Source organism: Filicampus tigris, chromosome 3 (genome assembly GCF_054856515.1).
Source record: "Filicampus tigris isolate MCC_2025a chromosome 3, RoL_Ftig_1.0, whole genome shotgun sequence".
NCBI lineage: Eukaryota > Metazoa > Chordata > Actinopteri > Syngnathiformes > Syngnathidae > Filicampus > Filicampus tigris.
In genome coordinates this window covers 26,455,053-26,599,231 of record NC_141219.1, presented here as the reverse complement: position 1 = coordinate 26,599,231, position 144,179 = coordinate 26,455,053, and the positions used below count along the sequence as shown (strand labels likewise).

Here is a 144,179-nt window from a genome sequence, read left to right as displayed (position 1 = left end):
GCAGCAAAATCCACCTGTTTTTAGACATTTCAAGGGGCGGCCATTTTGTCAATTCTGTCGACTGACAATATCGACCAATCATGGCTCAGCTTCAGAAAACCGGTGAGCTGTATGGACTGTAATGGGATGTGTCCGCAGCCTCAAAACGTTGCTCAATGAGTGGGTGTGTGTCATCATCACTTGGTGAATTGCCAACAAATTGGTCCAGCCAAAGACGTTAGACATTGACGACTACAATTCAGAGAAAAGCTGTTTTCATGATTCAATTTGAAGGGAGCAGTGATCTTATCAGAAAAAAAAACGTATTTACATATCGAATTTTAATGAGAAATCGGCTCATTCAAGACAATAGATGTTTTTCACCAACTAAAATTTTGGGGAATTGGATATCCTGGGAATTTCTCATTCAAATGATCCGTCAAACCTGACAAAAGGACAACAAAGATTTAAAAGAATGTGGAATGGGACCTGTTACAACATTATCTTTAAAAATAAATGTCCTACAGATGACTTGATTTAAAAAAAAATGCACCGGAAGGGCGTACTGTATGTTCATCCTTAGACTCTCTGTAATTTTCACCAACAAGCCAATTTAAGCCAAGCTCTTCCCACAAAGATATCAGTCTCTCTGTTGAAACACACTTCCGCCAATAGGTGGGGGTTCACTGCATTTTTATTTTTTTTCTATTACTAAGTATGAATAACGTCAGCACATTTTCACCATAGTCACATAATAGCTTTCTGTCATTGCACACATATTTTTTCTCCTTGCAAATTTGCAATCTCTATCGTGACATCACAACCCCCCCCCACACACACACACACCTACACGCACACACACACACAGACTTGTAGAAACGCAAATTACGCTTGTTAATACATTCTGTCTAACATAAACTGAGATCATGTATTTGCTGATGTCATGCCGCATGCTCCTAATTGAAGTACTTTTTGAGTAACTTCTGAGGCACTGTATATTTTTCCTGTAATATTTTTGGTTGTACTCCAAATAATGTGACTTTAGAAGTATTAGTCTTATCCTTATCCTATGAAGGGTCACAAGAGATCAATCCAAGCATGGCACGTCGGGCTGTGGAACATGCGCGAGAGCAGTGTTCACCGTGTATTGGCCCAGGTCAACTGAGGGGTCACTGACATCAGCCTGTCATAACCAGTGTTCCATGGGCACTTTATGGGGCATGACTACTTTACTACTACACCAGCATCGGGGCACTAATGTACTGGATGCAGGGCTTGAAAGAGTTGGATTTTCATCAGTGGATGTAAAATACCTGGAATGCTGAACACTCTGCAGTTTTATTACTTCCCATGTTTGGCCCAGACATCTGTTGACTTAAGAGCACAGTTTCCAGAACCCAACCATTGACCTAAACATATCTAACAATCGTAAATGTTAAAAAAAAAGTCCAATATTTACGATCAAACATCCTTGTGTATGGTCAACGCTTAAGGAGGGCCACCCAACAAACTGTGTGATTGTTACGTGAAACAGCAGCGACCTGAAGCTTGTGCTGTTGCCAAACTTCAGAAATGGAGAAGCAACTGGGTGACTTGATTGTTTGAAAAGTGCGCCTCCCAAGTCATTCACCACAATAGATATGACAAGGAGAAGAGTTTTCAACCTTAATATCACTATCAGATAAGTGTCTGTTATTGCTTTGTCTTCTTATACTACTATTAATCATTCTTGTTTTGTATTTTTGTCTGTCTTCCACTTTGGGGAAGGAGGCTTACCAATGAGATATCATTATCATTGTGTTGGTCATATCAGCAGCATACACCATAGCTATTATTATGTATATATTTCAATTTAAACACAGAGCATAACTTAAAAAGCATTCAGACCTCTGTCAAAATTGAAGTGTAAACAAATGTGGGAAAAAAAATGGTTTACCCTGTGGCTAGGAGTTTCTGCATTCAAGGTGAATGCACTTTGACAAGCAAGGCCGTAAACCGGTAACAAAAGGTTCTGTCTCTACATCGAGTTTGCATGCTACTGTTCTGTTTCATGGACAATTATAATACTCTATTATAGACAATATAATAGATAATTTATTAGAAATAGGTTGATCGTAATTGACTATTTCCTACTCGGAGCAGGGGGAAACAGTTCTATCATGAGTGAAATTACAAAAAAAGGGACCCCAAAATGCTGTGATTTCTTGATCAGCACACATGCCACCCCTCCACAAATTTTGACGAGAATTGCTTGTGTCATTTTGCATCATTCTAATAACAAACCAACCAACCAACAGTAATCAAACGATTACATCTCCTCTTGCCCTTGCGCTTTTCATTTTTTAATCATTAAAAGTGATCAAGGTGTACACATGGATAGATCACCGTAGTGATCTATATTTAGACCATGATTAAATGTGTTGTTGTTGTTATTTTCTAAATATAATAATAACCTTATGTTCAATGTTACCTTAGGTTATTACAGAACTACAATATTATGCCTTGTTTTAAATGCTTTGGACCTCATTTGCGGAGAGAACATGTATCTGCGTTATGCCCAAATGACCCTCACCTTTATCACTGAGCGCAGTGACACATCCAAGGTAGAGCCTGTAAATACCTCTGATTCCATGGAGGGACTCCAAATCATAATGCTCCAGATATTTTAAGAATGAAACACTGCTTCCGTTTACACAACAAAGACAGAGCTCTGCTGCATAGTCACCCTTTGTTAAGTCTGGTGCATTTTTTGATGACATAGAAAAATGTAAATATTGAAATTTGTCCCAATCCGCTGTGGGACTAAGCGACAAGTCCAGCTAGCGGATGTTAGTTTACATATTTGACATCTGAGAAACATTTTGTGAATGAGTTTAACATAAATATCTTACACCAGCTGGCTGAAGGGAGGCACAGGGAGAGAATTTAGCAAACCCAAATAAAGAAGTCTAGCAGAGTGCTTTCGGTAAATCTTCAATCTGTAAGAGACATTTGACCTTTTTGGGGAAGAACTACTGCATGTGCTGCAACAAGTAATCACGGGTAAGAATTAGGCAAACCCAGACAGCAGCAACATGAGGCAATTGTTTATAAGATGATGCGTTGTGTTTACTAAGCTCACACACACAACCCTACCATTAGATTAGGTGGAGAAAAAATAACTTGCACACGTAATTTAATATGATGCGCACACAAATGGTTATTGTAGGTGCTTAATTATACTTTATGTAATTTTGTAATGTACACAGTACCAGCCACAACTTTAGAATCACCTTCAAACTCAAATGGTCTCAAGCACGTTAGAAGGTGAAGAAATTCAAGCTATTAACTCTTGATAATGCACAGCTGTGAAATGAGAATCAGTTCAGATCATAAAGCATGCTCCACATCATAAAGCTGACTGAGAAAATACCAGGATGTGCAAAGCTGTAATCTGGGAAAAAGGTACTTTACTTTGAAGAGGCTAAATGATAAAATCTATTCAGTTGTTTTTTTTTTTTGTTTTTGTTTTTTTAACCAAACAATTCCATTAGTATTACTTTATAATTTCGATAATATAAGTATCTAAAATTCTGAAAATGTTCAAATCATAAAAAAAAAAGAATTTGTTTCCAAACTTTTGACTGGTACTGTACATACATTCTAAATTATATAAAAATCATATAAAATCATCACATATCACTGGCACAATCCTTGCACCTCCAAAATCATCACTTTTTAACCAAATACGGAAAAAACGGCATGTTTGTTCAACCATTAACATTGCAACGTCGAAGAAAGCAAGCAATTTTCAACACTTTAGGTTGGTCAATAATTTGTATAAATAATACTCACATGTGTGAACTGACCAGATTTGTGGAAAAAAATATGAAATGTACCATTTTCTGATAAAGGATATGCAATATATCAGAGCAAAACCTTGTACCTCCAAAACAGTCACTTTTCAGGAGACCCCAAAAAATGGCAAGTTTGTTCACCCATTAGCATTGCATCATGAAAGAGATCAAGCCATTTTCAGCACTTCAGTCATTAATATGTAAAAATAACACCCACACGTGTGGGTTGACCAATCGTGTAGATTTTTGGAAATCCCAGCTGTCTTCAGGCATTAGGCGGGGTACACCCTGAACCGGTTGCCAGACAATCGCAGGGCACACGTAGAGCAACCATTCACTCTCACAATCACACCTAGGGACAATTTATAGTGTTCAATTAACCAACCATGCATGTACCTGGACAAAACCCATGCAGGCATAAGGAGAACATGCAAACTCCACACAGGAAGGCTGTAGCCCGGAATTGAACCCTCGACCACTGGACTGTGAGGCGGAGGTGCTAACTACCGTCCACCCTATTGTATATATGTATGTATGTATGTATGTATGTACGTACGTACGTACGTACGTATGTTTGTATGTATGTATGTTTGTATGCATGTATGTATGTATGTATGTATGTATGTATGTATGTACAAAGTATCCAAACAAAATAGAATTGTTGCATTTTAAACTATACCGTCCCTGAATCGTATTGTACCCAATCCCTCAGGATATGAGACATGGGGTACATAATTAAAGACATAAGATAATTTGTATTCATAACAATGCCTTGAAATAAAAGTGACCCAACTTACACATTTTTTTTAGGCAAAAAGTGACCCAACTTACACATTTTTTTTAGGCATGAGCCGTTGTTCAGCGATTTTTTTTTCATTGACTTTCTAGCAAAATTTCAAGATCTGAGCAGTAGTGGGCAGTGAACTCAAGCCAACTCAATTCACAGCAAGCAGCAGTTTGGAAGATGGTGACGCTTGGTAGTTGCATTCTGTTAGTTCACCACTAGATGGCACTAAATTCTACACACTGTACCTTCAAAGTTAAAGTAAACATTACCAAATGTAATTACAAGTTGTGTGTTTTAACCAACCACACAACTTTGCCCTAGCGAGCAGCCTAATGCTAACACTCAATGTAAAATTCCTCATTATAACTCTTTAACAAATGCTATATCAACACATGTAGACAGTCTATACAACTGTTCTCACATGTATGTTTTCTTTAGCCTCTGCAAAAACAACTGATATTATTGTAGTTTACTGAGTCACTTTCATGAGCCGTCAAAGTCTTGTTACTTTGTGTCTTGTGGCCAAGTCATATTCAAGCTTTTACATTCTATTCAATTACATTTTTACAATATGTTTTAATATAATGTCAACACAATATTGTGTCACTTTACTTATTAACTCACTCAGTGCCAGACATTTTCAGACCCCCTTTTGCCCTAACGTTTGAAAAATATTTTAAAAAATATATAAATATGTTCCTGGGATTGAATAGCTGGACTGTGAAAAGACAGTGACAGTCAATGAGTTAAATAAATATTGATTGATTAATTCATTCAATCCCAAGTGCTAACGGAAGCCCGTTTAAAATGATAGTTGGACCGGCCTACAGACCATTACTATTTGTGCCAAATGGCAAAATGTGCAAAATGGTGGATAAACAGACAGTGGAAGGGGGTACCCCAGCCGTAGATGGAAAGCAATAAACAAACGGCAAATTTTTAGTTAAATGCCCAGCTCTGATTCTTGGACATAAGGATCTGTAGCCGCTGCATTAAAGCTGTGAATAAAACAAGGTCCTTGTAGCTATAGAGCACGAGAGGACGTAATATGTCTTAATGCTTGGAACTTCAGAGGTGCACAAGGCCTCATTAACTCCCTAAATGCCTCAGGCTTTCCAATGTTCTCACCTTCTACTCACTGCTGACCTATGAGTCACCAACCCTTTTAGACTAAAGCGTTATTAAATTACTTTAAACACAAAGCATCACGTCGGAAGGTTGAAGGATGTTTATCATTGCATTCTCTTCCCGTAAATGACGTATATGTGTCTCGGAACATGTCTGCCTGGCCAAATACTTCACATACTTCAAATTTCTTGAGCATGACGTACCAATTTCAACATCCCGGTTACGTGAGGTTTGCCAGCCTGGTTGCAATCTTGGCCGACGTCCCCGTGTGATGGAAAACTGTGCTTTTGTGTGCTGGAGCAGTCACTTCAGATCAGTGAGTCAGGAAAACAACTTACAGTACATCATTAAGTTGATCCAATTATCTCAAAATTTCAAAATCCTTGGTGCAGTCCTGATACATTTATCTCGGGTATCATTCATTGCACACTTAATGACCTCCATGGTAGATTGTAATCAATGTTTCCTTTTTCAATTCTTGATTTAAAAATCAAAATGAAATGTCACACCTGTGAATGCGACAGGGTTCTTGAAAGAAAAAAATGAATCACTCTGTCGAAGCATGCACGAGGAATGAAGGCGACTGATTTACGCCAACAGAGCTGAGCCACAGTATGATGGAACAAGGGAAACAGACCTTTGCAAGTCACTTTAGTTTCGGCCGTTTCCAGAGGTTTTCATCTCAGCCACAATAACTGCACTTGCTTATATCCTAGCCTCACTTCAGCTGATGACTCATCTCCCTGCCTTATTAGAGCGAGCAGCACTCACTCTCCTTTGTTGGACTACAGGATTGCTGTGTGTGCTGCGCACACCTTATAATGAAATGGAGCTGTGAACGATATAGAAGGCACCAGATTGATTGTAAGATGCCTTAACGTATCCATCAATGTGGCATTTTGACATCCATCCATCCATCCATCCATCCATCCATCCATCCATCCATCCATCCATCCACCCATCCATCCATCCAGCCAGCCAGCCATCCATCCATCCATCCATCCATCCATCCATCCATCCATCCAGCCATCCATCCATCCAGCCATTATCTATACCGCTTATCTCCACAATAGGTTTAAATTGTTCTCATGAAAAGGAGTTGAATCAGCATTGCGTAAAGAGCTTTGATTGAAGATTGAAATCAATATGTGGAAAAATGCATAAAGTATGTAGCACATTGGGGTTACCATGCTTTGACACAATGGTCAAAATTCTGCCTTAAATATATTTTCAGTAAGTCTGATGTGGTTAATGATATTTTTTTACTCACCACTACATAATCTTGATACTACGAAACAGCATAAATGGGCACTTTACCCTTTTTTGCCAGTCCGTCCTCCATCCTGCATCCGTGACACTCGGGCCTACGGAGCCCGCCAGGAGACACCCCGAGAATATTCAGGATTGCGTTATAACGCAATACTTTGTACATAATGCAGTCATTATTTCGAAATCTCAAAATGCGTTATAACACAATACTATTACAAAACCTTTTGCATTATAACGCAATACATTTTTTCCGTTTTTATTGCGTTATTTCACAATAGAAATATCCATCCATCCATCCATTATCTGCCGCTTATCCTTGATTGGGTCGCCATGGCAGCAGCTTCAGCATCAGGAGCATCATACCACGTCAGGAACCTGGAGTCAGTATGGTTGGAGATTTTTTTTCATTTTGTATTTGTATGTTTGTGTGTTTTTCATTTTTAATAAAGTGTTGAAGCTCTCTCCTTTATTATTACCACACAAGGCAATAATTGGCCAAGTGACGGCTCTCAACTTAAAAAAAAAAAAAAAAATCTATTAAACCAAATTTCCGGCAGTCATAGGTTAGGATACTACTGAATCCCCAGCAAGATACCTCTATATCACACTGCTTACATTTATTTGAAAATCGTGTTTCCCCCCAAATGAATGTAGTATGAAGCCATCCTCAATATTCAGGTACCAGTTTATTTTACGGTGAGAGGTGAGCTACACACTGACCAGATCACGAACCCATCAGAGGGCTGACGCGAGAGAAGCAAACATTCATGGAGTACATGCGTAGAACTAACGCAAGCGCAGGAGAACATCCCAGCCCTACCTCTTACTATAGCACTTTTACCGCTAAATTCTTTAACAGTGCAATGGAACAGATTCCTCGCCAGAGTTTGACATGTAGAAATTTTGCAATATTTGATTTACAGGGTCCCGAAAGGAATGGTTGGCTGAGTTTGGTGTGAAGAACTGCACCCGAGCCTGACCTCATCACCATTAAATGCCTGTGGGATGAACGAGAACCGGAATTGCAAACCAGGCCCCCTCAACTTGAAGCTATATAAAGTGATAATAATTTAGATCTTCTCTGCCCTCTAGTGTCCCAAAATGGATTAAAATTCATTGTCATGCTCCAAACCCTCTCTCGCTTTATGTTGTAACATTCCATGAGTACCATTTCTAAACAGCTGTTTGCTGAGGCCGTTTACTGTATTTTCAGTCCATCACCACTTGCATGTGCATTGAACCTGGTATGTTCACACGCTCGTTTTTTTTTTTGCGCTTTTATGAATTAATCAGCAAGTGTTGGCAGGAACCTAATGGTCAAGCCAGAGATGAGTCAGCCGGGCTGAGGTTCGGTGAGCTGAGGTGAGAATAAGACTTTTCTTGTAGGATGGCAGAGCTGTGGTCAAATCCCTAACATTCTGGTAAAAGGATAAGAAATCACATTCTGAGCACTGTATTTGGGGAAATTGCTCCCCCCCCCCAAAAGCCATAAAGTTAAAGAATGCTTGGAATGCAAAAGGGCTCCTACCTCTAGAAACACACCATTAATTGTCCTCTTTGAAATGTTTAACATTAGGAAAGCCTCTGACCTTTTAAATGAGCAGTTTTGTTCCATATAAAGACAAATCCAGAACCACTGATGTGATTCCTTAATCAGGAATTCTGGGTCTAACCGTACTTCAATCTTGCCTGCATGATATTACAGCAAAATGCATGTAAATTTGCTTCAGCATACATAACCTTGACATGCATACATCCCATCAACCTGAGTGATGATCCTCACTTGTAGCACTGGCTCTTACATTCCTTCCATTTTGACAAAATACCAACTTGACAGGAGTGTTTTCCATGTCTGTGTTTAGTCTTTCCCCACATGCCTTTATTTTCAAATAGGACAGAAAAGGTCATCTTAATTATAAACCCATTTAATAGGTGACTGTAGACTATAGTGTGCCGGGTGAAATTCGTTGGTGCCAGAGCTCAACAAAGCTATTTTCAGCCATAAACATTCAAGCCAAATGTGGTTTGATGCTCCAAATCTTGTATCTCTGGTTGATAGTTAATAGTCCTCATTTTTGTTATTTGCGGGAGCCATCATGCATCAGGCACTTTTGTCTTAAAGGGGAAGTCAATAGCCCCCCACCCCCCAAAATATTTAGAATTAATATGTTCTATGCGCCTTCGCTAGTCTAAACATGGCACTATGATGAATATTGCGTGTGTGGAATGAGTAATCCATTTAGTCACTTCTGTCGACTGAAAATGACATCACAGTTGCTCAGGGCTCAAACTTGAGTAAAAAGCCCACCTCTGCAGTCAGTGGCGCAAAAATTGGATGCGCACCATATGCGCCGCATAAAAGCAACGTGCCAGAGGAGCGCCAAAGCGATGGGAGGAAAATTATTTCGAGTAGGTATTTTACATATTTAACAGCTGTTTGTTCACGTGTAATGGTATGATCGATAACAGAGGCACGTCACTGATTAGGCGCCCCTCCGCTCCGTGACCGTCACCTCCACTCCTCTCACCCCCTTCCTCCACACACACAGAGAGGTGGGGCACGTGTTTCCATTTGAAAACTCTGATGACAAGGAGCTACAGAAGGCAAAAATCAAAGCTCTCAGGGGCAATTTTGAGAAAACACTTTTTTCTAATTTCTGTACTTTTAAATGTTTTCAAAGTTTTCTGTTGTCAATCTACATTCTAGTGATTTTTGTTTTCTCTGCTTTGCTTTTAATGGTTGTAAACAGTTGTGTTTGTAAACGCTTGTAGGTGCTGTGTTTTTGCTTGTGTGAAGCACATTGAATTGCCTTGTGTATGAAGTGTGCTATATGAATAAAACAGCCTTGCCTTGCCTTCCGAGACAAAAAAAATACCCACAAATACTTCCTGATATTCGAGATTAAGTATAAGGGTGACCTAAAACCTTTTTCTACCACTGTATCTGATCAATCTGATCAGATGCAGTGTCCAAATTTATAAAATAGTTATAATTAAGATTGATTCATAACCAATAAGGATATAATTTCAAATGTATATATTTTTTTGTTGTGGTTGGTGTGTGGTTTGACTGTTACATTTTTGAAACCTGACCACGACAGAGAATGTATTGAGCACTGGGTGCTGCTTGTTACATAATAAGATACAATATTTTTTGTTTTTGATAAAGCTAACCACCTGCTGTAATATGTAACCAAAAATAAGTTTGTAATACAAGTATTATATTCCCTGAAAATAAAATGTATACATATAAACATTGGCAGCACGGCGGTCGACTGGTTAGACCATCCGACCCACAGTGCAGAGGAAATAAGTAGTATATATATATAGTATATAAGTATATATTACAATAAATGAATGTGTTTTTCTTTTTCTTCTTCTTCTTCTCCTCCTGTCTTTTCACAGTTGGAAAACATCTTTTGGTGCATTATTGCCACCTTCTGAAATGGGGTGTGGGCCTGCACACCTAATATATAGATATACAGTTATGTTGAGATGTATCTGGGTACAAATATATGTTTCTCTTTAACATAAATAGCCTATATATGTCATTTAGGCATAGCCAGAATGTTACTTTGAATATCACTATGAATGTTTCATTTGAAAAACATTTTCTCATACAATCTTATAAAAGTGTGACTATAGCTGGAAAAAGTGAAATGTAATTAACTCTTTCAAGATCTGGTGATGAAATGTCATCATGACACGGACTGCTTGCGAGAGGACAATTGAAGAAAGGATGACGCATGCATGAGCTACATGTTGAATGATGGACAGAAGTGCAAGGATATTAGGGTGGGAGGAAAGGTTGTGCATGTGTGAAGCAGCCAAACACATCTGACCATTAGGAAAAGGTGTGATATTGACTGTTCCCAATGTTCTTTTACGTGTACTTTGTAACAGCCTTTAAAACATACGTTATAATGGGCTGTTTGTTTATCCTTTGTTCGACAGTGACTCTTTTGTAGACTGCATGGTGCCTCTCTGTTCACGGCCATTATTGTGTAAGCAGTGCACATCAGTGGAGACATCTTTGAAGTATCGTTTTTTTTTTTTTTTTTTTTTTTTCTCAATTTTTCGAGAAAGGAAAATATATTGTGTAAGCAGTGAACATCAGTGGAGACATCTTTGAAGTACCATTTTCTTCCTCAATTTTTCGAGAAAAATCAGCTTGACCCAAAAACTTGATTAATTGATTACATGAATTATTCACCCATCTTTAGGGTTAATGGTTTAAGATATTCCCTTTAGATGTTTCAGATCAAATAAGTGAATTATTATTGAAGTAAATATATTTTTATTAAAAAATATTTGATAATTATATTTTTCATTTTTATAGTTTATGATAAAAAAAACAACAACAATAGAGCAATATCACATGAGAGTGATTGATGACTCAGAGGTGTCAAGTACAGCCGTCCCTGGTCCCACCTGTCGATCGATTTCGTCTATGGTCTGCCTCCTTCCAATTGAATCACGGTCATATTGACCGTGGTTGACGGATTCTCCAAGATGGTTCATTTCATTCCATTAGCCAAACTTCCCTCCGCCCTTGAGACTGTGGACATCCTAGTGAACCACATCTTCAAACTTCATGGCATTCCAATTGACATTTCTGACCAGTGTCCCAACAGTTCCCCAGAATCAATCAGGTCCTGGAGTTAGCCCTTAGGCGTGTCTCATCTGTCCATCCAGCCACCTGGTGCCTACACCTTCCATAGATCAAGTATTCCCACAATTCCCTCACTTCCTCATCCACGGACATGTCTTCATTCATGGTCGCTTATGGGTATCAACCCCCATGATTCCCTTCCCAGGAGCAAGGGGTCGCTGTTCCCTTTGTCCTTGCCCATGTCCATCGCTGTCATGCCGTCTGGAGACACGCGAGAGCTGCCCTGTCCCGCACAGCCCAGTGTAACCATCAACTGGCCAATAGACTTCGGTCTAGAGCCCTATCGCTATCGCCCGGGGCAAAAGGTTTGGCTATCTGCCTGTGATCTTCCCCTCCAGACTGATTCCAGTATGCTAGCCCCCAGGTTCATTGGTCCTTTTTAAATTGAGAGGGTCATAGATCATCCACCTAATCATCTTAAAAGTGAACAGCAATCTTAGATTGGCAAGGTCTGACAGGTCCTACCTTTTGGACAGAAATACAAAGAATACATACTATAGACACCTATATAATAAAGAAAATGTGTCATGACTTTGTGTGACATAAGGCCCTCCCGTCTTCCTCTGCCGTGGGTGGATGCATTTGTGGAGTGGGATGCAGGTCATCAATTGTGAGACACAAACACACCTTGAGCGAATTGACAACCGAGCAACTCTCCATTATGCAGTTATAAAATAGAAATCATTAAAGCTTTTTTCTCCATTAAAAGTGCAAGTGATTAAACTTCTGTATTGAGTCAGAAGAAGGTATGATTCTCGACAATCTATTACAGACTGTTACTGCTCCTCCAGTATTCATTTCAATGTCTCATCATAGTCTTACTTGCCTTCATTTGCTGTGTTTCTTTGCCTCATGATTCCTTTATTAAGAGTATCTCATTAAACACACAAGCGCCTCAAGGTCTTTAGGAAAGCCTTACTTAATATACTGTCAGAAATATGTGCACTGGAGACATCCACTGATGCGATTCAACCCTCTGATGTCTCTCATTGAGGACATTGGCTTGGAAATGATTAACTTGTAGCAAAGAAATACTATAAGCCATGATCAACTGTGGTTCCTTTTCAGTGGTGAGGCGCGTTTACTATAGATTCAGCATTGGGATTTGTGGAACCACAATTTCACATTTTAGCTCTCTAGTTTATTGTAGTATTTGAATGCATTTATTGTCTGCATGCTTTGTCAATTTTTGCTTTTTTCTGTTTCTTTCAGAGCAAAATGTTGGAGGTCCTTGGACTCCAAAAAGGGCTAGCTGTAAAAGAAGTTTTCATCCATCCATCCATCCATTATCCGTACCGCTTCTCCTCACAAGGGTCGCGGGGCGTGCTGGAGCCTATCCCAGCTGTCTTTGGGCAGTAGGCGGGGGACACCCTGAACTGGTTGCCAGCCAATCGCAGGGCACACAGAGACAAACATCCGCACTCACAATCACACCTAGGGGCAATTTAGAGTATCCAATCAACTTACCATGCATGTTTTTGGAATGTGGGAGGAAACCGGAGTGCCCGGAGAAAACCCACGCAGGCACGGGGAGAACATGCAAACTCCACACAGGGAGGCCGGAGCCGGGATCGAACCCACGACCTCTGAACTGTGAGGCGGACGTGCTAACCAGTCGACCACCGTGCCGCAGAAGTTTTCATATTTTTATTATTTTTCAATACAGGATTGCCCTGTGACTGGCTGGCGACCAGTTCGGGGTGTAGTCTGCCTTTCGCCCATCGTCAGCTGGGAGAGGCTCCAGCACCTCCCTGCGACCCTCTACAGGAAAAGCGGTTTGAAAGATGACACATGACAATATAGGATTTTTCAATTGAATCGTGAAAAAAATTCCCACAAAACCACATTTGAAGTTCTGCAAATGCGACTTTTAATAAATATGTGTGTTTTAAATGTTGTGTTTTTCTCTTACATTCTCAGCCTCTCACAAAAACTGATAACAATAACATCACAGTGCCGAAGGCTCAGCTTGGGAAATGTCACATGAGCAAACCCAGAAATCAAGTGAGCCACCGTTGGTCATTACCTGAGCCCTGAGGCACTGTGATGTCATTTTCAGTGGACAGGAAGTGACAAAATGGCCACCCCCAAGATGGATGAATTGGGTGGATTTTGCTGCTTAACTCATAATCCACAAACTAATAAACAAAGTGATATTAATCAGAATGCCGTGTTTAGACTCGTCTAGGCACATAGTACATATTATTATAAAACAAAAAATTGAGGGTTGACATACTTTAAGGAGAAGCCCTGTACACCTTGTTGATTATTTCAGAATCCTCCTTTAATTTTTATGCTGCACAACTCAGTCATACGAGTGGAATATCTGGTCTTGTCCCTTGGAGACTTCATTATTGCAACTGACATGAATAATGATCAGTAGAGTGGATGGATGGATGGAAACATTTTACAAAACCCAATTCCAATGTGGTTGGGTTGTGAATGGTAAGTAAAAACAGAATACAATGATTGCCCCTGCCCCTTCACACCCGCCCTTTTCTTTTGCTAGTGTGGGGGTTGTGCGTGCGCGTGTGGGTGTGTGTGTGGGTGTGTGGGTGTGGGTGTGCGTGTGGGTGTGTGTGTGTGGGTGTGGGGGTGTGTGTGTGGGGGGGAGGTGTGTGTGTGTGGGGGGGGGTGACGAGTGGCGCTGGGAGCAGGTGCAATCTCCAATCAGTGGCATACTTAAACTGATCCCAAACCCCAAATCAACACTCTTGAACTCGAGTTTGTGCTCACAGTCAGTTTTTAGTATCCCAGCTTATTCTTGTTCCGGTTTACCCTGTTACTGGTTTCAGCAGATTGCTTCTTGCTATTCCTTGCCTGCCAGCCTCGCATCCTGCACTCAGCCGACCTTGAAGCAACACTTGGCTTCCTTTTTTCCACCTGGAAACATTTGCCATTGGTTACCAAAACCTCCACTTAACAATATTCAATTGAATACAACAAAAAGACAAGATTTGTATTGTTAAATTGATCAAATGTATTGTTATTTTCATAAATATTCACTCATATTGAATTTGATGACTGCAACATGTTCCACAAAAGATGGGACAGGGTACGTTTACCACTATGTAACGCCACCTTTCCTTTGATCGACAATAAGTGTTTGGCAACTGATGACCATAAATGTTGAAGGAGGTGGAATTCTTTCCCATTTGCCATTCTTGCTTGATGTTAAAACTTCAGTTGCTCAAAGTTCTCCATTTAGTGTGTTGAGCTTCATAATATGCCACATATTTTCAATAGGAAGGCTCAGCTTGGGAAATGTCCGTAAGAATTTTTGTTTGGAATATGTGGCTTTTGGGTTTAATCATTTTTCATACTGTCCTTTTAAGGGCAGTTCATTTCATAGTTGTGGGCTGCATCCTATCAGTCACTTTGCAGAGTTAAGAATACTAATAGCACTGGAGACAAAAGATTTCTTAAATACGTTCTTAGTTCTCTTTCAGAGTTTAAACGCTCAAACTGGTTGAAAAGGGGATGAGAACGGTCTGATAGTATTCTCCTCGCCTTTTTCCTCATCCTCTCTGTAAAAAGTTGAGTCAGAGGCTTTTGAAGTTTGCCAATTATCTTTTTGCCAGGAACGGATCGAATCAAAGACTCGGAACCAAACTCGTCCAAATTCAAACGATGCCCAACCCTCGGAAAAGTGGAGTGGAGTGCCCTCTCCAAGTCGGGATGAGATCCTGACCCAAGCGGAGGAGTATAAGTATCTTGGCGACTTGTTCATGAGAGAAGGAAGGATGGATGCAGCGTCTACTGTGATGTGGACCCTGAATCGGTCTGTCATGGTAAAGAAGGAGCTGAGCTGAAAGGCGAAGCTCTCAATTTACCGGTCGATCTACGTTCCTACCCTCACCTATGGTCATGAGCTGCGAGTTGTGACCGGTAGAACAACATCCCAGATGCAAGCAGCTGAAATGAGGTTACTCCGCAGGATCTCCGGGCTCCCCCTTAGAGATAGGGTGAGAGAAGCATCCAGGAGGGATTCAGAGTCGATCCCCTGCTCCTCCACGTTGAGAGGAACCAGATGAGGTGGCTCGGGCACCTGATTAGGATGCTTTTTGGACACCTCCCTGGTGAGGAGTTCCAGGCATGTCCCACCGGCAGGAGGCCCGGATAAGCGGTAGATAATGGATGGATGCTATTTGCAGTAACAACTCCAGTGCTTCAAGTTAATATTTTGTTTAATGTAACATTTACCCTCTATCCGAAAATTCCTGGAGAGGTATGTGATATTTTTAAGACAGAAAAATTAGGGTTGGTATCAATTTTAGCATTTGACAGCAAATGCATTATTCTGCTGTATGGAGAAATGATCATTGACAGAGCAGGACCAACCTCTTGCAGCATGCCTAACAACGGCACATAACTGTTCTGTGTAACATTCAAAAAGATATTGTACTTCCTGTACTTTCTCATCTGCTGGTCTGCTGTTTAATGTTAGCTAGTAATGAGCAGTCAACATTGTGAGGGTTCATGGTGATACCGGGACAAACTAGCAGCACTACTTTTCATAGGTACTATGAAACACTTACCACCATCGCTATGTTCTTTTCTTCATCCTTTTGATTTTTTTCCCCATTTTTTTGCGTGCCCTGATTGATAACTTTGCTTCATGCAGTGTTCTTTGGACATATTTTCAACTTGCTTGCTAGAAGGGGTCTCAGCGACGCCCAATGTGTCATTGCAATGACTTTTTAGTGTTGTGTCGTCAATATAGGCCAATATCGGGCGTCTGTCAGAGGTGGGGCCCACCTGACACACAACACACAACACACAGAGGGAAGGGGAAGGGAGTGAGCGTCCGTCATGAATGTAGAGAAGCACTGTGGCTGGCAACGACATATGAACAACTGTGCAGCATTTTTTTTTTCTTACCGCTCAAGCCGTACCGGCCAGTCCGATGGTCAATCCGTAAATGAGACTTGGCCGCAGCCCATTACATACTGGGGCATGTGCCCCAGTAAAAGGAGTCTACTGACACCACTGCCATTGCAGCTGCAGCTCATTCTTGATCAAAATCTTTGCTGTTTCAGTTCAGTGTGAAGTCAGCCATGTCTGTTGGCCGATTCATGGCAATTATTTATGACTTTCTAATTCAACACAGTTAACATTGTGAAAGACAAACAAATATAGCAGTCTTAGACCAGACTAAAGTGTGTTTAAACATTTATGGTGTGTTCCACACAAATCCTCTCTAAGTACTAGTGCAGAAGCAGTTTTACCTGACCTAACCCTTACCACCCGACCCAAATAGTTGCCTGGGACATTAACAATGCCTCTTGTAGATCGGTAAAAGGTTCTACTACTACAGCTTCAAAAACTCTACCACATATACCACAGTGCCTTCTGTTTTGTCACACTCCATTTTATTCCCAATAATGTGAACTGTGCTCCGTGGTTAATTGCAGACAAATTAACTGGTCTATGTCCATCGATAAAACACTCAGAGATGGTCATTCCGCCTATGTGACGGACTGATCTGTCTATCTGCCTATGATGAACGCCCAATTTGTAAGCGATAAACGAAAGACGGCAAACCATAGTTGGAAGCCCATTTTTTCCGACTATGTCATCGTCTATCGTCTATTTTCTCGGTGAGTCGTCATTGGCTGCGGCAAGTTTTCCGTTTCCCGTTGGCCGCGGCTTCTGGGTCCTAAAAGAAGACGCATTTAGTCCGGCCGCGGTGAGGCTTCCATGCCACAGTGAGTCTTTCGTTTCAAATATTGCTCAACGGGGGTTTGGGGGGGAGGTTTGTAGACGGAAACGCAAACAGAAGCCTGTTTAAAATGAAAGGCAGATCGGCCTATAGGCGATTACTATTTGTTCCGGCTGGACAAAAAGGCGGATAAACGGATGGCGTAAGGGTACTCGAGCTGCGGGTGGAAGACAATAATAAGACTGTGAAATTTTTGTAAAATGCCCAGCTCTGAAAACACTCATTGGCAAAACCACACCCATCTTCATTCTTTGATCGCCTATGACTTTAAACGGGCTTCCGTTAGTGTTTACCAACCAACTGTCCACCAACTTCGACAAACTACCACTCGCGCCCTAAAAAAAAAAGAAATAAAGAAAATCATGGCTCGAAAGAGTCAAACAGGTTGAAAACGAGCCGAAAAAGTTGGTCGATAATTCGAATGTGTTTGACAACACGGCACATGCAAACGCGGTGTTGTTCAGTGTTCGTACTTTCCATTCCCCACCTTGCCAATGTACTCCTCCACAAAATCAAAAATACCGTGGCAATTACTCCTCCACTTTCACAAGCTGAAGCGGACAAGAGCATGAATGCGCACACGTACCCCGACTGGTTATTTTCCAGACATTTAGCTACGCTAAACCCGTGTCAACTCCCAGGAGGGAGACGGCGGCTTGCAGTGAGCAGCAGGGCAGGCAGATTGGATCTTTATACCATCACCCCCTTCCCACCCCAGCTAAAGGTAGGATAACGGGATGGCTAATGGCAACAACTAGCTTCAGGCCGTTAAAACAAAAGGCGTTAGCACAACAACATTAGCTACTTACTCTGCGTCTTCATGTCGCGGGGTTCCCTCCAAGCAGTCGCATGCGGTGTCTGACACTGCTTGCAGCCACCACCTTCTGGCTGAGTGAAGCGGCATGAGAGTGAGGTAAGCCCTCATCGAACAAGCGGCAATGTTCAGCAAACAAAAAGTTCCAGCAAGGCTAACTGCACAGCCGAGTGTGGCCGCATTGGAACGTGCCATTTCAGCTGTTGCATTCCAAATTGGACGGCGTGTTGTAGGTCGAAAGACTGGGGCCATTCCTCATCCAAATAAATGTGCACGTCTACTCATTTCCACTTCAGTCTCTGTAAATATCCTGACTGGTGTTAAACCGTCCTAACCGTCATCAGCAAAGAAGCAGTGTTTTTGTTTTCAAGCAAAGAAGCAGTGTGCGCTCGTCCCAGCATAAATCTATGTAGCTCTGCTGACTGACACATTTCCTCATTCTCATATAAATCAGCCACGGAGAGGTTAATCCTTTTGATATGTTGAAGTGGGCATTAGTAGGAATGTCCACATAAATTTTGGTGCCAATAGATCGCTGTTTTGGGATGTTTTCAGCAATGAAAGTACAATAATTTCCAATGGAGAGTTTGGAATCGGTTCCTCCCGTAACTCCGGCCGAACAAGGATACAACAGAAAGGGGGCGCGGCCATTGGCCTAATTAACAAGAGGCGTTATTCATGGAGTTACTTATTTCCTAATTTTTCCAAAATGAATGGATAAAATAGAAAATGGCATCTCTTTTCATTTTCCTGATCAAAAAATATATAAAATGAACTTATTAGTGAAAACATGGCCATCACGGCCCCACTGTCCCTTTAAAATGCTTCTTGAGAATATAATCTAATAAGAGAATCATCTCATCACTTTTACGGTAATTGATAAAAATATTTTATATGGTTTACCTTTTCAAACACTTGTACTTACATCTTGTTGATGAAGTGTCATGTCACACTCCATGATCATATTTTATATGATATATATTTATTTTATAAATATTTATATATTTATTATAAAAGAAATATTGAAGCCATAATTGAGTAACAATTATGATTATAGAGTAATGATTATGTTGTGCAACTGAACAGTTTGCAGAATTCTTTTTCCTAATATTCTTCAATAACTGTCCCATGGTATTGTTCTTGATGTAACTTTCAGAATATGTAGATCAAGACAAATTGTTCTGAAAGTGAGTTTCTGTTGGTTGGCAGCCCTGCAATTGGTCGTTTGTGATCAAGGGGCGGTATGGCTCAGGTGGTAGAGTGGTCCTCTCCCAACCCAAAGGTTGTGTGTTCAATCTTCAGCCCCTGTGACCATGTTAAAGTGTCCTTGAGCAAGATACTGAACACATAGTTGCGCCTGATGCTGCATCATCAGTAGGTAAATGAGGAAACAGCGTAAAAGCGATTTCATGACCTTGTAGGTAGAAAAGTGGGAGAAAGTACGAGTGAAGGCCCATTTACCATGAAGTGAAATTTCTCTTTGAAGGGGAAGTCAACGCAAATTTTTTTTTTCAAGAATATGTTCTATGCAAGCCCACTAGTTAAAACAGGGCATTCTGATAAATATTGCGTTTGTGTTAATAAGTGTTAATCAATTAGTTTTCAGCCATCTCTGGCTCATCATTTTGTCAACGACCACTCACGGCTCAGATTCAGAAAACAGATCAGCCGTGATTGGTCGTTGTGAGCAGTTGTGATGTCATTTTAACTCGACATAAGACAAAATGGCTGCCCCAGGAGATGGCTAAAACGAGTGCATTTTTTGTGGTAAGATACTCGAATACTAAAATATTTCTTAGCTGCATCCCTACATTCAACTCACCCGTTATGTTGAAGCAAATTCATTGGTTAACAAAAATCCTTGCTTGAGGTCCCTGGAATTAACCATGAAAAAAAAAAAATTGCTCCTCAAAATGAAAAATTACTCAACTGAAGTCACTGATACGCAAAACAGCTGCTCAAAGACAAAAAGTTATTTCGAGCATTGCTGTACACATTCGCTCACATTTAGCCTGTTATTAACCTTTGATTCACATATGCAATGATGTAATGTAACTAAATATGTAACTATATCACATTGTGCGGTTTGTTGCATATGTACTATTCGTTTTTATTTTGGTTTGTTTTACACAGCTGTCTGCAGTCAGGTCAGCATTGCAAATGAGAATCTGTTCTCCTTTGAACAATGCCTTACCTGGAAAAATAAAGGTTAAATTAATGAATGTTTTGTTTGTTTTTTTACTGTATATTGGGGCCAAAACTTCTGTAGTCCATTGGGAATATGATGAAGAGTAATTTGCAAAAAAGAAATCCCATAGTAATGTCTTATACATTTAGTACATTTGTAAATTTTGAACGATGAGTTTTTTTAACAGACAAATTAGGTGCATATTTAATATTAATTAAATCATTTTTGGCGGACAACACTTAATTTGTTCGATTGTATTTATACTTGACAGATGATTCAACTCATTTTGTTGGCTGAAAGTGCTTCAATAGCAGCCTGTAAAAATAGGCTCAGAGGAGTCAGAATCCTTAATCAGCCAAGAAGTTGCATACAGTGCAAAGCTTTGTTCAATCCTCCGTGAACAGTACTGTACTTTTATTCATTGTCTTTAGATCAGTCCAGCAGTTTTAAAAGAGGACGACTGATGCACAACTATGGCTTCACTGTTACTGAATCGGTTGATTGATTTATGGATAGTAACATGTTTTAGTGATTGTGCCCACACGTTGGGAGGGTGTAGTGACTCATATCTTGTTGACATGGAGACCAAAATAGCAGCCAAATGGAAGAGGACATTCAGTTTACCCTTGAGACTTTACACGATGGTGAAGAAAATGGGAAGAGAAAGAGACTGAGAAGAGCGACACAAAGAGAGAGAACAGGAGAGGAGAGCTTAGAAAACTATGACCGTTTGTGTTACATAAGACAACAGTGAATCATGTCAACTGATAGAAAATCGTTAGTTTTTTTCTTTCTTGGTGAGTGTGTTAACTCTTCAAGGTCAAAAGACAACATAGGACTATTTGGGAAACAAGAAAGACTTGCTTTTTGCAGTACATATCAAGGTCATTAGAGAATGACTGCAATGCACCAAGTACATTACATACACTCTCAAAAGGTCATGCAATGTGTGGAAACGAAAACGGCATTGTTCAAAATGCTACGACTGCAGTGTCTTACATTTCACAGGTATTTCAATTTCACAATATTATGCTACTCTTTATTTTATTTTTGTTGTGAAAACAAAGATTAGAAGCATGCAAATCAGCACAATTTTCTAGTGATCCCATCCATCATCTATACCGCTTCTCCTCACAAGGGTCGCGGGAGTGTTGGAGCCTATCCCAACTATCTTCGGGCAGAAGGCAGGGGACACCCTGAACTGGTTGCCAGCCAAACGCAGTCTAGTGATCGCATCTATTGCAAATGTAGTTTCATAATTAACAGCCAGGATAAATTGAAACTCTCCATCCTTTCAGTTTGAAAGGTTGAAAAGTTTGTCTGACAGCATGCATTCAAAGACAACCTGTGGTTACAGCACACACATGGCCCAATATGTGTTTGTAAGTTTCCCGACATTATCCATCCATTATCGATACCGTTTATCCTCACAAGGGGCGTGCTGGAGCCTATCCCAGCTGTCTTCGGGCAGTAGGACACCCTGAATTGGTTGCCAGCCAATCGGAGGGCACACAAAGACAAACATCCACACTCACAATCACACCTAGGGGCAATTTTAGAGAGTCCAATCAACTTACCATGCATGTTTTTGGAATGTGGGAGGAAACCGGAGTGCCCGGAGAAAACCCACGCAGGCACGGGGAGAACATGCAAACTCCACAAAGGGAGGCCGGAGACGGGATCGAACCCACGACCTCTGAACTGTGAGGCTAACCAGTCGACCACTGTGCCGCCTCCCGACATTATGTAGTTCTTAATTGTGTTTTGGGACACTTTGTGCACAGTTCCACACTGCATACAAAGAAATAGTACCTGCGTTTAAATGACTAGTTCTACAAATTTACTGGGTGCCCTTGTACAATTGTGAGAGTACGTAATTCCAATTAAATTTGTTTGATAAATTTGCATTTTGTTGGGCAGTAAACTATTGAATCACTTATACAGATGACTAAATTAAGACTTACAAAGATTTTTGATAATCAGGGTTAGGGTTACAATTTGTTTTCAAAATGTAAAATTCACTCCAAATATGAAACTGAAAAGTTCAACTGCTTGTTATGCTGTAAACATTAACACAAATACATCTGTGCTATTTAATTATACAATTTTGTATCACTGGATAAGTGGATATTATGGCCAGATTGGCAGTACCCTAACAGCTGTCAGTGCTGCAGTTTGTGTCTCATTTCTCTTACAGCACATATGTCAAAGTCAAGGCCCGCGGGCCGGATGTGGCGAGAAGGTTTTCTACGGCCCCTGGGATGATATTGCTTTATTATTAGATCCGGCCCGCAGCCCGCAGGTGTGGGTAGCAGATGTGATTGGGTCCTTCACGCCTGCCGATGATGTCACGCTTTAAAATATATTGTAGCGTTTTACAAGAACACAGACGTAGTTTAATTATCACGTTTTTACTAGTCCAACCGGCTACTGTGGGCCGCAGCCGACGCCAATACAGTACGACAAGCGTTCAGTCAAAAAAGAGCAACCGCTCTCCTTTCGTCGTCCGTTACTCTTGCTCGCATGCCCTCCCACCCAGCAAGCCGCATGATGCATTCAATAACCTCGGAAACAACACAATTTGAGACACAAATTCGACCACAACATAGATAACCCAAGTCGTTAGACTATTTCTGTAATATAGTTCTGTCTATGTTTTCCACCCCCTGGCTGTTGTTATAACGAACATTACCTGATACTTTTGCAAGGATCGTCCTTCGGTCGTTTACGTGTCAACTGAAGACTTCTTGTCACTGTTTCGTGGCTTCCAGAATCGGATTGTGGTGAAAAGTTATTCGGAGTAAAACACACTTTATTAAGAAATACTTAATAGATTTACAGAAATATAAAGCGTGGCATCATCAGCAAGCGCAAATGACTCAATCCAATCTGGACATTTTACAAAATTTCAATTAACATTCTATCAGTCCGGCCCTCGGCTTGTCGCAATTTTTTTTATTTGGCCCTCCGCCCCTTTGACTTTGACACCCCTGTCTTACAGCACACAATCAAGCCTGTTTCAGGCCCCACCCACTAGATTTTTGCCCATCCCAGCTGACAAGTGTTGGGCAGAGAAGCCTGATGTTGCTATGTCACACTCAAGAAAAATTCTGTCAGGTTTCGTAGAAACCGGAAATTGAGTGGATCCCACAAATGAAGACCAGCGAGAAAGATTTTAACAAGATTTATTTACAACACAAAAATTACTACCGTCAAAAGTACAAAGCTAAAATGATCAGGATCGTTATCAGGCTTCTCAAGAGCTTGCTGATGAGTTGATCATTTTAACAGGTGTGTTACAGCAGGGAGAGATGGAAAACCTGCAGGACAGGTGCCCTCGAGGAACCGGAATTGGTGACCCCTGGAACAGACCATGACAAATTCTGCTTGCTCATGTACACATTTTCAGAAATATGCAGCTAAAAAAGATGTACTTGGTTGATTAATTTCACACGAAACACCCAACTATTTGTACACAAGCAATTGAAAAGTCAATTTTCCATAACACACAAATTATAATGCATAGGCAACATCAGAAAGAAGGTGGCAGAATGGTGATTTGGGCTAGAATAATGGGGAGTGAGATGATGGGCCCCTGCTCCGCTATGGTGCCTGAAGGTGTCAAAATGACCTTTATAGAATTTCTAAGTGACCATTTCCTGCCATGGCATACAAACAAAAAACATGCTTTATGCAGTAAAATAATTCTCATGCAAGGTTAGGCACTGCACCATCCCATCCAGAAAAACTCATGGTGTGGACAGTAGACACCATCATCCCCTGACCTCAAACTAATTCAGAACCTGTGGAGCATCCTCAAGATAGATACAGGCAGAAACTATCCGTGGATTTACAATTTCAATTGATGAGAGCATTCTTGAAGTGATATTATACCATCCAGGAGTTGAACTGAACGCTTCAGGCGCTCATTAGTATGAAGAGTCATAAGATGGGGTGCTGAATGTACATTAATGAAAAATACAATCAACTTTTTTGAATTTAGCAAATGGCTGCAATGACACAGAAAGTGAAAAATTTCAAGGCGTCTGAATACTTTCCGTACCTACTGGATATATATACCGGCATATGCAGAGCTGGGCATTGTCCCAGTCCGTTTATCGCCTTCTGCCTGCAGCCGGGGTACCCTACTGCCATCCGTCTATTTGTCAGTTTTGTCTGGCTGGACCAAATAGTAATCGTCTATAGGCCTGTAATCGCCCAACTGCCTGTCATTTTAAATGGATTTCTGTTAGCGTTTGATTCTACCAACTTCGACCAACTACCACTTGCCCCCGCCCTGCTGAGTGATATTTGAAACGAAAAACTCACCATGGCATGGAAGCCTCATTGTGGCTGGACCAAATTCATCTCCTTTTAGGATCCAGGAGCTGTCAAAAGGCATCGGCTGCGACCAATTGTGAACAGAAGCCTTAACACGACCATGGACCCCTCACGAAAATAGACGAAAGACGATTACATAGAGGGAAAAATGGGTTTCCCAGCATTCGTTTATCGCCTACGAAATTGGCGTCCATCATAGGCGGATAAACTGCCCGGTCCATCACATAGCCGGATATATATGTATATATATTTAATATATCCCGTCCACCCACCGCCGCCCCGAAAAAAAAAGAAAAAAAAAACCCAACTCTGCCCCACTCATAAACATTATTTATTTAAAGATCATTAGTTGGCTAATTTCTGTTAGGGCACTGGGTGTGTGGAGGGCCTAATTGCAGAGTGGGAGACAGGCTGGCAGAAAAGGCAATAGTTTTATTGAATAAAGGTGTAGCAGGGAGCAGTGGTCCAAAAGTCGGCAGTCCCAGGTCAGGGAATGGAATGGAATCCAGTTGTTGGCAGGGCACAGGTCTGGCAGGCAAGGTACAGGGTAAACACCGATCTGAAGCAATCAGGGAACAAGGCAGAGTCAGGATTTGCAAAAAACACTTGGTAGCAACTAGAAAAATGGCTGGATGCACAAACTCGTGAATGAGTGAGTTGATCTGGCGACGAGGTGGAATCAGGAACCATCTTAAATACCACACTGATGGAGGTTGGTTTCACCTGGCCCCAGCAACACTCGTCTACTTGCTCCTGACAAAAGACACGCCCACACACGCACACACACAGCCCCCCCCCACACACACACGCACACGCCCACACCCCACCACACACACACACCCACACCCACACACACACACAGGGAGAGGCTCAAGGCACAGAGCCTGGAGACCCAACAATTTCCTATGCACATACACTTACCGGCTGGGAGTACCATGAGTGGATTGAATTGTTTACAACTGTTTAACCAAGATAGCATTTAGCTGCAACTAATATATAAGATTAAATATTTAAGATTGAGTAATAACGCAATACTAATGTGTTTAATTGCAAAACTTTAGCATTTTAACGCAAGACGTTTTCATCCATCCATCCATTATCTGTACCGCTTATCCTCACAAGGGTCACGAGGCGTGCTGGAGCCTATCCCAGCTGTCTTTGGGCAGTAGGCGGGGGACACCCTGAATTGGTTGCCAGCCAATCGCAGGGCACACAAAGACAAACATCCGCACTCACAATCACACCTGGGGGCAATCTTAGAGAGTCCAATTAAATTCCACACAGGGAGGCCAGAGCCGGGATCGAACCCACGACCTCTGAACTGTGAGGCGGACGTGCTAACCAGTCGACCACCGTGCCGCCCAAGACGTTTTCAGTTTTTCTAAATTAAATATCGCAAAACAACGCAAGGTTATTTGAAGAGGAAACAAAGACACATTTCTATTCTTTGGCTTTTGATCCAAGGAGAGATCGACAGTTTTCGGCTGTTTTCCGGTGTCTACTGTATGTAGTGTTTTGTGTTAATTTATTGCTTTCACTTGTTGTATTATTGCTATTTTGGTCATATCTGTGTCATCTTCCACACCGCTTTTCCTGTACAGGGTCGCGAAGTGCCAGAGCCGAATCCATCTGACTATGGACGAAACGAGTCGCCAGCCAGTCGCACGGCACACACAGACACCATATATACTGTATATATGAAGAATAAAAGTTCACCAACTCTTGAGTGAAGATGTGCTACAAGGACAGATGGTCTCAATCAGGCACTTGGTGTTTATCTAGAGGACAACAGACGTGTATCTCAGAATAGTGAGAAAGAATAGAGGGCACTGTGCTGATGCATTCACCAATACAAGAATCTAGTAGCTTGGGGACACAATATCACAATGTGCATTTATACAGACAGAAAAGAATGACTGACTGGGCCAATGGACAGCCATGCAAAACGATACAGGGTAATTTGTGACTCAAATTTTTGACATTTTGTCTGAAGTCAAATTACAGCTGAAATGCATATACAGCATCTTCTATGTCTTAATGCCATTATTGCTAACCGCAGTTATATTTTAAATCCATGGAATCATCTGTCCCGGTTTCCTGCGAATGCGTCATCTCTATCAGTGACTTTTAACAAGCACAGTAGATTATGACTATAAGACTGGGATACAATATGTCCTCTATTGCGGCCAAGGAATTAAAATATGAGTAATCTTTAATATGTTAAAGTTAGCTGAAGGCCTTAATAGTTTCAATTTCTGGGTCACCGTGTTCACAAGCGTCATCTGAGTCAGTACAACCCGATCCAATTTATATGAAGTTCTATTTAGTTTTCACTAGAGGCTCTCATTTGCGAGATATGAAATTGGTATAAATTACATCTATGAGCAACAACAGTGCATTGAGACTGGATTGCAGCATGGCAATGTACATATGTCATCAAAGACTCTTTCACTAGCTCTAGATCACAGCATTATCCATTTATACACAGTGATACAAAATAACACACGTCATTGCCCTGAAATGGCAATGTTCTTTATTTTCCTTCATTCACAGTAAGCCCTCTTTGCTGCACTGACCTTTTTACCTGAGGTGCTCCTTACTTTTGTCATCAGGCAAAAGTATCTGGAAAAGACTATTCAAGTTTGATGGAGAAGGCGATCAATGTGCCCGCTGACAAATGCATGGGAACAGACAGACATGCATCATATTGGTTCATGGATTTTGTGGTCCTGTTGAGCATCAAAGCAAAAAGCAAGAGAAAGGCAAAGAAAATAGCAATATATTTTTATTGTAAGGTGATTTCAGCGGAGCTGCAGCAGCTTAAGAAAAGTTGTTTTTAAACCTAAGCTCAGCTCAAATTTCAGTTGTTTTGTTAAAGGCGAAATGGATCGGTATTAAGTTCCTTTGGCAAGGGAGCAGATACTATAGTTTGGTTCGAGAAGAAAACTCCAGAACTAACAAAAATTGACGTATGATCTCAAAAGCATTTACACATGATGCTGGGACAGTAATATGAAAAAAAAGAAAAACCAACAAAAACAGCACATATCAGCGTGTGCAGCAAATTATTTTGGTGTGCGACTCAGAAACACTGATTGTTTTAACAGTATGAGTAACCTTGCAATTAGTTAAAATGTATGAATTTCAGTAGGACTTTAAGAACAAAAAAATGTTAGATCTTAAATAAGGTAATGAGAAGCACACCATTTAATTTGTGTCTATTAGAAATAATAGTTTACTCAGGGGGCAGCAACCCACGGCTCCGGAGCCGCATGTGGCTCTTTCATCTTTGCTCTGCGTGGCTTGGGAAAATAAATTGTAAGTGTCTGATTGAAGTGCATGATATTGGTCTCAAAAACATGCATCGTGACTTCTTAGTAAATCAAAGTTTTTGGCCATTTTCATATGTGGTCCTACAGTGGATACTTACCGGATTTTTTTTGCATTGCGACCGCAGTCTGAACCTCGATGTCGCATACATCCGACAGTAACGTAAGGGGTCTAAAATGTGGAGCGATCAGTGCTGACAGTGGGGAAATGGACTCTGCAGTTGTTTTGAGAAACAGTATTGACTTTATTTTTTACTTTAATTTAATCCCACTTGAAACATGAGGCATAAAATTGACATTTATGGTGATAGTGGTAATTCAGCCACGGTTCGATCGGCTCATTTTTTTACGCGCGGTTATGACTTGTCTTTGGCGACGTCTCCATGAAATTAGATCGAAATGCCATGCCTCATCGTTACCCCCAAATACTGTGTTTCTAGCTCTGACCGAATCGCTCCACAAATGCCCCGTCACGCTGCACCACGTTTACTTCCGTAAACGCAACGCCGTGAGTGACGTTGACTGTCTCTTCTTCTGCGAATGCGGGTCACTTTAGGGGCGCAATAGTTTTCACACAAGAAAAGAGACCGAGGTTGCATTCGTGTAATATGAACGCTTATTCACCAAAAAATATATTTTTCTTAAAAAGACGCCAGCTCACAGTCCTGCGTAAAGATGAAAATGACCTGCGTAAAGATGAAAATGACTTCCCAGCCCTGATTTGCAGACGCTGTATGTGCACAAATGTTCAGGAGCAAAAGTCCAATCAACCAGTTAAAATAAATATCCAGGCAGTTATTTTGCAAATATTTATTTTAATTCTTCAGTGAAATAGTGCTCTTTTTTCCCCTGTATTTTCAAATTCAGGCATTTTTGTTTGCGAGATGAAGTTCAGCTTTTTAATTCATTTGAAAGAGACCTTCAACTCTGTTCATTTAATAAATTACATTTTCTGATACATGGATTGACTGCATGGATTTTCATATCTATCTATCTATATATATATATATATATATATATATATATATATATATATATATATATATATATATATATACACAAACACACACACACGCCCCTACCCCCCCCCCCCCCCCCACACACACACACAATGGAAGATTACTTCATCACAGGAAGTTAATAATCACGGCCATGAATCCAACCTTACAATCAATACTTTAAACCACATAAAATAGTAAGAGGTGTTAAAAAACACGTGTCTGCAAAGTGCAAACATAGACCTTCATAAACTTGAAACTTAGCAAAACATGAAACTTTATATTGCTTTCCGTAAAGTGCAATCTTGTAGAATAAATTGCTGTGTAATATAATTCATGAAAGAAAACAAACTAAAGATTTGCACTAAAACATGACAATGTTGTTAAAATTTTGGTTAAATGTGATGGAAATTGCCTGATGAGGACTATTGTCCTACTGTACTGTACCCTACAGTACTGGTAACAGAGCTGGACACAAGAAGAAGCTCAAAAGAGAGATTTTAAAATTTGATTTAATGTTTGATTAACCTCTACTTGGGAACAGGCTCAAAAGGAAAATCCAGTACTCCATGTGGAGTTAAGTTGAATGAGCATGAGAGAAGAAAATAGTGTGAAGCATTGAGAAACTCTAACCACTGTGGGGTAGTGTTTCCCTTCATACAAATCCAACTACAACTGCAACTGTGTCAAGAAACTGCAATAGAAATTTAAAAGGCCACCTTTCAATTAATTACATGTTACAGTGGAGTAGACCTGTTTGCAGTTCCACAGTGTACACTCGTTAGACCTTGATTACCGCATGTTGGGATTCTGCCTTTCAAAACTGCCACTGAGAAACTGAAACTTTTTTTCTGTTCATACTAACCCTTTAGGCTACTGTATTACCTTTCATACATTTGAAAGTGCAGGTCATACTAGCCTACTGTTATTGTTTATACTATTTTGTCTTTGAAATGCAGACACCAAGGAACATACCATAGTCACATATAATACTATACCGCAGTAATTCAATGAATAAGATAAAAAAAGATAGTCTTAGAAAATCGTTGCCCCTTTGTGTAACGTCCTCTGTCGTAGAAATAGTAATAAAACATTGTATTCATTCAATCTAAATTGTATACTTTAGGCCTCAACAAATGTCATTTCTAAATTGATTCTATAGCAGATAAATTAAAAAAATTAAAAAAGTGGTGGTTAGCAGATCCGCCTCACGTTTCTGAGGTTGGCAGTTTGACTCCAGACTCCAACCTTGACCTTAATGTGTGGATTTTGCAAGTTCTCCCCGTGCGTGGGTTGTCTCCGGGTACTCAGACTTCCCCCCATCCAAAAACATGTTTCTTAGGTTAACTGAAGACTTTTGATTGTCCTGTGGTGTGAATGGTTGTTTGTCATTGAACCAAGGGATTGGCTGGTGACCAGGACAGTGTATATACTCTTGCCTGAAGTCAGCTGCTCTCTGCTCCAGTTCATATGCAATACGGATACGTGGGACAGAAAACGGATGGATGGATAAATGTAAAAGTAAAAAAAAAATGAGTGAGCAGCAGGTAGTCCTTAAATCCCCAAATCATTCAATGAGAAATGAAAGTAGGAAATACATTTAGTAAACTTAACTGGATAAAGAAGTATTGTTAAAGAAATATTGTTTACTACACTGTTCAATGTGGTAAGGTGCCATTATTCTTCCTCCTGATGCATGGTCAAATAGTTGTAACTGGGTGAAATAGACAGGTATTAGAGGGACGCTGAAATTTTCCAATCAAAGTCAATTAAAGGATTATGATACAATTTTAGTCACGTGTTTGGAAAACCAAAATAAGAGGAAATGTTGGACTCTCTTCCACTCTGGAGTTGCCCCCGGTGAGAGGTGCCAAGCAGGAGTGAGCATATTTATTGCCCCCCTGGTTCCGTGCCGGTACCTTGGGTTTCACCCCAATAGACGAGAGGGGAGCCTCCCTCCACCTTCGGGTGGTAGGATGGGTCCTGAGTATTGTTTATACCTATGCACCAAACAGCAGTTCAAAGTTCCCACGCTTCTTGGAGTCCTTAGAGGGGGTGCTGGATAACTCTCTGTGCTCTCTCTGTGCTCTGGGACAAGGGACAACTCCCTTGTTGTGTTGGAGGACTTCCACGCTCATGCGGACAAAAACAGTGAGCCCTGGAAGGGTGGGTTGCTTGCTAAAGCTAATAATCATCTCCTCGCTATTATGGACTCTGACACCTCATCAATACTATTACTGCTTTATCTCAGTGCTGCTTTTGAACCATCCATCATAACATATTACTAAAGGGCGCACCGTGTAATCCATGGCAATGCGACGTCTGAGTTTTGTAATATTGCATATTGAGTCCCACAGGGATCGGTACTTGGCCCTCTATTGTTCAGCATCTACATGCTTTCTTTTTGTGATATGTGTAAATATAACATTAGTTTTCACTGTTATTATACCCAATTATATATGCCTTTGGAAATAACAAAACCAACGCAATTTCTGTAATCTAGCCTGGCGTTATTAGATTTGACTCACTCTTTCTTTTAAAATGCACATTAAGAATATTAGTATAACTGCATTTTTTCACCTCCACAATATCACTAAAAGCCATCCCATTCTATCTGCTAGTGACTCAGAAATCATAATTCATGCATTTGTTTCGTCTTGCCTCGACTATTGTAACATATTGCTCTATGGTCTTTCCATGTCAGTATCAAAAGTCTTCAGTTAGTACAAAATGCCGCATCTACTCCTGACAAGGACGAGAGTCCGATTATATTACCCCAATACTAGCCAACTTGCATTGGCTCCCAGTCCACTTCAGATGCGATTTCCAGGTTTTGTTACTTACTTATGAAATATTTATCACCTTCTCGTCTCATTGATTTAGTAGTACCGTATGTTCCATCTCAAAACCTTCGTTCATAACGGTCTGGTCTTTTAGTGATCCTAAGAGCCAAAAGGAAGTCTGCAGGTTCTTTAGTGTTTTCTGTCCATGAAATGAGATCAAAAAGGCCTCGCCTCATCATTTCCCCTAAATACTGTATTTCTACCTCTGACCTCCAGTACTTTGGAATGCCCTACGCCCCTACCCACGGAAATTAAATCTGCTGCCTCAGTAGAAATGTTTAAAACTCCACTTAGACTTATTGATATACTCTTGCATTTAGTTGAACTAAATTGACACTACTTCTCTTTCTCTTGCCCCCTACTCCCTCGGCTTGGAGAGGTGGCTAGGTGAGATGACCAAATTGGATGTTGATGAATGGATTCTGCACTGACTGATCTGGGGTGACAAGATCTGGGGTGGAACACCTCCTCAGAGGCACTGCTGTGGAGATTTCCACATTAACCAATCGGGATAATTTTGAGAAGTACCCACTTCTATGAAGGCATCTTCCTTCAGCATGTCATCTCATTAAATGTTCTCTTACAATATTCTAACAAACATTGTACAGCACCAAATAGTGTTAAATGTTGTCCAGTTGGGATCCATTGCAGCCTGGGCATACTGGAAAGGGGGATTCCCCTATCTGCGCCCCCTTCTCAAGGTTTCCTAATTTTCCCCAGGTACCACTAAATTTTCATCCGTCTATCCGTCTAATCGCCCCCCCCCCCCAAAAAAAAAAAAACACGTCATATTCGAACAGATGTATTTTTATGTGGTTATTTTGTGTATCTACATTATTCTGCTTAAGGAGCTTTACAAAGCAAATGCACTTATTTTATTTTCAATCTAAGCTGCCCAAAGGTTTATGTTTAAAACGGCTTACTTTTAACAGCATCCCACTCTTTTAACAGCTGCTTGACGATGTTTTCCGGTTTTCCTACGTTCGACTCCTCCATCTCTGGTCCTCTTCTTCTTCCTTGTCTTGTTCTTCTTGACACGCATGTCGTGTGTCGTGTTCTTTAATTGAACAAATAAAAACGTGGGACAATTGCGCACTTGTCAACAGCTTTTTTCTATTCCAGCTTGAATGTCAACGGCGCTTATAGAATGCCTCACTTCAGGTCCGTGACCAAAGATCATCAGTTACCAACAAGATAATTCAGTGTCGGTGTAGTGTTGTTTCGATGATGTGCATGCATAAGCACCTACAGCCAAATAAAATAAAAAATACAAAACACACACACACACACACCCACGCACACACACATACACAAGGTGTGGTTGACAAAGGGTTAGCTGCAGGCTTGGAGAACTGGGAGCAAGCTAGTTCTGTAAATCCCTCTAGATGCGAACCTGTCATCGCAGACAAGAGATGACACGTTTTTCCAAATCACTGTAACTCAGGAACCATTTAAACTAGCAACGTAATTCCAACAAATTCTGAAAGCAGTGAAGTGGGGCTCGAATAAGGCGCAACACGGCCCCAAAGACGGGGTCGGCAACTGGAGCCACATATGGCAAATTTCATCCATCTGTTGCACCTCTGCGTGGCTTGGGGAAATAAATTACAAGTGTCCGATTGAAGTGCATTTTATTTGTGCCAAAAAGGTGCATCATGTCTTCTTAGTAAGTCAAAGTTTTTGCTCAGTTTCATGTGTGGTCCTATATTGGATACCTATCGGATTTCCTTTGCAATGTGACAGCAGTCTGAACCTACAGGTCGCATACATCCGACATTGACCTCAGGAGCCCAAAACGGATCAGTAGGATCAGTGCTGACAGCCACTCTGCCGTTGTTTTGAGTAACAGTATTGACTTTAATTTAATCCCACTTGAAACATGAAGCATAAAGTGGACATTTATGGTGATTGTAGTAATTCAGCCACGGCTCGATTGACTCATTTTTTACACGCGGTTATGACGTGACGTCACCTTTAGTGACGTGTCCATGAAATGAGATCAAAAAGGCCTCGCCTCATCATTTCCCCTAAATACTGTATTTCTACCGCTGACCGAATCGCTCGACTGTTGAAATGCCCCGACACGCTGCACCACATTTACTTCCGTAAACACAACGTCGTGATCACTTTAGGGGCGTAATTATGTTCACACAAGAAAAAGATTCAGAGGTCGCATTTATAGTGTGATATGAACGATTCCACAAAAAACATTTCCATCAGCTAAACCAAAACAAAACATAGGTGTGTTTTTGGCAATAAAGAAAAGGTTTGCTGTTAGAAAATAACTGGAGTCACTGTCTATTGAAAGACCAAGTCTGAAACCTTGGGTTGCTGAAAGACTCAGACCTGACTTTCAGTAATCCTAATCAAATCAATTTCTAAAACAGACTTGTAGTATCTGAAAAATATATCCAGACTGAAGTTTGCATGCTCTAAGCAGAGAAGGGGTCCGTTTCACAAAGCAGCTTCAACAAACTCAGAGTCTAATCCTGAAGTCTGAGTTGATCCACTCTGAGATTCTGAGTTTCCAGTTCTAGAACAGCTGTTTTCAATCAGTTTACTCAACTTGGAGTATCTTCACCTGGAGTTAAGCCTGTGCACCACAACTATGGAAAGACAGCATGAATGGAGCCCTGATTCAACGGGTAACCATCACAACGAGGGAGATTCCTGGGAGAACATTGCTGCTCGGTTCAACATAGGCGGATGTATCAATGCACACTGAAAAAAATGGTGTGTTGAATTTACTCCATTTTATTTCTTCAACGTGGGTGCGCGAAATATGATCATCTGAATCCAGATACATGTATAGTCTAGATGTATAGTCTACTTAAAAAATGCATCTGTATTCAGATGCAGAGCTGGGCATCGCATAACCACCACTGCGTTCCGTCTTGGATATTTAATCGACCCCGTGGTCCTGGTCCATCCCTCGTCGGCGACAGCCAAACGGCTGTTTTTTATTTTATTTTTTTTCCTTACTCGGCTGCATGTCAGAAGTGCGACACCTGCATGTGAAGTGGTACAGGTTAAGTCAGTTTTCGATGCCGATTTGGCTGACTCGGACTGACTGGGACCACGTGGGTCGATTAAATATTCAGACGAGAAATAGGCGATGCCTCTGTTCAAATGTTTATATTTCGTGCAACCTCGTTGAGAAAATAAAATTGAGTAAATTCAACAAAAACTTTTTTCCGTTTAGATGATGTTATCTGGAAATGCTAAAACATCACTGCGCGGTCTGATCTTCCGATAAATATTTAATTCTCCGCATAGTAATGCTGCACCTTCATCTACTGGATTATTATCAAAAGGACATGCCGCATTTCGGCATTTGTCTCCACCCACCTACTGACTTTTGTTGACTCATTTGCAGAAACACATGACATGAACCGCTCAGCTTCACAGGGCCTAATCTCCTTGGCAGTGAGACAAATGAACTGGCACACAATATAAATGCAATACATAATGTGTAATAAATGAAATACTACTCAATAAAAATGTACCTGCACAAATGAACAGGCGGTACCTGTGGCACACCATTATTTATAACCACAGCAAGAAAGAGGGTGGCGCTGTTGAGCCATTACATTTAAACAAGTGGAATAAGTCCAGTACCAAAGTAACCCTGTTACATTTGCACCATGACCATATCGCATTGAGCCCCCAGTACAGAGGTGCTGCAGGAGCATGCGATTACAGAATCGGGGACCTATGAGGCGGGACCATGGCCATGACCCGCCACAGCTTCCGGAGCAGTGGGCTCCCCCCGAGAAAACACAGTCAAATACATGACTATTGCTAAAATATAATAAATGATGAAAACCATGGAAAATGTGGACATAAAATATAAGAGCCATGTAGTAAATAGTCAAAATCTTTAAAAAAACTTAACAGTAAAGAGGTAAATAGTTAAAAGCTTGATTGAAAAGGTGGTTAAAAGGCTGAGTTTTAGAAAACAAGAATATTCTCTGCAGCCCTGGGGTTCTCCAGCAGGGTGTTCCATAAAGATAATTGAATGATGTGTGAGGAGTGATGGAAAAAAATGGAGGTGAGATGAAAACAAATTTGCCTCTCTAGTCAGTGTAGAGTGTAAATAGTACAATGCAGGTGAACTTCCTTGTTGTTAATTTCAGTCTGTTAACAAACAGACAGTGGGCCACAAATGGCTCCTTGGCCATAGTTTGGAAACCCCTGCACTAGGTCATTATGTAAACGTAGCCTAATGATAGGGTTAGCATTGGATAAATTATAAGACAAGTTAATGCAATGGTAGTGCAGTGGTGCCATGCTGCTGCCTTTCACGCAGCTTGGCTGAAAAACAATGGAACGGTTGCATCAAGAAGGGTATAAAAATAACATACTGTATCATGCGTGTGTCTGCTGAGGTGGCCCGTAATAAGACAAGCTGAAGGTCGCATCCACATAAGACAAGCTAACCATAGTTCAATTGAATCACAACTCTGTATTAAATATAAAATACACATTGGGAAGAAAGATCTGGTGGGGCATTAAGTTATCTACATAGAACGAATCAACTTCTTAAACCACCAGTGACCACTAGAAGTACGAGTATGATGTGAGACATCATATTAGGGCTGGGCAATATGGCCCAAAATTCATATCATAGTATCATTTGCGTCCATTCGCGGTTAGGGATGTTCCTCTAACCCTAACCCTATATCATGATATAAAATAAAGGTTAATGCCTATTTTTAGCTGATAAGATTTAATAAATTATTCATTTGGAGATAGGTTAATTATACAGTCAATTAGAGAAGTTAAACATATCAAATAATTATGAAACAAATAAATGATAAAACAAATATTAGCAGCATAACATTTTTTCTTTAAACGTTTATTATACACTCCGACCCTTGCGTGGTTAAGCGGTTCAGATAATGGATGTATGCACGGATGGATTTATTATGCAAAGCTCAAGTCTGAATTAAGTTAGCACTCCTTGGTGCAAAATAGTGCAAGCAAAAAAAATAATACAGCATATATTTCAAATGAAAATGCAGGTTTTCAGTTTAGTTTTATACTTCTATAATTCATTCAAATATCTGTATCCATGGATAATTAGCCTTTACCGATTCAATTTTCAACTCAATTAAAGAAAGCAATTGCATTCAATCAGATGTCAAACATCAAAATAAACACTAGAGATCAAATAAGAAATAACATTGCTGATGGACTGGATAATTTATGCACGGACAATAGCTGTCTTCTCTGGTATGCTATTCTTTCTATTTCCCGTGTTCACTGTTGCTGCTGAAACAAAGAACATTTCTCCAAAGTTGGACTAGTAAAGGTTCTCATATTTTAAATATTTATTATATTACTGCAATATACTCCTCTTCTCAATGGGGTAATCAACTTCCCGACTTCATTACAGGTTTCCAGTGGCTCTGTATCTTTAGTCTTATTTTGTCTCAAGTCACATTTGAAGTTGCCTGGTATTTTGCTGTTCGTTGTTTCGTATACTCTGTGTCACGCAGTTCCAGCCAGACCTATGTGACAAATGTACTGTATCACACAAGCACCTATTTCGGTGTTTTGTGACATTTCAATTGGCTTAGGAATTAACACGGCTTTCTTTGTTCTTACTAATTACTCACCCACCCTTCGTGACAATGGTGCTTGCAGAAAATGTAGCCTTTTTCGCTCCCATGGAGGCGATAATTAGTGACTTAAGTCACTAAACTCACTAATTATAGCGTAATTATGTTATGGAAACACTAGTGATGGGCATGACAGTTCTTTCAAGTGAACTGCATTATTAGAATCAGTTCATCAAAAAGAACCGTTCAAAAGATAGACACTTGATATTATTGTAAAAATAGCTAAACGTCAATTAATATCAGAGAACGATGACCAATTGTATGTTGTATGTATGTACATCTCGGCACGGTGGTCGACTGGTTAGCACGTCCGCCTCACAGTTCAGAGGTCGTGGGTTCGATCCCGGCTCCGGCCTCCCTGTGTGGAGTTTGCATGTTCTCCCCGTGCCTGCGTGGGTTTTCTCCGGGTACTCCGGTTTCCTCCCACATTCCAAAAACATGCATGGTAAGTTGATTGGATACTCTAAAATTGGCCCTAGGTGTGAATGTGAGTGCGGATGTTTGTCTCTGTGTGCCCTGCGATTGGCTGGCAACCAGTTCAGGGTGTCCCCCGCCTACTGCCCAAAGACAGCTGGGATAGGCTCCAGCACGCCCCGCGACCCTTGTGAGGAGAAGCGGTACAGATAATGGATGGATGGATGTATGTACATCTCTTCTTATATGCCCACTTCAACCTCTGAAAAAAAGCAGCACTATCGCCAATAAACCGATATTTCCGATATTTCTGGACGTGAAGCTTTCAGCTTTCCATAGTTACATAACTATCGAGAAATGCTAAACTTCCTAACATCAGAAAATTGTGATCAATAATCCCCAATATTTTATGGACGGTAAACGCTTGAGCGTCTATGAGAGAAGACATTTTTATAAATTAAAAAAAAAAATTGTACATTTTAAACTTTCGACTGTCCCCGTGATGCGGCATATGTGTACAGTATTTGAGTGGTATCAAATAATGAATTTGCACCGACGGGTTAGGATTGAAGCTGCCTGAAAGCAGTGTGCAAGCACTGTGACACAAGCAAGCGAGCAAGCAGGCAGGCACGCAGGCACGCAGGCAGGCACGCAGGCACGCAGGCAGGCAGGCAGGCAGGCAGGCAGGCAGGCAGGCAGGCACGCAGGCTGCAGGCAGGCAGTCAGGCACGCAGGCACGCAGGCACGCAGGCAGGCAGGCAGGGCCCAGTCCTCCAGGTTGTCCGGCAGGGTGCCTGCAGAGCTCACGCATGCTGTTGATATCAGGATTCTGGAGCGTGAGGAAGGGAATCGGCGGCGAACGGTGCAAAGCAAAGCAGGGCGGCAAATTGTTGTTTGCTGCGCTCAACTGAAGATTCCAGGAACACTTGAGCGAGGCTTTTAGCATTTGGCACGAACAAGCGTCGCTCGGTTTGTGGTTATTTAATGGGGCAGCAAGGTAGGTTACGGCGGCTGTCGCCAGCACTACAACTTTATCTTCACACTCTAATGCGACGCACAGGCAGTATATAGTTGTCTCTCGGCAAGACGTATCGCACGTCTTCGTGGACCATGTTGTTGTTTTTTTTACACTATCTACCCTTTTAACATTCATTTTTTAGTACAAAGCGCGCGAACGCTTAACTTCGATTAGGTTTTCTCTCTTCATGCTGAAGCACCACATGAGAGGTCGACGTCGATAAGACTACAAACAAAGGTCCCCCTGTTTTTTTTTTGTTTTTTTTTTAATTTTTGGAGTCACCTGAATCTACGTGGGGGAAATGCCTTTGGCTCTGTTGTGGATGTGTTTGTGGTGCTGTCTTCGTCCCGGAGCCACCGGCCAAGGGCAGTCGTCTCCGACTGTTTGTTCCCCCTCATGCAACTGCGATGAAGATGGAGGTGCTGACTGCTCCGGGAAAGGACTGACCACCGTCCCGTCTGGCCTCAGTGCTTTCACCTACTACCTGTAAGTTTTCGCCCAAGTCCACACCGAGATTCATGCCCCAAACACGCATGCTAGTCACCGCAAGCACTGTTTACGCGCAACATTTAGGATACAATTGACAGAAACCTCCAGTGAGGGCGTTTATGGTTGTGTATCGATTGTTTCATGTCTCAAGGGGTCACTATGGGAAGTTGGCGAACTGGAAACTTTCCATTGCAACGGTAACATCGAGAAAGTAGATATAATAATAATAATAATAATTGTGCCTCGGGATGATTTTTAAGGAATATTATCATGGAACGTGTGTGAAGTGTCACACAGTAGTGGGAAATGCTCCCACAACTATACGCAGTGACTTGTTGGTCATAACAGTGATTCATTGGAAGTAATGTTTAATAACAAAACATATTAAAATATAATATTGCCAATAGTGTAATAGTGTTTATTATTCTACATATTGTCGCTGCTGAGCAGAATTCTTGTAGTGTCAAAATGACAACTTTACAGGACATAAAAAAAACAAAAGCAATAACGCCAGCTTATTTGAGTTCGCTGGCACCGCTTCGTTCAAGTTAAATTATACCTTATATTGCGATTGCACACTCACGTAACATAATACTACTTTTAAAAAATATGTTCAAATGCTAATTTAACGCTGACATTGATTAAGATAGTACAAACACGAAATCAGCGGCAGGCATGTACTTCAAAGTCCAGTTCATGTGGAGCCCCCATCGTGCAAAATGTCTTTGAAAACGCCATAAAAGCAAACGTCTGCCCCACAAGGTCTAAAGCCACGAGTTATACAATAAATAAAATAATGAGCCAACTAACTCCATTAAGTGGATATTAATATGAAACGGAGACTTACTCCGTAACATGCGATTGTCTGTCTGCAACGCAGCATCAAAGGGATCGACTTTAAAGTGGAAATCAACCCAAACACATTTTTTTCAAGAACATGTTCCCAGCAGGCCCACTAGTTGAAACATTGAAGCATTCTGATTAATATTGCATTTGTGGCATGAGTTAAGCAGCAAAATCCACTCGTTTTTAGCCATCTCAGGGGGCGGCCATTTTGTCACTTCTATCGACTGAAAATGACATCACAACTTCTCAGGTAAGGACCAATCATGGCTCAGCTTCAGAGAACAGGTGAGCCGTGATTGTTTGTTATCTGTCCCCTGAGCAGTTGTGATGTCATTTTCCGTTGACAGAAGTGACAAAATGGCCGCTCCCAGAGATGGCTAAAAACGAGGCGATTAACTCTTAATTCCACAAACACAATATTTATTAGAATGCCTTGTTTCAACTAGTGGGCTTGCATAGAACATATTCTTGAAAGAAATATGTTTGGGTTGACTTACCCTATAAACAAGCAAGCCAACTTAATCCAGTGAACGTTACTATTTTCACTTGTTATCGTCTAAAAAAAACACTCAGACCTTAAATAGAGGCTACATTTACACACCACAGCTTCCCCAGACCGAGGAAAATGGAAGTAGTTTTGCCACACTTCTGCAAACATAGCGGTACATGTGTTTTGGTTTGTGTATTTGCTATTTTCACTGTTTTGAATTGGCTAGAATTGCATAAAAATTACAGACAGTGGGGACAGACCATTAGTATCGATCTGTGAAAAAAAAAAAGAATTTGACCCTATTTGTCCGTAGGAGGTTTCCGCCGGACAGCAATGATATATTAGTGTGGTTTACATGCAGAACTGGAATGCATCACACTGATAGCTGCTGCTAATATTTTACTTAACTTATTAGCTGTCAGATGGTCAAAATTGGAGAAAAAGGGTCTCTCGGTTCGGTGCGGTCCAATGCAACCATGCAGTTATTGAAAATCTTTCTGATTGGTGTATTTTCGGGAAATAAAATCCTTTAATTGACCATGCTATTTGCGGTAAAGAAAGTGGAAACAAAGGTTTGGTTTAATTTAGGTGCTTGATGATATAATTCTGCAAGTGTTGTATTCTGTGGTGCCTTGTTGCAATGTGTTACATGTGTAAAAAAACAAAAAACATTAAAATTACTAACGAAAATTAAGAACCACAACTCAAGTTTGTCTCCGTCTTACACACTCCCCACCAGACTTTTTTTCAAACTTCAGCACTTGTAACTTGATAGACAACTCATGCTTGTAAAAAACAGCACTGTTTTACACAACAGCAAATATACTATTAATGATTGCTTCAGGAAGGAAGCTTTCCAGTTTCTTTCACAATTCCTTGGTGTTATTCATTAACTAGTTGAACTACCTTGGTGCATGCATCGAGAACATTTCATTGGTATTGTTGCGTTAGGAATGTAACTAATAAACCAACCGTCCAAAATTCACCATCACTGATTTGAGGGAAACAATTCCTTGAATGCAGGGGCCATTAATTTGAATGCAATCATTTGTGTTTGTGTGTCCTTTAGCGTAATAAAAAAATACATTAGTTCAAAGAAATGCAGCTGCCATTCCTCTTCAGCAGAACCAACACTAGGCTAATTGAAGTTGCCATTGTTAGGAATGTTTTTGGAAAAGTAAACAGAGGAAGTGCATTTATATACTAGTCCATCAAGACATGATGTTACTCGAGGCGTACTCTTTAGAGTTGAATTTCTTTTCCAGTTTTTGCCGTTTGAAAAGGCTCCTGTGTATGATTCCGTCTTGCATTGCAATCTTAACAAGAAGCAGAGTTTTCACATGACATCTTTGTTTGCTTGTTTGCATGATTATGTGAACTTCTTATGTGCATGCTCATGGCTATTTCGTCACACTTTGGTAGATTTAACACTAAGCTACTTACAGTAAATATGCAAAAGGAACTCTCTTAGCGCCATGAAAGGTTGTTTGTCCCCACTCGCTGTCTTTCCTCATTTGTTCCCCCAGTGTCTTGAACTTTAGTTGTCCTCTACCACTCCCTCTGCCTTTTGTATGTGGAGTGCTGGCGTTTGGGGATCGTGATGGATTAGTGAGACATATTGCAGCTGCAAGAGAGCTTGCTCACTGGGCTAATGCCTCCAGCAATCATTTGCTCATATTAAGTGAAGGCTAAATTGCACGTTTTTGGTCATCGCTGATTCTGCTGATCCGAGATATTTTCTTGTCTTGGGACCGATTCACACGTGAAGCTTTTTGTCTTGGTTAAAGTTTTGCTTTCACGCGTCGGCATTTAAAAGATTCAAACCATTCACTTCAACGAGATACTCAATGCGTCAAATGATTTGCTCAGCCTTGTGCATGAATGGTGCATACACGCATATTGTATTTTATGCTGTGCCTGCACCAATTTTGTGTTTGTGGTTATGCTAAGTTATCTAATTGTCCACCATGAGCCCACATAACACCAACTGGCAGTTTTTGTCTTGGTGGTGTAAGTGGTCATGTACTGGAAAGTGGAGATTATGCCTTATTAAAAGTCTATTCAGCTCTCACAACTTGAATTGCCTCTCAATCCAAGAGACTGACATTTTGCTTAGCTGATTTCACAGTCTGCTGCCTTTAGAATTCAACTCTGTAAATGATTAACTTGTTAGGCAACTTGATGTGGGGATGAATAGAAACTGTCAGATGGAGTAGGATCATAATCGGCATCTTAGTTTCGACAGTTTTGGATTCGTCTTCAGTAAACCACCACACCAGCACAATGCCCAGTAAACAAGAATCTGTTTTTAGTTGCTGTACGCTGAGTAGCCCTGTAAATTGTCTCTGAGAAATTCTCAAAAGGAAGACCAATTGCACTTTTCATCGTTGTTGTTTACTTCTTTCTTTGACTTTTTGTGCCCACGCCAGTGGTTGGGGACTGCTTCTTTAGAGAACAAAATTGACAAGATGAATCACAATTATTTTAGTAATAATTGAAATCACGATTATTCAAACGATCAAAATCGAAACGATTTATTTTTTGGTACAAAGCAAGAACATTTTTAATGTAAAAATATAACGATAAATATATTTATTTGAAACGCTATAATTATGTAAGTTTCTTTTGGACAAAACAAAATTTATAAAATGAGTTATTATAATTTTTTAAAAAAGGTGCACATGTATAAATTAAAGTATGATTTTCTTGTGTAAACAAATGTAGTGCGTTGGATATACAAGTATATTAATAATCGTTTTTTACACTATGACAATTTTGTAATTGTGGAGTGTAATAATCGTACTTGTAATTGAATTTCGATTAATTGCACAGCCCTACTGTACAGTACCTTTTTTGCTGCTATTGAAGGATGTAGTTTACTTCTATCAGTGGTCAGTTCTATCAGAATTCAGAGGTGTCCAAGGCAAGCTCAGCACTCCTATCTAGTCTGTTATCTCTCTTCTTCACCTGACCAAGGTTAAGATTGAGGAGGGGGACGCGGTATGATAACAGTGGTCCTGTAGTTAAGCAGCTTGCCTCCATTGCTACTTGTGACCACTGTACATTTTGAAGTGAATGATACATTTGTTCTTGGTCAGCAGAGGTGAAAAGAAGTCAAGTCAATCAAAACAGGAGGACTTCTGAAAGGAAAATATTAGCACTCTTAGTTTTGTACCCTGTTAGACAGTTTCTTCTTGTGCCAGCTATTTCTGTTCTGATTGGACTTTGACCACAAATTTGTAAGTTGACGTTTGCTTGTATTTCTGTTAAACAGTGGCTGATACTTAGAAGATATGATTGTGTTTTTTGCAGTGTTTTATCAGCAGGTTTTTATAACACTATATTGTTGTAGCAGCACATCCATGTTGTAGGAATGTTCACATACATCATCATACAAATGAAGGCAAATTGGAATTTGCATGATGTATATGTCTTTATTCTCAACTCGAACAATGTGATATGAGCGAACTGAGTCAAATGTTTCTGTTACAATACAATTTGATCAGACACACATTTAAAGCAGAATATATCACTATATTTATTCCTAATTGAATATGACAAAAATCATAGCGATCAATATTTCCAGGTGAAAATCAGTAGAAGTTTGTGATTAACAATGCATCAATGCAGTCTAATGACAACTGTATTATGCTTAAACACCACTTACCCGTAAGGTTTTTTTAAGCAAACATTCACCGCAAACCTGTGGTGTTTGCACAGAACTACTACAGTCTTCTTCTCAATGTGGCTCTTCAGTGCTTCTTCTTTTTTCTGGTAGACTGCAGCAAATTTTTTTTTTTTTTTAAGCCGATGATAACCCAGAATGTCTCCTCCATTGATGACTTTCTCTCTTGGGGATCTTCTCATAGCTGGATGGACACTAACAGACAGTGGGATGTTGATAGCGTCACAGATCTGACAAGAAAGCAAAAACATCTAGCACTCAGACTTTTTTCACCCAACTTGATAAAATGTAATATCATCATGTAATGCTATGTTCACGCTGGCCGCCACCTGAACTGTGGTGTGGCATGCCTCGCTTTATTCGTGTTGTCCCACAAGTCCCACCAGCTATACCCGACCATTGAGAAGCAATGATTACTGTGCTAAATAGGTGAATGAACTCCCATCTTGATAAATCAAGATCTGTGCGTGTCACACCGCTGTAAAACGGCTCTTCTGACTAACATTAGTGGAGCATGTAAACGCCAGATCGGAATAGATTGCATCACATGCAAACAGCGGACCAAATATGTTCAGTCGGAATGACAAAATAGTCTTCATATAAACCCGGCTCAGCGGAGAGGTGTAGTTATGTAATGAGCTAGATGAATTCATTAAACTCCTTCTTGAGGATTATATTCTAACAAGTGAATCCACTAAAATGGGGGGGGGGGGGTGGGGGGGTCACCAACGCCGCTCCTCGAGGGGCCCCTCAGGTGTGTTGGAGGAGGGAAACATTTAAAACATGCAGGATAGTGGCCCTCCAGGACCGGAGTTAGTGACCCCTGATCGAAACACTAACTGAAAATGATGAGAAGATTAACCGACATTTAATGTAGTTTACCAATTTAACTGTTGCTTCTCAAGGTGTCTTCAGTTTAGAGCCCCTCACACTTCCAAAATTTGTACTAGTACAAAGAATATTTATGTTATTCGTAATTAGCTTGTCAAAGCTCATAAACGCACTGGCCATGGTGCATGCTCAAGTGCTAGCTGCTCAAGTGAGGTTGCACAAAGGCCTTATACCTTTCAAACAAGAAATGCTAAATTAAAGTTTTCATGTTTGAAATTACCCCTCTGTAAATGTTTCTAGCCAACAAAATACAGTTTGCTGCAACAGTATGCACAGTGTGGATTTAAGAAATAAAACCTGTTGATTATACATAAAAGGAAACCAATTGGTTGTTCATTATAACCTGAGATGTGCACCCATCCAACCATTTTCTGAACCGCTTATCCTCACGAGGGTCGCGGGTGTGCTGGAGCCTATCCCAGCTGCCTTCAGGCAGTAGGCAGGGTACACCCTGGACTGGTTGCCAGCAAGCACACCTAGGGACAGCTTAAACTAGAGTGTTCAATTAACCTAACATCCACGTATATGGAATGTGGGAGGAAAGAAAAAATATCAAACTAATATTAACAGACATACACACACGCACAGCGCGGTGATCTGTGAAATAAAAACAATATGGGGCACATGTCATTGCATCCGTGGGACCGCAAGGTACACAACATTGTACCTAAACCACCACGTGGGTCGATTAAATATGCAGACGGGAAATAGGCGATGCCCAGCTCTGGGTAAATTCCTTTTGCCAATCCCAACTAGCATCATGGAAACAGTTCAATCGGGATAGCCAGGCTCCGTCCGGTCTGCGCGTACTCTGTCTTGACGTAAATGCGCAGTGACGTCGTTGAATATGCACTTTAAAATGGCAGCGTCTTACCTTGGCTCGCCTGCGACCCGAGAACTTGTTTTAAAGTACTGGTAACTTGTTTTTATCAAGATGCTGCTTTAATAAAAGTGTTAAAACAATTGCAAATACTGTGCTAAATAGATGAATGAACGCCATCTTGATAGATGTTTACGTCGATCTCCACGTGTCACGCGGCTGTAACACGGCTGATCTGATTAACATCGTGGAGCAAGTAAACGGCCGATCGGAATAGATCATGTCACCTAAACAGGTGACCAGAGGTCTTTATTTGAAATGATTTCAATACGAATGACAAAATAGTCTCTATGTAAATCCGGCTAGTGTGTTTTAATACCATGTCGGCTCACTAGCATCCTCAGTTTTAAGATATGAAATTATTAGTTTCATGCTAAGAATGTTGAATTTGCATTTTCTCAAAACAGGTCTGCTAATTGTTTCAGCTTTTCGGCGTCCTCTCTACATAAATAAACAGCACATGGGATTGATATTTAGCAATACCAGGTTGTATAACCATTTGTCATCATTTATCACAGCTGCATTTTGAGTGTCTTCTTCAAGCTATCTTAGCAGGGACAGTCCAAGGACCCTGATGAGTAAAGCAGCCAGAAAGGGAGGGAGGGAGGAAGCGGGATCGTCATGCAGCTCTCCCCTACGCTCCTTTTCTCTGTGCGATTACAAAAATCTGTATATAACTCACTGAAAATCCTCAATTTGCTAAGGAATGTGTCCGGACGATTACAACTGGTGGCAGATCCACAGTAACGGTTGCACTACCCCAGTGGGGAAAAGCAATAACAATCACGCTTTTGTCGATAAAGTGGATCACTGAGTAAATGTAGACAGGACATGGATCGGAGGGACACTGCGCATTCTGGCATGGACCCGTAATGCTGCCGTGTGTATGCGAGTGTAGTTGCAAATGCAGAGGAAGGGCAATATGATCCTTGTTGGATTTCAGAGGCCTACACAGGTCCTAGAGAGATCTGGCAATGAAATTCAACATGACCAATTTGAGAATGAAAATGAAGGAGGGGTTGCAGGCTGCTGCTTTTCTCTGAACCAGCTTTGTGGAATGATCATTTTTGCCTTCTCCAGTAGTTAGTCATCAGTTTTTTGATGTGGAAATATCGAACTTTGTTTTGTTAGTTCTTTTGATTTAATTTCTGGCTCACTTGCGTGCATCTGTAATACTTTCACACGTGTCCTGATATTAGCTTTTGTGTGGAAGTAAATCAAGTCCTGAGTGCATATTTGTCATGCCGCAACATGCTTATCTTGAAGGTGGATTGAAAAGTGAAGATCCCTGGGGCTGAAGTGAAGTTAAAAACTATTTTTTTTTTTTTTTTTTTAAGCAAAGCTTTCGTGATTTCCCTCATTAAAAAGTAAAACTAGACTATAGACTACATGGTTATGTAGTAATGTAGTGCCAATAGTATTTTTGTAAAATTACGCAGATTATTCCAAGTATTCCAAATTATTATTGCTCGTCCAATATTTCAATTGTTAAGGAAAAGTGAATGAATATCTAGACGGACGAATTTGTGCAGGCTCTTGTGAGCATTTTCGGGGGACAAAGACATCCAACCCAACTTTGAATCAGCGACAAGGAGCGACCAGTATGTATCATCTTATTACTGCCGTGCAAGGCGAGTTTAAACTGTTCACACGGCAAAACAAGTCCGTGGAAGATGTAAAGTTAAAACAAGACGAATAAAAGGCTCACGGATCACAACAGCCCGAGTGGAAATGACCGTCGAGTGAGCAAATTGTACGATCAACTAGACGCCATTCTTGGACACCGGAGCAAATGGATTCTGCTGTGGCACTACTGATGAAGGTAAACACAAAATAGTCATACAACACAGTAATACTTGGAATATTTTGATTTTTAGCAGAAACACAAATTGTGTGCATGTGCAATGAAAGTGATTAGCTGTTCAAAGTCTCACCACTGAAGTATTCATAAAACAGGATAGTGGATTTACTGTATTTACGGAAAGTAGATTCGTTTTATTAGCCACTGTAATATTCAGTTTGAACATAAAACATTGTGTTTACATACAGGGAAAAAATGTACATAAATAATGAAGCGTTGCATTTTGAATAACTTCCACCTCAAATAAATGTTAAAAATTCAACTGTTAATTATAAAATGCTAACGTAAGGCTTACATTACAGGCCCATATAATCTAACAGTGAACTCTGGCCTTTTTTGGGCATGTATTTTGATTTACAGCTGTTCTGAATGGACATTTTGAGACAGTTTCAAGTGAAGGAATCATGAGCCGTCATCATCCGTTACACAGAAGTGCAGTGTCTCCTGCGACTCAAGCAGCGCCAGTCCTGGTTAATTGGATTTTACAATAATTTGTAGGGCACTTGAATTATTTACTGTTACTCATTTTGCTTTTGTATGTCAACATGTAAGCGGAAAAGGAGACCAATCAACTCTTCCTGGATCCTGGATGTGCTATGCTGCTGTTTCTGAGGCATGAAGGTAAATTATCTGTTGTACTCACAGAAATACTTTGTGGTTTTATTTAGTTTGTCACCTGTTGCAGCAATTATCAGTAGCACTTTTAAGTTACTCATAGCAATAACAGGCTGATGCCAAAGGTAAGGCTCTGCCTCCTCAACATAGCTTCCACCTTTATAAACTCAAGTACAGTACTCATGAAAAAAGGAAAATATTGCACGTTAAATAAAAAAACGGCACCTGAATAAATATATTAAAAAAACAACAACTGTTCAACATAAAATGCAAATGTCTGCATAAATCACTGACTTACATCCACTACTACTAAACTATGACATTTTCCTGCACATTTTTTGATTTGCAGCTGTTCAGCACATGCTGACGTAGATTCCAATGCAGGGAAGTGTGAGCTTTCCATCAGGCTACCAAGAAAGCATCACTCATCCAGCGTTTGCCCGTGTCAGTAAGATGTTTCACTTATAGTAACTTGTAGGACACTTCCGTTATTAAATATGCGTTTCTATCTTGTCAATAGGAAAGCGCGTAGGGGATGGGACCTTGATTTCAATCGCAGAGATGGAAATCGCAAGCCAGGAGTTGACTGTGGCAGAAAATGACGTGTGGCAAGCCAGACACTTTTTCAAGTTGCGAACGATGCCGAGTTGGTCCGGATGCAAGACTAGAAAATTCTGCCCGGCTTCTGGCTGTGTGTATTTTGTCTTTTAATGTGCACAAATAAAAAGTCACAATGTGTAATTGTTTTTCCAAAGCTTACTTTACGCTGCTGTAATTAAAAACTCCATTAGAGCTGTTAATGAAGCCATGTATTTATTTCATTTATTTAACTTTTACTTATCCAGGTACGGTATTTTCAATGCTGACCAGGCTACAGACAGCAAATGGCAAAGTAAAAACAAATACATGTACCCATATAAAAACATGATAAACTCACAAGCTTTATCTTACTTACATATTAATATATTATTAATTCTATTAATATATTCAATGACAGGGTACAAATAGGTTCAGCTTTTATTTGTATTAGGGAAAATCTTTTTCATAAAAAAATATATACATAAATATGTCTGTAAATCACTGCCTCAAAGACTGTTTGCAGCCTGTATGACATTGCAAATGAGAATAGTTTTCAACTGCTTTATCGAGATAAAGAGTAAATAAAAAGGTAAGTTTACATAATCATTAAGCAACAATACTTTCACTATGATTTTCATGTTGACACACTTTAATATTAATTGGATATTTTAAAGTTAACCAATATTAAATGTATATGATTAATATGATAGCTTTAAAAGGTCACTTAGTTATTCTCTACCTGCAATGATGTTTATGTTGGGTGTCAGTAATGAGTAGGGAAGTAACACAACACCTCCCACTGATATGTCATCAGTCTCATTTGCATCATTTACCAAGAACTGTTTGACGCTGTGGGGACGCAAACAAACTGGGCCACAGGAACCTTTGTTACCAGGAACTTATTATCACCAGGAACAAAAGGTTCCTGGGCTTGTTGGTGGAGAAGGGGCTAAGAGTAATCGTTTTAGGCCTGGGCTGATATAAGATTCTGGCCGTATGATTACCATGAGAAAAATATTGCAATATTATCCATCCATCCATTATCTATACCAGGTGTCCTCACAAGGGTCGCAGGCCTGCTGGAGCCTATCCCAGCTGTCATCGGGCAGTAGGCGGGGGACACCCCGAACTGGTTGCCAGCCTATCGCAGGGCACACAGAGACAAACAAACACACACACTCACTCACAATCACACCTAGGGGCAATTTAGAGTGTCCAATCAACCTACCATGCATGTTTTTGGAATGTGGGAGGAAACCGTAGTACCCGGAGAAAACCCACACAGGGAGAAAACCCACGACCTCTGAACTGGAAGGCGAACGTGCTAACCAGTCAACCATCGTGCCGCCCATCGCAATATCTTTGTATAAAAATTAGAGCTCTAAAATCTCCTTTTTTGAAATTTTGGGGTAAATAAAAACAGCATGTTCCCCCATTGAACACAGTCTATTTAATTTCTAAACAAACTATAGAATATCAGGTAATGAAGAAACGTGCACCATAAATTTAATTTTTAATTGTAATGTTCTTGTCATGTTTTAATACTTCTCAGTAAGTTACAGTGTTCCATCACTGGTGACTTATTTTTAGAACAGACCTACTGTTCTACTAGTCATGTTGTTCTTGGCTCTGAGCAGTACCAGCTGGGACCCTTTTTTTTAACATTTTTATTTTTTAAAGGTGAAGTCAACCCAAACATTTTTTTTTCAAGAATATGTTCTATGCAAGCCCACTAGTTAAAACATGGCATTCTGATTAATATTGTGTTTGTGGAATGAGTTAAGCAGCAAAATCCAACCGTTTTTAGCCATCTCACGGGCGGCCATTTTGTCATGCTCAGGGCTCAGATAATGACCAATCATGGCTCAGCTTCAGAGAACAGGTGAACTATGATTGGTCATTACCTGAGCCCTGAGCAACTGTGATGTCATTTTCAGTCGACAGAAGTGACAAAATGTCCGCCCCAAGAGATGGCAAAAAACGGGTGGATTAACTCTTATTCCACAAATGCAATATTTAGCAGAATGCCTTGTTTCAACTAGTGGGCTTGCATAGAACACATTCTTGTAATAAATATGTTTGGGTTGACTTCCTCCTTAAGGATGTTGGTAAAGTTGGTAAGTTATTAACTTGTCTGAAGTTGGTGGTTGTTAAGTGGCGCTACCAAAAGAGCCACTGTAGTTTATGCTCATCGTAGACTCACTCGCCACAACATCATCACGCAGTTGCGTTTGTAAATTCTTTGAAAGCATACTCTGCCTCATGCAGCGTTTCCACTCTCGGTGTCATGTTAGGGCGTCATAATGACTTTCCAAACACACCCTTATTGTTTTACTTACCGGATTGTGAGTTCAGTCTGATGCTAATGAGCTAGCACGTCATAGACAGGGAATGCCTTAACACCATGTAACCATCCGGAGGTATTAAATCAGTCGTGCAGCCTCCTTTGCAAAATCTAATCTTATTGCAAGTGTTGTACTCAGGCAGCTGGTCCCGAGTCGGTTATTTTATCACAGTTTAAGTCACACTTTCTGTGTATGGCGCACAATTAACTGGCGCAGAGGAATTATTCGACGGCAGATTTTAAATTTTTGTTTTGTCTTCAGGTATCGGTTGCTGGTATTGGCAGCCTTCACAAGTTTCGATACCTTGAAATAAGGCTTGTATTGATCCGATACTGATACATGGTATTGGTACTTGCCCATCTTGACCTAATTGTTCATTGTAATAAAGATTCATGGCCTGTGCTTGTTGAAAAATACCTTGGAAAAGTACCTTAAAAAAGAATCACATATTAAATTGTAATTGCAATATTGAGGAAAAGAATCACAGTTACATTATTTTCCAAAATTGTTCAAGCCTTATCGACAGTTAAAAGAAGTATGGATTGAAAACGTTGCATTCATTCTTCATCCAACCAGCACAAGACAATGTGCTTAATGTTCCAGGAGACTGGGGCTGTGAATTCCAATTTGAAATGGCAATATGAGATGAAGCATGGGAATTTTGAAGAGTCATTTCCTCAAAATTCAAAGGAAAGAACAACAGAATGCACTGACATGATCGTATCAATCTGCAGGCAGGAATCTTGTCGCATCTAAACCACAACAACAAAAAGCAACAGAATGCCCTACTTTAGAGTTACAGTTGGTGGATTTTTTTGTAAACACAATTAACCATTCTCAGCTACAGAAATACTGCAATAAAAACATGAATGTCTCATTTTAGCATCTTTGTTAGCTTTGGAATTCTGAGATGATTGAAATCATCTTGGGACAGAAATGGCTTTTTCTTTCCTTTTTGGGGTTCTTTGTGTTCATAGATTTGAAAAATAAGTGTTCTACACCCCTTCCCGAGAGATATTTTGGGATTTGTAAGAGGTGTCAAATTTTGTTTTATTCATTTATTAATTTGTCAGAAATGTCGACTTGTGGATTGATATCCGGGCTACGGCATACATGTGTGGAGTTTGCTACTCTGGTTTCTTCACACATTCTAAAAACATGCATGGGTTACATTTAATATTCAAAATTGTCCTTGTGTTGTTGTTTGTCTGTTTGTGCTCTGTGATTGGCTAGCGACCAATTCAGGGTATGCCCCGCCTTTTGCCCCAAGACAGCTGGGATAGGCTCCAGCACGCCCACGGGCCACGACCCTCGTGGAGATAAATTGAGGATGGATGGATGGATTAATTAATTAAAATATATTCTCTCATCTTCCTATGCCAGTAACATACAGTGACAGGCAGAACAATTACTCTTCCATTAGATGGAAGAAGGTACAATAAACTTGGGTATCCACCCACTACCATTCAATCAACAGAAAATTCAATTTGTGAGAAGCGATCATCATTATTTTAGTATTTTTATTTTGCTGGTGTGCAAAATAACAATTCGGGTTTACTTCAGTACATTCAGAATATTTTTTTACATTCAGTTGATGTTGGGAATGGAGTCTGGAAGGTACTGCTTGTATAAGTGCTAATATCTGAGATTTGGGATGTAGACTGATATAATCCAATACTCTTTTTTGGCTCATATCGGACCGATATTCAACTGAATATCTTCATATGAAGGCAGTGAAGCTGTTCAAGTGTAAAAATAATGTATTTAAGATTTTTTTTTTACCTTAACGCTTAGTGCTCGGGTACCAAGCACTCTAATATGAAGCAATGGAGTACCATGACATTCACCAATCTCTTTCGAACAAAGGGCTGAGTGAACTATTTTATTTAATCTTAGCAGGAAGATTTGATTTAAAGCAATCATAATTTGTACCTGTTTTTGAACAAGTTTATTTTTGTGCTCTCATGTCACACTCCTGGACCATACTTTAGGAAAAACACCCATTTTTCCAAAGTAAAATGGGTCCCTTGGCTCAAGTTAAGCTTGAGAAACACTGTATTATCGCATGTGGCCTGAAAAATCTAAATGGACATTTGACGAATTGGAAACAAATATTTGTGACACTTTAAGATTTGTATTTAAGTATCCCTGCTTTTGATTTGTTTTTACTAACCTCTCTAGTCTGTGCATCAGTCAGTTCTGAAGAAATTGTTGGTGGTTATAGTAGTTCCTTGATACCATTCCAGCTAAATCCTATGGCTCAGGTACCTGTTTCGTTTTCATCCCTTAATGCCTTGTAAATATTTATAGCCATTGTTGTCGCTTGCACAGCATATGAGCTAAACAAAAGTGATAAAGTCTCACAGTTCAAGTCACCGCCAGTGATTCTCAGCATTTCAGTCCAGGAGCATCAGACTGAATAGGAAACATGAGCAAATCACAGAGATGTACAAATTGCCATAACACAATGCATATAAAATGTTTTATATATTGAAAACTACCCCTCTCTGACTACTAGTGACCTTCAAGCAGTAAAGTTTTTTTTTTACATATATTTTGAACGCTGGTGAGCCAATGCATTTTGTGTTTGCAGTCGCTAAAAATGTATCAAACAAATTTGTCAACTAATATTGTTTTTATCTCTTTTCCGCAGAGATCTGAGCATGAACAACATCACTGAGCTTCAAGCAAATGTTTTCAAGAACTTTCCTTATCTGGAAGAGCTGTGAGTGCATGCTTTCTTTTCTTTCATTAGTGGTATATTGACACAGTCCAATGTTGACGTAAGGGTTGGGCCTTACGGTATGGACCTGGTTATTTGAATTAATACTGCAAGACAGTATAGCCGGGACACCGTGTTTTTTTTTGCCTGGGTAAAAAAAAATAAAAGTTGAAAATATACACTCCACTGAGCGAAGATAAGCAAGCAGGTAAAACATAAACAAAAACATTAAGTGAGGGCTTGAATCCATAATAAAGTCATGTGACATCCTGTGTGGATTCTCGGGCTTTTTAAAGTGTCAAACATCTAATTGTGAGTGTTTGTTAAATGCTTCTCGTTCTGGCTCAGCGCTGGAGGGAGTTAGCGATAGTATCAGCCTACCTGATATCTGGTGTCATGCTGCCCAGAGAATGCTAAATGACGAGTACTTCAATTTAAAACGCTTGTGATTCCAACTCCACTTCGTCTTTGCAGGTATGCTTTTTTAGCTGTCTTGGATCTTTCAACATTAAGAGTCCTCACACTCTTTGTTTTCGTCCACCACTTCAATCCGCTTTGTTAATAGTCAATTTACTTTTCATCATGCTGTCTAGAGGAATGCACGGGAGTATGGGGTGAAAAAAGTCAGAGTACTTTGAGTACCTCAATTAAATAAGTGGATATATATATATATATATATATATATATATACATATACACACACACACACACACACACACACACATATATATATATATAAATATATATATATATAATTTTGGGGAAAAAAATACTGGAGGTTGGTGTGCACCGTCGGGGAGACGTCGGGGGAAGTCAAGCCAGCCATAGCGACACTTGTTCATTCTATGCATGACGGTAACATGGTGAAAATCTTCGCTTACCAAATTATACATGCACATCAATGCCTTGGTATGCTTTTATCTTGAAGTTGGTCCTGGCAGTGCGTGGTGGCGTGGCGGCTGACTTGACTCGTCTTCCCGACTGGATAGTTGGAGCCCAGTTTTTATTGCCGTCAACACAAAACGTCATGTTCAGTCGCTAATTGAGTATGCTAAAAAAAAATCTCATAATTTTGCTGATTGTATAATGTAGCACTTGTTGCCAGTGTTAGTGGCTAGCAGCTATCCGCCGAAAAAGCCTGACCTGTTTTCTGAATCTGAGCCATGATTGGTTGTTGTGAGCGGTTGTAATATCATTTTCAGTCGACAGAAGACAAAATGGCCGCCCCAGAGATTGCTAAAAATGAGTGCTATTTGCTGCTCAATTTATATTCCACGAACACAAAATTAATCAGAATGCTGTGTTTCAACTATTGGGCCTGCTGGGAACATATTCTTGAAAAAAAAAGGTTTGAGTTGACTTCCGCTTTAAGGGCCGTTGCAGTGTCAGTGAACCACAGCAGAGGCCCTGAGGGCTGAGAGAGTTGACAGAACAGGAGATCAGAGAGGTAAAAGAGGGCAGGTCATACCTGTGCAAGACAGGAACTGACACCAAGAAGCAATATTCCCTTGTTCGTAGTCACGCAACTTGGCTCTGTTCTATTGCTTCTTGCCAAATGTACAAATAAGGCTAAAAATATATGATGACAGATATGCCCTGCCCCCTTAACAGTGTGATTTTATTGTTGAAAGTAATTTCTACGATAATGGTGCACTATAAAGCAGCCTTTTTTTGTTTGTTTGTTTGTTTTTTTTTTTGCTGTGTCTCCTGCGCAGTTTGTGCTTATTATACTGATATGAATACAATATGTATAATTGGGTGAATTTCTGCAGGTTAAGTGAGAAGGTTACCTAAAGCTCACTCCTGTTATTAGGTTCTGGTGATTCAAAATCAAATTCACAAGAAACCACATAATACCCGGTATTGGCCTTATTCCTAGAATGAACACAAACAATACAAATTGTATTTTGCATTGATGGAATATGCGCACCTAGTTCTTGAAACATTAGTGTCTCATTAAATACAGTGAGTGTTAATTAGAGATAACTGAATTCCAAGGTGGTTTCCTCTGTTGCTTTTGTTTTGTATGAAACTGTTATCTCACATGATTGTGTTGGTCAGAAAAGAAAAGATTGGACCACTGGAAGAACTTTTCTTTCAAATAGATACTAGGATCTCACTGTGACAGCACGAAAGATAAGTAATATGAATGAATTAAATGTACCATTTGTATAAAGCGCAGCAATGTCTAGGAAAAGATCTTATTTTGACTGTTCCCCTCCTCTGGGACTTGAAAGGCATGTGGTCCTCGAACACAGTCGGCCTTGATTCTCGGGCTCAGACCCAGCAGCTCTTGTTTCTGGGGTTTTAGTCTGGTCAGACTCATATTGCAGGGTGATAAATCTGTTGCTAATCTCTCAGGCCTGATGGTATACTTGGACTGTGTGTCCCAGTCAACATTTTCCATACACACACACCCACACTCCCACACAGCCCTACACACACACACACACACACACCCCTTCTGAACAACTTCTCTTGGCAACAGGAAAGGGAGGTGTCCCAACACACTTTTATGGGTACACTGAGGATAAGTTTAAAAAAAACAACAAAATAAAATCATCTATTACAGAGAATGAAAGACTGTATTCACAAGGTGGCCCTCTATCGTTTCGAGTTATACACTCGTTTCATTCTCTAAAACAAATTAAATACTCTTGGTGGGAGTACCAGAAAGCAATTTGGGGAGGGGATATCTTGAAGCAGTTCTAATCTTGTTTGGGCGACAGACAAAGTGACAACAGGCCATGAACAGACCTGTCTTTGACACCCTTGGCCCCATGTTCGCTTTAACCCCACCTGAGGTGCCGACACAGAGACCTTTTCAGTTTAAGGCCTCACGTTTTTTTTCTCAGCCATAAACTGCATGTGGCTACATTTCACATTAAAACATTATTTCATATGACTGTCGATTTATACTTGTTTTGTCTTGTTAGGAGACTTGCAGGGAATGACTTATCCTTCATCCACCCCGAAGCCCTGTCTGGACTACATCAGCTCAAAGTCCTGTAAGCATGCACCCTCCTTGCTGCCACCACTGTCAACACTCTCATGTAGATAAAAACACACAGCGTGACGGTGTGAAGTTTTCTACCCACGGGGTGGGGGAAAAGTAAATATTTCGCTATGTTGTGGTGCAACTTTGTGGCTCTTTTAAGGCCTAGATAGACCAAACAGACGTCAGAGGTCGTGAAGCGTCGTAGCGTCTGAATGCGCCGTCTCATTAGTGTAGTGACCACCGTCGAAGTGTCGTAACCCATCAGGAAGCGTCTGGTGGGCGTTTACGCATGTTGAATCGGCATCGCCAGGCGTGACATTTGGTCACTCTGATTGGCTGTTAACTAGCAAATCAGTGCTCGGAGCACCAACGAGAAGTGACAAATGCGGATAAACAGTGAGCACGCCTTCGCTGCCTCAACCTTGTTACAAGTACAAGAGCTAGGGTTGACAATTTAAGTATTTCACAATACCGTGTCAAGAACGTGAGGGTTTACTTCGCGTGGGAGTTCATCGTGAGCGAAAAATATAGCTGAATGCATTGTTTACGTTTTTATAATCCGCCCCCGGCCAATAGCTTTCCGGTTGGATTTTTCTAACAATGAGAAATAGTTACTACTGCCGCCAATGGTATGGAAGTGTATTACATCTCACACATGCGCAGAAGGTACTTTAATGGTCAGCGTCGTTGCGGTGTATTTTTCCAGCGTGACATGCCGACAGCCGGCCCAACACCACAGGGAAAGCGTCTGTCACTGTTGGCCAACGTCGGATTGGTCTATCTAGGCCTATAGTTAGTGCTATCCCACAACATATTAATTCATTCTTGGAATGGACAAAATGCTCTTTTCTGACACTGGCCCAACAACTGTTTTTGTTAACACACCTTGTATAAAGATTCATTCTTGCATACTTCACATTTGTCTGCATAGTGTGTTATACTGTTAAAAGCTCACACATTCAAAGGTACGTAATATTATATACACGTGCATGCAAAGACCCCTTGATATACTATTGAGCTCTTTGCTCAAGATGTTAAAAGTAGTACCTGTAGTACTCGAACTACGTTGCATCATGTAAATGCATACATAAAAATAAATTATTACATGTACATGGTAGTGCTGTGTGATATGGATAAAATATATCCCATTGTAGGTAATTATTAGGGGTGTAACGGTACGTTTTTTTGACCGATACAATACGTATGGAAGTAAGGCCTAACGATTTGACACATAGCGATATATTGCTTTTTTTGGGAACGATACAATAATATACAATAAAGTCAATTTCTATACAGTATTTCAATATGGTAACAATGGCTTTTCTGTAAATAAACGTATACTAATGGTAACTCCAAAAAAACACAATAATAGAATGCCGTTTCATTCTATTTCACTTAAAAACCAAGTAGCTTTACTGGTTCCAAAATGTAAAAAAAAACAACAACGTTGATATTAGAACAAGCAAGTTCTATCAATATTCTAGCATGAATAAAGTGAAATAGAACAAGCTAGTTCTGTTTTTGTACACTAATGTACCATATTATCAGAATAATCTTTTTCTGCATGAAACCATGAACGTAAAGAAACAAACCGTTTGATAGTAAACAATCCAGCCCAAGGCTTGCATATTATCTTTCAAAAATATCAGCTGGTCTACATGATCTGCCAGCAAGACACTTCTCCGTGTGCTCCACAAAAATAAGTAATTCCTTGAGCTGGAGATTTATGATTGAGTTTTTGAATAAATAAAGCAGTAACACCTTTTTGCTCTGTGCCACTTCCTTGCATGGCTGCTGCCGCTGTTGATTCATGACAGGTTTGCTGCTTTCTGTGATGCCATGGCGATAGCTGACACACATCGACAAATAGTCATTTTCCCGTTATATTTCGCTCGGCATTTGCAAAGGTTATACATGTCAACCGTCTGGTCAAGTCGATCTCCTTTCTTGCAAAATCCAAAGTGTTTCCATAGAAACAAATGAATTGCTTCATCTTAAAAATCTCTCCCTTCCTTACCGCCATGAGCTATGCTGATCTATTCATTTCTGTTGCGTGCGTGACGTAAATCCGCCATGCCAACCAGAGATGACGTCATGTGCACAAGCGAATAACGAATGCAAGCTCAAACAAATTCAAGTTTATTAAAAATAACATTCAACTTGAATAAAAAGTGCTTCGAGTATAAAATTATTTGGATTCAATCGATCAATAATATTTAAATAACAAGTTATTTACTCATAAAAATGATGTTGTATTGATGTGTGGCCAGCATCCATGTGCATGAGTCCAGTGCCTATCGATGTAGCCAGAATGCGGGCCAGACACATCGATACATCGATTAAATAGATGAGTCGTTCCACCCCTCGTAATTATATATCACATTAAGAATCTCTGTCCGAATACAGTATAGTTGATAACCTTAAAATAACTATTTAACTGAGCTGGGCACTTGACCTTTTTTTGCCGGTCCGGCCGCGACCCTCTGCCCTTGACCTGGGTACCCTTCCGGCCTCGACCCTCCGCCCTTATTCATAAAACTTAGAGAATGCAATTAAGTGCAAAGAATTAAAAATAAATTCAATAATAACATGCTTCAAGTAACACATAAGTATGCCTACTGCTTAACCAGTAAAAGTGGTAGAGGTTGAGTTTCAGGAGTAAGCGGAAAGGTAATTTGTGAAAATTTGAACAAATTGTGCACTTTCCGACAAGTTTTTGAAATTTTGCATGATGATAGGAATGGGTAAAATGTTTGTAAAAACAAGCATGCACAAGTTGAGGTCACAATCAAAAGAAGACACCGCAGAAGACTGGAATGTCATATCTCAGCCCCTGTTTGCACTAGATTCTTGTTCAACGCTGTTTTTTTCTATGGTTTTTGGTGCCATGGATCCGTTTCTGATTTGTTTCCAGGTCATTTTTAAGGTCAACGTGCTATTTTGAAGGTAATTCAGCCAAGAACGCCCATAAATGCAGAACTAAGACAATAATGATGGTTGACTCTTTTCCGTGTGTCACCTAGCAAACTTATTCTCAAAAGTCAATACGTAATGAAAACCATTACTTAACTTTTTTTTTTTTTTAGAGAAGAAATGTGTTACAATTTTGTTAAGTTTTTATTGTACTTTCATGCATGATTAGTGCATGAAATGAATGCATCTGCACAATAGGCAGAGTTCACCTTAACGGCCCTGACAGGACTCCACACAGCCACAGTAGAGGAGCAGCGAGCATGAGGTCTCATTATTTGCAAGATTTGTTGGATTGGAATATATGCGTCTGAGTTTTCTGATCCAAATCCGATTCATAGCTGACATGCCTAGCTTGTCCAAGAGGTGGCTCGCCAGCAGGTCCACATCACTATCCACTGTCCTTTGGTAGGCCTTGGTGTGATCCTACTTGGCAGCATGATGCAATTCGCTGGCGTTGAGCCAAACTCCCATAAGCCACATTTTGGTGAATTTCATATTTTTTCAAAAATCTTTACTGTTGGTCAGTCCACATGCATGCCTGTTACTTTTAGACATTATTTACCAATTTAGTGTTGAAAATGGCTTGCTTTCATTCACGACTGCAATGCTAATTAATGGTTGAACGAAAACTTGCCATTTTTGGGGTCTCCTGAAAAGTGACTATTTCGGAGATACAAGGTTTTGGCCCGACACCAGCAAAGTGGGGCATCATCCGCGCGTCAGCTTCTTTTTGTTTGCATTCGGACTGGGCTGTTGGGTTGGTTGGTTTGTTGCTGAGTACCAGGTCACCCTTTACTGAAAATCAGCTGTGTTCTTCTGAGGTTCCTCAGTGATGAAATGAAACAGCCAGTTGTTTTTTTTTTCACAATGGTTGAGAAATTTGTGCCATTGGGTTTTCTTTGCCACAGTTGTCTCTGCTGAGAATTGGGACTTGAGACTTGCCTCTCACGCAAATGTCCCAGACTGCAACCACTCTTGTCGTGCTGTCTGTCATCTGTAAGTTTGGCAGCACATGCGTCTGTGTGTACTCCCCAAACACTCTGGGGTATGCAGAGGTGCATTACTACTGGCATATCAGAAACAACCACAGAAGCCTGTTTCGTTGCTGGAGAATGCCAAGGATCAGGCATACCTGGTAGACAGCCAAAGGTTTGTGACATGCTTTCTGACAGTTTGGCTCGATCTGAAAAAGATGGAGGTTCAAGCTAGGGCTGAATGTTTATGGAAGATAATCTAACAGCGATTTCTTTTTCTAGAAATTGCGATTACAATATGAGTTGCAATTTTTTTTCAGTCCTTTTCTAATGTAATTTTCAACAATTAATCTTTATTACTATAAACTATCAGATCTGTTTGCATTATACAATATAAGAATCTGATTCCATATAACAGAGACCATCAAAAAAGTGGTGTTGCACAAGGATGTAGTGCCAACTTGTTGAGATCTGACATTTTTGTTCTCCCATTTTTAAATTTTTTAATCAGCCACCACGGGGCAACCCCAATTTGTACATAGTGTTTTTTTTTATTATTATATATTTTTTTCTTTTTCATAAACCTTGTGTACATACGTAACACCATACCAAATTGCAAGAACCTGTCACAAAGTGCACATTTTTCATGAATTTCCTCTCTGCTAGAAAGCAAGCTTGTCAGTTTGTTCTGAAGGCCCAGGTTTATCAGGCTTTTATGTCTCACACTGAACACTAGGGGCACCACCACGTAAATGGAGTATCTGGATAAGGGCTGTCGATAAGAGATAAAGAAGAAAGTAGTGTCGCAAGTAGGTACTGTATATGGATGCCATGTAGGGGTGGGCGATATGACGATATTAGATCGTTACGCGGTTTAACGTTTCACGATCTCATAAAGCTGAAAGATCGTTTGATCGTCTACATGGCACATTCTAAACAGTTTAGCTCTATGGCGGCGCAAAGCCGCTCACGCGTATACCCGACCAACCAGTCACAGCACGCACAGTGCACCGTACGTGACACTCACAACCTTCCTGTTTGTTTGTATAGCGGGAAGCTATAGCAGAAAGTCACCACAAAGCAGAGTTGGTCCCGAAAAGAAACTCCACATCCACAGCGTCGATTTGGTGTTGCTTTTCCTCGGAGGAGAACCCGTTATTTGCAAAGTTTGCAGACGCTCGGTTCGGACGTCACGCCGACAGCCAAGGCAAACGGAGTTCAGACACATGGTAGCCAGAGGCAGCCGCTAGCTCCAAGCTAACGCAACCCATGGTAACACAGTCATTTAACAAGGGCACTCCATATGAAAAAACAAGCAAGCAGTGTAAAAAAATAACTGAGGCAGTGACTTATTACCTTGCTGAAGACATGATTCCCATTAAAACAGTGTTAAACGAGGGGTTTAAAAGACTCTTCAAAGTACTAGACCTGCGTTACGAGCTGTGTTTTTATGTTTACATTATGTTACCTATTATGTTTACATTCACTGCACATTTTGATAAAAATTGTCACTATTCAAATTCAAACCTGTTCAGAAAGCTTAGCTGACTTAAAATGTCATTTTTTTCTTTTGGAGTTTTACACACATTTTAAATATGTTTTATATGTTTAACATGAGGAAAATGGTCAGAAATGTGCAAATTAGTCTTTAAAAAAAATCATGATAAAATCGTGATCGTGATTTAATTTTTAAAAAATCATGATGTTATTTTTGCCATATCGCCCACCCCTAATGCCATGTTAGCTTTGCGAAGAAACTCCTAAGTAGGGGTGAGGGTCTAACATCTAAAATGCAAACGTACTGTACATTTTTTTTAATATGGCAGTACAATAGTTATGATATATTGTTACATCGCACACCTCTACACCTGCAGTTTGAACCAAAAGAGGTAGGTTATAATACTATGAAGCTATTTTGTGTATATTTCGATAGAATGAAGTTATTATAGTAAATGTCATCAAATCGAAGAGTTCCTCCAAAGCTTACCAATACAGTTAGATTTGGTTGCACTGTATCTGTTAAACCAAGTGGTTTGATTGAAAAACTGCATATGCTTTTTAACTTTAGGATGCTCCAGAATAATCAACTTAAGACGGTACCTAGCGCTGCCCTGAAGAATCTTCATTTTCTCCAGTCTCTGTGAGTTCCTCAAACCTGATGGTCTTAATGGATCAATTTGAGCTATTATTCATACATACTGTATGTTTGTTTGTGATGTTTAATCTTATGCATATTTTTGTTTTTGTTGTTATATTGATTTAACGCAGGGGTCTCACGCTCCGGTCCTCGAGGGCCGCTTTCCTGCATGGTTGGGAAATTTCCCACCTGCAACACACCTGATTCAAATGGTCAGCTAATCAGCAAGTTGTACAGGGGACTGATATCGACCCCGATCATTTGAATCAGGTGTCTTGCAGGAGGAAACCTCTAAAACAGGCAGAAAAGCAGCCCTGGATGGCTGGATTTTGAGACCCCTGATCTAACATTTGTATTATGGTGGATTTGTTGTGTAGTATGCTCCTCACCTTGAAAAATGTAATCCAAAACATCAATCAACCTATTATGTGCAATTGTTATTTTTTCATTAGTTTTATTCTGAAAGAAATTGCTCACCCCTAACCCCCCAAAAAAATGAATATCATCAACCAAAGTTGCTTAACTATTGCCATTGGAGTTGCACAAACCTTCTGGGGAAATGTCGTTTGGACAGATGATGCAGAACTGCAGCTGCCACCATTTACAGATGCATAAATGAAGCATACCAAGAAAAGATGACTGTATCTATTAGGGATGAGCGAGAACCAATACCGGGCATCAGTATTTGCCTTATTTCAATGTATCGGGTGCTGATCCATGCCAGTCACCGATACTAAATTGCCCTTGCCCTCTACTCTCAGGAAGAATTTCATCTTAACTCAATTTAATTTTTTTCTTATTTTCAGTAGGTAAAAAAAAAAAGTTTTGGCTGAAGTGAACTATCATGATACATTTTTCAGCCATTTCGCCCAGATCCACTCTCTAACGTCATAGTGTCGTGCCTAACAGTTAACAGTTGCACCTGTATTATTATGCACTACAATTTAATTTGCACAAATACTAAAACTCACAAAGTTGTTAGTTTTATTTTGCAAGTTTTATTACAAATTCATACTAAATTTACAGAGAGTTGTTTGTTTTTTTATTTTGGACATTCCATTTGTATTGCAATGACAATTTTGTCTTATGCAGGAAAGTTTTTTTTTTTTTTTAAATTACCGGTCATTGGTTTAATTTAAATTTTATGCATCAAAAGCACTAGCGGTATCATACTCATAGGGTGGCACGGCTCAGTGGTAGAGTGGTCGTCTCCCAACCCAGAGGTTGTGGGTCTGATCGCCGGCCATTATGACCGTGTCGAATTGTCCTTGAGCAAGATCCTGAACCCCCAGCTGCTCCTGATGCTGCGTCATCAGTATGTAAATGAGCTCTGTACAAGTGACATTTACTGATCTACAGTGAAACATGAAGGAAGCTTTTTGTCATGTCAGTTTGAGAGGTAGGATGCAAATACCAGATTTAAGGGAAGAAAGTGTTCCAAAAACACACTTGTTTAATAATTAAACTGGTTGGGTTCTGTACACAGGTTATCAGTCAGTGACAGCAAAGTTACGGCATGAGGAAGAGTGCTGGAACATGGGGATGAAGTACAGTAATCCCCCCGCCATTTCACACAAGTCAAAATCCATAAAATACCTTAGTTTAATGCAGCCTAGGCATGTTTTTTATAGCATTTATGGCACTTACAAATTAAGGTCTTTAAACACCATTTGAAACAATACAAACACATTTAAACACATACTATATTGAGAAAAATCAACAAAGCATCAATTTAGCTAAGTTTAAAAAAAATGAAACGGAAATCAAAACTAACTTGAAACGAAAAATCCCTAACGTTTGTAACCCTGCCATGAAAATAATTTGCAGCCCACACATATCATTTTTGACAGGTTTGTGAGAATATTTACTTATCATCTTGGAAATAAAGTAAATTACAGTAAATGTTTCCACGTACCCTCAATGTAGTCTCGGACCTTTGGTTGGGAAACGCTACAATAAAGAATAATAACGCATGAACAAGAATAAAATTGCAATAAATAAACACACATCAAACACATTTACGTACAAAGAACAACAATAACGTGACTATCCCGTAAACTGGCGCAAACACATCAGGCCTACGTTTCGCTTTAAAATGAAACTCCTGCAACTCCAAAACGAATAGCTGACAAAGAATTTGAAATATAGTAGCACTGGCATCTCAGACTAAATTTCAAGTAACATTCAGGCAAATTACATTGAGCCTAATTTTCAGTATATCAGTGTATAGTATATCAGAACAGGCACATTTCTCTTGAAAAAATAAGGGTTTTGTTTACGTTCGCGTTTCACAGTTGCACTGACGCATTCCTTTACAAAGGAAGTGTCAATAAATATGTGTTTACATTGCCCCAAAATGCACGCTATCTGGATCGAACAGTCATTTGCTCTTTGTTGGTTTGACAGTCGTGTTGCTCTGCTCTTGCGAGTTCCGGCCTTAAGGTTCCCGCCTTCCATTAAAGCCACAGTCTCGCAACATATGACACAATGGTTGAGCTGGAAAAACAGTCCATTTAATCTTCAAAACTTTACTGAGTCAACTTTCTTATTGAAGATTCAATGGCACGTCCTGCATGTGCCAGTTTTCGAAATGTTCAACCCTAAGCCAATTAGCTTTTTTTTTTTTCCCCCGACATGGTCTTTGTAGTCACTTTTTAAGTTGTGACTCTGCCCTACACCACGTGTCTGTCCCGTTTGAGTTTGTCAGTGATTAATGTACAAATGTGTCCATCAGGAGAAGCATGCTGGAAATGTAACTTTAAGCCATTAACACCTTTCTACACATTGCCATTGTGCTGTTTCCCCCCTTCTCGTCTCTCTTCAGTGTGAGGGTTTATGGGCTCTTGCTGAAGTAATATGCTCTTGTGGAGCCACAACTCACTTTGTACGAAGCCCCAGAGAGTTAAATGTCAATCAAGACTGTTTTTCCTTCCAGCCCAGACACTTGAGGAATTTTGAGGGAGGGCGAGACACCGAGTGAGAGGGAGGATGACGGGAGAAAACAGTTTGGTGATTGTGTTACAACACTTACTTTTTCAATCCAAAATCGTTTCTGTTGCAAATCTCATATTCCAAATTTGAGCCAACTCACCGGGGCTCTCTGAGAAATCAGAATTTCGTTGAGCACAATTCAACCACCCCAAAAAATTGCTCTGCTCAGGAATGTAAATAATATTTCACAATTTGACAACTGAATCAAGAAAAGTTGTTTTTAAAGTGTGGCATAATCCTTCCATTGGGTTGTCTAATGTTAAGCACTACATACACCAATGACAAGACGTTGGCTAAAGTGGGGGTTGGGGGTGTGTGGGGGGTTGCAGTGTTGCGTGAATAGTACGATTTTTGTAATTCTTGGTCAATAATGAATGTTTCATTAGGCCGACCAGAGCTATATTATTACTTATACCGGATATTGTATAATCCCCTAAATATATGATTTGTCTAATTCCTGTCCCCATACCCCTCCCAACCACCCCCCGTCTCCTCTGTGCTTTAGCCGACTAGATGCAAACCATATCAGCACAGTTCCAGACGACAGTTTTGAGGATCTTCAGCAACTGCGGCATCTATGGTTGGACGACAACAACCTTACAGAGGTTCCAGTTGCTTCTCTTCAGCACCAGGCAAACTTGCAAGCGCTGACACTGGCGTTGAACCGCATCTTGTACATACCAGACAACGCCTTTGCAAACCTCACCAGTCTCGTTGTGCTGTAAGTTTTGTCATGCTACTGTTGGAATTGCCATGTTAAATTAGGGTACAAACTAAACAAACTTAAGGTTTTGACCATTGTGGCATTTGACCTTTCCTGGGTTAATGTGTCTCCATATTTCATTCCCTTTTCCCTTGCACTATTTGACGCTATAAAACCTTTCCAATTGATAGCCAACACACTATTTACTTACTTCCAAGTCTTAAAGAAATCTGACAAAAATAATCAAAAGCACTTCACAACAATCAAATGTGTTCATGAATGCCAATGAAGGAATTTATAGTTAAATTATTTTAACCTTATGTGTAAATAGCATATTCTATTTTATACCACATGACCCTCCATAGGACAAGCGGTACACAATATGTAGGGATGGAGCTTTTATTAGAATTTTTGACACAGAACATTTGACACATCATTTAAGTAATGTTTATTTATTTATTTTTAATTGGCTCTAGCAGAGTCAGGGAACTTTCCGGTTTTACTTTATATGATAACAGAGATACAACAGGATCAACCTGCTTGTGCACCTTTTTAAAACATTAATTAAGGAGACAGACTGACTACTAGCATTCTACGCTTTACTAAAATAACCCGAGGCAGGTAAAGGATGCATGCCCGTGTGTTACAATCATAATAATATGACAACAAAAAATTTGTATAACAGTATTTCATTTTCATAAATTTAGTTGAAAATGTCACAAAAAACAGCCTATTCAAATATGGTTATGGTTTTCATATCTGAGTGGTTGATCCCTAACTTTTGATTTTCAAAGTTCGTGCCTTACTAATTGAAACTCACAAAGTCACGCTGAATGGTGAACACGTCTTAATATAAACAGAAAGAAAAGACAGTTGGCCAGAAAATGCAAAACCACAGAAATAAATCGAATACAACTGGCTGGCTAGTAAGCACATTTGTCGTGTGTACTGTATGTCAAGGTGTTTTAAGGGGATTCAAACGTTTTTTTCAGGCATCTTCACAACAACAGAATTACGGAGATTGGCAACAATTGCTTCACTGGTCTTGTGAACCTGGAAACACTGTAAGTTGCGAGTTAATGTGAGTGAGTGTGCGTGTCTGACAACTGCCCTCCATGCCCCCCAGCCCCACCTTTGCACTGGTCCTCCAGACATCATTGTCTCCACTTCCTCCTGTAATTGCTGAGGATAAATAGAGCAAAGTACATGATTCTTATCATATCTGCCCTCCCAATGTTTGCTTCTTCCTGCCACACAGCCATGAAAATCCTTTCATGACCGCCACAGCCATACTGCATGACGGACTGCTTTACTGCTTAACAGACAAGTCCAAATAATTCTCGTGTGTGTCTATTGGTGATAACTGCAATTTCCTACAAACCAATGCATCACATCCCTCGTGGCCTCAAATCAGCCTGTATTGAATACATTGCATACGTTTTTTTTTTCATTGTATTTTTTTTTTTTATTGCTGATAGTGGTCAACAATGTGGCAGGAATGTATATTACCCTCAATTTATTATCTCTTAGTTTATGAGCACTCACTCTATTTTATTACTGTACTGTTGAATTGTTAGCTGCTCTGATGACAAAGTTGGGTGCTTTTGCATGTGTTTGCTATATTGTAAACTAGGGATAGACCGTTATCGGCCGGGCCGATTATCGGCACCGATATTTGGCTTTTTGACAAATATGGCCGATATTTGGCTTTTTGACAAATATCGGCATCAGCCTTTTTTTAAAACTCTGCTGGCCGATAATAAATCAATTTAAAACTGTGCAAATCAAAACAAAGATATGTTAAAGTTTAACATTTCTGTCATTTTGAATTTTTCATTTACTGTAGAAAACTACATGGAGCTATTGTTTAAGTTTTCCTTTATCCCTTTTAAGACATGCTGACAGTCATGGGTGCTCCCTGAACTTCGTTAGAATTTTATAACAGAGATGTATATTGTCAAAAATTTCTTGTCATACTGATTTTTAAAAAAATCACGATTATGCAAACCTGAAACATTGCTCAATTAACAGGCTTAAAGACGTTACAACAAAGTTACGAGTACATTTTTCTTTAGATTCTGATGCCAATATTTTCCTTTTCACAGAAAATGAATATCGGCTCCAAATATCGGTTATCGGCCTCCTGGACTACTAATAATCGATACCGGTCCTGAAAAAAAGCATATCGGTCTATCTCTACTGTAAACATTCCAATCAGCTTTTTTTCCCCACACAGTCACATCTTTTTCAAACTATAAAATACATCAAGTGATGTTGGTACGTCAACAACTGTTTGCTCATCTACATGTCTTTTCTCATTGAAGGGATCTTAACTTCAACAACCTGATTGTTTTTCCCAAAGCGATAGAAGACCTGCCCAAACTGAAAGAACTGTAAGTGTATATAGCCTTTGTTGTATTATAGCTCAGATTTGTTGTCGTCTGCTGACTTACAGGTATTGTTGGATGTGCCTCCAAACGCCAATGTTTCTTTCACAATACAGATGCTACCTTACTCACAAACATTTAGACATACGAATACACTGTGGCGTGAGTTCGATTTGCTATAATTAGGAAATTCGATTTTGGTGAAATGTGGCACCTTAACGCAATGGTCTGCCCCCACAAAAGGGGCGTTCCAGACAGCAACTTTGTCTGGGGAGCAATGTGAAGAAAAAGTGTCCATGTTCTTGTTAGAAGATGGCAGCCGGGAATAGTGACACCACTGTTCTCTCCCTTCCGCGCATATTGTACATCATGAATTGGTCAACGAGTGGTAAGCTTAAAAAAAATAAAATGAAAAAATTCACCTGTTCAAGAAACATGCCAATTTGCAGATTAGTGACGAGGCAGCGCATGCAGAAAAAGGCAGCAGAAAGGTTCCTGGACACACTTAGGGAAATAATGAGGATTAAAAAACAACTTGCAGTAGTAGTTGACTTTAAGTAGGGAGACATTTGTGTATCTACTGCATAATACAACAAAATATGTTCATGTGACTCCCATCTTGTTTTTAGCACATCCATACACAATAAGCAGCCGGAATGGTCTCCTTTCATTTCCAACAAGTGTCAAATAAGTCTTTCCCCCCCAGAAATGTCCATTATTTCATCAGAAAAAGCTAAATTGACCCGAATGTCCCCTATGATCAAACATCTACTTTATTCATGAGTTGGGTGGTAATATATCATTGGAATGGTGAATGTGTCGTGACTTGGCCGGTAGTGTGTGGGATTGCGTGGAATAATTGGTCAAATCACTTATGCAAATTATTTTTGACGTACCTTGTTTGTTTTATTTAGCCGACATATGTACAATACATGTCTACATTGTTTGTACTGTATGCTAAGTCTCTCACCGTGCCCAACGTGTTTGGCCTTTTTCTTGCAGGGGATTCCATAGCAACGATATTGCTTCCATACCAGAAGGGGCTTTTCACAACAATCCCCTGCTGAGAACCATGTAAGACCAAACACACACCCCTTAAAGGACAAACCCCACTGTTGGGTTTTTGCATACACATTCCAAAAGATGGACCCATTCCTGTTGATGCAATGGTTGTCCCTCCTTGCAGACATTTCTATGACAACCCGCTGTCCTTTGTGGGCGCTACGGCTTTCCAGAATTTGTCAGACCTCCACTCGCTGTAAGTCACAAATTTTGCTGACCATGCCCTATCCAATCTAGTCACTGTTCATGTGTGTAAGGTTTTTTTTTTGTATGTGTGTGTTATGCAATTGATTATTTCAGTAACATTTCCATTGCTGTCTCCTGCTTTGGTCTAATTATTTCTACCCGGTATATTTCCCCATCGTGTGTTCCCCAGGATGCTGCGTGGGGCCGGCATGATGCATGACTTCCCAATCCTCACGTGGACGAACAACATCGAGAGCCTGTGAGGGAACCTGAGTGAATAATCACTGCTTATTGGATTGTGTGCGTCACAGCGGTGGCTGATGAGGTTTTTGCATTCCCAGGACACTGTCAGGGACCAAGATATCATCTGCTCCCGCTGATCTGTGTGACGATCTCAAGCTGCTAAGGACACTGTAAGAAACCTTCCCCTTTCCATTCCTTGTGTGTTGACTCACCTTTGCCATCGCGCCTTCATTTCAGATGTTCCCAGTGAACTAATTAGTCGTCTTATGTTCCCCTCATTAGGGATTTGTCCTACAATGAGATCAAGGAGTTACCATCTCTTCAGGGCTGCGTCCAACTGCAGGAGATGTGAGTGTGGATATTCACAAGAATGCTGGAGATTGAAAATGTCCGAAAAATGTATCCATATCTTGTTCAAAGAGTGTAAGTCTTATTGGCCTCTTGTTTTCATTCAACAGAAGCTTTCAGCACAACCAAATTCAGCAAATAGAAAGGGAACATTTCCAAGGTCTTACTGCTCTCCGTTTACTGTAAGTCAGTCTTCAGTTCAGTCTCTCTCTCACAGACACACACACACACACACACACACAGATGCGCTGAAATGTTGCATGCATTCATTGTTCTGTTTTCCACAGAGACCTGAGTAGAAATAAAATCCAATATATCCACAGTGATGCTTTTGTCACCCTTGCTGCTCTCACTAACTTGTAAGTATAAATGATTACCTTATAACCAGGGGTGCACATAAGCGGTGTGGCGGGGCGCATATGAGGACTGGAGATTGAATATGGCGCTCCAAGTTCAAGTTTGTCACCGCGCTTTTGCGCGCACAAAGAATAAGTTCAGGCCAGCCTCAGTTCAAAGTCAAGTCAGCCGCCACAACGATTGCTTTCGAGGGCCAACTTCAAAATAAACGTTTTGGCATTTATATCCACGTACAGTATTACTTGTTTCAGATTTATTTTCAAATTGACCCTCACGGCGCGTTGCCTAGTTGGCTATGAACACCCGTTGGTGGCGACTGGCTTGACCAGGCTGACACCCCGCTAATGGCTACTTTTGGTTTCGAGACGGTGGCCAAACGGTTACATTGAGTACAGTGTCAAAGTATGTCATTTCACGAAAGCGGTCTGTGGTGCAAATAGAAAAAAAAAAGATTTCAATGGCTAAAAAGTGTATACAATTTCATAAAGACTTTTTCAATTTTTTTCATTACAAAAAGAGTTTTAATATAGTTAGCAATAATTGTAGCTGTTATTGTATGTATTTTTTCACAAAAAGTGTATACATGTACTCTAATGACTACTTGTCTTGAATATTTAGACGTGTCATAGGCTGTTGCTGCTGAGTGTTTAAAGATTTCAGTGTCTTAATAATTTACTAAATTAAGAGATCTTTATAGTTAGTGTATTTTTTATTCCGGTGTAATTTCTTAGAATATCACCCGAATGGTTCGCTTTTATTTTTTCTAAAAAATGTAGCATTTACTTGTCATCTTTTCAAAATAAACATGTTTTTTGAAAAAAAGTCTTTTTTTTTTTTTTTTGTACCGAAAATATACCGAACCGAAGTTTCCAAAAAAACGAACCGAACCGAAATGTGATTTAGCGTACCATTACACCCCAAGTATCTACACATATGAACGATAAACCTTGCCCGGATGTGCAGTAAGGCTTTAAGTTCATTTGAGGTCGGTGGGTGGGGAAAACGATGAGCAAGCTCGCCAAAATGTTTGTGTGCACCCCTGCTTGTAACACCCGGACGACAATTCTGTTTGAGCTCGAATAATATTAAATGCAATCCTTCCCTGCAGAGATCTTAGTATGAACTATCTGACTACGCTTCCAACGACTGGACTGAGTGCCCTCAGTCAACTGAAACTCTCAGGGAACCCACAGATGAAAAATGTGCTGACTGTGAGCCAGTTACCCAAACTCAGGTGAAGAAGAATGAATACGGTTTCTGTCACTCAACTTGTATGCAGATAATATTTTTCCAGTTTCAACTTGTGTTGACCACAAGTGGCTGAAAAGAGGCAACTCTTATTATAGAGGCAACCATTACCGTATGGTTTAGCAAGCAAATATTTCTCTGACTAAATGCAGTGTGTGCTCGCAGATCCATTTCCGTCCCGTACGCCTACCAATGTTGTGCGTTTGTGGGATGCGAGTCTGTGACAAGTTCTTGCGCGGAGAGTGACGTCAAGCGATCAACAGGTGAGAATGCTGCAGTCACACCCTGACCGCTTCAAAATGTGGCGTGTAAACTCGAAATCTGCAACGCTATCTTGATGGAAAGCGCACCGACTTATTTCGTGACATTGCGATGAACTCTAGCTATGTGACTCAAGTTGAGCCGGTCTCCTGTCTAACATTTTGTCACTCATCTTTCAGACGGGGAGGAGGTGGAACGAATTTCAATGATTATGCATTGCTCTCCCTCACCAGGCAAGCCAGCTCCTTGTTTTCCTCAATGTTGCAATGCTTAACTTTGCTGTTTTGATGAATTTTTGCTGTTGTTGTTGTTGTTTTCTTTCCCTGCTCAGGAGCCTTTAAGCCCTGCAAGCATCTTTTAGGCAACTGGATGATTCGCCTAACGGTCTGGTTCATCTGCCTGGTGTCGCTGGTTTTCAACAGTCTAGTGCTGGTCGCCACCTTCTCTCCCACGCGCTGCAGCTTAGGCCACTCCCACTGGTGGGCGCCATCCATCCCTCCGGCCAGGCTGTTGATGGGGCTTCTCGCCTTGGCCAACCTGCTCACAGGCCTCTACGTGGGCGTGTTGACCGCGCTGGACGCCGCCACGTGGGGATCCTTCGCCGAGTTCGGCGTGTGGTGGGAAATGGGACCTGGCTGCCAGTTCGCGGGCTCTCTCGCGGTCTTCTCGTCAGAGTGGGCGGTTTTGCTGCTCTTGCTGGCAGCGGTGGAGCGCAGCGTGGCCGTGCGGGATATGGTGGGCAAAGTGATGATGTCACCCAGGAGGAGCAGCCTCGGCCGCAGAGGATGCTGGAGGCGAGATCGACGCTTCAGCCTGGCCGCGGCGCTGTTGGGGCTGTTTGCCGCCGCCGCCGCCTGCCTGCCTCTCTTGCGGTTCAGCCAGCAGTCGGCCTCTCCTCTCTGCCTGCCCTTCGCCGGGGCCGAGAGTCCGGCCCTGAGCGTCACGGTCATCCTGGTGCTGCTGAACGCGCTGGCTTACCTGTTCACGGCAGCCGTTTACACTCAGCTGTACTGCCACCTCGGGAGGGTGGAGCTGGCTGACCCGGAGCAGACGGGTGCCCTGCGGCACGTAGCTTGGCTCATCTTCACCAACTGCATTTTCTTTTGCCCCGTGGCTGCTTTCTCCTTCGCCCCCCTCTTAACCGGGTCCAGCGCCGGCGGCCCCGAGATTGCCAAGTCCGTCACTCTCATTTTCTTTCCTCTGCCGGCTTGCCTCAACCCGGTCCTCTACGTTTTCTTCAGCCCAGCCTTCAGGGAGGACTGGCTGAGGTTACGCAGCTGCGGGCGTTTGACCAGGGAGACGAAACAAGCGGGAGGCGAAAGTCACCGAGACGACGGAGGCGGGGACTCGGAGCTCACTGGGGGCGGCTCCTCCGCCCGATTAAACTTCGACTGCGGACTGTACACTCAACTTTGCGGGGAGATGCTCGTGTGTGAAGAGTGCGAGGCAACGCTGCATGCCGCGACCTGCTCTTCCCGCTCGTCCTCCGCAGTCTGCAGACACCTGGTGAAGTCTCACAGCTGTCCCACCCTCTTGACAGGAGTGACCGCGTGCCAGCACGCTGAGGGATTCTGGCCCGAGAGCGCCACGCCGTCGGCTCAGTCGGAATACGCCGACGAGGGGGACTCGTTTGTGTCCGACAGCTCCGACCAAGTTCAGGCGTGCGGCAGGGCCTGCTTCTGTCAGAGCAGAGGCCTCCCTCTAGTGCACTACTCATACAGCATACCTCGAGTCAAAGACTAAGGGCACGCCGTTCTATCCGCGCAAAGGTCTACGTAGCATCAGTCCACCGGGGGACGGACACTATTACGTCGGTGAGAGATTACAGCAAGCACTTCGGTTTGTTTTCAGTGTGTAAACAGACGCAAGCGGTCATTTAAAGGGAACTTTGAATTGAGTGTGTGAGGAAGAGAAGGTTCAGGTCAATGAACAGACATTGCGGACGACATCTCGCCACCTGTGCCTGCTTCTCGCCTTCGACGAGGCTACTTCGGGATGTGAGCTTTTTCAAAGTAATTGGAATTATTCTACGCCCTGTCCAATGTTAAAGCGCCCCTGCAGCCAATGCTCTTGTATTTTATTTTTTATTTTTCTTACGTAAATGTAGACAACAATTGTAGCGTTTGTGAATGTGTGAGTCTGTTGGGCGCCGCCTTAAAGGTGAAACGTACGGTCTGTGCTACCTGCCTGCGATTATGACGGAACAGCGTGAGAATGGTTTGCGAGTCGTCGGTCAGACTCGCGCTTATGTTAAGTCACCAAGACTAAGAATGTGATCAAGTAGCAGATATCACTGTTTCGAGCAACAGCTCCGCTTGCTTGTTTTGAGTGCTGGTCTTATTTATTGTTTGAGCGGCAGCAATGTTTGGATGGAGGTTAGTGTCATTCGTTTGAACGTTGTTCAGTAACTAATAACCGGCTTTTGTCAGGCTGGTGCAAATGGTGGTGTGCTAAAATACATCAGCTGGTACGTGTACAGTAAAGGGGTTACGTTAGCTCATCTGACGGTTCCGGAGGCTATGTGCTTACTCAAGACCCTTTGTCGTCATGCCGTTGATTAAACACCACTCACCACTCGGGTGGTGACGTTTCTAAGCCGAGATCAGCTCCAAGCTTCAGTGCAGGATGTTGCATTGCTTTGCTGACCTCGGTGCACTTTTATTTTCAGCTCAGTCGGCACTTCAAAGACCATTTTAATAAAGCTAAATGTAATTGCATTATTAGCGTAAATTGCAGCCGCTCCCCGTTTAAATGCTTCTGTCACTGATAATTAGCTAATTCCTTAATTGAACATTCATTACAGTCCACGCTTTGAGCACATGAAATAAAATATTTGTTTGGGGCGTGCAGTTTTAAATTAACATGGATAATATAATGTCAAAGAAGGCTCTTCAAATCTACTCTGCTGTACCAGCAACATCATTCATTATACCGTAGGATATTTGATCTTTTTTTCCTGTCCTTCTCGTCTCTTTCTGTGCAAATGGTCCGAAGAGCATCGCTGCAATCGTATGCGTATGATTCTGATTGCCAAGCGTCTTCAAATGTGACAGTGTGCGAGGACTCGGCTTTAGTCGTTTTACACATTAAGTGGGTTGCACCCTTTGAGCATGTATGTACAAGTGTTCAGGAATGTAGTCAATGCAACGCTGTCTTCACCATCCATCAAGACAAGCTTGTGTCCTTAAGTGAATCTTTTCTTTTTTTTTTTTTTGTTTTGGCACACGTCAGAATTGTCTAGACTGCCTATGTGTCTGTCACGCCTGCCAAAATGTCCTTTTTGTTCGACATATCTCCTATCCCAGCTCGTGAAAATCTGCAGGTCTTGTTTGTAGTTAGGTTGTTTAGAAAATAGGTGTTAATGTCTATTTTTATAGTTGTCTATAAATTATTTGAACAAAACTATCAAGACTGGGATGCTACTCTAGGAAGCTACCTCTGCGGTTGTAGTTTGCAGCAGTACTTTAAAAAAGAAAGCCCTCCCTTTTTATTTTCCTTTCTGTTCCTTTGTGTGCATCCTGGCTGTGTTGAGCCTTGAACAATGTTAAGTGCTATTTGTGGGAGGAATCTATACTGTATACTGTGATTTTTATTTTTTAACCAAACTACATTAAGAATTAGTTTTATAGATAAATGTGCTGATGTTCATTTTTGTTCATTTCTTGACCCTTTCATGAGATCTTCCCAGGCTGTATTGTTTTATCTCCACGTGTAGAAAAAAATGTGAATAAATCTGTGCAAACAGAACCGTTTCATGTCCAATTCTTGCTCCAACTCAAACGAGGAGAAGAGTCGCAAATGAGCCTTCACACGCACCTTAAGTAAGTTGACGTTACAGGTGTGTTATATGGTGTGAAATGTTCACTATCTCAGACTTGTACATCTTAAATGTATCCATTGACCACTGCACTGAACAATGAACTGTTTCCCAAGGGAGTTATCAGAGTGATGGGAGATACGTCTGGGTCGGTTCAGTGGGCGCCTCAATAGTAGTCAGGAAGCAGACTAGCATTTGTCCAATGACTACTGTAGTTGCAAGTTGCAGTTTATTCTTCCACAGTTGGGTTGGAACCGTTACCCTGTGGTTCCAAAGTCAATTATTTACTGAAACAACTCAACTGCTTCACAACTAGGATGCACGCAGAGCATTCGGTACTTTGCGGCACAAAGTTAGATTGCTGAGACATTGAAAATGTAGAGTATTGTTTTGTATAGGCAAATTATTTTCATGGTGATTTACAACATGGTACAGTAGGTCGATGGTGTTTAGTCATCTGTCCAAATTAAAGCATGTGTATTTTCTGAGCATTATTCGGTAAACAACTTCCAAAGAGTTATTGTCAAAGCAGTAGGCCTATGGAACTTTAAACACATGATATAATAACAACGATACAAATATTAGCATTAGTAGAGCCAATACGTCCTGTGCAACACACGCTTGGGTTGTAGTGTTGGTTCCCAAGGAGGGTGTAGTGTTTATCATTATTATTTTAAAACACTTGGACACCTTTTTTTTTTTTAATGTACAGGGCAAACAGCTCCAAAGTGCTTGACCTTGCAGAATCCAATTAAAAAAAAAATCTCTGACTTGTTTATTTGTGTTATTAAAGTGAAAGTCAACCCAAACACATTTTTTTTCTAGAATATGTTCCATACGGGCCCACTAGTTGATAAGAGTTAATCCACCCGTTTTTAGCTATCTCAGGGGGTGGCCATTTTGTCACTTCTGTTGACAGAAAATAACATCAAAATTGCTCAGGGCTCAGGTAATGACCAATCATGGCTCACCTTCAAAAAACAGGTGATTGGTCGTTACCTGCATCCTGAGCAACTGTCACGTCATTTTCAGTGGGTAAAAGTGACAAAATGGCCACCCCCTGAAATGGCGGAAAAAAAAACAGGTGGATTAACTCTTATTCCACAAACGCAATGTTAATCACAATGCCTTGTTTCAACTAGCAGGCCTGCATAGAACATATTCTGGAAAAAAAATATATTTGGGTTTATTTCTAATTTAACTCGGACAAAACCTAGCCATGATACGTGACAAAGTGAAATCCCAGCATTATGCTAAGAGACCTCAGCTCAGCAAGTAAAGATTTGAAATCGAAAGACTTACATTTTACACGTGTAATATAAGTGGGCTCTTAGTTAGCAAAGTTGCATAACACTTAAGATTGCAAAAATGTCACTTAAAACATTGCCTGCACAATGAATTAATGAAAAGGTTTTATGAGTGCGACAGTTAAGCCCTGAAACAGATTATTTACAATAGGATTTTTTTTTCCTCCCCATTGAACATATTCTGGAAAAGAAAGTTTTGGTTGACTTCCCCTCTTACATATCTTTAAACCAATTAGTTCCATTAAAGCTGTCAAAGTTAACAGCTGCTTGTAAAAATTCATCAAATTCACGTTTAAACATGTAATTAAGAGGCAGATATTGGCATTCAGGTGTGAAGTGCTTGCCAAAGCAATACTATGATGAGAAGAACTACTACCATTTCTGATGCTTCACAGAAAGAATGTTGTGGATACAGGAAATAGTTACAAATAAATGTGTCCTAAGTATAATTAGCACAGCACAACCCTTCTCTGTTAGGAACAAAGCTCCATGTGTTTACACTTCTCTCACACACGTGCTCTGTGTGTCAGCTATTTCGGACACACACACACGTATATGTCCCACTGGTGTACACTTGAGACGCATGCCTCACACATTTTGGCTTCAGCGAGGCTCTGCTGCAATAAAAACTCAGCCAATGGCAACTCAAGTATCCCTTCCTGTGCATGTTTGGAAATTAGCAGCACACTTTTTGCATTTTCTTGCAAATAGCAACAAGACAACTCAGTAACGTGAAGGGGGAAATGTGCGACTGACAGACAAAAATTGGATTTGTTTTTATTGTTTTATAGTTTGTCATGTACAGTACATCTTTTGGACACATGATACATGACCAGGTGTGTGGTGATTGTACAGGAAACTGCAATGCAGGTGGAAAGCCACAAAAAAAACAAAACACACACACAGTGAGAGAAGTTCAGCAAACATTGGACCCTCCCACCTTACTTCTTTTCTTCTTTTGCAATTTGAGCTGCAAGGAAGGCAAATAAAATACACAGCTATTAACACTCTACATCTCCCATCACTGAGGTGGTAATGTGATATTAGTCCCAACTTGAGGATATCGACATTAACACCTAGATTCTGGAAAGAAAATCATGCTGACCCCTGGGAAGCAGCTGTTAAATCATCCATCTCAATAAGAGCAAGATGAAGTATAGGCTAGTCCCTAAGAGTCATGGAGATGGTACTGGGGACGGGGGGGACACGTCCCCCCCCACTTTGAAAACAACCTTGATCCGTCCCCCTCCATTAAAGATCTCCGGTGATGATTTGTGTATGTCCGGGCGGTTGGTTATATCCTGTTTCAACTACTGATGCATTCAAGTTAAACAAGAACGTCAGAATTTGCACCTTCAATGCACTATTAAAGTGGAAGTCAACCCGAACATATTTTTTCCGAGAATATGTTCTATGCAAGCCGACTAGTTGCAACAAGGCATTCTGATAAATATTGCGTTTGTGGAATAAGAGTTAATCCACCGGTTTTTAGTCATCTCTGGGGGCGGCCATTTTGTCACTTCTGTCGACTGAAAATAACATCAAAGTTGCTCAGGGTTCAGGTAACGACCAATCACGGCTGACCTGTTTTCCGAAGCTGAGCTGTGATTGGTCGTTATCTGAGCCCTGAGCAGTTGTGATGGCCACAAAATGGCCGCCCCCTGAGATGGCTAAAACGGGTGGATTTTGTTGCTTAACTCATCATCCACAAACTCAATATTAATCAGAATACCGTATTTCAACTAGTGGGCCTGCTGGGAACATATTCTTGAAAAAAATATGTTTGGGTTAATTTCGTCTTTAAGTCAGACTTAGGTATAAGTCCGACATAGATTTAATTTTTTAATCACGTTAACACAACATGTTTTCCTGTATGTCGCTAAGGTTGGGAAGCGCTGGGAGCACGCAACTCGGTTGTGGTGTTGAGAGCTCTAATTCTTGAACTTGAACACACCGTCATTTAACTGACGTGAGTCACTTTCACACCGAAAAAAATATTTGTCTGGTCCACAAACATTTGTAGCCTACTTGATTTCTACTTAGTTAGGTCTTGTGATTCTACTCACGGCTAGCTGAACTGAAATACAGAACTTTTTTACAGTGAGAGAGAACTGCAGATTCAAGGAACAGGTAGCATGATATGCCTATTGTTGTGTGCTGAAACAAGAAGCAAAAATGAAGAAACAAAAAACAATAAGAGTGTTTAAAAAAACAAAAAAATGGCTTTCATATGTTATGGCCAGGTAGCCTGTTGAGGACTTGTGGCAGTTAGTGTAATCTTTTCATAGCTATAGTCTCTCAAGTTAAGGGACAGAGAGAATATACACAGATGAAACAGCATTTGCTCTCATTTAGACGTAGGCTAAATTTTTAAACAAAAGCATTTTTATATATACTGTATACGTGTCGAGCAGGAAGCAATTGTTTTCATTTTTAATGTACATACAGTATCATTTTTTTATCCTAGCTATGATACATTGCAGGCAATTTCTGATGACAATGAGGCAGGGATATATATATATATATATATATATATATATATATATATATCCACCCATTATCTATACCACTTATCCTCACAAGGGTCGTGGGCGCGCTGAAGCCTATCCCAGCTGTCTTTGGGCACCCTGAATTGGTCAGGGGGACACCCTGAATTGGTCGCCAGTCTATCGCATCCGCACTCACAATCACACATAGGGGCACTTTAGAGCGTCCAATCAACCTACCATGCATGTTTTTGGAATGTGGGAGGAAACCGGAGTACCCGGAGAAAACCCACGCAGGCACGGTGAGAACATGCAAACTCCACACAGGTGAGGCCGGAGCCGGGATCGAACCCATGACCTCTGAACTGTGAGGCAGACGTGCTAACCAGTCAACCACAGTGCCGCCCCTATATATATATATATATATATATATATATATATAAAATTTTTGGTCAAAATAAAAATAAAAGAACTTTGCTTGATTGTCTTTGACCATATGCTTGTTAAAAAAAAATTCAGATTTGCATAACGTTGATTTTTTTTTTTTTAAAAGTCATTACTATAAATGTTTGCCAATCCGACCATCTTTGTTGTAAAATTCTAACAAAAAGAGATATGTAACGCTTCACTACTAGTGGCAGTAGTAGTAAAGCACTAAATGTTAACTAGTATAATGTTATAATGTCTACATTTAATGTTCATCCAGAATTATTTTGGGCCCAAATCAAATGTTATGGAAGTCCTCATTCTTTTGCCCTCTTTGTTTTCTTGGTTAATTAATGATTTCATGAAGCCATAAAGTATATCTACCTGGTGAACATTTATGCAAACACACACAATTACATCCGTCCGCCCATCCATCCATCCATCCGTCCATCCATCCATCCATCCATCCATCCATCCATCATCTGAACCACTTGTGTCATATTTAAAAAAAGGAAAAAAAAGGAAATGAAGAAGCTCAAATCGTGTATTTGAAAAGGTTTCCGTGTGTATACTTACGGCGAACCTCCAGCTTACACTCCACAATGTCTTCTCCGCTGTCATTGACTGCTTTGCACATGTACACCCCTCCATCGAATGGACAGGGCTTTCGGATCTCCAAGGTCAGAACACCATGCTTACTGAGCATCCTATATTTGGCTTCATTTGTGATGTCCATCTTGTTTTTGTACCATGTCACTTTCGGCTAACAACAACAAAATATTACAGAAGTTATTTATACATTGGCGACTCCAGACAATTTTACGTGGGGTGGCAGGAGGTTCAGTTGGGAGGGCGAAGGTTATAACTAACTACATGCACACACACGCACACACACAAACACAGTTCTAATTTATTCGCTCAGCCCTAATGTATGATATACCTGATATTGTTTACTGCAATACATAAGAATTTATGAATTGTGTTTGTTTAGAAATAAATGGGAAGAGGACCTTGAAAATGTTATCAAATATTACCGGTAAATCGTTATACCAATATTGAGAAAAAATATCTAAATTTTCTTTTCCAGAATTGTTCTGCCCTATTTTGAAGCCAATAAAACAAATTGCAAGTACATATTTATGTGGCCTGTATTGCTAAGAGCAATGCAATAAAATCCTGGCTGCAACTTTGACAAGTTATTACATTGTCAAACAATTAACATGTCCACAAGCAAATTCATAAATTCACCTCACGGCAGTGCAATGAACTCACTGACCTTGGGGATGCCGCTGACGGAGCAGCTGAGAGTGGCATTGTACCCTGCTATGACAGAACGGTTCACTAATGGGTGCGTGAACTTAGGAGCCTGTGAGAAGTCAAGCTCCTTGTAGGTTGCAGGCTTCCAGTCCATCCCTGCAGATGTATAAAGTTTAGTTGTGCAGATTACATTTTGGCACATTTTCTCTCACATTAGTGACGACAGCTATGACCTCAATCAATAACTCAGTATCCATCTTTAAAGTCCCACCTACCGGTTTTCTGGATGTAGATGCTGTCTTTTGAGTTGCAGGCTTCTGGGCTGTGACCCACCAGGTTGATGGCAAAGACTCGAAAGACATATTCATTTCCCATGATGAGGTCGGACACAACACAGTTGGTTCTGCGGTACTGATCGAAGACTGTGAACCACTCCTTGAAAAATGTTTTTAAAAAAACACATTCAAGTATTTTAGTTCATTGAGAGAGCTCAAATATTTTGTTTATTATGAGACACCCAAATAAAATGGCATAGCATTGTTTTAATGCTGCTTCAATTATGGTAAACAGTATAGCATTTAATCAGCCCATGCCCTTAGACTCTTAATTTGACCTCAGTCACAACCACAGCTGAACCAGACATTGCAACTTCTGGAGAAATTGTGTATGAATGCTGAAATTTTGAATGAAAAAGTACAGAAACATGTGGATTGGAATTACTTGGAAGATATTTAATGATACTGAAACATATTGAATGACGTAAAGATATCGGTGAAAAACATGCAGTATGTTGGTGACAAATGTACAGGATCAGGCAAAATGATCCAACACATTTGTAAGTTAAATAAAAGGCAAATAAAGTAATGAAACAAAAATGTGTTTTTATTTCTGAAAAGTACATATACTGCCATTTTTCCATATAATGGCATTTTGCTTTGTTTCTTTATAATGCCGTTGTTTTTCGTTTCTTTTTTAGTTGCTGCCATGAATTGGACTGGTGAGCATCACGCTTTCATTGTGGAAACCTTTATCAAAACAAACGAATCTGTAACTGCAACACAACGAGCGTTCCGTTTGCACTTCAAATTTGGTAGACATGATCCCGTAGCAGCTCGAAACATGATCTTGTTGTGTTATGTTATGTTATGTTATGTTATGTTATGTTATGTTATGTTATGTTATGTTATGTTATGTTATGTTATGTTATGTTATGTTATGTTATGCAGTGTGTGGACAGTAATGGATCGCATTTGACTGATTTAAACATTTTTTAACATAATGAAGCAGAATGGTATTATATGTACTTTTTGAAAATAAAAACACTATTTTGTTTCTTTACTTGCCTTTTATTTAACCAACAAATGTGTCGGATCATTTTGCCTGACCCTGTATAATGGTATGGAATGATGTCAAATGATATGGAATCATATTGGTAAAAATGTGGAATTTTTTAGTATGTGTGAATTTCTTGAATGTTGAGAATTATTCCCATGGTGAATTGAATGAGCTGAACATTTACAATTTTGAATGAGCACGATGTGAATCTGTTATGTTGAATGTGCCATAATTTTTTGATGCAAAATGCGTAATTGAGGAAAACTGAATTTTTAGAATGTGAAAATTAAAGCCTAGATTGAAGATTTTTGAGATGAGGAGATGCCTATATGTGGCGGAGAGGGTGGGGTGGGGGTGGAAGGTCTTGCAAGCAACTTGTTCTGTCAGCATTTGCTGATTAGAGTGTCATACAGGAGGCAGCTATTTTTCAATGTCCAGCCAGATGACAAACTAGACGTTACAAAATCTAAACTGTTGATTCATCATCATCACTACTGATTCCCTTGACTTGACTCCCTGCAATACTAACCATGGTCTTTTTGTCAGCTTTCTGAACACAGTAACCAGCTATTTCACAGTTTCCATCGTCTCTTGGAGGTTTCCAGTCGAGGGCGACATTGAAGCCCCAGATATCTAGAACCTTCAGGGCCTCGGGGGGTCCTGGAACATCTACAATAAAGTGTCAAACATGGTTAAAAATCATATTGTACTCTGGTCAGTAGAGTCTTAGAGTGATGCTTGTTTTGTTGTTGTAACGTAACCCTTTCCCAAAACATACACTACATACAGCAACATACAGACTACATACAGTCAAACAGCAAATGGACAGACAGAGTTAGCAGTATTTATACTTTGCGTAGCATCTGGGCCAATAAAGAACAGAAAAGGCTTAAAGAAAAGGAAATCAACGCAATTTTCTTTTTTCAAGAATATGTTCTATGCAATCCCACTGGTTGAAACAGGGCATTCTGAATATTGCGTTTATGGAATATGTGTTAATCCACGTTTTTTAGTTTTTAGCCATCTCTGGGGGTGGCCATTTCCTCTGGATCAAATTCAGAAAACAGGTCAGCCGTGGTTGGTCGTTGTGAGCAGTTGTGATGTCATTTTCAGTCGACAGAAGACAAAATGGTCGCCCCGAGAGATGACTAAAAACGAGTACATTTTGCTGCTTAACTTATATTCCACAAACGCAAAATTAATCAGAATGCCGTGTTTCAACTAGTGGGCCTGCTGGGAACATATTCTTGAAAAAAATATGTTTGGGTTGACTTCCGCTTTAAGTAAGGATCTCTAAAAATTTTCAGACAAGCAACAATGCTAATAGTGCGCTGTGTTTTTAAAGTTTGGCCTCTATCTGTCTGGTACTGCTCACCAACGATCTGCAGCATGACTTTGGCCTTGTCTTCCACATTCTCTATCTGCACGTGGAGATCATACTGCCCCGAGTGTTTCCTTTCCGACTTGCGGATGAACAGGATTGTATCGGTGTCGCTATTTCTCACACTGACGAGCGCAGAGTTTAGCGGCTGCCCATCTTTACTCCACGTAACCTTGGGCCTGGGTTTACCCTGCAAAATTAGAAAAAAAACAAAAAAACAAAACAATCATAGGTGATTTAAACAATTCTCTTTCTCAATGTATTTCTTTTAAAGGGACACTTAGGTGAGCTTAACGTATAATGCATGTAAAAATGACATCAGTTCTAAAGTGCCCACCCCAAAAGACTCTAGTGATTTAAGGGCTTTTTTTGCGATTAGATTTATGACAAATTGCCCCGCCCCTTTCTGGGGCGTGGCTTATGTTATGTTTTCGGTCTACATCACGGGAGGGAGGCAAGGTTGTAATATTGCTTGCTTTGTCAGTTCTCTTGTCTAAAAGGGCGACCGATCGCCACCAAAATGCAAATGCACATTACTACTCTTCACCACTTCTATCAGTGAAAGTATGAAAGTGTTCTGCACAATAGTTTGGATTTATTGACATAAAACGTGTTCTCATCATGATCACCTCCACAAAATCAAAAATATCATGGCGATTGCTCCTCCACTTTCACAAGCTGAAGCAGACAAGAGCATGAATGCGGACACGAACCCCGACTGGTTATATTCCGGACATTTAGCGACGCTAAACTCTTGTCAACTGTCAGGAGGAAGACGGCGGCTTGCAGCAGCAGCAGGCAGATTGGAGCTTTACGCCCCCCTCTTCCCTCCTGGCTAAAGGTAGGATGATAGGACGGCTAATAGCAACAACTAGCTTCAGGTCGTTAAAAAAAAAGGTGTTAGCACAACAACATTAGCTCCTTACTCTGCGTCCAGCCTGCGTCAATCTTCATGTCGCGGGGTTGCCTCGCGGGGTTGCCTACCAAGCAGCCGCCAAGACACCGCTTGCAGCGGCCAGAGACTGAGTTAAGCCCTCATTGAACAAGCGTCAATGTTCAGCGAACAAAAAGTTTCAGCGAGGCTGACTTCACAACCGAGTTTGGCCACATTGGAACGTACCTTTTCGGCTGTTTACGCTCCAAATTGGACGGCGTGTTGTCAGTCGAAAAACTGGGGCCATTCCTCATCCAAATAAATGTGCATGTCTACTCATTTCCACGTCAGGCTCTGTAAATATCCTGACTGGTGTTAAATGCCTCGCCCGTCCTAACCGTGATCAGCAAAGAAGCTGTGTTTTTTGGGGGTCTTTTTTCTAAGCAAAGAAGCAGTGTGCGCTGGTCCCCGCCTAAATCTATGTAGCTCTGCTCACTTCCACATTTCCTCATTCTCATATAAATCAGGCACGGAGAGGTTAATCCTTTTGAAATGTTGAAGTGGGCATTAGCAAGTATGTCGACATAGATTTTGATGCCAATTGATCGCCGTTTTTGGACGTTATAAGCAATGAAAGCACAATGATTTCCAATGGAGTGTTTGGAATCGGTTACTCCTGTGACTCCGGCTGAACAAGGATAGAACGGTAGGGGGCGCGGCCATTTTCCTCATTAAAAGAAGGCGTTATTCATGCAGTCACTTATTTCCTAATTTCTCCCAAATTTATTGAAAAAAAGGAAATGACAACTCTTTTCATTTTCCTGATCAAAAAATATATAAAATGAACTTGAAAACATGGACATCCCGGACCCACCGTCAAGTCAAATTTATTTATATAGCCCTTAATCACAAAAAAGTCTCAAAGGGCTTCACATATGCATTAGATCATATATACGACATCCCCTGATCTTAACCCCCAGGAGGGCAAGAAAAATTAAAAAAAAAAACATTTGGGGAAAAGTGAGAAACCTTGTGAAGGGACCCGAGATGGGGGGATCCCCCTTCCAGGATGATCAGGCTGCAATGGATGCCGAGTGGGCAACATTGAACACACATTATAGTACTATACAGTGTTTGTTAAAGTGATGTGATAGTTAATCGTCACTTTAATTTACTTTAATTAGTAGATCACCACCTCTGAAGAAATCTTAATCTTAAGAAAAATGTAGCAGAAAGTAACACACGAGTTATGCATAAATCAAGCCTACTGTACCTGGAATGGAATCACAAGGTTGACAGTGTCTCCAACTTTCTTGATCAGAGTCTGACGGAGGTTTCGGGGAAGCCAAATCTTAGGCCGTTCTACTCAAGAAAAATACACAAATCACAAATCATGAATGGAACATGGACATCATACAATTCAATTTCCCATAATTTCACTCCTGAGCATTCATCCAAGGAAGTCTTCACTCACGCATGATCTCTCTGATGGTAACGGCCTGAGCCAGGCAGGCGGCTGCACTCGGGCCGGCCATGTTGTATGCCCGCACACGAAACTGCAGCTTGTCTCCTGTAGTGAGCTCTCTGATTGTCAGTGAAGTCCTCTCAGTCAGACCCTGAATGGCTGGTAACCACTCATCTGCTGTGCTCACATAACACATAAAATATAACACGACCCACCTAAATTAAAATGAAATAATGTTTATGAGTGCATGAAACGGGGGGCGCTCTGATGGAATGTAAGGACGAAGCGCTTTAAAAGGACAAGGACGTACTCGGTCGGAGGATGATTCTTTTTAGGAATAAGGATGGTGGGATAAGGACGGAAGGGTACCCAGGTCGCGGACGGAGGATGGACCGACAAAAAAGGGTAACGTGCCCATCTCTGTTTCTACTTCTATTATCTACCAAGCTTGTAACATGTCTGCTTGAGTAAAATCTTGGAATTAATGTGAAATCATCAAGTAGAAATTATATTTCGATTACAAGACTGTCCTAATAACTTTCTTTGATCCTTGAATTGAATTGAAACTCTTGAACAAAACAATCAAAACTAACTCAGCATTGCAGGCATTTGACTAAATTCTTCCAATCCTAATTGTTGTTACAATGTAGCGAGCACTAAAGATGAAGAACTGGTGAAAGTTCAAATCCTTTATCTTTGTTGCTCACACTATTGTACTAACATTTGCTGTCAGAAGACCGCATATTCTCAGTTCAACTACTTAATGAAGGCCAAGAAGATCAAGTGCACAACTGTTGACCTCTTTCTGCCAGAAATGGAAGAAGCGGTGCCCTGTCCAACATGATTCCTGCACTTATACGCCCACACGGGAGCAGCGCTGCCTAGCCCATGTACCAATGTGTGGCTCCATGGTCTTAACTAGATTCAACGAAACAATTATATGTGTGCCACCAGATAGGGAAAGCTAAGAGAGAAAGAGGTCACAGCGCTACAACAGCCTATCTCAATCTAATTATACTTGCAAAGAGCCCTAATGCAGCAGTCGGACAACTAACAACAACTAGCATCAAGTAAGTGAAACTGAAAATAAAACTACCTATAGTCCGTGTTCGTCAATCTTCGCACCAGCGAAGTTTGGCTGCACAAATCAGTAGTTATAGGTCGCCACAGGAAGTAAATTAAACTGCGTTAACTAAGTTAATTTTAAAAAAGAAATAAAAGATATTTTGATTAATTTCCAAGGATAACAATTGAACTTTACAGCCCTACCTTTAACTGATGTAAGAATAATGGTAATGTTGCAAAACTAAAATTGCCACGATGTCGTTGTCGTCATGTTGCGGTACATCTCCATCAAAAAACTGAGCCAATAGAAATGACATTAAAATGATTGGCCAAGCCTATTTCATTGTCACTCCTGTTTAGGGGTGCAGCTATCGAATATTTTGGTTTTGGTTATTTACATCTACTGCCTTAGCACTTGCTAGCGCTTGCTATCGCTGGAGCCGCTGCTGAACACTGGTAACAGTCGCCGTACAAATACAGTGTCAGAGTAATTAAGTTGTTTTTTTAGAACACTTAATTGGCGATTAAACGTCATTATTTCAGGACATCGTTGTGTTGTTGAAGTCGGAAGCAACAGTTTGTGATGGCCCCAACGGCCCCAAACATAGTTTGGAAGCCGTTACGCGTTACATGCTGAAAGGAACAACCTCAAAATAAAAACATGCCTAAATTCACCAGCTGCTGTACTTCTCTAACCCAACATCCCCACGATGTTGCGTTTGGACATTTTTGGCAATTGTAAATTATATGCTAACAGCTGTGCATAAGTGTTCATGTTTTGGTGGATTAAAAAAAACACCCGTATTGAAAACATGTCACAGTTTAGCTCCAGCACTTACTGCCCTCCTTGCAGTACTCAACCCCATAGCCCTCCAGGTCAGCTGAGCCGATGCGTTCAGGCGCTCGCCACTTGAGTGTGATGCAAGTGTCACTGATGTCGTCCACGCACAGTCCGATGGGCTCACTTGTGGGGGCTGAAAGAGGCACATAGGGCAGCTTGAAGGCCTCTATAGCCAGTCAAAACATTACAGTGATCATATTAGAGTGAATTAATGAATAGATTACAAGTAGTTTACTGCCAGCGAGACATGTTTGGAAATAATCCATAGCTTCCGAACAGCTACTCTCACTTTTTCCACAGCTGTAGTGTATTCAGAAAGCACTGAGACTTAAACTTTTTTACATCATTGAGGAAGATAACTTGCAGCTTTGTCAATAACAGGGCTGATACATTGACACGGACAACCATTGACACCTATGGGCAATTTAGAGTCCTTCACTAAAAGGTTTAGTCGGACTCGGATGGCCATTTAAAGTCGAGGCAGACCGGCCTATAGACTGGTACTATTTTGTTTCCCCCGGGGAAAAAAGACGGACGATGGAAGGGTACCCTCGCTGCTATATATATATATATATATATATATATATATATATATATATATATATATATACACACACACACACAAATATTTGTTAATCTATAATACAATATATATATATTTATATATGTATACAACATATATATATATATATATATATATATATATATATATATATATATATATATGTATATATATATATATATATATATATATATATATATATATATATATATATATATATATATATGAATTAGTTCATTCCTCTACCATGAGGTTTTTTTTTGGGGGGGGGGTCTTTTGTCCTTCAGCTAGTGTGGACAGACAGTTTAGCATGTACTTTTTATTTATCACATGTTGACAGCATTTCTAACTGTTAGGTGTTAAATCAGAGTCATGGTCAGGTCACCACTAAGGCCAAGACTTTGTGTTACAGTAGCTGAGCCGCAAGCTGTGCAAGAAATGATGGGAATGCCTTTCAGTAGTCAAAGGTTAGAAAGTCACTGGAACAGGAAATGTTTCCAGTTTAATAAAGCGAGGGCAACTAACTGAAACAATGCTTAGCACTTGCAAAATGTCTACCTCAGAGCAAAGAAATGCATGGTTGGCCCCTTGGTTACACCAGCATGAAGCCATAATGCTAAGGTCCAACAGTGTAATAATGTTTGACAATGTTTGATTTAAGGAATTTTGAAAAATGTATGCACCTAAATTTATGCATTTATGCTCCATCTTTCGGGTGGCATTGCATTAAAAACTGGCATCATTGTGTAAAAGATATCGCCAAGTTAATACAGTTCATTGTCACATCTACAAATGAAAGTTAAAAGTCTGGCATTCAAAGCAAAAACCACATATCAACAACATTCAGAAATGCTGCCTGGTTCTCTGGGCCCAAACTCATCTGAAATTGACTGATGCAAAATAGAAAAGTGTGCTGTGGTCTGACGAGTCCACTCTTCAAATTGTTTTTGGGAAATCATCGACGTCGTGTCCTCTGGGCTAAAGAAAAAGGACCATCCAGAGCGCAAAATTCAAAAGGCTGCCTCTGTGATGGTATGGGGATGTTCTAATGCCCTTTGAATGGGTAAAGCCCAATTCGCACTGCAGGTTAATTAACCCGATTTTAGCCCCGAATCTCCCCGAAGCGTAAGGACACTCTGATTACCGTAATGGCTCAAAAAGATCAGCTACTCTTGCCGCGTGTGGTGTGTTCAGACTGATCTAAATGTCTTGGAAGGACGTTTGGGCAGCTCCAATCTCAAATTGGGAATATTCAACATGTTGGATTGTCTCGGCCTGATTTCTCACCGTTTGTGAACAAAATGTATTGATATTTATTAAGGCTTAAAGGGAATGCTTATTTTCCGCTATAAACAACACTCAACAGCAACTGCAATGATAACCATATTGTTGAAGTAAAATCTCTTTGACTGTGTAAATAAAACACTGAAAATTGTTATTCTTTGATACAGCTCTGATACGATATACGTAATGTTGTGGATGGTTGGTTTATAGAGGAAATGTCTCAGATTGAGACAAATAACTAAATAACCTATGTATTTCAAGTTATTTCCTCATTTTAAGTAATGACATGAACGTTTGGTCCTTTTCAAATTTTTCCGTGCAGTTGCATGCTGCCAAAATGCAGCTGGCAACTGATGGAGTGCCCAGACGAAAGTCACACAAGCATAATGTCAGAACAGAGCATTCAAACTGTTTAAATACAAACTCCACACAGAGCTGGGACTTGAAATTGATTTTGACACCATCTACAACAAGTAGAAATGTTTAATTATGTACATACACACATCTTCAAACGAATCAGCATCTATAGTTTTTGACTCACCAACAGGCACAAATGGTTGTGAGGCCAGACTGTGACGAGACATGCCAATGCCATTGACTGCATAGACTCGCATTTCATATTCCACTCCTTCAATCATCCTCTTTGCCTCGTAGGTTGTTTCAGTATATGGGTCAAAGTTCAATCTCATCCACCGATAACTCTTCTTTTTCTTTCGCTCCAACACATATCCTGGGTGATACAAATAGCATTTTGTTTTGATCGGGGATCCATTCCTTATGCCGTGTCATTTTTATCAGGCAAAAAGAATGTCATTCTACTTTCTTTACCAATAATCGCCTGTCCTCCATCAAAGAGAGGAGGATCCCACTGGACAATACAGGAGTCTTCTCCCACGCTGAGAATTCTGGGAGCTTGCGGAGGATCTGGAACATCTGATGGGAAAAAACAATTTGTTCATCTATAATACAAGTATAACTGGTAAATGTCCAATCATAACTTGACTAGTTTGTGTGATCTGACTCCTCTTTTGAAGATTGTTGTCAATCGTAATGTTAAACGGTGCTTGCTCATGTTCTTACCAACAACTTTAACATTGATATCTGCAGTATCCTCCCCAGCAGGGTTACGAACCACAACTGAATAGGTTCCTTCATCCTGCCTCTCAGCGCCTTCAATAGTAAAAATACAATGGCCTTTGGTGGTTTCCACATGGACTCTGCCATCTCCCTCTGTGATGACCTGCATTATGAAAGCAAGAGCTGAGTCTATTTTCAAGTTTGGATAAAAAAAAAAAAAAATGCTCACTTGTGCTTGCATCAATATCACAGACTGGTGTATCACTATGTATGTACTCACACACAAAGCGTCATACTTTGTGTTTGTGTCATTTTCTTCTTGTGAATTTTATTTGGCGTCCGGCAAAACCCATGTAGTCACTGATAGTGTAGTGGTACACACGCCCGAGTTGTGTGCGAGCAGCATGGGATCGATTCCCGCTCAGTGACGGTGTCTATGTGTGCCCTGCGACTGGCTGGCGACCAGTTCGGGGTGTAATCTGCCTTCGCCCGTTGACGGCTGGGATAGGCTCTAGCACCTCCCCGCGACCCTGTATAGAATAAGTAGTATGGAAGATGACATGACACAAAACCCATGTTTGGTGCATTACCGCCACCTTCCAGACTGGAGTGTGGAGCAGTGGAAAAGCAGCAAACAAAACTTCAAAACTACCAAAACAAAACAATATCATTTTATCTCCGCCAACCATCCCCCGCCCCCTCCTTTCTCTTTTCACGTCTTGTCTGTCTCACTGATCAGTTGTGTATGCGCAAATTAAATCCAAGTTTTAAAGACACCCACGTATTTGTCCTTGTGTAATTGCCGTACTTAGCGACCTTCTGCGCATGCGCAGATCATGCAAGGGCTGCAAAGCCATCGCAAATCTATTGTGCAGTCATAGCTTCCTTTGAGTGGGAGTTCGAACCTAAGTTTTTACTTTACTACTTGTACTATACTGCAGTTCTAATATCAATTCAAGCAGAACTACTTGCAAAAACAACAATCAATGTCACCATGTTTGATGACGCAGATCCTACACAGTGGCACAAGTTGATTACGTAACATGTACTGTCCCAATTTTGCAATCTCACTTGCTTGTAACCTGCACCTTTGAACACAGTGTGTACTTCTACTAGGTGTACACTGCATTGAGGACCATAGGGTGTAGTGTGGGTATTAGTCAATTTGTTTGTATGAATGCTGCATTCGAGGAAGGTGGGAAGTCGGACATATCCCACTCGGATTGTCCCACTTCCGACCTCAAAGCGTTCGAGGTGAATGTAAACAACAAAGATGGCTGAATCCGATAAATTGTTTGTTGTTATGGTTCATCACAACACATTTTGACCTTCATCAAACCATCATAATTTCCTTAATTTATGTAAAATCTTTGAAATCTTTACTTCAAAGCATTTCATTTCACCAAATAATTTCATGCAGGGAGATAACGTATTGATTTCACGCAGTCAATAAAAATCACATTGTGTTACGTAAAGTTATTTTGAATAACTAAATAAATATAATAATAAAGAAAGAAAGCTGAATATATGTTCTAATCTTGTAAATTATGTTTTGCCATTCACAGCCTGTGTTTCCATGGGAGTCGCCATTGTCAAGTGACGTCAGATTGAAGCCGGTGGGGGAAGTTGGGGTAATTTTTTCTCTGGCTTCGCAACTCAGACCTCCCAGTTCAAAGGGGTGTTCTAATGCACTTTTCCTAGTTGAAGGTCGGAAATGTCCGACTTCCCACCTTCCTCGAATGCAGCATTAGTTTCCTGCTTCCTTTTTGTCTTGTCAGATCATCGCTTCTGTTTGTAATTGTTGTTGTCACGACCCTGTGTCCTGGTGAGTTTAATGTGGTTGCCTGCTTGTCACTTTGAATTGTTTTTTATGGACTTTCTATAATTTAAGCTTTGATAATTCTAAATTGCCTTGTTTTGCTTTTTTTTTTCAGTAACAAAGTATGCTTCCCACAAAAACTGAGAAATAAACATGACTAAATGAAATCCCTTTATTTTATGATTATTACATTCAAATGGTGCTGCTATTGACCAAATGGTTGAATGGATAGCAAAGTAGTGATTGCCAAGAAGGTAGTGATTCCACACAGGTCTTCCCTAGGCAAATTACTACAATAAACCTGGAAATGTCTCTTTCTCAAGCATGCACTATCCAATCTAAAACATCTAATATTTTACAAGAGTCTCATCCTGGATGAAATATTATCTCCACATAAATGCAAAAGCAAGCAATGGTACAGGGAGACTGATCAACAAATGCAATATTAAGGCCCGACCGAGTGCGTAGAGCAAAGGCCCTCTTGAAACTCATCAATTGTTGCACCAAATTATTTCTATCACGAGTAGACCCACAAACTCTGTATATTTGCATCAGATCCAGTGAACGGGAGTGAGGGACCGTTCAAAGCTGCACATAGCCTGATTCTTCATTTCTACTTTCAGAACATGCCCTTACCTTGAGAGATCTTGAGCACTTCTGCATACATCTTTGTTTTCATAGCTTTATGATTTTGTGAAATTTAATGTACCCGTATATAAAATATGTTTATATAATGTATGTTCATTGTTTTATGATTATTCCAAAGCCCCTTTCATGCTGTCTTTGTGACAAACTGGCACATCACATGGCATTTATTCACCTGTTCCGTTTAAATTGGAGACACCGTATATTTTGTGTGTACATATAGCCGTTGCGACTTTGTGCATTCAGATAAATGGATGTGCAACCATGTCAGCTTGATCGCAGCATTTGCTTTGAACACAAAAAAGGTTTTAGTGCAGTGAGTCTTGGGTGCTAAACCTCACACTCTGGCTGTGTACTTTACACACAGGTGGAATTCCGCCTCTGACATTACGTCGGAAGCCAGCAAATTTACGGGTCGACTTCAGTGTCCCATCCCGCATGAGTAATTAGTCACAGGGACAGCGAACCAGGAAAAACTCATGAAGAACACAGCCATTGTGGAAGAGGCTTATGAAAGGGGCCAATATTTTATACAATCGAGGTCACAGACAGTCAGTTTACTTGTTGTGTAATCTAACCAATTAAAATCTTATGATTCACACATCATGCAAACTCTGTAGCTTCAACATACATCTAGGAGCCTGACTCTTGCATAAAAAGCATGCACACTTACCCCAGTCTTCATGTTCCAAGAGACTGTTGGCCCTCCCTTCTCTTCTATATCAGGTTTAAGAGAACTAGCCTATGTATGAGCAGAGCAAAACAGTGAAAGCCAGCGAAAATATAGAAAAGCTCTATAATAAAGTCTCCACTTTCTCTTGATTCCTTTAGCAAATGGGGAGCTACAAAGTATCTGTGAATTAAGTTAAGTTCTAAGCCCAAGGGACAAATATTGTTTATGTTGTGAATTTGAATAGTTAATGACACATAGGCATCCTCCTCCATCTCCATCCTCCTCCATCCTCATTCCTTACCTGATTTTCCAGAGAAAGATCGAAACGAACAAAGTAGGCTATATGGAACACGTGGACCAAAAACATGTCAACATTTAAGTTCCCCGCTTGCAACTATAAAGGTTGATGGCCTTGTGCAAAAACCTTTATTTCCACTTCCCCTCATTTTTGAGGCTGGTGTTTGATGGGGTTGAGGTCGGGGCTCTCAAGTGTTTTCCACACCAAACTCATTCAACCATGCTGTTGATCTATCTAGATCCAGATAATTTTATTTCGTGCATTCACTTGATGAAATAAAATTAAGTAAATCAAACAAAAACTTTTTTAGTGGATTCCCACAAATTTGGAAGGATACAATTATCCAAAATGTTGATTAGAGGAGGAACACGTTGGGATACATGAAAACTGCTGGTTATTGGTTTAGACCAGTGGTGTCAAACTCATTTTAGGTTAAGGCCCACATTCATCGAAACTGATCTCAAGAAATACACTCAAAATATGTTGTGTGGAATTATACTAAATTTTATTTTGTCAAGTGGTTGCACAAAATAAAATTATCTGGATCTAGATAGATCTAGATCTGGATAATGGATGGATGATGGATGGATGGATGGGCATAATTAATTAATTGCATCATCTACTTTACAAAAAAATACAAAAAAGATATGGATCCAGATGATTTTATTTCGTGCAACCGCTTCAAAAGATAAAGTTGAGTAAATTCAACACACCATTTTTTTTTTAGTGTAGCTGAGTGTTTAAATGATTTTTTGGTGTTTGTTAATATCATCCATTCTTTGGCATCTAGCATAAAGGAGTCTGATGTGAGCCATTGTCATCTTATCAAACGCATTTAGGCCGGGAACGTGTAGCCGCGCTCCTACCACTAAAGCCGGGAGCGCTGTTGCATCTTTCTACCTTTAGAGCCGGGAAAGCGTACATATCATTTTCTTTTTTTAATCCAATTCTCGGTCTCTTAGCCAATTAAATGCATCAGAACATACACCTGACGGTGTCTTGAGCCCTGCAGGATTCCGTGGATTTTTTTCCAGCAGTAATGGCAGACGCAGACGATCGTGGGAGCTCTGAAATGAGTAACGGCAGTGATATATGGATGACACGCTTGTGGAATTCGAACCAGAGGAACCGAACCAGTCGATCGTGATGTATGGTTAATATATCTATATGTTTGTAGAACTGACGATATTGACTGACGATGATTGGCTTTGTAACAGAATAGAGGATGGTAAATACCACTCAATTTAAAAAAAAATTAAAAATAGTACTTCTCTTGTACTGACATTTAAGTTTTACATCTTTGATTGAAACAGTAAAGAATAATAAATATATAATAAATAATTTAAAGACTTGAAAACAAATAAACCTATCTTAAAATGAACTCTAAAATGTACAAGGAGCCTGTGAAGGTAAGGTAATCCACCCATTTTTAGCCATCTAGGGGGCGGCCATTTTGTCACTTCTGTTGACATTTTACTGCTTAACTCCTATTCCACCAATGCAATATTAATCAGAATGCTTTGTCTCAATTAGTAGGCCTGCATAGAACATATTCTGGAAAAAAATATGTTTGCGTTAACTTTCACTTCAAAGTGTACCTCTGGAGGCCAATTTCGAGGTACTGATGAGGAAATATTGCAGCAATATTGGATCAATATTGTGAAATAAGTTTGATAAATATCTGGTGTTCTCATTTTTGTATTTTGTATATTGTATCAATCTTGTATTTACCAAAATAATCCTCCTGGTTAATTTTAATGCACAGCGCCATGTTAGGACGATGTGCCATCAAGTCATTGACTGGCCTTGTCCATCCCTTGCACCCACCCGTTGCTTTTGAGTGATACGCCAGATCACTTGCCTATAGATGTAAATTTGTCTTGTCGTATTTTATTTTCTCACTAGGTGACTCAAATAAGCCGTCGCAGAAAAGGTCTTCCCAAACTTGACAAAAAAGTCCACTAGAAGGCAGGCCACGAGTGAGAGCGTCAGCACCGCCTGCTTCCTCATGTGACAGTGCGACGTACCGGGACGTATGGCTGCGCACATTAGCCGTCATAACGTCTCGACAAATGGCTTCCACCAGCTTGCTACAACCAATATAACCAAAAACGTGATTGGATGCAGTTTTTCATCAAAAACATATCTATTTTTACTTTTGATCACCACATATACTGTACACTGTAACAACATTTCAGTGTTAGATCCTAGACTACACAAGCTATCTTATTACCGAGTGGCGTGAATGCAAAATCGACATTCTGTTTTTAGCACTGTCCCCAAACTCATTTACCTTTCCTCCTTTGGTCCAAACAACAGTGGGAGCAGGGTCTCCAGTTATAGGGACATCCAGGCGTAGTTTATTGCCAGCAACCACCACGATGGTAGACTCAGCTGTGTGGCCCCTACAGTCCAGGTGGATCTTGGGAGGATCTTATGAAGCAAAATGAATGAACACATCCATGCACACACACGTTGTACCAGACAGTTAGTTTATGTAAAGAATTGGCAATACTGTAATATAGGGACTGGAGTAAGGACAAGGGGTGGGGGGAACTTAGGGAAGTTGGTCCTGATTCAAAAGCTAAACTTATTAAGATAACCTAAAATACAATTAAAACAAGTATTTTAGAAACTATTTAACCATATTAACAGTTGTATTTAAGAAAACAAATTGGTAAATGGCACATTTGTGAAATTTGTTTTTAAGTACACTTTCTGAGTGAGTAAAAATGTCACTTTTACAGTGAAAATCAATTTCGAACTTGGTAAAAGATCAATAATTCAATCCAGTAATTCAATAATGTTAATAAATGTTATTTGCAGCTATGTGAAGTGGCCCTTAATCACACTGAGAAGCGTTTCTTATCATTTTGTTACATAACACGTTTCATTACGACACCCATTCATGGAAAAATATATCTCATTAGCATATGGTTGCTGTATATAGTCTAATATAAATACCTTGACGTGGCACAAAGTCAATCTTCACCTCTGGAAAAGGACAATACATATTTTATAAGTTAGTGAGAGACCCTGAAAGATTTAGGCAGTTGACTGATTAGAAGCTTCAAGTAAGTGAAAGGGATCAATCATACCCATGAAATTGAGTTTTGCAGAGAGGTTGAAAGCGTAGCCATCAGGTTCAAATGTGTAGTCTGCCTCATCGTCAGGTTTGACATTGTCAATGGTCAGTTTGTGGATCCTGAAAGGATCAAAGGTTGCGCCTTCCCGGCAAAACATTTGGCGACCGATACATGAATGGAAGTAACCTCACCTGCCAATATGTGTGATATTTATTCTGGCATCCGGCTTGACTTCCACTCCATTTTTGTACCAAGTTCCCCTCACGTTCTCATCCGACACCTCACACTTGAACACGGCCTGATCCTTCGCCTTCACTGTGAGGTCAGCGATGCTCTGGTAGACCTCCAGCTCTTTCTCTGCACAATCAAAACACACCACTCTGTGTGCATAATAGAGAGCCCGAGAGCCATCGGATATGGTGGAACCAAATGAGACAACCGCAGTAATAGGCAATATAATAAAATGAATAAATGCATTGACTTCAAATTGAATATACTGTACTCTTATTTTCAGAAGTAATGGAACAATAAAGGCACATGTTCTCACTGTAAACTGAAAACCGGGTCTGACATCTTAAGATGAATACGAGTGATCAACATTTCAGCGTTTGTTTCCAGGTAGGCTGCTGTATTAACATCTGAGGTCTGATACGCACTCATCTTGTATGGTTTCTTCAGGGACACGCTAACACATCATTGATCATGTATCACATGATGGCAGCGGCAAAGTGAACTCATTTTTGTCTGCCAATTTCAACAAAGATCTCACTCAATACCTTTGCCCACATACACATTTGATGTTACGTTCTAAATAATTCTAGCCTTCTTAATGATGTATGATTCAAATAACTGGAAAGACAGGCTGACATATTGAGCTCCTGTTTAATTGGAGCTGTTTGGAGGGTAGTCGACATAAAATATGTGAACTAAGAACTATGCCACTGTACAATAAAATGTTTGAGCACAAATTGTCTTTGCGTGTTGGACATTAGCAACAAGGGGATAATTCACTTCATGTCACAAGAAGCAATATGCAAGAGGGGTTATTGAAGTTAGATGACTCACACCACACTATTTGGAAAAGTGTTAGGAATTTGACATCGGTTGCTGTTAGGATAAACAAATGAGTTTGAATGAGAGTAAAAGAGTAAATTGTCATGTTTTGGCGTGCTGGAAATGTTTTTTTTTTTTGCTGCCCACAGTCTTCCTTGTTTTTTGGGTGGGCGGAGCTGAACCTGCCTGCAATCAACTAGCTGCACCTGTTGGTGATTAACCTTGGCTAGTATTTACTGTAGGTGCGGCTCCAGTAGAAGGAAGCTGTCAGAGTATTGTTTGTGCTTGCTGCTTTGCTTGTTACCAATCCACTTGACTCCAACAGTGGTCAAGGTTAATTTACTCTTAAGTAGATTTTTATGTTTCCGTTTGTTTAAGACGAGGTGTTTCAGAAGTACTTAAGTTTGTGTCTAAGTACTTCTGTGATTTTTAGTTTTCTCTTTCTATCTTTTGTAGCTAGATTCTGTTTTGCCCGTTTATGTACCTTCGCTTTCAGTTCTCCTTCATGATCGTTGGTCATTGTTTTTTGGGTTTTTTTTTTTTGCATTAACGTATTTCGGTTGTATCGCACTCATTTTGTGCATCTTCTTTGAATAAAGACTGTCACTGTTCAATTTTCTATCTGTGTTGTGGTCCATTCATCAGCCTAGGCCAGTCATGACAAAAATGTGGACTGTGGATGTGAACCTTGCGGTTGTGTATTTTTAAATCTCCATGTTTATGTTGGCTGAAATAAGTTTTCTTCTATCAAGTCAAAACCTCACTAGTTGTTACTATAGTGGTATTATAACCAATGTTAGCCATATTAGTCATGCGTAAATTTAACTCATGTAGTGTAGTTTCATCATGCGTCAAGCTAGTGGTGCAAGTTTGCTAATCAAAACAAATGAAATACCAACATTTAAGTCACAATGAAATAACTATGATGAACTATCATTAAAATCCAAAACTACTATAACCCTGTAAAGCAAAGACTAAGAATTCACAAGAACTAATTTAAAGCACACCTACAAATAAAAATTAAATATCATGTGATTGTACTGTTTCATCAAGGAGTGCATTGTCTGTTTGAAGAGCTCGTTTCCGAAACACCATAAATCCATTTTATCGAATCCATTTATTTACCCTGATCTCTAAATGTTCTCCGGTTAAAAAGAATACAATACAGATATAATGGAATAGCAAGAGCATTTTTCTGTGTGCGTGCGTGTGTGTTTAAAAATGTATTTTTTTAAGGGTTTACAGTGTTTTGGAAAGAGCTCTGTCAGTGAAAATTCTAAGGACGCAGATCTTTTGTTAACATCAAGTTATGGAAACAGCAACGTTTGAGAACTTGAGAATAGCCTAAAGATGTTATGCTTTGGATAAGACTCCATAATGAAAGTTGTTTTTACGTCTGTGAAAGGCGTCCAAGGTGATACCACGCAAGGCCATAGCTGTCCTACAGGTATCATGCGGTACATGCACACTGTAACTTAATAAGCATACAGCAATATGCAATTAACACTCACCCTGCACCATGAGCTCAGCCACAGACTCGCCACCATTGGTTTTGACCTTGTAATGGCCACAATCTTCTTTTGCGGCCTCATTAATGATCAGAATGTGCTTGCAGCCATCTTTCTTAAAGCGATACTTGAAGGATTCATCTCGAGTTAGTTCCGCACCGTCCTTCTCCCTGTTGGATATGGAAAACCTCAATCAGCATTACAAAATTGGATTGAATTGAAGGTAGCCTTTTGACATTATCTGGCATACACCTACTGCCCAAAATATTAGGGACACCTGGGCAACTTCATGAGGCGCCATAAAAATACCTTTAGAAAGATAATGCTCAGTTTTGATGGACAACTTATTCTTATCACTGCCTCTTTGCTAGTTTACAAAAGTACTTGTTTTCCTTTCTTCATCAGTGAATAATATAGATGATTTTGAATTACAATTAATTAATATAAGTGTGATAGTGAATATGAAATTTGGTGTTGATCCAAGTTAGGATTATTTGACCGTGGAGATCTGCCCTGTAAGTAGTGCGATTCTTATACTAAAAATGGGTTCTTTTACAGTACTTTGCTGCTGTATAGAACTGCAAAGAATGATTCTGCCTCACTATTTAATTGTGCTTGTTTATTGAATGCATTAAACCCGAGAGTGAGGCTGAATAAACACAGAAGGTAAAAACAAACTTTTGGATGAAACGAAGAAGTTCTGACCATTTCACATTTGCGCCCTCCTCGGAGACCTCACACTGTAGCTCCACACGTTCACCCTTCATGACCATCTGATCCTCCAGGTTCTTTACAATCACAACAGGAGGTTCTGGAGCAAACAGGTCATAACAGGTTCATAACCCAACTGAATCCTCTCAACAACTGAGCATGCTTAATTGGCGCCAACAGACCTTTAACAAAAAGCTCTGTGGTGCATTTCTCCTCTCCCACTACACAGCAGTAGGCTGCATCGTCGGCCAATGAGCAGTGGTTGATAGTCAGGTAGCGCATGTTTCCCACACTCTCAAAAATGTATCTGCACAAATAGCAGGATAATGTTTACAATGATTTATTATACAGTAAAGTGTCCTGCATTATAAATAGAGTACTCTGGGATACTTACTTGCTGATGATGCAGAAGAATGACACGCGCAGAGGGAAATCCACATAATAGTTAATCGTTTGTTATTTTTCAAAACAGAACGATCTTGCATTGAACGAAAGTATATGGATACACACCTTCCGGTTGGTTGTATTTCTTGTCCGTTTTTCAGCCATTTGACATCAACATCTGGATTAGCTACCTCAACTGCTAATTTGATTTTATGTCCTTTCGTCACTTGATAGGCGGGATCGAGCTTCTTGAGGAAAGCTGCATACAGAAATGTTGCATTCGATTACATTTGATCATTTGTAGTACAGTTTAATGTTGACTTTACACCAACCTGCACTTTTCTTCTCCTCTTTCTTCATCTTCTTTAGTCTTTTGAGCATGCCCCTCAAATCAGTGATGCCATGTTGAAAAGCAATCTTCTCATATTCTGAGGCAGGAGCATGGCTGAGAATATCCCACACATCCACATCAGGCTCTGTGCTCATCTGCACGGCTCTGAAACATAGCAAGCGGATCAATCACATATTCAATACATATTGCTCTCTTTTTTTTTAAACAGGATATAATTAATGTTTGAATAATTTGTAGGCTTGGGTAAATAAATTGCCTTTTTCTGAGACTAACACACAGAAAATGTGTCCCTTAACGAAATTTTGATGCTGATTTGAAAAATATATTTAATTTTTTCTCTAGCACGTCAGACTTTTGACATATTTTTGACAAGTTTGACAAACAAAAGCTTGTACAATGCAAATTTTTATCATACATTGTCATTTATAGCTACGACGTTTCAGTTGCTGAACCTAACCCTCAATTCATAAGCATTCCTAATATATTATTATTATTATTATTATTATTATTATTATTATTATTATTATTATTATTATTATTATTATTATTATTATTATTATTAGCATATTCTAAAGTGCTGGAGGAAAAATCTAGAGCAAATTCAGAATCGGTCGACCATAAAATCAATCGAGCTTGCTTGCATCAAATCTTTAGGAAAAAATAGTTGACTAGTGTTAAAAAAAATGGATTTATGGTGTTTTTCATAGAGCAGTTCAAACCACATCAAATAATACAACATGTATCCTTAGTGGGATATGGTAATTTTACCCCTAATCCCTCTTCTTTCACCATAATCAAATACTCATGAATCAGCATTTTTATAACATTCAAGATAGTACAGTATATATATATATATATATATATATATATATATATATATATATATATATATATATATATATATATATATATATATATATATATATATATATATATATATGTAATCTTGTTTGCACATTCATTAAAGTATGCAACAGATTGTGTAGTACTTCAAAGATGTACTGGCAAAAACACACACTGTAGGCTAAGACCAAAATTGTAAATAACTTGGTGAAATGTATTATTTTTTTACATTTATGAATGGAAATCTTCTGGCTGAAAACAACTCAAGAAAATGCTTGTAAGAAATTCTTGGTACATGTGAAATGTAAATGAAAAATACTACAAAAATACATTCATCCTTTTTCTATAACGCTTTTCCCCATAAGTGTAGCTTGTCAACTGGAGTTTAAACCAGTTGACTTTCACCCTGAGCTGGCAACCAGTTAATTGCAGGGCATAGACAAACAACCATTCATGCTCATTTTTAAATGTAAGGACAATTTTAAGTCAATTTTAAGTCTTGAATTAACCTAACATGCATGTTTTTGGAATGTGGGAGGAAGCTGGAAAAAGCCTGAGAAGACCCGTGCAAGCAAAGGGAGAACATGCCCGAGCCGATTCATACTCAAACCTCTTGACTGGGAGGCTGACGTGCCAACCGCTTCTCCGAGGTGCTGGCCGACCACAAATATATTTCACAGTGCATATATTTATTTATTTTTATTACTTTTACTTTTCTTTTTGAAACTGATTTATTTCCCAGTCCAGGAGAGTCTGTTTTGCACCATTAAAAAATGATTCTGGTGACTTTTAGCTTGCTCTTTGACAAAATTCGAATCAACTATATACATTTAAAACATTGGATATGCTTGTTTTGAGAAAGGGGTTTGAATTATTGAGACCATGGATTTTTTTTTCCAAATAGACACCCAAAAAATTGGGATGGTGACTTAATAAAAAAATAAATTACATGCAAACACAAGATTTTCCCAAGACACTCGGACATTGTGGCAGCAATTCCTTACCGATTGGAGGATTTTAAGAAACTGCTGCTCATTCAGAGGTAGAGCCCAAGCAGCAAAACAAACCAGACAGGTTAAAACACAGCATGTCAAAAGCCATTTAAAAGCAATTCAACCAGCATTTTAGAAAAAGGATCTGAAAAGTATGCAGTCAAATCAAATAAAAAATGCATTTGAATATTTGATTTTGTTCAAATATCAAATGAAATCTTTAATTAAAATCAAAAGTGATGCTTAGTATTACTATTACTAGTTATTAGATTCACATATCCGATTGACTTGTATGCATGCTTTGTTCTGGTTATTGAGAATATGTCAAGGGGAATAAACTGTTACAGTGAGAAGATGTGTTGGGTCATTGACAAAGTTTGCAATTGTAAATGTGTTGTGAATATATGAATGCAACTTCTATGGCATTAACAGTGAGATGCAAATGTGGGCAATGTCATCCAACATTTCACCCTTGTTATTCAGTGAGTTCATGTATTGCATGTGCTGCTGCATGACAAAATTTGGGGGGGCCAACGGTGTGATTTTGGTATGTTGACGATGTTGCTTACTCTCTTTTAGATGTAAAATGATCCAGAATGGGGGAGAGAATAACATTGATTAAAAGCATGTAAATGCGATCAGATAATTGTCTTCATCAATATTTGCTGTGCTTACCTCTTCTTTAACAATGTGCTGAAGTCCAGTTCTCCTGAGTCTTCTTTTCCTTCAGTACTACTGCACAAATATCAGTCACAGCAACAAATTTCATTCGCATTCATACTGTACATGCAGTAACTCCGATATGCATCATGCTGGACAAAATTACACACTTATTGGAAATACCTATTTAATTGTGAAATGTTGTTTTTTATTGTCATTCCAGCATCTTGAAATTGTTGAATGAGCTCTTGGACAGTTTTCCACACAGGGCCCTATTTTCACGCACCCGTACACTCTGCGTAAAAATGGGTGCATCTTCATTTTGGTGCTGGGGCAAATTTAGTTTACCGTGTTTGGGCCCGCTGCGCCTTGTTTGGCGTTCCAGCAGACAGAGCTGCTGTGCCCCTGGTGCACCTGACAATTTGGTGACAGGAAGTAGACTGCGCTCAGCATAAAAGCGGGCTCGTCTTCATTTTCGTCTAGTCTAGTTGCCGCGATAGGCATTCCGGCATATTCTCTTGCACAACCTCAGCGCATCTGACAATTTCATGACATAACATAGACTAGATTTTAGACGCGTTAAAATCGGGTCTAAGTGGTGGCGCAGGTGGTGTAACACAATTTTGGTGCATTTGATCAAAGCACAGCCAGATTCTGCCCTCCCTCGATGTGTAGCGGATGTCATCTTATTTCATTCATAAATATGACAACAGAGTGGGACAATCCCTCTGAATCATTGCAGAAATCAATTTACTGAATAAATGAGAATTATCATCTTTAAAATGTGTTAACTGCAGAATTATGGCTGGTGGTGGTGAGAGGGGGTGCCAGTCACACTGGAATGCACGATCGGTGTTGCAAGGCAGTCTCCAATTTCCTACGTCAAATGCGCGGCTAACTACATTATCAGCAAGGGGAGATCTTGCAGTTTATGAAACAACAAAAATAGGGCCCTGTTTATCATGTTTGGCACTGTGTAAAAGTATTAGGCCATGATTACATTTTAATTTCAATTAGTGCTGTCAAGAAATTAAAAAAAAGAGGGATTCATTATGATCTGTAATTAATTGATCGAATTAATCTATATTGAATCTCACTTAAACATTGCTGAAAAAAGCCCCAAAGTCAGTCCCCATTATCTGTATGTATGCATCAGTATTTATGGTTGATGTCATTTTTTTCAATTTACCAGTCATTTGCCACTTTGAGGAGCTGTTTGGCGCATTTAGCAGACAAGTCCCTGGTTTTCACAACAATCAGTGCAAAATGAATTGAAGATCCCCACACCATCAATAAAGTTTTCAGTCACCCCCAAATAACCATGGTTACGAGTTGGGATCCAATGATCTGCGGTGACAGCAAACACATTTGTCCGAATCCCCCACCAAAAAGTAAAATTTGCTTTTCTTTTCACCGTCATACATCTTGCTCTTGCTTAGTCATCACTGCAGTCCTGCATGGTGGTTTGTATGATGGGTATGATTGGACGCTGTTTGATACCCCTCAATGAATCCCTTGACTTCAACTATGTTGATCGGCCTGTAGTTCATCGCTATTCACTTGGCAAAAAAAATCGTCTGCCTGTTAGTCGCAGACTTGCTCATGCGCGGGCTGTTCTCGAGTTACATTTGGCGTCGAGCTTTGCAATGGCTTGCTATATTAGCATCTTCCTTGCTATCATTAGCTGTGGCCTTAGTCACAGCTGGTTGCTCTGCATTTATGTGATAGGATTGAACTGCTTTCTTTACAAGCAAAGTCTTTCTTTCTTATCAATAGTGCCGTCAGGGCGTTTTTTAAATTTACCATTCATCAATTTACCAATCTCTCACATGCTCCTCCATTTTCATGTCTTCTCTCTGCTCCTGAATTTGCCCTCTCACCTACAATAGGAGCCTATCAGGTTATGCCAAACACAATGACAGCCAATCAGTGTCCACTTCAGGGTGTGACATTGAGCATTGTTTTTTACACCCTCAACAACTCAAGCACAAGCCCCACGCAGCAAAACGGAACTCATTATCATACAGAAACAGTAAAGTTAGAGATTAAAAATTAGATTAAATACAACGCTTTAAATGTGATTGTAATTAAATGATCTCAACGAATGCACTATTTTGACCACCCTTTCTTCACAGCAGACAATTCAACATATTCAAAACTAAATAGAATGTGGCGTATATTATTTGTTGAGGATTTGCATATAAGTGCAGATTCATTTTTGTGTAATAATTTTACTTTATTAAGTAAACTTTTTAGATTTTCTTTATATTAAACTCAGGGCCCTATTTTGTGAACGGCAGTAACTTCGATAATGCATCTGTCTGCCAGAGGCCTGTTAGACTGGTACTTCCGCGGATGTGCGCAGCCGGCGGCCCTTCGGGTGGGCGGGATGCACCACTGTGGGAGTGTTTAAAGCCGACTTCAATCACCGCCAATCAACGAGGCTCCTCTTTATTCCCTTTAAATGTGGCCCAACTGACAGTCTTGACAGACACATCACTTTGTGTAAGAAGACGCTGTGTAATCGCAGCAATCCGTACGTGAGTGGAGCAATGTCAATGCTTGAGCCACATTGTGGCAACACACAATGTGAGCGGCTATACAGAAATGGCGACTTAGGTATGTCCACAGCGATGTCTGCCTGTGCCCCAGTCATATTCACCAAAATGATGTTCGATTAATTTTTAGATATGATCTGAGCAGGCAAAAATTTAGTCTGACTTTCTGCCATAAAACTGTGACTTCGCCAGGCACGTCTCCCAGGACGGTCTTTCGCAAAGCCGGAATGTCCAGCTCGGCTCAGACATTTCTGCCAAATTGGGAAAGACGTGCAGTGAGCAATGGAGACCCCGTCTCAGATGTGCTGTTTACAAAAACAGAGGCCTCCGTTTTAAATTGAAAAAAAATTTGGAGTTACGGCTATCCAGGTCTTGGCATGTGTTGATCTTCTCATATTGGATAGAAAGCAAACATTTCACCCCAATTTTTGTTTATGCCACGAGAAGCATCAGAATGCATCCAAGTACCAAAAGAACACACCCGCAATTAACTAAGGAGCATGAAAAACATCAAACAAGAAGAACCAGTATTGTGTGTGGCTCCTTCCTCGCAGGTGAGTGCCTGGTTTGTGCGGTGCAGTTACAACACTCCTTAACTGTGCTTCCTCTGTGTGCCAAACCAGTGTAGGAACTCAGATACTGACAAGCCCGTGTGTCTTAACACATCTAGCCCTTTAAGTAGGGCCAAAGCTCCCGTCAAAGCTCACTCTGTTGGATCGCTGTTTGTGCAGCTGTCACTGCTGTTTTTGACTGAGACCCAGAAGCAGATCAGAGAGAGCTTGTCTCGTAATGTGTAATGCAATGGTCAACGAGGCCCTCTCTGCTAGCCTAAGCACTTTCAGAAGCACTGACCTGTCAATCACGAGCGATCAAAATCCTAATCATTATTGCTCACAGTCTATTGTCTTCATTTCTCGGCATTTCTTTTGACTGCACTGCCTCTGTGGGTGTGTTTAAATGACTGCACGTTATGAGACAACTGTGAGTTGGAGCGCAATGGTTGCTACGATGTTGTAGTTAACATTTCTAGAATTTGAGCCAAAATATAAAATAGAGTCACATAAACATATCAACCAGGGCGTGATCATCTTTAGAATGTTGAAGAATGTTGTCAGGACGTGATAGGCAACAAAACCCACAGGGAGTGCATACAAACGTCACACAGAAACATTCCAACGGAAAGGTGACTTACGTGCGTCGGAAAGCTGCTCTTATGTCAAAACCTTCAGCAGTGCAAGCCTCTAGTATGTAGAAGATAGTCCAAATTGTTTCAACACAAAAATGGATTTGGGATGAAAATGGATGTGATTAATTAAAAGAAGTCATTAAAAACTGAAGATAATAGGATAACATAATTCCGGTACACTTACCATGTACAGACAATTGAAAATTGCAGCTGTCAAACTTGTCGCGGGACAAAACTTCACATCTGTAAGCTCCTGCAAAGTTAGCCTTGGCTTCCATGATGTGCATCTCAAATGTGTGGACCTGTTTGAGGGTTGATTCAGAACTTTGAGTACTAGTACCATCTTTTCGGTCCTTCACGGGCAAAACAGTGTAAGCATAAAAACATTCACTCTTTGCAATTCCTATTGGTTTCTATTCATTCACTTTTAGTTGTTTTTTTTAACGATGAAAAGATGAATTAAATGTGCCTAATATAGACTACAAATATAGTCAATGACTCAAACTTTTCATTAAAAAAAAGTTAACAGCATGAGTTGGTCTACTTTGGTGTTGCGGTCATAGAACTCCTTTAGCTGCAGGTGTTTTCCAGATTTACTGGCGAGGTCCATCCACTTCCCTTTAAACCATTTGATAGTTGGTTTCTTCAGCAGTGATTCGGCATTGACTTTAGCCACAAATGTGATGTTTCCACCTAAACAGGGGAGTACAATATGTATGTGTTTATACACTTTAAAATCGTATCTTACATTTAGTATTTTAGGTCACATCTCTTTTTGTATTGAGAATCCTCATTTCTGATCACACAAACAGGAAGTCTAACTAACCTGACCGTAACAGGATTATAATAATGTATTACTTATTACAAAATGTTTTCAAGGGTCAATTCTCCATGTGTTCTCACAGTATTTTAGTTAGATTTAGGGGGGGGGGGCTTTATTTGAGCATCGTGTGTAAAACTGAATAGATGCATTACAAAATATGGCTACAATTGATGCTCAAAAGGAGTAGGTTGAAGTTCAGATAACTTATAAATGGTCATATAAATAATGATGAATTAATGATGAACATGATTTAAAATATAACTGAAAAGCAGGTTGCAACATGATTTTTTCGTTCATAGTCGTACAAATAATATGAATGAGGAAACAAGACTAAAAATATTATATTGTATTTTATATTGTATTGTATTTGGCCACAATTTATTTCTTACAAACGAGTTTTGTAGCTCACACATTTCATTTGTAACCTCGAGCATAGGTTTTTCAGATTTTCACCTGAGTACAGAATTGTAGGATGGTCAGCAAACAGGACAAACTTGAGTTTTTCAGACGCCAAGTATAGGTCGTTGATATAAAAAAGGAAAGGCTTTGGGCCCAGGACAGATCCCTGAGTCACTCCACACACAATGCTACCGCACATGGATCAGTACTGTCCCCATTGGATATACTGTTTTCTATTAGCTAAGTAGCTAAGTACCTTTTTTTTTTTTTTAAATCCATATTGGCTATCATTTAGTATCAATAAAACCCTCTCGTCTTTCTGTAAAAAGCTTTTCCAATATTTTAGACACTTAAGGTAAGATTGATATCGGTGTATAGTTTACAAATACTGTAGGTTTTTGTGGATGCGGATGACTTTTGCCACCATATACAGTATGTACAGTATTTACTCCCACATTTTTTTTTAGCTCTATGGAGACTACAATAGTTCTCATTCATGCTGTGAGTGTTTCAAGATTGACTAGTAATATGCTCACCTACAGTCACCTCCCCACTTTTGGGTTTCTCTGTGAAGAGGCCAGTGAGGTCCTGTCTGGTGTCTGGATGCTGTCCATCTACAGTACATAATCCAGTGTTACACAACCATTAGATATACTGGTACATATACATATTAAAATCAAATAAATAAATAAAAACTTCTAAAAATATTGATGATGTTCACAGTACCTTTTCTAGGAAAAATAGAATTGGGGGGTGGGGGTATGAATCCCACAAAAAAGGCTGAAAGAACTGAATGGGGTGACAGAAATGGCTTGCACTAACAGCGAGTTCTATACTGCCCTATACTACTATACTACAATGTGATTAGGCCAAACTATTTTTTTTTTTTTTTGCAAATTTGGAATCATATGCAGGAAAAACATAGTACATCAATTATATAAAAAAGTTGTTTTGAGTGAGGTTTTTTTTTTTTTTTAAAGGCACAAAATGACTTCTTGCACTTTGTTATTCAGAAGTGTCGTTGAATGGTACACTTTAAAAACAGTTGGGTGAAAAAAATAACACAATTTTGGGTCAAAAATGGACTGATCCACTACTTCGGTCAATTTGATCTAACTTTCAGGGAAGTTTTTGCAGAAAACATCCCCCAAAAAATGGGTATTAATAAAAAAGTTAAATATAAAGTGTCTAGATTTTTTAATAAATTATAAACTAACTTAATATTATTCACTTAAAAAAAATCATAAATCTGTGTGTTTCCCCTGTTCGTCAGGACGGCCTTTGTTGTGTGTCATTATTTCATTTAACCGGGAGAGTGTCCTTAATACTTTACCACTCCATGTTTTCTTTGTGACCTTGCTTGCAGCTGTAAAAGCCTCTTTGAGTGTCGCACAAAGAGCCGACTAAAAGCAACAAGGTAAAGAATATGAAGGATGCACTGTCATTATTCACTTAAATATAAAGCGATTGGCTTCCTTCACTTCATAGTCTAAGTTAAAATTCATTCAATCCCAAAGACATATTTATGTCGGTAGTCCAAAATGCATTGTGAAGCTTCTGGCTGTTTCCACGAGGATGACGAGTGTTAGAGTCAACCCAATGCATAAATTCACACCATGAAACAAGACCTGAGCTCCTTCACTTATGGTTGTCATAGAACAACAATATGGACTAATAATCTCACTCCTATAGGAATCAGGACATGTGTTGGGAGAACAACAAGGAAAGCAATATCTACAAGTACTAAAAATGGAGTTGAAAAGTTTTCACAGATAAAGAAAGCCATTTGTGATGTAGAAAGTCTAGGAATCATATCGAACTCAATATGGATATGAACTATGAAACTTTTCGGGCAAGGTGAATCTTATATACGCCTTATATTGCATTAAAATTTATTTAGGAAAGATGTGGTTAGAAAGTGTAGCAAGCCAAGAGGTAAATAGAAGCCAAATTAGCATGTCCTAGATATTTTCAAGACTGCAATAATACTTTCTTTATTTAATTAAACATAATTGAGTAAGGTTTTCCCCAACTATTAGACACATACTGTATGTGCCAAAATGTAATCTCTCTGACTTCAAAAGTATTTTGGAGGAAACTGTGTTGTGAGCCAAAGTCAATGCCATTAGCCTCAAAGTCACAACAAAGCAATAGACAGATTTGACACCCTTCAAAACTGTCCGCATTCTTTGAAGCTTCCATCCATCAAGTAGCTGGCAATGGCAGCTGTTAATTTGAGTGCGATGACATTATTAACTCCTCAGAGCGAAGCTTTTCTTTGTAATTTTCTGTTAAGTGAAAATGATAGGCTTGGTTTACTTTGTCGCCACACAGAGACCTTTGTTTGCATCCAGTTTTGCATGCACTGTAACACCTTTTTTACCTGGTTAATGCTCTGCACATGCTCCCCGTGTTAATGTAATGTATAATGACAAAAAACAGACTTAAATAAGACGACAACGCTAATGTTGACTTTAAACGTTGAAACCGCATTCTCAGTAGGGGTGTCAAAATGGTGCATTAACTGCGATCAATTAATTAAATACAGTCACAGTTAAAGCGTTATTTTTTTTATCTTGTTAATCTATTCTTTCATCTCTAAATTGACTGTTTCTGTCTAATGATGGGATGCATTTTGATGTGTGGGACTTGTGCTTGAGTTTTTGGATGTGTAAAAACAATGGTCAGTGTCACACCCAGAAGTGGACATTGATTGGCTGTCATTGTGTTTGGCATAACCTGATAGGCTCCTATTGTAGGTGAGAGGACAAGTTCAGGAGCAGAAAAAGACGTGAAAATGGGGCAGCATGGGAGAGCCCGATGAATTAATTTCTTTTTTTTAAAACATCCAGACGGCAGTATTGATAAAGGCAGAGTGATATGCCTTCTTTGTAAGAAGGACTTCGCTGACCAAAGAAGCAGTTCAAGCCTACCACATAAATGCAAAGTAACCAGCCGCGACTAAAGCGACAGCTAATGATAAAAACAAAGATGCTAATGTAGCGGGCCATTGCAAAGCACTTTGCCAAATTAAACTTGAGAACAGCCCACGTCTGTGACCGACGGGCTGACGAATGTTTTTGCAAAGCGAATAAAGGTGAACTGCAGGCCGATCAGCATAGTTAAAGCGGAGGTCAAGCCCAAACATATTTTTTTCAATGACCAATCACGGCTGACCTGTTTTCTGAGTCTGAGCCGTGATTGGTCGTTGTGAGCAGTTGTGATGTCATTTTCAGTTGACAGATATGACAAAATGGCCGTCCCCGGAGATGGCGAAAATCGAGTGGATTAACACACGCTAACCACAAACACAATATTTTATCAGAATGCCCTGTTTCAACTAGTGGGCTTGCATAGAACATATTCTTGAAAAAAAAAATGTTTGCGTTGACTTCCGCTTTAAAGACGAAGGATTAATCGAGGCGCTGCAAACAGCGTCCAATGACACATCATACAAACCACCATGCAGGACTGCAGTGATGACTAAAATCAGCGAGATGTATGACGGTGAAAAGAAAAGCAAACTTGACATTGACGGACAAATGTATTGCTATAACGGCAGATCACTGGACCTCAACTCGCAAACAGAAATCAGGGACTTATCCTGTGTAATTGAAAATAAGATATCCACCATGAATACGGATACATACATACAGAGAATGGAGGGCTTTGGGGCTTTTCTCAGCAATTTTTAAAATGAGATTAACTAATAGATTAATTAGATCCATTAATTATGGATCATAATTAAATAATCCCTCAGTTTTTTTTAATCTCTTGACAGCACTAATTATCAGTCTTTATTTGCTTGTGAAGCTTTGTGCTCCCTGGAACCTTACTTTCCCTGTCCATTAGACCTTGTGATGCCCCTGGTAGATGGTTATTTTATTGTTTGCTTCAAACCCTTTGTTGTTGGGTTAGGATTGTGGATCTTTTATACATAAGAGAGAAATGATGAAAAATCAAATATATTCAAGCACGTATTTTGCACATATGCACATACTGTATTTTGTGAATATTCATACTTCCTGAAGTGTGTGGTTCTATATGTGGCCCCCCACTAGCACTGATGAAAAATGGTGGCGTCCTCCAGCATTTAAGTTGCCCATCCCTGATCTAGAAGGAGTTTAACTAAATGCAGAAATAACTGGCTCACCCTCTGACGGAGAGGCATCATGTGTTGGGGCAGTGGCCTCATCTTCTTTGGGTATGGCCGCAGGTGTGGCATTCTGTTGCTCTTTTGTTACACTTGACCCTTCTGTTGCAGCAGGAGCCTCAGCTGGAGTTTCTGTGTTCATGTTACCATAGAGACAATGCGCATGTCAGACATACTGCAGACTTACTGGCCACTTCATTCTACTGTTTGACAGGGGCTCCTTTTATTGTCCTTCTTCCGGCAAATTATAAAACAAACCTCATGACATCAGCAACTACTGTAAAATGGTAAGCATTCATAAATATATATCCATTATATCCACTATACGCCACTTATCCTCACAAGGGTCACGGGAGTGCTGGAGCCTATCCCAGCTGTCTTCGGGCAATAGGCGAGGGACTCCCTGAATTGGTTGCCAGCCAATCGCAGGGCACACAGAGACAAACAAACATGCACTATATATATATGTGTATATATATATATATATATATATATATATATATATATATATATATATATATATATATATATATATATATATATATATATATATATATATATATATATATATATATATATAAATACAATACTTTAAGCTTTTTTTTTTTTTCTTTTACAAATAAATTAAAAACCCTGAAAATTAGGAAGTAGGACATGCTAAATTATTTGGCTCCCCTGCGTTATTACTTGGTTTCACCAACTTTTGCTACAATTACATCTGCAGGTTTTTGGGGGTATGTCTATGAGTTTTGCACACCTAGAGACAGACATTTTTGGCAATTCTTCCTTGCAAAACTATGGAGTCCCTAAGGTGACATGGAAGTAATAAAAACATTTTTTTAAAAACCATTGCATTCCCTCGCAAAAAAAGTTTGTGTTACCTCGCAATGATTGCGAGATAAAGTTTTTGGGGCGAGGGAACGCATTTTTTTTAAATGCACGTTTATGTACTTCTGGGTCAGTTTGGCAGCTAGTCTAGCCTCTAATGCGCCGCTGTTTGAGAGACGACAGTACGCCGGAGATGGCAAGAATCATGGGGAGGATTTGGAACGCTTCTTGCGGTCAAGAGTTGTCCTCTTTTGTTTAGCACTCGCTTCAGATGTCTTTCGCTTATTTGAAAACCATGTTTAATATCAAGAACTGATTTTATGTTTTTGTATTTCAAGCGAATTTCAAAGTAATTCAATTAAACCCGCCCATGGGTGAAAACGCTGCACCTTTCGTTTACAGAAAATGACCCAGAAGCACATAAAGTATTTTTTTAAACTTCCATGTCACCTTAGGGGCTCTGTACAAAATAGCTCATACATATCAGACTGTCACTGAATGTTTGACACCGTTCGTGCAATGAATCTTCTTCGATAACGTCACCAGAAAGTGTCCATATGGTAATTGTTCAACAATTGAATGTGTGTTATAAGGACTAGTATGGCAGTGGCCTTTGATTCTTGAAAAGACATTTCTTGATGTGATTCTCATTTGAGATTCCAAAACTGAATAGCAACATAACTTCAGTAGATACACATGCACTCTAACACTGAAACTATTCTTCATGAGGTATTTTTCACTTAAAGCCTGATATGTTCTCATCCTTGATTGACTGGCTGTTTTTCCATGTGCTATCTGCCACCTCTCAGGCCTATCCTGAGAGCCAGTCAAGTGCTGCTTACTCATGACGAAATAATGTGCCCGCGGAAGGTCAATGTCTCTACACAGACACAGACACGAGGGTTGCAACATGTGCAACACACAACTGTGAATGTCTTTGAAAGTTGTTTCCATTTTATCTGATCCAAGCAACCGACGAGCATTGCTCATGGATTTATTTTAAGGTGGGTATTAATAATTCCTGTAATTTATGTAAATAATTCCTTTTTCACATGCCAAAACGTAGCATGTTCATAGCAAAATAATGTTTCAGATAATAATATTACATATTTAAAATGTTGCCGTATTTAATGAGAAGCTCCCAAATTAGGAGCAAAATTTCTTGCCCACTGCTGGCTTCTGGCAAAGGGCCAATATGAATAAAGACCTTATTAGAGAGGTGGAGCGAAGACAAGAAAAAATCCTTTCAGTCAAAGTCGTGAGTGGGGGACAACATTGTTCACAGAATATTTTGTAAAGATGTAAACAGTAATTATATTTAAGCAATCTGTTTCAAATAATAAGTTAAGTCTTTTTATTAAAAAAAACAACAACAACTAAATAATAACCTATTAACAGGCACATATTAGAGTGGCCTTTCATTCAACTTTCAGGGTGCTGGTTACTGCTTCATATGATAAACAAAAAAGGTCCAGTTGTTTCTTTTTTTTCTTCCAGAAAGTAATTGCTTCTTTACATAAGCCATAAATATCTCATGTAAGATAAGGTTTAATATCAATAAGTACAGACATTAAAAACTGTGTATGTAGTGTAAAGTCTGTACTGCCTGTTTTGTGGTCAGGCTGCACAAACTGTCTGTCAACAGGCAGTGAGGCCACAGCCAAAATTTCCCACCTTTCTTTGACAGGACTTTCAGATCAAACTTGACCTTTGAACTCCCTGCAATCACGGCGTAGATACTGGCATCTTCCTGGGTAACCGCTTTGATTGTGAGGGAATGCTTGTTTCCATTGGCGGCAATCTCGTATTTGTTGCTGCTGACGAGATCCTTTGTGTTGCACTGCCATTTAACTTTAGCATCAGACTTCTCGGTCTCGGCTTCGAAGACCACTGAGGACCCCTCTTCTGCTTCCTGTGCCTTTGGCTTCTTGGTAAAGGCTGAAACTGACACGACAAACGGACATTAGGACCTTTTAACTGTAGTCTTCAAATCTTTGACCTCTCTTGCTGTACAAAATGAGTTGTGCATCTTTAAATTGTTTGACTATATAATGCAGACAATATAGTTAAATACAATATAGACTAAAATAACTGTACACGATAGGGGGACATCAGTTTGGCATCAGTGTTGTTGCCTCGGTTGTTAGTCAACAAACGTTCATTGTAGGAGGTTTTATGAGCAAGGTGAATGGGTTCCGTTCTTTTCCAGAGTCGGTGTTCGCACATTAACTCATTCACTGCCATAGACAAATTTACTTGTCTTTTCACAGTCCAGCCATTCAATCCCAGGAATTTATTTATATATTTTTTTCAAACTTTTTGAAACATTAGAGTAAAAGACGGTCTGAAAATGTCTGGCAATGAATGAGTTAACTTGTGGCAGCCCCAATGAGTTTAAATATAGGATGCATATGAAGTGGACTAATGAATGAATGTGGCAGGCTTAAGTTGCACCACAGGCACAGGTATCACAGCAGAGGGATTATCTTGAATCTATTTTTGCTGCTTTAGACTCATTGAAATACTTGCGGACCCTTGTGTTTCTGCAGCCAGGGGGTTTATTTCCATCTGGGATGACTCCTCAATAACCCTAACAGTCTTATTTAAAATTCTAACTCAAGATCAGCCTAAACACATATTTAACATAATCACTTCTATACAGCCAATATGGAAATGTAATACATAGGCTATGACATGAAAAGGTCATGATTAAAAATAATGAAAGAGAAATACAGTAGTGCATTGAGATATGAGTGACTTGGTTTTTTTTTATTGACTCCTTCGTTTGGCGGATTTTTTATTTTACTTCTACCTGTGAGCGCAGACTTAAGATGCAAGTATTTTATGGTGGCAATGAAGTGAACTCAACTCACTTTACAACAACAATTCTTCAAAAATGAAGCTTCATGCTGTTCTGCCACTCCCAGTTATTATATATGTTATACAACATCAAGCAAAGAAAATTATAATTTGTATATTTGAAATGCTAATCCTAAATAGCTTCTATGTTGCGGTGCTATGTCTCTTTAAGCAACAGAACACAAATGGTGCCGCAACACACGTTGACCGTATTCAGAGGCATATATTCTTTATCCTCTGCGACCAAATACTAATATTAGTGTCGTGCTGATGAGCTAAGAGGAGTTGGGACAATGTAATGAACAGTACATCCACGTGTCTGTCTTATATTGCCCACAGATGGCCAAGGTAGGCACACCAGAAAGAGCAGCACAATCTCAATTGAATCAATGCAGTGTGATAAGAAAAAAAATGTGAAATTATTTTTAATTCTATTAATTTATGTAATGAGTGTATATTTTAGTGGAGTACAGCAATATGAAGTGCTATTTTTCATCATTAAAACTTAAACGTAAACATGTTTTGTTCGCTTTTGGCGGGAAGTCCCGGGACAGATGAAGGGTGTTAGAGTGGTTTCAACTCATATTTCAAGGCACCACTGTATATTGAACTACTACTTTTCTTATTCTAAATTTAGCGGTAACATATTTAAGTTAGCAATCAAACAATAAACTAAAGCCTTGTAATGTAGGCCTTCTCATCAGTTTGGGGATTTGGGTGTAAAATTTCTAGAAAATGTTGTAGTTTTTACAACGAATATAGTTATTTTTTGCCTGCCAGACAAGTAGAAAAAAAAGTATTAAAAAAATTAAATGTTACAACATTTTGTGGTAAACGCTTATCTGTGAAGGCCTGTTTTAGCAGTTTGACTGTGGTTAATGTTGCTTAAGACAGCTGTGAGGCAGCACACAGTCAGGCTATTTGTCCTTGTGTCTCAAAACGTTTGTGTTTAGTCACAGAGTAAATGTTCAAGTTCAGGGGTGAAGCTAACAGTTTTCACAAGTAACAGTTGTGTGGTCTTAAGTGGGCTACACCCAATTAAAAAAAAAAACATTATTTCGAGGATATAAGCTGCACACTCACTTGTTCTTTTGACTGGCTCTGGCATCTTCCTAAAGGATGTGCTCTCCTCCACGAGATGAATTACTGCTGTCTATCTCGCTCTTTTGCCTTTAATAGAAGTGGCCACTCCATACAGCACCACCTCTCTCTCCAGACACCTTCATTCGGGGACCAATATGATGGCCAAAGAACAACAGCTGCCCCCACATGTCCCATCAAAGCTCATCCTGTCCCAGGATCACAACAGGACGTATGCAACACACATGCACGCAGAGGCTATATTTCAACCATCATTTCCTCCAACACCTCGCCTGAATGACAGGTCTTGAGAGCGGGGGTCATGGATGTTAGGCACCAGTTAAATTTAGAACTTAAAAAAAAAAAGGGATGACGCTGTCTCTGTGCTGTAGCTTCATATAAAACTGAATACACAGAAAACTAATGACTGGTAGCGCCCATTGTCCAGTTATTTGGAATTTGGTTCTGCACTTATATTTATATATAAACGGAAATTTAAACTGCACCGAAAATTCAACAAAATACAGAATTAACATTTTGTTTAGCAAGAACAAACAACTGAATCTCTTTTACCTATTGATAAAAAAAATAATACATTTCTTTTTCCATTTAAAAATGCTGGGACGATGAACTAGCAACCTTTTAGCTCTACTAGTCCACATTTTTGGTCTTTATGCCTTTGATCTCTATTTACCACAGTACTGCATTGTAATCCAACAACAATACATTGTACTACAAAACTTTAGGGGGAGCCTTGGAGCTGAAAAGGAATAGCCTCCTGTACATTTGGTCCTACTTTTATGTGGAAAATAAAAACCATGATGTAAACACTGAGCTAAACAGTAGATGACTGCATATGGATCATACTCTATGATCACAAAACTAAAACTCCCTCAAATCCCTGATTTGCTATAGTTTGGACAATCGAACTCAAATATTGTTGGCCCTTATAACAGTAACTTGGCCAGGTAGGAGAGCGCACAGTTCTCCTTTATTGTGTGTGTGTTTTTGTGCAAAATCCACACTCTAAAAACAGTTGGGTTAAAAAGAACTAAATTTTGGGTCAAAAATGGACCGATCCACTAATTGGGTCAATTTGACCCTCTTTCTTGCACTGTTTTGTACAAACAGCCCAATTTTTTAGGTTATTTTGTGCAAAACTACCATTTTTTTAAATCTTGGTTTAGGGTTAGGGTTTATTAACCCAACTAGTGGATCGGTCCATTTTTGACCCAGAATTGGGTTATTTTTAACCCAACTGTTTTTAGAGTGAATAATTGGTTCAATTCCATCTTCACCAAAGAAAGGAGCTGTTTACCCTATGATAATAGTGGTACAGTAGTACACTATATTTGATATTTCTAGAAAGCCCTTTACATTAATGGCATGTTTTGGTTCATTTTTTCATAGCATTTACAATGAGGACCTCTTGTTGTTACAATTGACCAATGCATAATCGTAAGTAAAGAAAACATATGTTACAGATATCCACATGCTATTTACATGGATTACATTGTTCACCCACCTACATACTACATTATACTACATCATGTCTCCACTTTGTTGTAGAACTGTGGTGGAGGATGAGAAACAGATATCACTGATCATGTTTCTTGTTCTTCTGGAAAAAAAAGGAGTAGATTACAATTAACAGTGCAAGACAGTTAGCCAAGTGGTCATTGCGTCTGCCTCACAGCTTTTGCCTTTCTGGCTTTGAATCTTGCCTCCAGCCTCCCTGTGTGGAATTTGCAAGTTCTTGCCGCACCTGAGTATTGTGTCTACCTCCCACATTCCAAAAACGTGCATGTTAGCTTAATTGAACACTCTAAATTATGGGCGTAAATGTGAGTGCTTGGTTGTCTGTACGTGCCCTGCGGTTAACTGGCAACCATGACGATGAAGGTGTAACCCACCTGTCATCCAAAAGCAGCTGGGGTAGGCTTCAGCTCACACATAACCCTAATGAGGAGAAGTAGTCAATTCAATGGATGAATGAACAACTAACACAACAAAGTTGCAGTTATATGTAATAAGCATAATGTCTGCAAATTGCAAACAGGTTTGGCTTTTGTTATTGTAGCTTGGCAACATGCACCTACCCGTATAGCGTCTAACCTCTGACACAATTTGACGCCCAGGATTTTTTATTGTGGATATTTTATGTTAAATTGGAATGATTTAACCCAATGATATGCTGCTGCTAGACCTGCACGTAACTTCTAGTCTTGGAGTCGTCATATTAATGCTAATGCAAGCCACACTGCACAACGTGAAATGCAATGTAGTCCAAACTATGGACTAAACCAAGGGCGTTACCAGAGGGGGGGCAGGGGGGCATTGCCCACCCACAGATAAACTTTGCCCACCCAAAAAAACTGGATGCAGTCCTGATGCATGGGAAATAAAAAATCCAAATCAAATCAATTTTCATTTGTTTAGCCCAAATCACAACAACAGTTATCTCAATTTAGGAGAAAACAAAACACGTTTTAAGGTGCAGTAGTCCTACGCTGGATTTTGACCAACTTGAGCATTGTAGCACTTTTTTGCTGGTAACACCATTGGACTAAACATTTGTGACTCAATGACCAATTTTTAGCGGCCCTGCAGCATTCACTAAAAATCACAACTGATGTGGCCCCTTTTGTTTTTCTTCATTGTACTGCTTGTTTTATACACATGGCCTACTGCCCGAAGTCAGCTGGGAGAGGCTCCAGCACGCCCGCAACCCTCCTGAGGACAAGCGGCTCGGATGATGAATGGATAGATGGGTGACAACAAGGCAGGAAAAGAAGAAGAACAATAAAAAGAAACAGAAGCTTTAGCTAGCAAATAAATATTAAAATACTTTTAGCCTCTGTTTCACCTTAATCTTTATGTTTGGTATTAGGGATGTCTTCCGATTGGTTGTTTTTTTTGTCAGCAAGACACAAACACACAAAAAGATCAAATCTTTAGTTGCACAAACATTACATCTCATTAGCCTCAAAGCATAACTGTCCCCCAAATTTTTTTTCTTTTTTTCCCCTTTTTTTTAAACCAATGTGCTTGCCAAAAATTGTGTTTTTTATTAATGGCTGCCTAAATTCCAAGTCAATACAGAAATAGTAATGCACAAACGTTGAATTGATGCAACTGGATTCTTTTTGATTTTTGATTTTGTTATTTTTATTTTTTTTCCGAAAAGGTTGAAAAAAATGACATGCAATTATGTTAACGATAATTCATCTTTGCTCCTGTTTCAATGTGAGGTAAACGAACATTGTTTTGAGCCAAAACGGGCGATGGTTACCAGAGACCACAACTTTCGGCAGCTTAGAAAGAGCAGATTTAAATGAAGAAATACGTCCATTCATCCATGCACCATTTTGAATAACAACATGTCCCACATGTGCACTTTTCAAAAAGAATTTGGCATTCACATGGCATTGTGTCATGATTGAAATGAATATTTATTGCATATTCGGTAATTCTACAGTTGATTATAGAAAATCAAATGTCTTGAATCGGGCCCGTAATCGATAGTCTTTAAATAACAGGTTACATAGTTCATGGCCTTGTTTCCACACGATACTATGCTGTACACACACTTCACCGGCTTTCTTATGTCCCTGAACAGCAAAAGCAGGACACTCGGATGGCAGACAATCGCTTCAGTCATTTTTACACTGTATTTTTATCCTGTGAGAAATAAATGTACTGTATAATAACAGTGTAACTCTGTATGTTCACACTGGACAGCTTTCATGACGCGTTTAATTCTATTTACAAGGAATGTTAACACTGAGTGAGCAGTTACACCAGAAAGCATTTATCAAATGTAACACTTGCGTTGCGTAATTCAGTTTTCTGCCTACATGTATGGCTTTCTCTCCAAATGAGTCTTCCCCAAGACCTCATCACTGAACTGATACGTCAGTTTCTTCTTGATCTTCTTTACCTCTCCAGTTTTGCCATAGTTGCGCAAAGCCCGCGCCATCTTTTGATAGGTCATTTTTTTGCGGTTGCCCTTTTGGATTCCCCAGCGGTGTGCGAGAGCCTCCTTGTGTTTGGATGAAAACTGGAACATTCCTTTGTCTCTGTCCACCCACCAGATACTGTCCTTCATATCGCCGCTCCGTAACAGGTCCAGCAAGAACTGATACAAACGAATCTTCTTCTTGTTGCCTGGGAAACATTAAAAAAGTTGCACAATTACCAATTCTGTATGATGCAAGACTTTGTTGGTTTTGATCTCACTCACAGCATGCGCAACATTTACATGGAGGAACTCTCGCAACACAATAGCTGAAGAGAGTGAGAAGAGAGGCGAAGTAAATGCTTCACATGTCCCACTGAGTAAGGCAAAGTCAATTTAAAAAGATTTTGGGGAGAACTGTAAAGTACCTAGATAAAAAAATTCAAGGAATATTGACAGTTTTGCTGACTTTAGTTTGCAATGCATTCGGGTTTATTATGTGACTTATGAAGCTGAGAATGAAATGCGAGGTATTTGAATTAAAATATAAGAAAATGTCCATATATTGTGTATCTTCAAAATGAAAGTATGCGGTAACTAAAGTTTTTACGATACTTTGACGTGAGTTGACTCAACTAATTAAGTCTCAATCGGCAGGCTTGTCGCCAAACATGCCAAATTATTATCAATTAAGTTAAGAACATGATCAAAGAATAATTGCAATAACCTTTTCTCAAAAATGTTTTTAATAGGTCGTGGGTGTTTAACCTTTACATCAAACTGTGTGGGTTGGGGCAGCCGTTTGTCTTGTTTGTCCAGAAGAACTTTGAGTACTTGTCTGGTTGAGTACGTGAGAGCAGTGTGTCCCAACCTTTAAACAAGACTTATTCTGCCATATGAATGGCACCAAGTGGTTACAGGTTGATTGTACTTTCTGCCCTCTAATGGAAGAGCATTTATTTGTTCTGCCTGTCACTTTATGTCACTGGCATAAAAAGCTGAACAAAGACACATTTGTCGATTATTACCAATTATTTTTCTTACAAATAAATGAAATTGTCTAATTTCCCAACGCAACCCTAAGATTGTCTCTCAGCATGTTAGGATGCCACAGCACAGAGAAATTGAGAACATAAGAAGATAAAATACAAAATACAGTATCGACTATCTACAAAAGCAGTATATAAATATGTTGTAATATATTAAAGGAAGAGTTAACTGGAGAAAATGTAAAGTGGTTAAAATATTACACTACAATAGTGCAGTCAAAATAATTTAACTGCTTAGTCTCCTAATTCGTCATTAAAACATACGTCAGTCTGACACTATTTTAGAAGTTTGTATGTAAGCAAAGATTTTGAGAAATTGTGAAATGTTGACTGAGGTCAGCTCCTGTTGCTTGACAAAACAAGAAACACACATGCTGTTGTCTGCAAAACGCAGTTAGCCACACAGAGGGTGCACAAATAAGATCCATTTCTCCAATTGCTTCTGTACTGGCAAACACATTTAAATTAAATTAATAAATCGGATGACCTAATAGCCCCTGACTGCATTGCCTGACAATTCAAATGATGATGAATGCTTAAGAATAAAATGAGCTGGAAGACTGATCATCTCCATGACATGTGCCGATGATGTTTTAAGAACACGCTCACACATTTCAAGCAGATTTTTTATTTTTTTTTAGCTATCTCAGCTTTCATATGGTATCCCAACAGATGAGCCTGGTGTACGTAATATATTCGGCATATATTGTCTACATCCTCCTTTGAATGGGCTTTCTTACCCATCTCTCCAGGTATGACGTAAGGGACTTGATCCCGAAGACACTCCTCATCAGAGACCTCCAGGGGGGGACTTTGACGTCCGTGCTCTTCATCATCAGTGCTGTGCTGGGACACATGTGTAGGATACAGAGTCCGTGGGAAGAATGTTACCTTTAAAAGAGGAAACAAAGTCCCTTTAGTTATCAATGTCATCATAAGTCTCATTAAATAATATTACGGCATAAAGGCATAAAGGGTTAGTTCTAAGTATATGCCATAGGAGTGGTCAGTATTTTCAGATTTTAAAAAAAATCTACATGTATTCTATGTCATTATTTTCTGGGTCAAGGTAACAGGTGAGCTGAACTTTGGGTGACATTGTCATATGAACAATATATAATTATTAACTAAGCTAATATTCATGTTACTGGAATGTAGGAGGAAGTTGGAGATCCCAAATTGTGAACTTAACACACAAAGGCCAAAGCCAAGATTTGAGTCAAGTCTATTTTTATAGCCTTAACCACCAAAGAGTCTCAATGGGCTTCACAAGCTCCCAGTTCACAAACATCAACCCCTCACCCCCCCCCCCCTCCCCCTGTGTAGGACCAAAAAAAAAAAACATTTGGAAAATATGATTCATTTTCTAAACAGACCATTTTGCTGACACGTTGACGCATTCTCCGCATTGCCTCCTAAATTATTGCAAACCCACAACTGTCTTGTCAGGATGACAAAGCAAAGCTGTAGTCTGTATCCTATCTTGTGCTGAAGCGCTGGTGTGCCAAGAACTGGATGTCTTGAAGCCGTTCATTGTCTTTTCATATTTCTTAGATTTAGTTAATTAACATTTAACATCCCTAACTGGCTACCTTGCCTGTTCATGGTAAATAATTGCCAGAAAATTATACTGTATAAATGTACTTGTATTGCATTTGCCATCATTTAAAGCATGTTTTAAAAGGGGAAGTCAACACAAACTTTTTTTTTTTCAAGAATACGTTCTATGCAAGCCCACTAGTTGAAACACGGCATTCTGATTAATTTTGCGTTTGTGGAATATAAATTAAGCAGCAAAATGCACTCGTTTTTAGCATTCTCCGGGGGTGGCCATTTTGTCTTCTGTCGATTGATAATGACATAACAACTGCTCACAACGACCAATCACGGCTCAGATTCAGAAAACGGGTCAGCCGTGATTGGTCGTTGTGAGCAGTTGTGACAAAATGGCCGCCCCCAGAGTTGGCTAAAAACGAGTGCATTTTACTGCTTAACGTATATACCACAAGTCAGCTATCTTCATAAGGTACTACACAAACCGGAGATGAATTCCCAGTGCATTGTTTATCAATCTCTTCCACTTTGTTATGTGAATGGGTTTCTTGTTTTTCTGATGAGAATAAGGTTTTATTGATTTAGTGAGCGAGGGACCTACTGGTTGCTGTAACATGTGAGAATGTGCTCCAAGGTTTGGATCCAGTAGATTTTCTGGATCGTAGCGCATGACCTCGTGTCGGACTAGACCGGGCGGGTGCAGAGACTGCACACTTTGCAGCTCTGTGAAGTTGCTCTCTTGAAGGTTTTCAAACTCAATCGGGTGTACATGGCTGTGAGGGTGATAGTCCCAGTGATCTAAATAGACACACAATGAAACATGGGATTACCTTAGACTGAGTTATAACAACACCCACATTTATTCAAACAAACAGTGAGATTGTAGATGGAACAAGAACAGTTTGATTGTATTAGAAAAAAAATATTTCCTATTTTAGTCTTGGAAACTAATCTTTTAATTAATGTAGCCCCTAACATTTCAAGTTAGGCCTTCTAGTGTAATATTAATTTTCTTGGCTGGATTTCGATACTCGGCCAGTTGAAATATTAAATATGCAAGCTAGCACAACAAAGAAAAAAATATATATATATTGACAGCATGTTCATTGCATCAGTACCATACATTGTGCTAAATTTGAGGGAAATAAAGTTTTTGATGGAATATTCAAAACTATTGCTACCAAGAGAAAGTCAACAAAACCCCATGGGGCGAAATTTGTTCTATGTCTGTAGTTGCAGCGGCCCCAAAAAATAGCATCTGTTTCCTGTGCGCTTCAGCTGCACACATCATATTCCCCTAAAATACAACAACAACAAAAAAAGAAATAACCAAAAAAATACTTTAAACCAGGATTCATTTGATAAAACTTTATAAAATATATAAAAGTAGAATTAATCGTCAGGCTAGAATGTTTATTTCTAATTCATTTTGTAAAATATTTTAGCTAAAATGATTTTGTACATTTGTTCTAAAAAACAACAACAACAAACATAGTTTAAAATTCAGCATAACAAAACACATGTCAAACACATGACTTTTAATAAAATCAAAAATAAAAGTCATGAAATCTTTGAGTAAAACTGACCTGCCTGCATCTCTGTATCCAGAACATATTGACTATAATAATCTGGAATTGGATGCCTGTAGATCTCGGAATCATAGATTTCTTCTGAGGACTACAAGAGCACAATCAAATATGACACCATCATCATGAATGAAAGACATAGTTGAAACATACATCATATATTTAAATCAATGTCTCTTGTATTAAACACACATTCACAAAATGTATTTCAATATTTTCATCAGGTAAAATGGTAACAATATGGATGTACATATATTTACTTAAATATAAGTCAAGATTTATTTATTTATTTGATGTTTTTCTGCCACTGCTATTCTGAAACTCTCAAGAACTTTGGAGTTTCATTTTCATGTCGCCTGTAGTATAAAGGGCTGTTTGAGTTGACATCCTGTACACAAATGAAGTAGAACTCATGGTAATTCATCAAATATGAGATGATAAAAAAGGTCCATTGTGTCTCTTCCATTTGTAGTTAAAAAAAACAATCAATTGGTTTTTTTTTAATTAAAAAAGCAATGAGAACGGGTTTTGTATTTTATTCTAAAAATGTCTCCGGACCATTTCATTAAAAAAGATGTGATACTTACAGGTGCGATGAGGTAACTCTCCATTCTGTAGGGATGCAACATGGGGGCTTCTTCTCCAACGAGTGGGCTCAAACACCTTGCCTACCAAAAGCTCTCACAACCTTTCAAAACATTTGCAGCACCATTGCACAATGTTTCAAAATTTCCTCTCATTTAACATGTCCCTTGGTCTCTCTTATTGTATCGTTTACTCTGGTGAGCTGAAGCAGTCCAAGAGGCCTTCAACGGGATCAAATACAAATGGAAAATAAGCAAAGGCTCACAGTTTGCCTGTGAAGTGAAAAAGGAACTTTTAACTTCTGTAAATTGATGTGGGTGGGAGCAACAGAGTGTGTCTACTGCTTTAGGGGAGCCCGCGAAACTTCACATTTATCAGCGGCTCTTTATTGTCACCTCCCTTGGTGGCCAATCATCAGTGACCGTGTCTACTTAAATATCTCCCATTCACGGGTCACTTCATCATCTAACGCACTGCTACAATCATTCAAGTCATATGCAGTAGTTCGGAAATTGGTGTTGTTTCTTTTTAAATGAAAGCTTTTTACTTTGTCGCATTGAATATTATTGCTTTAAGACCATATATAATGTATAATATTCATACTTGTATTGGTCCTTTATCAAATGGTACCTAAGTTGAAATATTGATGTTGTGCGTGTTCACCTTGTTGACATTGCACCCGAGTCTGATCTGTGCTGCAACATAGTAAACATAGTCAATGTGTCTATGAATGAAATTGCACATTGTACAAGACTGGCTAAATGCATTTGAACACGTCACTTCTACAAATGTTGTGAAAATCTCAATCAGCAGAATTTTTACGCATTATCCCACATTGAAACGTCATCAACATGAGCAATCGAATAAGAAACCAACAAATAAGCTACACTTAATTCCACACTAAAACGCCGTCCTTAATTTCCCTCCCCGCAATGGCTTGCAAACTACAATTACACCCATATAATCACACACATACCCGCACATGACTGGAAGATAAGATGAAGCAACAGTATCAGTTTTTCAGGTTGTGATTATCACAAAGGAGATACAGGAGTTTCAGAAAATGGCAAAGGGGGATATAACCCCTGCTCGCTACCTCCTTTTAACAAAGAAACATGCATACCTTGGCTTGTGAGGATCTTACCCCAAAAGACTGATAACCACTTTGTGTTTTTTTTGTTATTTTTTTAAACCAATGGGCAATTAATAAATTGAGGACTAATGTCCTGTTCACAATTACACTGTTGTAATAAGTGCATTTTAGTATTTGTGCTATTATTTGCTGTTTGTAATTGTGGCTGTCTGTGGGCTTATCGTGCTGCTACAAATACTGTATGCCTGTTTTCTTGCTAGGTTTCCCCTTGACATTTCGGTAAAATTCCACAAGAATGTCTGCGCCATGGTGTAAAAATTATTATGCACAATCATTTGTGCTTTAAAAAAAAAGTATCGTTTGTCCTCAAGTTTGTGAAAATCAAAGTTATTTAAGTAGGCACAAAGTGACAAGAGAGTTGGAATGTATTATTTATTCAATACTCTATATCAGGGGTGTCAAACTCATTTCTGCCGCGGGCCACGTCACAGTTTACGGTTTCCCTCGGAGGGCCGTTACGACCGTGAACACAAATGTAGGATCGCCTTATATTATCAAAACAAATTAACGGATAACTAGTTTTGAAATCAGAAGCTAGTATATAGGTTGTGCAACTGTTTTTCAATTTATTTCAAAGGAGGGATTGGTAACAAATGTTTGCAAAATATCATATATTTAGTGATACAATTGAAGACAATTTGAAAAAAACATGTCAAGTCAACACACATGATTTGACTTCACGGGCCACATAAGATGATGTCGCGGGCCGGATCTGGCCCCCGGGCCTTGAGTTTGATACTTGTGCTCTATATACTAATTAAAATTCTTATTGAATGATTAGTGCCTAACTAAAATAATTCAGAATTTAGAATAATCAACCCGGAAACAATTGAGGCCCTGGCCACATTTTCAATTATGTTTAATTTGTTGAATAGGCTCTGGAAATGCCCCAAATGGTCAAAAGGCTGTAAAATATGATCGCAATATGAATTCAACATGTTTGCCTTTCCATAGTTTTAACAGTTGGGAAATGACTGGTTTCATTTAGATCCAGAGCTGGGCATCGCCTAACCGTAACAAAGTTCGCATCTGCATATTTAGCCGACCCACGTGGTCCCAGTTGGTACAAGTCAGCCAAAGGCATCGAGAACGGGCTGAACTGGTACCATGTCACAAATAAAAAAAATCCCAAATAAATAAGAAATAAGTGTTGTATACTTTTCAATCCCACAGACGCAATGACATGTGCCGGATATTGTTTTTATTTCACCAATCACCACGCTGTGTGTTTGTCTGTTGTTTTTATTTTTTCTTATATATGTTTTTTCGTTTTCTTTCGCTTGTGCCACGTGTGACGTGTACATCAAGTTCTCATCGGCTAAATATGCAGACAGGAACTTCGTGATGGTTTAGACGATGCCCAGCTCTGTTTAGATCTATTTGTACAATTCTTTGAAAACGCAATATGATAAAACCTCAAATTTTTCTAAACTAGAGCATTCAAATAAATTCAATTTTGACCAATGGATATGCATAAGGGTCCATATTCGGCCATTCGTGTATTAGTTCTTTTTTTTAGCGCCTGAACGTGCACACTTCCAGACATCTAGACTTTAGATGCTCCCACTGCATGTATGTTATGAATCACTGCAACAGAGGGTGATTGACAGTGCAGGTTGCGTGGAAATCTTGAAGTGTACTGTCTGGCGCACATGTGCATTCTTTATTTATTTATTTACTCCGTATGAAATGAATTAAAAAAAAAAAAAAAAAAAAAGAATACTGCATGCTTGGAAGCCTGTGCCTAAAGTGCTTTCGACCAGTGGCCCTCAAACTTTTTTTGCAACAGGAGAAAACTTTTTTACTGTTGTTGTTTCACATTGATACATTTTTGATGGACCGACTTTGAAACAAATAAAATCAAATAATTACATACATACTTTAACTTACAATTATACAATGAATTTCATTTTTGTAATTAGCGGGAGGCCCCTGCATGTTTCTCTTCTGTGACGAGCCAGTCCCATCTTTGTGTAATCTCTCTGTTCTTTTTAAAAACTCCAAAGGTTTGTCTTTTACCACCAGAGATGGGAAATTCAGGTCCAGAAAGTAAAAACCATGCTACAGTTTGGCTTGAGCCACAGGTGCTTCTAATCAACTGAGCTCGTTTACCTGCCGGTTGAGTAGAAGCAAAATTCACATTGATTTAAATATTTGAATTACTTTGAATATCAATTCAGTTGTGGCATCATTTGGGAAATGGAGTGCTTCTGTTGGACTGTTCTTATTATTCACCAGAGCCTGTTTAGCTACCTTCGGTTGTGTTTATTAATTAATAACTACCTTCCGTGCATATGCCACATAAGGGCATCAAATGATGGACTCAATATAACAGCAAACTCATGGAAGATTTCTGTCGGCTTTCCACATGTGACTCATCATGACTTTTGGCATACTTTGCAGCACAAAACTGTTGAGAAGTTTCTCTCAAGAAACAACTGAAAACTATACATTGAAGTGAGAACTTTTAGTTCATAGGATTGGCAACAATATATAATGCATACAAGTTGAATTTTGATTGTGATACCACAAGTACAACAAATTATTTTAGGCAAAGGTTTTAATCCGTATAATCCGTAGTGCTTGACAAGTTACATGTTAAACACATCTATTAAGACATTTGACTAAAAAAATATGTCATTGCAGCAGAAAACAACAAATGGTTCAATATTATAATAGTTTACACTCATAAAATGCACACAGAAACTTAATACATACAAATACATAATACTCAATGTAAAGTAGTACAATTCTATCCATACCATCATTTTAAGTTAAATGTTTCTATTTCATGTGTGCACAATACACACAGAACACACATCAACGGAGGCATAAAAGCAAAATGAGGAACTGGAAACCTTTCTTTCGGATTCGATTCTCTGAATGTCTTACAATGAATCCATGTACAGTACATGTCAAAGTGTTTGGATGATCCAGACTTGAACAAGAGTTGGATGTCTCGTTAGGTCTTTTCTCTACTGCAGAAGGGAGGAAGCAAAAACAAATAAAACACGTTAGGTCAAAGTTTTAACAGAGTTCACGTTTTGAAACAACAGCATTTTTTAAAAAAACAGCTTCATTTCTTGTCAAAAAATCATTTTTGCCTTTATTTACGGTCTGAAATAAATGTACATTGGGCAAACTAAATTACAATCTAATGTGGAATACAAATGTACAAAAGTGTTGTACTTTTGTACATTTGTAAAGTTATTTTGTAAAAAAGTGAAAACAACATGTTTTTTGTTGCTTTTGCACTAGCAAACTATTTTTGCACATGCCATTGTATTTTATTTAACCAGCAAATAATTAACCAGATAACAAACGTTTCCAGTTCATTTTTGTGTAAATATGTTCTATGCAGGCCTACTAGTTGAAACAAGACATTCTGATGAATATTATTACATTTGTGGAAACAAGAGTTAATCCACCCGCTTTTAGCATCTCCGGGGGCGGCCATTTTGTCACTTCTGTCAACTGAAAATGACATCACAACTGCTCAGGGCTCAGGTAACAACCAATCACGGCTGACCTGCTTTCTGAAGTTGAGCCCTGATTGGTCATTTTAATGCTTAACTCATATTCCACAAACGCAACGTGAATCAGAATGCCATGTCTCAACTAGAGGGTCTGCCTAGAACATATTCTGGAAAAAAATCACGTTTGGGTTGACTTTCCTTTAAATAATGCGTATGAGTGCACAGACGTTTTGGGTTTTTTTTTTGGTGGGGGGGGTTGAGGGGGGATGCGTACCGATGGAATGTAAGGATGGAAGCGCTTTTTAAAAGGACGAGGCCAGACTGGGTTGAAGGACGATTCTTTTTATGAACATGGAGGGACGAGAACGGAAGGGTACCCATGTCGTGGGTGCAGGATGGACCGGCAAAAAAGGTTAACGTACCCAGCTCTGCTTGTAACAATACAGTAGATCTAAGCAAAGCACTTTGTTTCCACAAAGCTCACTGTGTCATCAAAGCATTACATAATCAGTGTAAGTAAGAGTTCAGTGTCTTGACGAGATGTTCACCTCAGGGCAAATATACCTGGTCAAAAAATTGTGTTCATAATCCAAAATTGTTGACACTTCAGCTTCTTCCTTGACCAAAACACCAACATGAAATGTGTCATTTAAAGTTTGCATAACGGATTACATTCTTTCAAACATACTGTGATGGTACACACTGACATAATTGTAACTCGGCAACAGTAGCATGTGACCAAACATTGTTTTCTGGTTTGTTCTCTAAAATATGTACTTCTCCGTTTTCTGTCCAAACAAAGTGAGAAGATTAAGCTCTCTGATTGTTGCAACATTCAAACAGTTACAGTACCTTGTGGGTTTTCGGGGGCCAGTGTGGAGGTGTTAATGTTATCACTAGCTTAGTATGCACTAGATTAAGATGATAATATGCAGCGAGAAGCACAGTCCAGATATCACATTTGGTCAGTCACAGCAAGTGACATTTAAAGTAACAATATCTATCTATCCATCCACCTATGCAGGCCCGTCACCACAGGAGGTCCGTGAGCGTCGACCAAGATGCTTGTGCCACCAAACCCCCCACCTCTCCCATTTGAGGCACGGATTTCAAAAAATACTTTTTTTCTAACTGATTATTATTATTATTTTACTTTATCATAGTAGCTATTGTTGTATTGTAAAATACTAATTGTGTGTTGCTTACCACTAGGACATTAAAAATATAAAGAAAGAGTGGTGTGAGTTTTGTTTGATTGATGGCCAGTCTTATCTGCAACATCCAATTAGGGCCTTACTCAAAATAGGTACACAGGCTTATGTGCAACAAATATGTCATTGTTTGCATGCGAGAGTCCTGCACATTTTTCAAGTGAATCTTCAAGTATTTTTTGTGTGCCATTATGTAATATGGCAAGACACGTCTGTAAAATATGTACGTATTTTTAAATAACGACAGCCGAGGACACTGTGGTAGACTGGCTTTTGGGGCGAAGGGCTTCTCTCATTAAGTGACATGAATGCATCTATGTGATGTGTGCAGTCTTTTTTGTTTTTTGTCACTCTGTTAGTCAACAAATGTGTGTTCAGAATATGCTACTTTTGTGTAGCCCTCTTGCCAGTAGCGGCATGTGGGATCATTTTTTGCAAGAACATGTCATGTCATGTCATCTTCCAAACCACTTATCCTGTACAGGGTCGCGGGGAGTTGCTGGAGCCTATCCCAGCCGTCAACGGGCGAAGGCAGACTACACCCTGAACTGGTCGCCAGCCAGCCGCAGGGCACACACAGACACCGTCACTGAGCGGGAATCGATCCCACGCTGCCCGCACACAACTCAGGCGTGTGTACCACTACACTATCAGTGACTTGCAAGAAGGTGACATGACATATTCTTACTTAATAGATTGTGTTTGATTAGTTTTGATCAGGGTCCATCAACCCTCAACAGGTGCTTCTGTTGGCTCACAATTTCCGTGGTGTGAGCGATAGAGTTAGTTTTGCAAATCATAAGGACTTTGTGTTTTTACATTTGGCCACAACACTACATTTAACAAAGACAGATAGACGCAGTAAAAAAACAAGTCAGTTTTGCAATAGCAAGCTTCATTGTATTGAGAAACAAGGACAGCCTATCACTGTTAGTCAGTATATTAGGGCGGCTCATCTTGTAGCTGAAAAGCAGTGCACTTACAATGTTTCAATGATTGCACAATTGCACATAATCTGTTGCCAGCAGCATCGTTAATTACTTGTGAATGCTTTTGACCATTTCAACTGAATGTTTGTATCAAAGTGGCAGCATTCTTGTATATAATGGTGTGTGCAGTACACTGACTTACTGTGCCCAATTCTTCCGGTACTCTCAGTTATCACATTATTTGGAGCTGAAAATTTAAAAGAAAAATAATCATCCACTAAGAGTAAAAGGGAAATAAACCCAAGATGTCAATACCTTCTATTAGTATTTCAAATGTTTTTGAACAGATTCTATTTACTTAAATCTACAAGCTATATTTTCTAAAATGAATACATGTATATTAAAACATCGCATCTACTCACCTATGGGGGTGTTTTGACTCTTTCGAGTGTGCAAAATTGCACAAATGTGAGGCGTATCATATTTGTTACTTCACTTCTGGTCTGCAGCTGATGATGAACGACCAACATTTTGTTTTAACTCTAAATAAGAAGGAATGAGTTTTATCTCGAAGATGGCACACAATGAACCCATGCGCATGGCTTGCTCGATTTTGTTCCAAATGCACATTAGGTATCTGCAGGGGGTCTACCGTGCTTTTTGCCAGTTGGGATAGACTGTAGCCCACCCGTGACGCTGACCGGAAAAGCTGTACGAAATTGGATGGCTAGATTGATGGATGGATATGGCAACGATTTGAGTGTCAAACTTTAACTTTTAATTGGTGTTAGGAAAAAAATGGAAACTGGCCAGTGGAAAACAACCAATTGTAGTCTACTGTACTTTGGTGGTTCCAGAATACTTGCTTTTGTTTGATAAACAGCATCTACCATTGGAAGGTTGGTGCTTGAGGGGTGGAATAGGTGTTTTACTTTTCAAAGATTTCACTTAAAGACCCTACAAAGTGAATTCAGAGATTTATTTCTTAGTACACTATATATGTGAGAAGATTGAAGACCGGGAAAAATGTAGCACATTACTGAATTGTTGACACATAGCATTAAACTATTTTTAAACATTTCAGTTGTCTGGCATGAGTCGGCTCTCCCCCATCATATATTGTAATATAATATACATACACACATACATACAATATATGTCAGTGCGTGATTGCGCATCACTTAGTAATAATAACTTGGTCCATTTCTACCACCACAGCAGTTAGCTAGTAAGCTAGACTTACAACCCCTCAAAATATTCCCTGAAATGTAATGTGTTTTGTGTTGTTCGGCCTACATTTTCTGTTATGTGTACCCAGTAGCTTACTAGCCCACTAGCTCATTAGGTTACATGGACCCACACATGACACAAAATAAAGTGAGACGTATTGGGTGACGAAGACGCTGGTCCACAGCCGTTGGGCTAGTCCGTTAGCTTGCTGGCCCGCTTGCCTGTTAGCTCACCCTACTAGTGGACTTCAACGTCTTCCAACAAGTCACCGCTTCACTCTGTGCCGTGTTGTGCGTGGGTTCACGTAACAGGGACTCTTCAGGAAAAGTTAAATGTTTCAAGCAACACGTTACTCAGCCTGGGGCTCACACTACTGACATTTGAACACATCCTGTACAAACCAATTTCCAGAGCTCGGCATCGCCTAACCATCACGAAGTTTCCTCCCTGTCGTGTTTCCCGACTACGAAAGCTAAGATATAGACATATATAATTATTTATATCAGAGAATTTTTCAGCGCGGTTCAACTTCCACCGGATTGACTTTAACGATGTTTTACAGCCGAGCTGTATGGTGGCGGCACAGATTTGAAATGCAGCGGAATGGTACGAGCGACAGTAAAAGTGCTTTTTCTCGCTTATGTCGATAGCGTGGCGACACCTGGACGCAGCAATACATTGTAAAGAGTGCGCCTTTGCAACTCGTGTAGTTGTTGAAGAAACCTTTAAAAATTAGCAGACTAATTTCACTAGGTAGAGTCGAGTGGGGCGTGTTTTCAGCGCATTCAGTGGACACGCCCACAGCGTCCGACACCTGAGAGGAGCTCCAGAATACCACGGGACAGGTAAACTACTGAGCGCACGTGGAATTGGACATTAAATGCCAATATGAGCCCAATCTCAAATCATTAGAGTTCAGTCCTATGGTTGAACAATATCAATGAGACGTATAGGTCCCACTTTTACATCAATTAAATTGTAGAGAAGCCGTGATAGACAGTAACTCACAAATTTGCCAAATGTTGAAAGCTAGTGATGATGAGTAGCTGATGTGGCTTGTCGAATGACAATTGACCAAGACTAATTGAAACTCCACATCAAAAACTTCACACTAGCAATCACTAGTATTTGTCATGCAAACATTTAATTGCCATCACTTCACTGTATTTGTTTTCTTTGAGGCCTCTTAATGGCTGTCAAAAGTGTCACTTTGTAATGGTCAACTGACTGCAAAATTGCAAAACCCATGTAGCTGACATCAACAGTTTTTATCACGGACATTCAGAGTCTCCCGTGTTGAAGCTTCAGAAGCCTCACAGCACAGGATCACGAGATTGTGCCCACGCAGGTTTGCAAACGCAAAGGGGAATGACACGCATGACCACTGACTGTGGAAAACAGGATACAGGCAACGTCGCAACAGGAAGTGTTGCGCTCCTCCTCTGCAGAACATCAGTTTAGCCTGACTGAGAGCTGGTTGATGTCCAAACTCTGAAAATCCTGTGGTAGTGCACATGTTTCGTAATCACCTTCGCTCAACATTTTTTCTTAAGAAATGCAGTTTAAAAAAAAAAAAAAAAAAAAAAAACTGCCTGGAGAAAGCATATAAAAACCAGAGTTAACATCACATTACCATTAGATTTTTATTGAACATTTTCCTACTTTAGTCACCGCTTGCTCTTGTCTACCAACATCAAACATGGTGTTAAAGCCACTTGAAAATGGTTCATTGTGACACTACATCTGAATGAAGTGACATTTTAGAATGGTTTGATAACACTATGGTGTGTGGAGGATTACAAAAGATTTCGGCTGATTTTTAATTACAGTACACTTCTAACGCTCTATTATTCACCTAGCTTTTCCCGTCAAATTGAACATTGAATTCTGCAAATGGACTAAACTTAATCTACCTGAAATTGTCACTCATTATCTTTTTTAACTGGGTGTTAATAGTCATTTAATGTATGCTAAGATGCAAATGAAACAAGAACAATAAAAAAAATCAATAAAACAGGTCAGAAAAAATTGTTCAAATGGTTCTAAAGTGATGAAGCTGGGAGCACTTCTAAAGAGATGTGTCACCACATTGTGGTATTTGATGGTGGAATAAAGTTATACTAAAAGATCAGAGTGTCCCTGTAAAGGAACGCCCACAGTCTCTCTTAAAGAACAAAAGTTATTTGGTCTTACCAGTATGCTGTGCAAATCATCCAGTGGGCAGCGGATACATTCCCACTTGTTTAACAACTAGAAGCAAATTGCCAAAGGTGGTTGAAAAATGCAGCTTTCTATATATCTCTGAATTAGCAGGGGAACTAAAAACTTCCTTAATTCTGCCAATTTAGGTTGAGTACCATAAGGCTTCTTCTCCTATTTCTTCTTCTTCCTTATTAAAACAAGAAGGTGACAAACTTCCTACAGAACAAGTTGTTTCAGGCAGTCAGTCCACAGTGAACGTCAGACAGAATTACTGGTAAACTTTAATACAGAAGGTATGGATAAAATATATTCTATTTTGAAATAACAGCATGCACAGACAAAAAAAAAAGAATTTGCTGGATATAACATTTATGTGTTTTGGAGGTGGGCGTGGGGGTGGTTAATGCGAATAAAAGAACTTTTATCCAATTCATGATGAAATTAACAATGAATGAAACAGCAGAAAGAAAGTACATGTCATTGTTGGAAATAGTAGTAGTGGCATAACTTCCAAAATGAACCGGCGAGTTGTATTGCCATAAAAATCTAGTCCATGACTTGGTTCATGGACTAGAATACCGTCTAGTTCAGATATATAATATGATTATTTTTTTACATATGTAAAAATAATGTAGAATCTATACTGTGTTTTATTTCTGTGAGTGGACAGCGCACAATGAAGAACGTTGTTCTTGACTGACACTCAGCAGAGGTTTTCAGTGGCCATTATTTGTTTCACAATGACATGGAACAGTTGTCTGACATGCGTGCTAGGGGACATCCAGCTCTCTCACTTCTTATTCCTGATTCCTCATTTTCTCTGGACTCCTCGACACCAACCCTCAGCCAAGGCCGTGGGTATTATTAGACAAGTGTGAATCACAAGGCACATGGACAAACAATCACCCACGCACACGACACAAAAAGAGATTAACCAAAGACTGCATGTAGAAACAAGCATAGATTGCTGTTCCAATACGTTATTTGGTTTATTTAAACACACTGTCCACTATGTACTCGTTGCAAGAGTACTTTTTAAAAATTGCACATTTCGAAATGTATACCATAGAAGGCTTTCAGCCCCTATCCCTCTAAACAACCAAGTTCCTCTTTTTTCTTGTTGCTTAAGCCAGACAGGGATGATTCAGTGCGGATATTAATCATGTTTTTTTTAATGTTGTTCTTGGTCTTTTTTCTGCTGTTTTTACCTTCATATCTCACTACACCAAGTCAGGAACAGTTACCTATTTTCTAAAATAAGAGACAATTGTTAGATAAATTACAAGTAAACATCAAGAACTGTGCCATCAAATTGACTTGGGGTATATTATTTTCAGTTTTGCTATATTATAGTGTACTATATTGTACTGTAGCATGTGTGATGGCAAAATGACACTTAGTTGCACCCTATGTTGTACAAAGTTTCCAATACTTGTTTTTTAATGAATCATATTAATGGTACTGCATATGTGATGTCTTGTCTGTGCTCAGTGCAGTGAATTGCTATGGCATACACCACCTAGTGGCCAGACACACTGAGACACAAATTAACCATTGCAGCAGGATATGGTTAAGTTTAGGCTGTCTACGTCCTTACCTAGTGGAGTAAATCTTTTCTCCATAAGACCGGCTATCTTGACTCATTTGTGGTGTGAATGACCAGGCCAAATTACCTGCACTGTGCACTTGTTCACAGGGACAATTATTTCTATGAGTAATTTATACAAAATAGTAAATCAGTTATATGCGATTCTGAAACAAATGTTCTAATAAGAAACCAGCTGAAGTCTCACGGTTATTATTTTTCAAATACAATGACAACATATCACATATTCCCCTCATTCATTTTGTATCATGTGGGGTTGTATGAATGCAATATAAATCTCATGTATAAAATGATAGGGCAAACATTAATGAATAATATTACATACAGTATTTTGACAGCCTCACAGCATAATTGACCAGTCATTTTAGCTGTTAAAATAGTAGAAAATATCATTGTGCTTTTGAGTGTTTTTTTGTTTGTTTGTTTGTTTTCTGAAAATATTTCAATTTGACTTCAGCTTAGTGTTAGGCAATTGATAAATAAGAAGATTAATGAATAATTTGCCTGCACTACACAGTTATAAAAAGCATTTTTATATAAGCTGTGTTGTGCAGCTTCCTTTGATCATGCTATATACATCCATATGATTGAGAAACAATTGTGGGTACTTTTTGGAAAAAAAACATTTCAATCATAATTTGAAGCTGTCTTGTTGTGATGGGAACACACATTAACAGTAATGGACAACTGATAGAAATATGGTTTCAAAGCAAGAGACAATACAAGTCAATACAATGGTATGCAGTACAGTAATAGTACATTGGAAAGGGTGCGGTATAGGGTTGGATGGGTTAGTCGTTTTTTAACTTTCAATAAATTAATATTATCTCACACACTGGCTTCAAAATAAAACCCCTAAGAGGAACAAGCACAGTGCACAGTAGTGTGAGAGCATTCATAGAAGAACTAACACATGAACCACAAACATCAGACGATAAAGACAATTCTCTGTCAAATAGGCCTACAAAAAATGTTTGACATAATTTTGTAGTCTGTTAACATAGATAATTCTCACTCAAATGACATACATTTTAACAAATATGTATAAATATTATAGGACACAATTAGTGTATTATAAAGGTGTCCATGCGATATAATTAATCCACAATTATATCACACTCTACACACTCTTTTTTTATCTTTCTGAAATTAGCCAATTATGAGGGGGTTTCATGCAAATGAGACAGTGTTCACCGCACCTCATATACCGCAGGGCCAAAGCAGAATAAGGAATTTGTAACTGCTGACTAGCACCAGAGTCAGGAAGCAGCTAATTGTTGAGCCCGGAGTCCTCCCGTGCCCTCAAAAAAGAAAATTTAAATGGGCCCTGCTGAAGCTGCTGCCTCCACAACCCGACCCGACCCCAGATAAGCGGTAGATAATGGTTGGATGGATGGAGAACTACGAGAGCAGTCATTTTGACTGTTTTCAAACTTTGATGTGTTATTACTCTGTGTATATTGATATAAGATGCTCCTGGCCTCGGCACGGTGGTCGACTGGTTAGCACGTCCGCCTCACAGTTCAGAGGTCGTGGGTTCGATCCCGGCTCCGGCCTCCCTGTGTGGAGTTTGCATGTTCTCCCCGTGCCTGCGTGGGTTTTCTCCGGGCACTCCGGTTTCCTCCCACATTCCAAAAACATGCATGGTAAGTTGATTGGATACTGTAAATTGCCCATAGGTGTGATTGTGAGTGCGGATGTTTGTCTCTGTGTGCCCTGCGATTGGCTGGCAACCAATTCAGGGTGTCCCCCGCCTACTGCCCAAAGACAGCTGGGATAGGCTCCAGCACGCCCCGCGACCCTTGTGAGGAGAAGCGGTACAGATAATGGATGGATGGATGCTCCTGGCCTCTTGACTTTTCGTATATACTCAGTGGACAGAAGTGACAAAACGGCCGCCACCTGAGATGACTAAAAACGTGTGGATTTTGCTGCTTAACTCTTATTCCACAAATGTAATATTAATCAGAATGCCATGTTTCAACTAGTGGGCCCGCATAGAACATATTCTTGAAAAAAAAAATGTTTGGGTTGACTTCCGCTATAAGTCAAGTCAAATTTATTTATATAGCCCCTAATCACAAGAAAGTGTCAAAGTGCTTCACATGCCCAGAGTAGACAAACATTAAGGATATCCCCTGATATTAACCCCCAGGACGGCGAGAGAAAAACTAAAACAAAAAAATTATCCGGGGAAAAATGAGAACCCTTGAGAAGGGACCACAGATGGGGGAATCCCCCTTCCAGGATGATCAGGCTGTAATAGATGCCGAGTGGACAACATGTAGCACATATAATGATGCTATGCAATGTTGGTCAAAATAATGTGAAAGTCAATCAAATGAAGTGCTGCAGGCGGACGACTTCGGTGAAGTGGGTCCCTGCCCAGTGGGTGAATGCAGAAACGCCACAGCAGTGCTTCCGATGATGTGGTCAACCTCCGATCTTGTGCCGGTCAATTCGATCATCAACATCGAATTCCCAAGCCGGGGGAAAAGAGGGCAGAAAAGAGAACAGAAGCGGCAGTAAACAAGCCAACAAATAGTTCAACTGTGCCCTAGAAAATGCTCCAGAACAGGGGTGGGCAATTCCGGTCCTCGAGGGCCAGTATCCTGCATGTTTTCTATGTCACCCTGCTGCAACCCACCTGATTCAATGATTGGGATCATTATCCAGCTTCTGCAGAACTTGCTGATATGATCATTTGAACCAGGTGTGTTGCAGCAGGGAGAGATGGAAAACAGGCAGGACACCGGCCCTCGAGGACTGGTATTGCCCATGCCTGCTCTAGAACCTGCGGATTTCTTTTTGGCTCGCGGGATCACTAAAAGACCAGCATTTGCAGAGATAGGAAGGTGCTAAGACCTATAATATTTTATATCAAAACCTTAAAATCACATCTCAAGTGGACTGGAACCCAATTCAAATTAGTATCGGGGTAATATGAATAATATAAATTTATCATCCTTGTCAGAGTCTAGTTGCAACCTTTTGTACTAACTGCAGACTTTTGATACTAGACATGGGAAGACCAGAGAGCAAAGCATTACAATAATCGAGGCGAGACATAACAAATCTATGGATTATGATTGATTGAATTGGAGGAATTTTAGCAATATTGAGGAGGGGAAAAAATGCAGTACTAGTAATGTTGTTAATGTGCATTTGAAAAGACAAGGTTGAGTCAAATATAACACAGAGACTTTTTGTTGATTCACTTTGGGTAATAGTACATTTATCAAGAATCTGAGTGCTGTCCCTAAATCAAATTCATTATGATCAGCAGCTTTATTAACCATCCACCCATCCATTATCCGAACCGCATATCCCCACGAGGGTCGCAGGCGTTCTGTGGCCTGCCTATCCGAGCAGTAGGCAGGGTACACCCTGAACTGGTTGCCAACCAATCGCAGGGCACACAAAAACGAATGACCATTCACACTCATAATCACACTTATAGGGACAATTTACAGTTATCAATTAACCTACCATCATTGTTGGGTAAGTTACTTCCAAAATGTACGTAATATACGTTACTAATTACTTCCATGTGAAAGTAATACGATTCTTGACAATATTACTCTATTTGTAGGGTGGCATGGCTCAGTGGTAGAGTGGTCGTTTCCCAACCCGGAGGTTGTGGGATCGATCCCCGGCCACCTTGACCATGTCGAAGTATCCTTGAGCAAGATACTGAACCCTCAGTTGCTCCTGATTCTGCGTCATCAGTAGGTAGATGAGGTACAGTGTAAAGCGCTTTGAATACCTATGGTAGAAATGCGCTATATAAGTGACAGCCCATTTACCATTTACCAGCCCATTTGCAGAGTAATGCGTTACTCAGGTTTAAGTTACTTTTAAGTTACTTTTTTTTAAAATATGGGATTCATTTAATTTAATAATGATTTTGACACTTTAAAAGGAAAATGTGAAATTTGCTACCATAATGTTAACTTGTAATTAGCATATTTGACTATATAGTGTGGTGGGAGATCACTAACTTTAGGACAATATAGATAAATGGATATTTGTGTCAATAAGATTTCTTTTTTAATATATATATTGGAACGGATATTTTGTCCTGTAAATAAAATATGTTTGACTGTAAAACATAAATGAAATTATCAACATTCTCAAATGATCAAACGGGTAGATTGGGAAAATGGAGTGTGTATAATAAAATTAAAGTATGCATTGATAAAGGCAAAATTGACCTGGCTTCAGGTTTTTCTTATGTTATTACAAAAAAAATAATTCAAATTTCAGTTAGTTGTAATTCTCTTTACTACATGAAGACAAAGGTTCGTGGTGATTTGGAAA

At 39.7% G+C, this 144,179-nt stretch overlaps 3 protein-coding genes and 1 long non-coding RNA gene across 4 annotated transcripts; 2 read left to right on the top strand and 2 right to left on the bottom strand.

Annotated features, from left to right (window-relative positions):
• The first annotated feature begins 38,509 nt into the window (after positions 1 to 38,509).
• Positions 38,510 to 76,980, top strand: lgr4 (leucine-rich repeat containing G protein-coupled receptor 4). Its single transcript, XM_086026082.1, has 19 exons — positions 38,510 to 38,941; positions 39,241 to 39,448; positions 54,297 to 54,368; positions 57,302 to 57,373; positions 63,379 to 63,450; positions 66,944 to 67,159; positions 68,134 to 68,205; positions 69,466 to 69,534; positions 70,531 to 70,602; positions 70,715 to 70,786; positions 70,967 to 71,035; positions 71,118 to 71,189; positions 71,302 to 71,367; positions 71,478 to 71,549; positions 71,655 to 71,726; positions 72,833 to 72,958; positions 73,138 to 73,235; positions 73,413 to 73,466; positions 73,565 to 76,980. Exons 2-19 carry the CDS (start codon positions 39,264 to 39,266, stop codon positions 74,974 to 74,976), a joined length of 2,943 nt encoding a protein of 980 aa, XP_085882208.1. The 5' UTR covers positions 38,510 to 38,941; positions 39,241 to 39,263; the 3' UTR covers positions 74,977 to 76,980.
• On the top strand, positions 48,656 to 49,423 carry LOC147150433 (uncharacterized). The gene is made up of 3 exons (XR_015086221.1): positions 48,656 to 48,725; positions 49,069 to 49,163; positions 49,240 to 49,423. It is a non-coding gene; the product is annotated as an uncharacterized LOC147150433 (long non-coding RNA).
• A 2,138-nt stretch (positions 76,981 to 79,118) lies between the features above and the next one.
• On the bottom strand, positions 79,119 to 119,348 carry mybpc3 (myosin binding protein C3). Its single transcript, XM_086025307.1, has 31 exons — positions 119,324 to 119,348; positions 117,056 to 117,325; positions 114,554 to 114,685; positions 110,937 to 111,014; positions 109,723 to 109,871; positions 109,363 to 109,480; positions 109,185 to 109,233; positions 105,450 to 105,506; positions 104,787 to 104,810; positions 102,920 to 103,083; positions 102,714 to 102,846; positions 102,598 to 102,600; positions 102,386 to 102,510; positions 102,198 to 102,303; positions 101,496 to 101,662; positions 99,123 to 99,288; positions 98,944 to 99,050; positions 98,810 to 98,839; positions 98,139 to 98,278; positions 92,414 to 92,573; positions 92,162 to 92,266; positions 91,875 to 92,063; positions 89,486 to 89,620; positions 87,591 to 87,758; positions 87,390 to 87,478; positions 85,237 to 85,432; positions 84,391 to 84,530; positions 82,802 to 82,961; positions 82,546 to 82,682; positions 81,846 to 82,032; positions 79,119 to 79,327 (listed from the first exon to the last, which is right to left on the bottom strand). The coding sequence occupies exons 1-31, from the start codon at positions 119,346 to 119,348 to the stop codon at positions 79,299 to 79,301; spliced, it is 3,738 nt and encodes a 1,245-aa protein (XP_085881433.1). The 3' UTR covers positions 79,119 to 79,298.
• Positions 119,349 to 122,748: 3,400 nt separating this feature from the next.
• On the bottom strand, positions 122,749 to 129,617 carry spi1b (Spi-1 proto-oncogene b). The gene is made up of 5 exons (XM_086026690.1): positions 128,055 to 129,617; positions 127,468 to 127,558; positions 126,483 to 126,679; positions 125,068 to 125,218; positions 122,749 to 123,487 (listed from the first exon to the last, which is right to left on the bottom strand). Exons 1-5 carry the CDS (start codon positions 128,094 to 128,096, stop codon positions 123,174 to 123,176), a joined length of 795 nt encoding a protein of 264 aa, XP_085882816.1. The 5' UTR covers positions 128,097 to 129,617; the 3' UTR covers positions 122,749 to 123,173.
• Positions 129,618 to 144,179: the final 14,562 nt, after the last annotated feature.

Bases quoted from the DNA above. Each gene is read 5' to 3' on its own strand.
- spi1b (XM_086026690.1), bottom strand. From the start codon at position 128,096: ATGTTGCATCCCTACAGAATGGAGAGTTACCTCATCGCACCT. The intron at 127,559-128,054 runs GTAAGTATCACA...GTGCTCTTGTAG, and splicing joins AGAGTTACCTCATCGCACCT to TCCTCAGAAGAAATCTATGA. The intron at 125,219-126,482 runs GTAGGTCCCTCG...CCTCTTTTAAAG, and splicing joins CTCACATGTTACAGCAACCA to GTAACATTCTTCCCACGGAC.
- lgr4 (XM_086026082.1), top strand. From the start codon at position 39,264: ATGCCTTTGGCTCTGTTGTGGATGTGTTTGTGGTGCTGTCTTCGTCCC. The intron at 68,206-69,465 runs GTAAGTTGCGAG...TTCTCATTGAAG, and splicing joins CTTGTGAACCTGGAAACACT to GGATCTTAACTTCAACAACC. The intron at 69,535-70,530 runs GTAAGTGTATAT...TTTTTCTTGCAG, and splicing joins CTGCCCAAACTGAAAGAACT to GGGATTCCATAGCAACGATA.
- mybpc3 (XM_086025307.1), bottom strand. From the start codon at position 119,348: ATGCCAGAGCCAGTCAAAAGAACAA. The intron at 82,962-84,390 runs GTTAGTATTGCA...ACATTTTTCAAG, and splicing joins AAGCTGACAAAAAGACCATG to GAGTGGTTCACAGTCTTCGA. The intron at 82,033-82,545 runs GTCAGTGAGTTC...TGTTGTTGTTAG, and splicing joins CCGTCAGCGGCATCCCCAAG to CCGAAAGTGACATGGTACAA.